Source organism: Perca flavescens, chromosome 5 (genome assembly GCF_004354835.1).
Source record: "Perca flavescens isolate YP-PL-M2 chromosome 5, PFLA_1.0, whole genome shotgun sequence".
Classification (NCBI taxonomy): Eukaryota; Metazoa; Chordata; class Actinopteri; order Perciformes; family Percidae; genus Perca; species Perca flavescens.
The window spans coordinates 19,325,851-19,470,029 of NC_041335.1; the positions used below are offsets into that span (position 1 = coordinate 19,325,851).

A 144,179-nucleotide genomic window follows, 5' to 3' on the forward strand; every position below is an offset into this window, starting at 1 on the left:
CGAGGCATTTTGACCCTATATGGCTGTGTTTGGCTTGCTTTAGGACACAAACACGGTTGCATACCTCTGGTTTTCTCAGCCTTAGAGTCTTGAAAATAGAAAGCAGTGCTAGGGATCAGCGTTGTTGTTTAGTGGAGGGGGTTGGGGGCGGGGGCATATTTTGGAGGACGACAAATATTCACAGTTGTGAGGAAATACGAAGTAACTAACAAGTATCCCACTCATTCACTTTCCATCAAAGTAGTACAGAAAACACACATGTCTTGCAACTCTGCATAGAACACTATTAGAAGTTAAAGTGAGTATTTGAGATAGTTTAAAATATTAGTAGAGACATTTCATTAACACCTTGACAATGGTAGGTATCCTTTCGTCATAACCAAATCTATGCCTATGAGTCTTCACACTGGGGCTGGAGGCTGCTGGTCTGTGTGCCCTGTAAAAAATACATCGTTGATAATGTTATTTGGATTTGATGTACCTGGGCGGGAATCAATCTACCTGGGCGGGGTGTCCAAGTAGAACCTATGAATGGGAAACACTGTTATAGTTTTCCTTCCAAAATCTACCTCTCTCCTTTCTTTCCCTCTGTCATTTATCCATTAAGCGCTCTATCCATATGATAGATCAGCTCACATTGTCACTGACACTTGAACATGATTGGCCACCTATGATGACATCATTCTTAGCAGATTTGTGTGCAGTCCTACAGGCGCGAGCAAGGGAAAAAATGGGTGTTTTGCCCCCGGTGCATATTTACTACATGGCGTAAATCGAACCTGGACATTGTTCTGCTACAGCCATCCATTACTGATGACAACATTCAGGCAAGACGTTTATGAGGTGGGCTGTTAGGATCAGTAATTCACTCTGTCAGGAGATCAGAAGAGAGCAGGGTGGGTAAAGAAATGAAGGAGCAAGAGGAAGGGAGAAGGTTTAGGAAGAAGAAGATGAAGGAGTGAACATGGGGGGGAAGAGAGAGAACCAGAGAGGCAAGGGTAGCGCAAAAGAGAAAGAAAATAGTTTGTTGTAATAGTTGGCATTTCTGAGACAAAGCTTTTCTCAATTCCACCCACCCTTTTCTCTGGCTATCATGTTTCTGGTGCCAATCAATATTTTATAGCTGTCGCTCACACAGCGCCACATACCCCACCCCCCAGCTCTCTGAATGACTGATGAGGGTGAAAATGGGTGTTGGGGGCAAAGTGAAAAGTGAGAGAGAGGTGTAGGAGGGGTGGACAAACATAAAGTAACAAAAAATGGCAATAGAGAAAGAGGTGACACTGGATAAATAACCAAGAGTGGGAGAAAATTTCCTACAGATAATGAAATTATGCCGTGAGGGTGACTACTGATTTTATATTATATGATATAATATAAATATTTACTCTGTTTTCTTTATGATATTATAATATATCAGTTATAGAGATCCATTGTAAGTACTCAGACTGCTTGCACTCTGTTAAACTGTCTCCTTCTACTTGCAAGAGAATAAAGAAAATAACATAGATAAGTCCAGTGTGTCAGACAATCTTAATTTCCAGCTTCATCACCGAACACCAAAGAGATTTTCCACAACAACATCAAAGTGGGGATGTCGCCTGCTCATTTTTTTTCCTATTTGATTCTTGTTTTACCTAAGCTGCTTTTAGCTCATAGCCTACAGCACTCTGCTATTTACCAAGATAAGGACATTTAAAGAAATGTGTGTGTTTGTGTGCAAAGGCGTATAAATGGACAATTATCTGTTGCATTTTCTGTATATTGTGTTTTTGTAAGTGTTTCTGTGTGACTGTAGCCGTGACTCATTAAAAACCTTAAAGCTGTGTCAAAAATGTTCCCATGAGTCAAAGCTCTCCAGGTGAGGCAATCAAACAAAGAAAAAGGTCTACGCGGTCTTAATGAAACTGGATGGAGTGGAGGGGATATACAAGTTAGAATTTGTATGTGTGTGTGTGTGTGTGTGTGTGTGTGTGTGTGTGTGTGTGTGTGTGTGTGCGCGTGCATGTGTGTGTGTGCAAAGTGAAAGAAAGAAAGGTGCCTTCCTTTCCTTCCCACCTGCTCTTGTAATCCTCTTGTGTATTGGTGACCTTGGCAACCTAGTGACAAAACATTCTTTGTGTCACTTTGATTGAGCTCACAGGTGGGCGTGAAGTTTGGACACACTGAAAGTGAAGGAGAGAGAGAGAGAGAGAGAGAGAGAGAGAGAGAGAGAGGATGGAGGAGGATACAGTTCTTGGTGCCCTTAGGGTTGGCCAAATGAGCACTCTGTCTGTTTCCGATTTTTATCGGCAAGACAAACAAATTTCAGTGGAATTGCACTGATAGTGGATTCACTGGCAAAGTAAATTAGTGGAAATTTCTGCATCACGTAAAGTAGCACTGTTGAACAATAGCTACCCATCTTGGCAGAGCTGACCTTAAAGATACCAGAGAGTCGAAGAGTCTTATATTGCACTCTCCACTTTTAATTTATCCCTCCTCTTTTAAAATATTAATTTCTCCACAACAGAGGAGTGGTTTGCAGACAGTTATAAGGCACGGGTCGAGGGTACAAACATATCTTTTGAATATACTGTGCAAACTTATTCGGAATTTTAGTTTGTTGGTGATTAATGTATCTGAATTCCATGAGGGAAGGTATATGACGTGTGGAGATTTGGGATGTGTGTGCTTTGGCTCCTGAGCCTCTGCAACCTGTGGTTACCCATAACTCCCTTCTCTGCGTAGGTTCACAGAGACATTTGTGTATTTTTGCAGAGACAAAAATCAGAATCTTTTGTGTGGAAATAACTCCAGCCATAAGGTATCTACAAATGGACACAGCATAAGCTGCTATTTAAATTTGCATTTTATGGCTCAGTGGAAGAAAATTGTAACCTGTCCAGGTCACCGGCTTGAGACACAGCAATTATTAGTGATCAGATGAGACTGACATTGTCTCATACACACTCAGTTCATGGGACAATGCTGCTCACTGGTGTGAATCGCAGAACAATAATTAACGAATAAAAGAATGCAGCATTTCCTTACTGAAACCACTTTTGTCCCTGTTTGTCCTGGACAATCTGGAAATCTGTGATAATACTGAATAGCAGTGACTCTCGAAATTAACCTTTTCTTTTCCTCCTTTCACAGTGAGAGATGATGATGATTTCCTGAGTCTGAGTGAACTCCCGGAAACCTTCCCCTCCGACCCTCCGGAGCCCTTACCTCACTTCCTGTTTGAACCCGAGGAAGGCTACATTGTCAAGAATAAACCTGTCAATCTCTACTGCAAAGCAACGCCTGCCACGCAGATTTACTTCAAGTGCAATAGCGAGTGGGTTCATCAGAAAGACCACACTGTGGAGGAGAGGGTGGACGAAAACTCAGGTGCGTGTATTCCAGCACACGCACATCACATCATGTACACACAATCATGCACTCAGATCTAATCAAAGAGTGCAGTAGTGCAAAGAAAGTGGACGGGTCAGATCATACTTTGAAAAAATGAAACACTGTTTAACTCAGAGTAAAATAATAAGCATGAATGCACTGCTGATGTTGGCACTTTACTGGTAAACATCCAACAGGTCGGCTCACAATATACATGCATTACAGTTTTTTTCGATTGCTAAACGACACTGGTCATAACTGAAGCCACATGTGCAAAACTCTAACCACGGTCTGCATTACCAACAGTCACCTGAGCTAAACAGTTCACATCACCTGCAAAACTCATTCCTAACAACACAACTCTTCACACACGTCTCAGAAGAGACTCAGAGCAGCCAAACTCTATGAACAATCCTCATCTAGATAACACACACTGTCACTCAGAACACACTGAGAGTAAAAACACTAGCATCAAACACCAATACAGAACTACAAACTTTTCATCTTTACAGTTTGTATAGTTTAAGTGACTTTACAGTAATCAATATTTGCTATAAGAAATATAGATATATAATATATAATAAATTATTTTCTTTCCTTTTTTATTTTATTTATTATATAAGTTTTGAGGTAAACAAGAATGAATGAAAATCCTCAGTTTGCTTACCTATATTACTAGGTACATAATAGAGAGTTTTTACGTAATCAACAAAATGGATGTCTTCTCTTGTTATGAACCTACATTATCTCTAAATACAAATGACTGTGGTGTTCCCATTGCTTACGCCTCCATTACTTCGTGAAAAATGGTTAAGTGCGCAGTTTTACTACAGCAAAGGAATTGTTTTTCACATTTTCACAACTGTGTATATAACCTCAGAGATCTTACCTGGACATATTGGTATCTTTGCTCTTTTACCTGTTCACTGTTTTTCTCAAACAGTACAATGCATAATTGTTTCATTCTTATTTGGTGTTTCTTTATTTCCCTATATACTGTATATACAGTATGTGTTCACTAACAAGTCTAAAACAAGAAACCATTGCTATCAGCAGTGTTTGATAGACCAGACTGAAATTTATTCTGTTTTGAATGTGTGGTTAACAGTTTTGACAGCAGTGTGTTAGCATTTGAACAAACTGCTGTAGATCCACATAGTTGTGCAGGTTGTGGTTAAAGGTCCCATGGCATGAAAATTTCACTTTATGAGGTTTTTTTAACATTAATATGCGTTCCCCCAGCCTGCCTATGGTCCCCCAGTGGCTCGAAATGGCGATAGGTGTAAACCGAGCCCTGGGTATCCTGCTCTGCCTTTGAGAAAATGAAAGCTCAGATGGGCCGATCTGGAATCTTCTCTTTATGAGGTCATAAGGAGCAAGGTTATCTCCCCTTTCTCTGCTTTGCCCGCCCAGAGAATTTTGCCAACCCATGAGAGAGAGAGACATCATGGCTTTCAAACGAGCAAAGTGGCAGTCGGTCAAGGCCACACCCCCACCCTCCACCTTGCCCCCCCTCTCTACTCCTCAATAGCTACAGACACAGAAATGGCACATCCTAAGGAAAGCTCATTGTGGGACTGGCTCTAGTGGCTGTTTTGGGAAAGAGACTTCAGATACAGTATTAGGGGACCACTAAGGTCTATATAAAAGCATCCAAAGGGCACCATGTCATAGGACCTTTAAAGCCATGGGATAAGTGTGTAGAGTTTTGAAAACTTTGTTCAAGCAATGAAAAACAAACTAGTCCTAGAGTTTGGTCCACATGAACTGCTGTTGTGAGTTTAGCAAATGTTACTCCAGTTTTGCCCACTGTCATCTAGCAATTGAAAAAAACTGTAAGGGACTGTTGTTATTTATTTCAGGGGCCACCGGAGGGTTTTTTGGATCTTTAATCAAAATAGACCTGACCCTCCCTTCATCAACAAAAAAATTTGGATGACCATCCAAATTGAAGTGAAAAAAAGGGATGACCCTCCCCAACAATTTATTGATGCATTCTGTACTGGTTTGCGCTTGGCAAAGATACCCAAATAGCCATTGTTTTTTTTTACAGCCATGGCTTATGTGACTAAACCTCTGCATTCTCATTTTACACATCACACTCCTCTGTTATGGTGTGGTGGCCATTTCAGTAGATTTACTCACTTTACATAGTTGTGGAAACACAATAAGCATGGAAACTAAATGCACACCTCCTGCATTACTGCATTACTTCAATAAGTTACTCATCTAATAAACTAGTATTCACATGAAATAAAACAATAAAACATTGAGACCATTCAACAAAGGACACTGGGAAATTACAAATTCAACACTGGTTGCTATGGACTCGTCACTAGGCTTCCTCACTAGGCTTCCTCAGTCATTTTAGCATAATAGGTAAAGCTGCCAAAGGTGAACATTATCCAAAACTCCATTTCTCAGACAAGCCTCCCCTATTTCCCTCCGGTGGTCCATTCCATAAATACATATTTTATTTCTATAAAGGATGTTACTTACTAGACTATTTGTACTACATGTGTCCTGATGAGCAGACCATTTAAAGGTATTTGAACACATCTAAGGTGCACCGGTAAATTAAAATCAAGTAATTTTTTTCCTCTTTAAAGTTGAAGTAATAATCTCATTTAAATAAAAGTTCTTTTTTAAGTCACTATCTATCGCCGAGTGATGTGAAACACAATGTTGAACACAACGGTGATTGAGCCTATGGCCAACTGATGAATGCCCTTTCATTTGCAGTATTATGAACTGGTTGTCTGTGGCGACATTCCCAAGAAAAATCAAAAGCGGTGTACAGTTAGTGACGTGTTTTCCATCACCCAGCAGTGGTTGGTCTGCCAGAGTGGGTGGGTAATTCTACCGATTCGGTGCCATTTGTGATTGAGGGGGATGAAACAATGACCATTAAAATCTTAAGCTTTTTTTTATTTGATGTGACAAAATAATGTGTGTACTTGACAGAAAATACCTTTTCCCATCTTAACGTAGAGTATTAACTTATTATTCTGCATTATTTTCTCAAACAAGTCCCAATTTAATTCAACCCCGTCACAGTCATTTTGTTATTCAACTATTAATTTTTCCTATAAGCTTGAGATCAGCTTCTGGCATAATCTCACAGTTTAGATGTCCCTTGTAAATAATGGCATATTGTAATTAAAGAGAAAATCAAGGAAAACTAACCAGCACCATCCTTTCCAGTTTACGATGAAGAAATTTCTAATCCAACTCCACATTTTCGCTAGAAATGTGCAAGAATGCTGTGTAATTCCTGACAAAATTTAAATAGACTTATTTACCCTGATTTAATACACACAATAAAAACACTATTGATGTTATATTTTGTGTATTTAATACAAAAATGTCAAAAAATAATCTCGTAACCGGGCTGAATGCATCGCAACAGGGTTGAAAATCCTGTAACAGGGTTGAGTGAAAAGCATCACATGTGATATGTTTTATCCTTCTTTTGTGAGATCACTCACATGTTGCCATTTTCTAAACATTTTTAAACTTACTGTCAACATATCTAAACAATCTAGATGAAATCTAGACAGATTAAAACACATTAATAAACTAACAACAGTTACAACATTTAATTGATTTCAGAGAAATATCCAGAGTAATGGCAGGAATGTCTGAACATTGAGCAAACATCTTAACATTATAGCTAAGCCTACAGTTTGTTCACCATTTTCTAGGGCTGTGCTCGATTGAAGAAATTCTTAGTCGACTAACACTCATTCAGTTGTATTGACTAATCCATTAGTTGATTTAATCGACAGATCTGTAAATCTTAGTTTCTCCACAAAGAGTCATGCAAAAGCACCACTTTAATTCTTGTGTTTACCAGAGATGTGCTCGTACGTTTCTTGTAAATAAGTCATTCAGCATGAAAAAAGCATTAAAAACATGACTAATCGACTAAAGAAATCTAAGTTGACCAAGACCAAAATGACCGATTAGTTGACTAATCGACTAAGAGGGAGCAGCACTACCATTTTCACTTACCATTTTTAACTTATTTTCAATAATTCCTTGTACTTTTAGTTAATACTGTAAAACCGTAAACAACAAACATTCACATCAACAAGAAAATATGATTGGTATTAAGCAATATACATTAAATATTGCTAAGATTTAACAGCTTTTCAACCCTGTAACAGCCATTCAACCCCGTAACATTAAAAAATGTGATGGGGTTAAATGTGATAGGGTTGAAGATTTTGTGCTAATCTGTTGCTAATTCGGGATGCTAGCAGCTACCAGTGTGCCACATGGCCTTATTCAATTCAGACATTGTTATACTTCATAGCTATAAAAACAATTTTTGGTAAAATCTTCTTAACTATGAATTTCCCGCCCAACAGAGTTGAATACCTGAGATTGACAACGCCCATATGTGCTTAAAAAACATGAAATATTTATAAAAAGTGAGAGAGCAGATTACCACTTGTCACACCAGGCTTCTCTGAAGACTTTTATGATGTGACTTCCTCATAAATTTTGTCCAAAGGATCAAACCATTATTTCATTGTGAGTGGGGGAATTGTTGCAAGAAATACAAGGACAGGGGCAAAAGCCTAAATTTCTCTGACAATAAAATGTCTTTTGCTGAGAAAAGGGAGCATATACAATTAATTTAACAAAAAAAAAACATTATTATTTAACACTGTGTACTCAAAATGAGTCACGCCATTTGCATGATGGTCAATGGGGACAGGCAAAATTCTTAATACTCTTAAGAAAAGCAAACATATTAGAATATATAAGTATTGAAATTCATCTCTGTTTAAAATCATATTCTCTACTCCATATTAACAACATGTAACACTTTGAAATGTTGTAATTTAAGTGTAGTTTGATAACTGTTCTGAAAAGTTATAACAGTAGTACATCTTGGGACACCGACACTACTGAAATGTCACCAAATCTGTAGAATGACCCGGGTAGGTGGAGCTAACGCAACAGACTCGCTCTTAAACTCTCCTGTGTGTAAAGCGGTGTACTGTTTTTTTCGGTCTCTGCTAGTGTTGGGAGTAAACGGTTACTGTGGCCGAACAAATAAAGAAAAGAGCCAATACTACAGTCGATTAAACTTAAAAAAACATATAAGCCATAGGTGCTGCCAAAGAGAACGAAACAGAAATCTTCGAGATTGTATCTTTAAGTTGACCTCTTCGCCTGCATATTGTTTATGTGCCTGACAATAATGAGATTCCACTCTTTGTGATATAAAGTTGTCACACATCCAGAAAATGTGGTCAACATTTTTCCCAGGTTGTCTCACTGGTGCACTGTGAGCAAACAGGTTAAACCGATTAATCAGATGTTTAGTTATTTGTGCTGAAACCTAGGTCCCATGTCAGACGTGTGTACACAGCTGCCTGCATCACCAATGTTGTACTGCAATGTTCACAGGACAGGTTAATAGGATCCACAGTGATGTACTGGACTGCAGCCAAAGTTCCACTAGTGTCACTTGACAGCACATGGTATTATTCTACTGGCTAGGTAATGATGAATCAGGCTGTTGCTTTGGCAGGAAGACAAAGACATACACAACCTGTTTTTTTAGAATTAAGGTTGACATGAGCTCAGTTTATTGGTCTCCACCTGCTTGTTAATGAGCCTGAGTCCCCAGAGCGGGTGATTAAACACAGGCTGAAAACAGTTTGAAAACTCCTAATATATAGTGCCTGCTCAATAAAATACACAGCGGGGTCAACAGTAGCACAAGTCAGCACAGTTGTGGCTTAAACACTATGCTTTTTTTCTTGAGGCAGGTGAGCAAAATACATAGTACATATTTTATGCGCTCACTCTTTGATATCTGTCAGTGTGTATATTGTGCAATTGTGAGGAAGCAGAACTTTTGACTCGGACTCAACCCAAGTTGACACATTGACTTGCCCACTGAAGATTTCCCCTTGTATTACAAAGCAGACCCTGGAGGCAAACATTGTGCTGTGTGTATAGCTGTGTGTATAGCTGGGTGTATAGCTGGTATGTATAGCTGTGTGTGTGTGCGTGCGTGCGCGTGTGTGTGCGCGTGAGCAGTACAGTTTGATCTTCCCCCTGATTTAGCTGTCACACATGAATAGTCAAGGAAGAGGAGAATAAATGCAACAAAACCTGCAAGAAGTAAACATGAGCAAGGTGAAACAACAGGTATAGAAAAACACACACAGAGGCGCACACAGTGGTAAAGAATAGAATACTGTTATAGTCTCTGTTGGAGGGAAGGTTTCATGTCACACTACAGTATACATCCTTCTCACCCTAGTTCATTGTCTTTCACCCTGTATACCTTGTTTGATTCCCTAAACATGTTTCATTTTTCTTTTCTCCCTTTTTTTTTTATCTCTCTCACTGGTTTCTCCCAGTCCCACATTTTTCTGAATATTAAATCTTCTTTAGCATATTTCATTTATCTTTCCTTTGTCTTGCTCTCTTGTGTCACTTTTAAATTTAATTCTTTCTTCTTTTTTTCTTTTGAGTTATCTCCAATCCTTGTTCTTGATCTCCTAAAAACTGTATGTGTCCTGAGGAAGTGTTGCATCAAATCACTGACTGCGAGAAAGATTGGAAGGTGAAATTAATCTCTTTTATTCATTAATGTGTTGGTCGGTATTGCTCCGTCCGATAGTTGGTACATGTCTTTCTTTCACAGCCTTTTGTGGACTTCCATAAGTGAAATGTGAGAGATGACTTATGTGTATTTACAAGAGGCATCCAGTATCCTCCTTCCAATCTGTCTCTTTACTTTTCTGTCTTTTTTCCCTCCCATCTCTCACTGTTAATTACTGACATCACATCACGCGCAGCTGCAAGTCATTTATTAGTCTCCCATTAGCCGTTCATTTGCTAGCTGCTGGATTTCCAGACAGCGTGTTATTGAGAGGAAATTCTGTTTAATTAACGACCCATGGATTTAGGCTCTCATACTGTATGTGATGACACCATGAGGTCGTTCAAGGATCAGGATCACCCAGTCAGCTGACAAACCATCTGTGTATTATGAACAACATCAAGTCCAATTTATTCTTGACTTAAATTTCGATGGATGTCTTGCAACCACATTAACAACAGTTATACCATGGTCTGGGTCAATACTCGATTCTGATTGGCTGCAGGGTGTCCATAACAAAGTGATGTAGGACACCTACTAAAGGAGTTTCGGTGAAACAAATGCGCTACATTAAAACAAAAAGGAAATGTGAATCTGTTATTTCCAACTCGTCCTCTGAACACCATAGGATGTTGGTTGGGGTGGTGGATGGGTCAAACAATTCAGGACTTTCACCCCGGAGGCCGGGGATCACGTCCCGCGTGTGGTGTTTTGTTTCCCCGTTAACCGTCCCGTTATTGTCGCGCGTTCCCTGCGTCCGTCTCCCGGGATTTGAGGCGTTCTTTCCCCGTTGTTTTTTTCCTAAACCCAACCTCCGCCATCCCGTTATTGGCCGTCTCCCGGCGTGTGAGGTGTCCTCCCTCACAGCCGTCTGCCGGCATGTGAGGCGTCCTCTACCCATTGTTTTTTTCCTAAACCCGACCTTCGTATAGATGGTTGCCATTTCGTGCTGGCCACCACGAAAAAAACGAGATAAACGTGTTGTTGTACACAAATCAATAGATTAAAAATAACGTGACAATTTCACGAACTGCCGTGATACCGTGTTGCATCTCACATTCTGTTCACTGTTCAGGTCGCTACTTCAGGCTGCGGCCGACAGTAACGTTTCACATCGCGGATAAAATTGTTGGTAAAAGTCGTTTTGTTGTTTTGGGGATAATGACATGGCTGGATAGCTAGCTTGTCTTCTTCAACATACTGTCAAATTATTTTTACTGTACACAATGTTATTGACTTTGGATCTTGCTAGCATAGCGTTAGCTTTCTGGCTTGTAGCTGAGCGGATTATAAATATCTCCCGTTGCTAAGGGAGGCAAGTTGTATCTATTACTATTACTATTATTACATGTCATTTAGCTGACGCTTTTATCCAAAGCGACTCACAATTCAGTGCTTTCAACTCTGAAGGTTCAAACTCCAGACAACAAGTAGTAAGTGCAACACTAGCTTTAAATAAGCAAAGCTACAAAGAGCCATATGAAAGTGCAGGTTCAAGATTTTTAATTTTTTTTAATTTTTTTTACGTTTATCCGAGGTGTAGTAGGAAGAGATGTGTTTTTAACCTTTGGTGACGATGTGTAGGCTTTCGCCCATCCTGATGTCGATAGGGAGCTCGTTCCACCATTTGGGAGCCAGGACAGCGAACAGTAGGGATTTCGTTGAGTGATTAGTTCTCCCTCGCTGTGAGGGGGCAGCAAGCAGGTTGGCTGGACCTGGCCTGGATATAAGCTGGGGTTGATCGTGGCCCTGTATGCAAGTACTAGTGTCTTGAAGCGGATACAGGCAGCAACTGGTAACCAGTGAAGAGAGCGGAGGAGCGGTGTATTGTGAGAGAACTTGGGGAGGTTGAAGACAAGTCGAGCTGCTGCGTTCTGAATGAGCTGCAGGCAGGCCAATCAGGAGGGAGTTGCAGTAGTCTAGACGTGAGATGACTGAACCAGAACCTGAGCCGCCTTCTGCGTTAGAAGGGGACGTATCCTTCTGATGTTATGTAGCAACTAGTATCGGGTTAGTTAGTTAGTATCTAAGGTCCTTCCTATTCCTATTATCCTACTTATAGGATGAGAATGATTGTTCCAGGTATTAGTCAAACCATCAGGTGTAACCAGGCAAACAGCATTATTGTTTGTAAAAACTTTAGATTTCGATTGTGAAACTAATTAAAATATAAACTAATATTTAAAAAATATGTTATTTGGCAAGTGACTGTGGTATAAGCGGGTTAATGTCCTTCGAGGTGTCCATTGTCAGGTATTAATGGACTTTGCGTCGGACTGCCTCACCGTCGTCCATTAATACCTGACAATGGACACCTCATCGGGCATTAACCCTTAGCTACATATCTCATTTTGTGCAAAACTTAAATTTGATAATTCCATTTTAGAGTAATCATACTTTCTGCCTGTTGAAATAACCCTCAGGCATAGTTAAAATATGGATTTGTTTTTTAATGTTTGATCTGCTTTAGATATGGTTTAATTTACGCTTAGTTTATATTTTACAAAGCCATCATAATGTCACTTGAATAAAGAATTGATTGGCTGCATGCTACTTTGTACTACTCCGGACACTTAATATCTTAAGCACACCATAATCCATACAGATATACTCATGCAAATATAATGAATACATAGATAAACTGGGAACATTATGCAATATCAAGAGCTTTTGAGGTTTGGAGATGTCTAGAACTGGAGCATTTTCCAGGAAAATGGCTCTTTGCGTTTAAATTTTTAAAATCTATTCATGGTGGGTTTTTTTTGCATGAATTTACAATCAACAAAGTTTTCTGCAACTGTACTATTTTATTAAATGCGTTATTCTCTGAGCTAAACTGACAGTCATGCAGTGCAAAAAACTCCTAATATAATGGGAACAAAAGACAATGTGATTATCAAGAGATTATAATACTAGATATATATTACGCAACACAGTTCTAATGAATCAGAAAACTGCTGTAGGTCTGTGCTTGGTGAATGCACACTGTGTGTGTGCACTGTTTATGTTCATCAGTGTGAAAACCTGAACTCAGTAAGCTGTTTTCTCCTCTTTGTTTCCTGCTGTTTCACAGACACAGCTGGAAGCTATGGCCCCCATACTGCTTTTATTATCTTTGTCTTCTCACTCCCTCTATTCCTCTCTGTCTCTTCCTCTCCTTTTCTTCTTTTCCTTTCTCTTTGCTCCATGCTGTTTTGTGCTTTACTCTAATTTCCACTGACTGAAATTGGAGAGAGCAGAGGTGGATGAAACCTGAGCTTGACGAAAGCAGTGGAGAGAAGTAGGGGATGATGGAGGGATGCTGATGGAGGGTGCCTTTGAGAGGGCTGGAAAGGCCAACAGATATCAGGGATTCCCACTGAGGAGAAAGATGATATGAATCCCACTGTGCACTTTTCTTTCTCTTCCTCACTCACTCCCACTCTCTCTTTCTCCCCGTGTTTCTCATCCTTTCATACAGGACAAGGACATTCAGCTAGAAACAGTGTTCATTTAAACCTGGGGATGAAGATAAAAGAAAACACAAAAATAAAAATGTACATACAAAACATACATGAAGTTTTAAAGTCACAAAAATACAGTTATAAAGTTTTTCTTGTCAAACAGAACGATGGAAATACAGTTGTTGTTTTATCGCCACATGGTGAAAAAGGAAAGAAAAACAAAATAAACTAGAGTTATTAAAATAACAGGGATGAATTAAAGAAGGTTGAATGATAGGAACAATGTGGAGGAAGGGCAAAAACGACAGGACAAACATTACAATGTGTTTTGTATCATGAGACACAAAACTAACACTATCACTTTGTATGAAGCTTTGATGCATCACATACGACTTCATAATGCATTACGATATATTCTAATAACAGTCATAAGGAACCATGAGTATGACTGTAATAGTTCATAAGAAGTAAATGGACCTTTTTCACAGCAGACATGTTAACATGCTTTTACCAGCAGGAAATCCACAGGTGTAATTAATAACATTAGCAATGGCTCCATTTCATTTAGTGCCACCCTGCCTCCTGTTATTGTATTGTACATGCTGGCATGCTAGAAATTAATAATGAGACAATTACAAAAACTAGCGACCATTAATGTTATTTGTTGCTTTTCCTGCAATGACATTAAAAACGTCTTTTGCTTGTAATTTTGAGTATAAGATTATCCCTGTCATTTTAAAATAAAATAAATCAAGTTAAAAGGGCACTTGGAGAGCACAGACCTCCGCCAAGGCCAAACCCAATCTCACAATGTTAACGAAAATGAGACAAATTTCTGTGTCTGTCCAGTGATTCTGATTTTGGTCCCTTAACGTCCGTCCCAGTCAGATAGTAAGTGCCGTAAACACATTCTTTGTAAATCTTTACAATCATTCCCCTAAAGAATCAAGCAGGCCTGCCTAGCACAACTAAAATGTTTGTCAAAACAGGTAACGTAAGCCTGGCAATGTATCTCTGTTGATCCAAACTACAATATCCTTGACAGAGGTAGCTAACTTGACCTGCCACTGTGGTCTCCATGCCAACCGGCCTCTTCCGGCACCTCAGCCAAAGTAGGAAAGGAACATTTAATAAAGTACTTTAGAGTACATTGTATGCACTTTGTGCAAAACAAAGTCTGATTCATTCATAATGCTGAAATAGTCATTAGATAGTTGCATGCTTGTTCTCATTTCTGAAGGTTTGAAGTATGGACGCCACTGTAAAGCTACTCAAGATGGGCTTCTCTCATAGTCAGTCTGTGGTTGATCACATGATGAATAAGTGTGGCCCTGATCTCATCAGTGATGGCTCTCCTTCTTTCTCTTCTTCCCTTCTCCTCCTCCTCTTGCTCTTCCTCCTCCTCCTCATTGTCGTCCACTGTCTCTCCCTCCTCCTCCCCTTGCTCTCTGTCTGTTGTTGGCATCCATTGTTCAAAACAGGTAATCTGACCTTTGAATAGACCTATACTAAAGCAGTGATTGGTTAGTGCTCAGTTAAGCATAATGTGTTTGCACATGTGAGGAGTGTGTGTGTGCCCGGGTAAATAAGTGTAGCATTTTGATTGGTTGTGTTTGGAAAAAGAAAGCAAGTCACTTCCTGTTAGATTTTTGTCTTGCACTTTGAGTGAGAGGTTTCAAAAAGATTTTGTATAGAAGCAGTTGGAAAAAACTGAAAAGCAACCTGCTCTCCTCCAGAGAGGCCCTTTAATACAGTAGAATTATTAGCAGTAAAATTTGCTAAACGTGCTTACCATATCTTTATCTGAATTAATTTGACTTAAGGTGAGAACCAGCATAATTTGTCCAGATAGCATATCTTATTGCAAAGGGCATTTCCGCTGTTTGCTTAAGCAACTTGCGTACGACCTCAGTGTATCTCTATTAGCCTTGAAGAGGGCTAATGGCATATTGTGTACTAGGTTACTTACTTTGTCTCTATTAGCCAAAGTGTGAATGGTTATTAGTCTGCTAGCACTGACCTGTGACTTCACACACACACACACACACACACACACACACACACACACACACACACACACACACACACACACACACACACACTATTGGCACACACAGTATTGGCTTGGGTGATTTGTGACCTCTTTCCCTCCTTTGCTGCCATCTCACTCGTATTGATTTCCTCTCGTCTTTTCCTTCGTCTCTCCTCCTTTCTCTTCCTCCTAATGTTTCTCTTCTCTCTCTCCCTCTTTCTGGCATCATTCTCACTCTCCTCTACCTTCATTCCTTTAGCTTTCTCACCTTTATCCTTTATTCTCCTCCTCCCAGCTCTTTTGCTCATTTTCTCCCTCTCTTATACTGAGATTGTTCGATTTAAATTATTAACAACCATCAAGATTTATGAAGGAGGTCAATTAGCTTCTGTGTCAGTGACTCCTGATATGCAAGACAGATCTGTGTTTGTCTGTATCCATTTAATACAACTATGTTTATTGGCTGATTGCGTACTTGTGCTGTGTTTGTAAAGGATAATGTGTGTGTCTGTGTGTGTGTGTGTGTGTGTGTGTGTGTGTGTGTGTGTGTGTGTGTGTGTGTGTGTGTGTGTGTGTGAAAATGCAATTCTGTTTGTTTGTGTGACTGTTTGGGTGTCTATTAGAAGTAAACTGAATTTTGTGTCCTGGAATGTCCTGGGTCACTACCTCTTTAGAGCTACTGGAGGACATGATTGTGTTCACTCACTGACATTCACATGTATACGTACACATCACACACACACACACACACACACACACACACACACACACACACACACACACACACACACACACACACACACACACACACACACACACAAACACACTGGAGAGGAACTCAAACATGGACCAGGAGGGACTGTGATGATCAATCAATGTCAGAGTGGGAGCCATTAAGAGTACACATAGACACACATGCATACAGTCTACTTTATGTGTTGAGTGTCTTCAGTTGGTCACAGACCAGTGACTCTGTTCTGTCAGTGTCCTGGATGATTTCCCCCTGTAGGCGAAGAACTCAGTCAACCCTTGCTCTCTTCCTTTCTCACAGTGTCTCTGTCATCCTGTTGTCATTTTTCTCTTACAATCTTGTTTCTGCCTTTCTGTCTCCATCTATACTCTCTTTTCTTATAATGTGTATGTAATCATTTATAGAGGCAGCTCTCAGGTAATATACCATGTCATTTTGACTCAGCTGTCAAACTTATTTTGGTTTTGCATATTTGTGTTACATTTGATCAATATTGTGTATGGATACAGTGTATCTTGGGCCGGTTTCACGCTGATAAACTGTGACTAAGCTTAGATCTACTTCAGATAGATGTCTAAATTTGTTGTTCAAAGCTGTCTAGTTCTGAACTATCTTAGGTAGGACAAATTTGCCATGAATTCTGGGTAAATTAAAGTGCTCATATTATGCTTTTTGCCTTTTTCCCTTTCCTTTATTGTGTTATATATCTTTTTTTGTGCACGTTATAGGTTTACAAAGTGAAAAAGCCCAAAGTCCACCCAAAGGGACTTACCATCTTCCAGAGAAAACACTGTTCACAAACTGCTCCAAACAGCTCTGTTGTAGTCCAGCCTTTACTTCTGTGACGAAGGTGCGTCACTTTGTAACACACGTTATAATGCTCGCCTAGTTGCTAGCGTGGCACGCCCTCATACTCTGCAACTGACAAGCTAGCAGTACTTACTGCGCATGTGTGACTCCCAACAAAGATGGTACAGAAGTGAGATGCCTCACTCTGTAGCTAAAACAGAGAGCTCAACACACACTGAAAAGAGGAGCTGCAGCAATGTGCAGTACAACAAATATATGGTGTTTTCTGAAAATTAAACAACATAAACCTATTCTGGTACAACCTCTAAATACAATTATGAACCTGAAAATGAGCATAATATATACTTTAAGACTTTTTTGCAAAATATAAAACATGGCTGACCGAGCAACAGCATCAAACTGCCCAGCTCCGTTCAGCTCTGTTCATTCTTGCAGAACATGTTGTACAACTTTTAGCTCCATCCAGCTCTGTTCATTCCAGCAGAACATGTTGTACAACTTTTACAAAGATATTCATTTGGAAAGTTTGAGTGTAATCTCGGCCCAGTTCAGAGCTGCATCAGAGCTGAGATGCTGTGGCAGGGCTCAGGTCTTCTGCTAACTCATCCTCACTACAGTCTCTATAAACTGTTCCCCTTCTCATTACTTGCTTCACAATATTATGAGCTAACAGTGTTGGGCAAGTTACTTCCAAAATGTAATACATTATAGATTACTAGTTCCTGTCATTTGAGAGTAATTAGTTATATTACAATATTACTGTCTCTGAATTGTAATGCGTTACACTACTTTTGCATTACTTTTGAGTTACTTTCACCAAAATAACAGCGGAAGTTTAACTTGGCAGCTAGCTTGTGAATTTAGCCACTGGATCAATAAAGTCTCATCTTTATCCACTTTAATACATCACAGATTATTCATAATATTTTGTATAATTAATATGAATATGCAAAGTAACTAAAGCAATAAAAAATAGATAAGTAAAACTTACAATAGGCAAGTAGGAGAAAATGAAAATACTCAATTAAAAGTACCTTACAGTTGTGTTGAAGTACGGCATACTTGTAAAATGTTTGTTTAAAGCACTTGAATAAGAAATTCATGTTGTTTAGTTTAAAACAGTCTAAAGGGAATTGTCAATTATAGTGTGATTAAAACTCACTATTTACATTATTTACAGTACTTGATTACAGCTGATATGTGAAAAGGTACACAACCTTATTTGTTTAACAGTAATTTAGTTTTACTGCGAACCGTTGCAGGAAGTGCTTTTATTTTGAAGTAGCCTACACGGAAGTTGTCGGTTGTGTACCTTGTGTACTCTTGCTAGCTTACTGAGATGCAACTGTTATGCATGTCTATGGATGCAACCTATGGATACAACATGTTCGTCAAGCTAAGTTGCTCACTTTATTATTTGTAAAACTGCAACTGTAATAATTATTACCGTTCATGACCGAAACATATTGAACAGTAAATGGTCACAGTAAAAGACAAGCCTTTTTGGTCGTCAAGCCATTCCACTACAGGCAGAGTTACTCTCCACCGCTGATAAACTGCAATGATTTACGTGTAAGTAAGACTAAACATTAATTCCCGACATGTTTAAATCTGTCAGCAGCTCGGACACACTGCTGTCCGAGCTGACGTACCGTCACCTGTTGGGACACAGATGTTATGAAATAATACTCACGGCTTTTTTTTTTCCGTGAACAATTGATTCGCGGTGTTGGGAAATTCTTAAAAAATGTTGCGTTAAAATGCGTTGTAACTCGCGTTACTGAGATTGTAACGGGTAATAATATTACCGAAATTTAATTAGTAATGCGTTATATTACTGCGTTACAGCAAAAAGGAATACATTACTGTAATTGCGTTACTTTTGTAACGCGTTACTCCCAACACTGTGAGCTAATTATGAGCCATGTTGTTGTTTGGTGCCACTGGCCAGCAGGTGTCACTGATTGTTACCATGGAAACATGGCTCTCTGTCCTGAGTTAGCCTGGAAGGGAGGTTTAAAATAAGCCAGTTTGGATTTTTGGGTATCTCTTTATCTTGCATTAGGCTAATCTAAGTGGAAAATTAAGACTGGCCTAATGCAATAGACCATTGTAAAATATCTTTGTGAAACCAGCCCATGGTGACTATGAAGGCCATAGCTTATGATTCACATCATTGATGTCTCATCCCTGTATGGAAGCATCTACATTTATTATGTTTAATTTTTTCCCTTTAATCTGTCGCCCATCTCTAGGTATTTACAATTAAATCTGTTAGTCTTTTAGCAGCATGTAATTATTAAGACAACAAATTATTTAGGCTTACTTAATTTACTTTCTATTAAAACAGCTTCATCATACTTTTAATTGTTTACACAAATGTAAAACTAAATTGCATACACCCATGTAATTTCTGGGTGAAATATATTTGGCATTCAACACATTTTTAGGAGTTAGTTTTTAGTAGTGACTGTGGTAGAAGGTTTGTGGTAAAGCTACAAAGCCTGAATTAATCCCTGTAGGGAAATTGTGTTTTCACTTGCAGCTCCTCCACAGGTGGTAGGTCACAAACACTTCAGTAGAAACTTGTGTCTCTACATGTATATAATGTTAATTCAGTGGCTCAATTTCAACTTAAATGGAACATCATGCACTTCACAGTTGAGGTGTTTGTTGCAGGGCTGTTATTGTGTTATGTAATTCATCCCGAGGATGAATCTATTCTGACCTCATGCCTTTGTCTTTTGTCAGACTCTCTCTCTGTGGCATTGATGAAATAATAATAGTGTTGACTTTTTCTGTATCCTCTGTTACTTTTCCCTAAAGGCCTATCTGCTTGACCTGTCACTGATCACATTTAAACACCACAACGCTTTGGAGTGCTTCTCCGTCTGTTTCCTTATCTCTTTGGTTTTCTAAACCATTTAGCCTCAAAACCCTGTCTCTGTTCTCAAGTCTGTCCCTGACTAGCTGGCTTTCTTTCATTATGTATCTCTCTCTAGATTTTTCTTTCCATTGGATTCAAATAAATGTCTTTTGTTTAGAATTGTCTATGCCATCACTGAATTTGTGTTGGTTTGTTCATCTATGTATTTCTGTCAAAGCACAGTGGGCAATATACTGAGACAGAGGGGAACAGAAAACATATTTATAAAAAGAGACAGAAAATAGACCTACAAACTGTTTAACAGCTAGGGAAATATGAAAATGGCAGGAAACGCATATTTTGGCTGCTAATCTGTGACATGGACAGCATATTATTTCGTTCCCATTGCATTGTCACAGTCAAATTATGAAAACGTTGAATCAGATGGTTGAGATTGAAATGAATTGCCATATGCACAACACAAATATATGTTTGTAAATATTTCTAATTAAGAACAAATCCAGTTACAACAAGTCAATTTTGTTGACATTGTGACGATTAAGTAATTGACTCAGCCTACGTTTGCTTTTTGTTATACTGGTTTGAATCCATTTTAAGAAAAAATGCTTTTGCGCTTTCCTTATCACTTCTGTGGAAAAGCTGCTTATCATTATCTGTTTTTATCCAACATTTCTCCAGATTTGATAACATAAAAAAAAAAAAACTCCTGTCTGTAAGCTTCGCTGACACATCACCTTAATTTGAGCTGTGACAAATAAAGTTATAGCCTTTGCAAACAAAATTGTCTAAACTTGTTCTGAATGGTGCATTTAAAGGGCAATTCAGTGTTTTCTTTTATAATCTGGGTCTTATTTAGGCAGTTTTAGGCAGCCATCCATTCATATTGGGTATGATAACAGATTTTTAAGATGGTTAATTGTAAATATTTGGTGGATGTGGCAACTCAACTGAAAAGGGAGTTATGGCAAGTAACATTAAATCACCAATTATATTAGATATTATAATACTTGAATGTGAACATATACTTTCTGGTATAATAAGGTATTTGCTGCAAAAAAGAAACCTACCGGTTGTGTGAACCATGCCTAAACCATTGCATCACACTTAGGAAGAGGTACATTTTTGTGGGCATGTATAGTAAGACAAACTGCTATATATATACCCACAAAGGAAATAATTTGTATACCTCTACTCTGCAACCTGTTTCTTCTGTGTATGTTTACTCCAAGTTCCCATTTTTCAGAGAAAGTCCAGACCTGACAAAGCACATTCGCCAACATTTGTACATTTACTCCCTAGCTGGCAAGTAAACTTAGTTATAAGAATTGACACTTTAAACTAAGAGGAATATTTTTGGGGCTGTGCGCAGTTTCGTGATTGATAGAAATGTTTTTGACAGTATCCTCTCGTCTTGATACTCATCTTCCATTTTTCATCTACTTCTTTCCCCTCACCTCCCTCAGCTGACAGCAGTGGTTTTGTTGATGTAAAGCACTGTCATGCTACAGAGACCCAAAATTCCACGCTTGTCTTCTCATAAGAGAATGATGTGAATGCTCTAAGCACTGTATCTAAACAAAATAAGACACAGAGTGATCTGGGACTTTTTAAGCCTCAGGTAATTCAGTCGCTCTCTGCCCAACAATACCAGCTTCCTCAGCTTCACATTAGCGAACAATGGAAGCAACAGTGGCTTTATCGGTTTCAACAGTACAACTCCAGATCCACTGACATCTATCTTCTTTATTTATAGTCCCACTTTTTTGTTTGTTTGATATATTTGTATATTGACATGACACTGAAAGAAAAAAAGGGAATCTGTTCTCATGTAGGATGTAGATAGGTGTACATGTTTTGCAGATCTGTGGTGTCAAAAGTTTGACATTATGACTGAATTCTTACAGGATGAAATATTATATTTAACTGTATGACGCACCTTCTTGCATCGCATTACATTTTGTTTTCATGTAAACACAGTGGAACTCAAAAGGGATGTAGTTCTTCACAAAGGCACATATGTTTATGCTGCATCAATAACTTTCAACATTAATGTGTAATATGTAATATTTTATCCCAAAATGTGGTGTCATGCATTGGTTTTGGTTTTCTTCCTTTGGTCGGAGAATTGGGATTGACGACGCTGTGAGAGAACAGGTTCTGTATTTTTTTTTATATTTATACCTGTATATTTCAGTTTCAGCTTTAGTTACTCTTTGGATTCAACTATTTTGGATACAGGTATGTGCCGCCAAGAGGAATGATGTTCCAGTTCATCTCCCTATGCTGCTTTCGCAGCGGTACTTCTTTCCTCCTGTTAAAAGTCTTTGCACATGCACACAACCCATTACAAACCCAGTTATGTGTGTATACACGGCCCTGAAATCAGGTTTGTCTCGCAGAAAAAAACTAGCTTCTTTAACCAGTTTTCTCTAATTCCTGATTAACAAAGCAGGATGTTTAGACAATGTTTAAGAAAGTCAGGTTACTGATTGCTGATCAGGTTTCTGAAGCTGACATTAAAAGATCACTTTAGTGCTTGTTAACTCATTTCACAGCTCTTTTGGCCTTCCATCCACAATAAGCCGGCAGTGTCAGATTGGTGTATCTTTTTGGCTTCATCCGCACTGAGAAATTGAACACATTTCATCATTACACCCATTGATTTCCCCCGCTGTGAAACCAACTTGGTTCTCCCTGATGCTCTCTGTTTCACTATATAAGTCCTGTTCTTGTTTTGTTTTCCTTCTTTGTCTGTTTTCTCATATCCATGTAACCCTCTCTGCTCTATTGTGTCCTCTAACTAATATCTCCCCATTTCAAAAAACGCAATACCTTGCAACACATGGTTTACCTCTCATTCACCCACTGACATCCCCAACTCTGGCATGTTGCAATCATCCAACTAAAGTATAATTCAATACTGGCTTCATTCACCTGGATAAAAAGTGAATCACCTATCAATGAAAAACTGTTTGAAAGAAACTATGCCATTTTGTGGTCATCTTCTAGGAACAAACTGTAAATAGTATTAATTGCTTGCTTAATTGTAGTTTATGAATGAGAGAATGTAGTTGAAATTGTGGCACAAATGACTACACATGAAGTACACATGATCAGTGACATCCCTCAACACTGTGTTGGGTGCAGAGTTAGCATCCAGAGGTCAGCTCAGTATTGTTAAGTCATAATTTTACATTTGTAAATACATTTATAAATGTATACACTACTTTTGAAGATGAGCCAATCCACATTTATTTTACATACTCTGTTAGTACTGGAAACTTGAGATGCTTTCTCCGTGTTGGAGCTTTTTGGTCCGCTGTACTTTAAAAAAAAAATATATATATATATATATATATATATATAATAAAAATAAACAATTTGTCATCATTTATTTAATTATCTGAATCAAATGTATACTTTTTTCATCATTTATGATTAATTTCTACAAATTCTTAGCTTGGCTTTTTACTGCTAATAGTTTTTTATCTTAGCAGAGTGATGTAAAAACTTTACAGTTTTTTGGGCACAACTGGAGTCACATGTGCAAAACTCTAACTACAGTCTCCACAGCAGCAGTTCATGTGGACCAAACTCTAGTTCATTTTTCATTGCTTGAACACAGTTTTCAAAACTCTACACACTTATCCCATGACTTTAACCACAATGTGCACAACACTGTAGATTTACAGCACTTTGTTCAAATGCTAACACACTGCTGTCAAAACTGTAAACCACACATTCAAAACAGAATAGATTTCAGTCTGGTGCCTATCAAACACTGCTGATTGCAATTTTAGCTGAAAGCCTAAGCAAGTGTCTTACTTTAGACTAGTTAGTGAACATATATGGTATTTATACAGAGAAAGCTCAGAAAGTCTTTTTTTGTATACAAACACCAAATAAGAATTAAACAATTCTACACTGTACTGTTTGAGAGAAACAGGTAAAAGAGCAAAGATACCAACATGTCCAGGTAAGATGTCTGAGATTATGTACACAGCTATAAAAAAAAAGTGAAAAACACTATATCTTTACAATAGTAAAACTGCGTTCTTACTGTTTTTCAGAAAGTAATGGAGATGAAAGCAATAGAAACACCACATTCATTAGTATTTAGAGATGATGCAGACATCCAATGTGATGAAGAAAACCTGCCACATGATGCTGGAGAGAGGCAGGATTAGTCACACTATTCGTTGTTACTGTTATGTACCTTTTAGTTTTTTTTTTTTCCAGTAATTCCATAAATTACTAGAGACAAAATACTTTATTGAAGAAAACTGCTGATTTTCATTCCTTCTTGTTTACCTTATGTAAAAATTGGTATGCTATACAATCTATATTTTTTCCTTGAATAAACTGTTGAGTAGTGTCAAGTAATTCAAATTGTTCAAACTGTAAAGATGAGAAAGTTTGTAATTTCTGTATTGGTGTTTGATGCTAGTGTTTTTACCCTCAGTGTGTTCTGAGTGACGGTGTGTGTTATCTCAGTGAGGCCTCTGCATACTGTTTGAGACGTGTGTTAAGAGTTGTGTTGCTTTGAATGAGTTTTGCAGGTGATGTGAACTGTTTAGCTCAGGTGACTGTAGGTAGTGCAGACTGTAGTTTGAGTTTTGCACATGCGACTCCAGTTGTGCCCACTGTCGTTTAGCAATCGAAAAAAACTGTAAATGTACATATGGTGTCTATTTATTTGTCTTCAGCACAAGCCTGCTCTTTATCTCTTACTGTGTCCCCAAATCCCATGGCCCCGTTCATGTACCATCCCACATGCTTTCTATGCATTTGTTTGAGTCCATTTACCATTACTAGCTCTTTGGCTCATTTTAAGTGTTCACTTTAATTGCTTTACTTCCCGCATTACTTGTTGTCCTTTTTGTCTGCACATTGAGTTTTTTGCCCATTCCTCTGCCTACCTACTAGTTGTTTCAGCTTTAGTCCTGGGTTTCTTGCTGGTCATAATTGCCACTATAGCTGCCATTTTCTTAGCCTCTACTCTCTTGCTGTGTCCCTTGCCCATTTTGTTTTAAACTGCGAAGCCATAACAATCTCTCCTGTTTGCTAGTTTGCTCAGGCGCTGATATTCACAGTAGATTTTTATACCGTCTTTGCTCTTTGCTCTTTGCTCTTTGCCCTTTGGCCTTATACCTTTCTCCCCCCTCACTGGCTTTTATTCCTTGTTGTACCAGCAGTAGCTTCCACAAGCCTTTTACTCTCTGCCTTACTTTTCTCTTTGCCCTTTGTTTCATCAATGCTATTTGAATTGCCATTTATTTAGAGTTCCCTCTTTTACTTTTCAATCTCTTCCATCTTTGTTTCCCTTCTTATATATCTAGATTTTTGTTGTAACTCAAAAGCCATGTCTCCCCATCTCCCAGCTAGCTTCACAAAAACATTTGTTGCCTTTCTTACTCTTTGCCCTCATGGGTTTCTCTTTAATTCTCTTGCCAGCCATTAATGGCCTTTGGTCCATCACATTCCTGCTCACTGGGTTTCACTTTTTGCCTTCCTCTTGGTCCCCTTTGCCTTTGCACTGACATGCTTACTTAAACTGTCTCTCAATTTCTCTGGCAGAAGGAACTTACTGAGAGTCTTCATAAGTAATAAGCCCAAGTCAGATTTGTGGAGCCCCATAGAGATTGTTGCTTGGGTCTTTGTAACACTTGCTGAACCTGAAATAAACTGCCAAGATCTCATAGCATTCTGCCTGTCTGCTCCCCAGTCCCCACATACTTTTACCTAAAACCCATTTTGATCTCCTTTCCTTTTCCTTTCTGTTTCACAGTTCATTGCCCTCTCCCACCTCTTATTCTGTCATCCTCTCTCTTTCTCTCACTATGCCTCTGTCATATTGCTCTCCATTACTTCTTCAAGTCTACTATTTCTCTAATTTCCCTCTCCCCTTTCTTTCTAGTTTGTGAGCTTAACCTTCTTTTCTTTCATCAGTCCCTCCTTGCACCCTCCTCCCACTTCATTTTTATTCATTATTCCTTTCTTTTGTCATGCATTTCCACAATTTTCTCAGTGCCTATTTTTTCCCTGCTTGTGCACCTGTGTTCTACCTGACCCTTTCCAATGTCCCCCATATTTTCATCCTGAGTTTATCCCTCGGTCCTCATTTCCTATTTTCCTCTGCAGTCTTCTCTCTCTGCTCCCTTGCAGTCCTATCAGTTGGGTGCAGCTATTTAAACCTCACACTTATTCTTCACATGGAGCTGCTTTCAAAACACCAGCGAAAACAGGGAATGGGAGACCAGAGTGAGATAAGTGCTAGAAGTGCAAAGGAACAATCTCACAAAGTTTACATTAAATCCGGAGAGACTTTACTAGTAGAATGACCTGGGTTTGTAAACAAGCAGCATATATTGTGTGATTATCTCCTGCTTTTATTTACTTGCTAAGAGTTTTACTGTTCACCGCTTTTGCTTCTTAAGCTAACATAAAGTCATATCACAAGGGTATAAGCTTAAATAGAATTTAACTTTTTCTGGTGGTTCTGTGAGAACTGGAACTTGACCATTTGAGGCAGTCTTCTTAAGCTTTAATCCAAATCTCAATTTATACTGCAAGTGATTCAACAATGCTTTTCCTTTCTTCTGCAGGTCTGGTCGTAAGAGAAGCCAGTATAGAAATCACACGGCAGCAGGTGGAGGAGCTGTTTGGTCCTGAAGATTACTGGTGTCAGTGCGTGGCCTGGAGCTCTGCTGGAACCACCAAAAGCCGCAAGGCGCATGTTCGCATTGCATGTGAGTACACTATTGTATGCACGCCTGTGAGGTTTAAAGACCAGTGGGTACTGTTCACACATGAGTATGGAGAGTATGGGTCAGTTCATTGCTCGTATACTCACAAAGTACATATTATCCTTCCAAAAAATTAAAAGATAGTTTGCAAATAAAGATGCACACAGACAATCCTACAGTACATGCACAGGCAAAGTTATCACCTTCACTCTGCTGGGTCTTGTTATGTAGATGTTTTTAAAATGAATGATTGCTGTCAGAGCTTGCCTCTAACAAATATGTGTTTCCTGTGACAGCTTCACAATAAAAGCCACCCTGTGTTTCGCCAGTTGAATGCTTTTAATGTGAACCAGCAGCAGTACGAAGTGTTCAGTTTGCATTAACAGTAATTTGATAGAACAGACGTTAGGAGAGTGAACAATGAGGCTGATATAAATGCGATAGAATTAAAAACGGTGAATTACATGTGTGCAACGTTTCCTGTGAATCCCTATTGTGTAGGCAACTTGTATCCTGTGCGGAAATGGCGGACTCCGCCACTAACAACAAAATATAGAGAGGTAATAAGAGATCATACTGAATAGGTAATAATGAAAAAAAAAAAAAAAATATATATATATATATATATATATATATATATATATATATATATAAATAGACTCAAAACTAGGTTTTATTTCATGAAAATTCAAGGATTATAACTTTGACGTCTATTAAGCTTTCCTTTGAGGTGTAGAGGCACATTGCTGTCATAAGGGTATATATTTTAACTAGAAACAACAAAGGCTCAGGAAAAAAACGTGTAGTTGGGTAGAACCTTCAAACTTGGTTTTACACTGAATGATATATGGTGGGGAACTTTCTAAACTGAGAATTAGCTCTATGTCTTCAGTAGCTTCCTGTTATGGTCTGGTGAACAATTTAATTTGACAACTGGGAGTCTGACTATAAGGTCACCAAAAGAACACAGGCCAGACTAAATCCAGGCAGACTCAATATCACTCTAGCAGAGAGTGTTACCATGTCACACAGTGATCACATGGGGAAATCATTTTAGGATTGTTAGACCCAAACAACAGTCCAGGGGGGGAAAGAAAAGGTTGAATCCTGTTGTGAGTGATGGTCACTTGATGGCTCTGCAGCAACTGTGTGGCAAGGGAGTTGAGATGTTTGATAGAAATCACCTAAAAAAGGCCTTGTTCGTTCTTTCAATGTAAGCCTCATATAACAAAATGGATTGTTCCTTCAAAGCTCCTTTCACTGGCCTGAAAATTGAACCCGCAACAAGTTTTCCAAGCATCATTGCTCCGTTCAATTCTGCCATATAAGACAACTGGGACTCATCTGAGTGCTCAGGTTATAAAAAGGTCAAGCAGAAAAGAAATGCCAATAATAAAATAGACCCCACCTCTCCGGTTTACCTGTCTTACTCTGACAGTGTGGCTCTGCTTGACTGAACTCTCAAAAGGACATCTGGGGGCTTTGATAGAGTCCATTCAGCAGACACTCAGAACAAACTGCACACATCCCAATATATAGTACTTTAACAGACAGTATCACTCTAACAGACGTGCACCCTGGAAATCGTGTTTTCCCAGGTTGGTCTTATTCGTGCTGCAGAAGGAAATCCATCATGCTGACCCTTGTTTTTCATTCAGGCTATTTAATTTGGCTGTAAATATGTCTCACATTTGCACTTTTGTAGAGCTTGGTTGTTTCATTTATTTATGTATTATATATTTTATAGACCACTACACCATATTGTAAATTGGCCCTGTAGCAGATTATTTAAATATAATACATATACACTTGTTCATTCATAGAAAAATGACCTGACTCACGCTTAGACAATATAACACAATATACAATACAGTATACCAGTTGTGTGGAAGTACTGCAGCAACATATTTCTCAATTATTTTGGCTTGTAACACCATTTGAATTTAGAACACAGCCTCACTACTTTCTGCATTGCTTTGGTATGTGAGGATGTTTTTCTGTCTGTCAGCAGAGAGTTAGTGACACAGTCAGAAATATCCTTCTAAGCTCCACTAATAACATTCTCGAATGAAATGGGCCCTCCTCGGGGTGCAGTGAAAGCTGGGCAATGTGCTGTTTTTGGCTAACGTCCGGGCTGATACATGCTGAGAGACGGATGCAGGCAAGCGTACATATACGTACAGGCTTCTGAGATTCTCAGAGGTAAACACGTGAACGTAGACACCAGCAACACAGACATGCACACATACTGAGAACTGAAGGCCACATTGTTCAGTTGCAACAAGGTAGCTGATCAGCCTGCATCACTCTATGACTTACAACATGCATGCCATCAATATCATCAGGTAGCACCAGCTGTCAGCAAGTATAATGCCACATCAACACAGTTAGTCCAAGCACCTCAGTTTTCCCTTTTCCTTAGTCTATATCCTCAAAGTTCCACTTCCGGGATTGCTCCGGTGCCGCAGGAAATTCTCCTGGATGCATGTCTTTTCGCCGATGTCCGTTTCCTTTCACTTTTTTTATGTTGGAATGATAATAAACCAGAGCACGTTTTTCTCCCATCCCGGAATGCTATGTGGACTAGCCAGACCCTCCTCCGCAGCGTTGTGGAGGAAGGTCTGGCAAAGCGAGACTACTTTTTCCTTAATTGTCCTGTTTTATGTATTATCTGTTTGTTTTTTTTTACTTCTGTTTTTTTTTTTGTTTTTTGTCTGCCTCAAACAGATTATATATATATATATATATATATATATATATATATATATATATATATATACTGTATATACAGTGGGGGAAATAAGTATTTGACCCATTGCTGATTTTGCAGGTTTGCCCACTTACAAAGAATGCAAAAATCTACAATTTTAATCATATGTACATTCTAACAGTGAAAGACAGAATCCCAAAGAAAATTCCAGAAAATCACATCATATGAATTTATTAAAATTGATAACCATCTGATGAGGAAAAACAAGTATTTGACCCCCTGGACAAACAGCAAGTATTCTGGCTCATACAAGCCAGTTAGTCTTTCTTTAAGACACAGCCCCAATCCGAACCAATTATCTACATCAAATACACCTGCCTCACCTTGTTACCTGTATAAAAGACACCTGTCAACACCCAAACAACCAGCATCCAACATCACCACCATGGGCAAGACCAAAGAGCTTTCTCACGGACATCAGGGACAAGATTGTTGATCTGCACAAGGCTGGGATGGGCTACAAGAGAATCGGAAAGCAACTTGGAGAGAAAAGATCAACTGTCGGTGCAGTTATCAGGAAATGGAAGAAGCACCACACCACCGCCAACCTCCCTCGGTCTGGGCCTCCACACAAGATCTTGCCTCGTGGGGTGTCCCTGATCATGCGAACGGTGAGGAATCATCCCAAAACCACAAGGGGGAACTGATGAATCAACTGAAGGCAGCTGGGACCACAGTTACAAAAGAAACGGTTGGTAACACACTCACGCCGTCATGGATTGAAATCCTGCAGCTCACGCAAGGTCCCCTGCTCAAGAAGAAACATGTACAGGCCCGCATGAAGTTCGCCATTCACCACCTGGACGACTCAGAAGAGGCCTGGAAGAAGGTGATGTGGTCAGATGAGACCAAAGTAGAACTTTTTGGCCTCAACTCAACTCGTCGTGTTTGGAGGGCAAAGAACACCGAGTACAACCCAAAGAACAACATCATGTTTTGGGGGTGCTTTTCAGCCAAGGGGACGGGACAACTCCATCGTATTGAGAGGAGGATGGACGGGGCCATGTATCGTGGAATTCTGGACCGACATCTCCTTCCCTCAGTGAGAGAGCTGAAGATGCGTCGAGGATGGGTGTTTCAGCACGACAACGACCCTAAGCACACCGCCAAAGCAACAAAAGAGTGGCTGAAGAAGAAGCACATCAAGGTTCTGGAGTGGCCTAGCCAGTCTCCAGACCTGGATCCGATTGAAAATCTTTGGAGGGAGCTTAAAATTGAGTTGCCAGGCGACAACCTCGAACCTGAATGATTTGGAGGCTGTCTGCAGGGAGGAGGGCCAACATCCCTGCCGAAATGTGCACAAACCTTGTCACCAACTATAAAAACCGTTTGACATCTGTGCTGGCCAATAATGGTTTTTCTACAAAATATTAACATGCTGTTTGTCCAGGGGGTCAAATACTTGTTTTTCCTCATCAGATGGTTATCAATTTTAATAAATTCATATGATGTGATTTTCTGGAATTTTCTTTGGGATTCTGTCTTTCACTGTTAGAATGTACATATGATTAAAATTGTAGATTTTTGCATTCTTTGTAAGTGGGCAAACCTGTAAAATCAGCAAGGGGTCAAATACTTATTTCCCCCACTGTATATACCTTATATAAGGCACCAACAATACTCTACTACTTCTGCTACCAATATACTTATAATAACATAAAAAATTACTTTGCATTACAGCAAAGCTAAAATAATTCTATATCTGGTCTTATTTACATAATTTGGACTGATCAAGGGCTGCCCATGTTTGTAAATGGAAACCAGTGTTCTACTCTAAATCATAAATCTTTTACACTTAATGACATTTTTTTTTTACATTGTATCAAAAGCAAACTAGCATGCTACCTATCTTGCATCATTTCCCCCCATTTTCAGTCACCTTTATTCACATAGGGTGGGTATACGTATAATATTTCACACACATAAGACCTCTTCCGGAGGTTTGGTGGGGGGGTGGTGATGGAGGAGGCCTCTGAGAAGGCTTGAATGGCCAATAGATATCAGGACGGAGAAAGATGATAGAACTCTCTCTCCTCTCTTTAACTTAACTCACTCTTTCTCTTCAGATCCCTCTCATTTCTTTTTATATTTCTGTGTAGTGTGTATTTTTCTTCTGACTTTGTCTGTCCCTCCATCCTCACTTTCTCTCTTTGCGTTATAACAGTGATTTTTTTCCCTTAACCAGATCTGATTACACTCAGCCCAGTCTTGCGATAACCTTTTACTTTAAATCGACCCAACCTCCTGACCTACCCCGCTTTCCGCTCCTATTTGGATCTACTGTTGTGATTAAAATGCTTCCTGGCAGCTAGAGCTTGCTGAGCAAAGTGTCTTTTCTACCGCACCATGCAATAGCAATTCAGCATTTCTCTCCTGCATTTCCATCTCTTCTTCCCACTCGTTTTCTTATTTCTCCTTTTTCATTGTCTCCTCTTTTAGTTTTTTTCTTGCTTTGCTCATCTTGTGCTTATTGTTTCGTTTGGTCACTCGTGCTTTCTTTTTTTTACCTCTATCTTTCTCCTTCTCCACCATCTTCAGGCTGTTTTAATAACTGTAGAATTAACACTTCAAGTCATTATCTGAATATGCAGTGTGTAGCTAGATAATGAAGATCAGTGTTGCGGCTGTTAAAGTGTCAAACACACAATCAGAGATATTAAATGTCAGTGATTTGTTGGTCTTTTGGAGCAGGGTACTTTAGCTAGTTTATGATTGTGCGCAGGCAGCTTAATTCAAGTTCATTAAACAGGTGAGACAAACACATTCTCACACTCGCACAGCAGTGCAGGCACGTACACAGGGGTAAGCGAAACACAGACACTTACGGTACATACACACAAATGTGCATGCAGTGTCAGTCATGCTCTTTGGCCCTGCAGCTATCAGGTCAAGTCTTTCTCCTTCAACGGATTAGCAATGTGTCAAGGACGCGCGCATGCGTGCACACACACACACACACACACACACACACACACACACACACACACACACACACGCATATACACACACAAACACAAACACCCAGAGACACACACATTCCAGATGATGGCAGTTTGTTCTGCCACCTTCCACTGAGACATGTGTGTGCATAGTAATCAGAGTCCAGACATTCGGGGACACAGCAACCCAGGCAGGCAGCTACTTGTGTCAACTGGAAAATGTCTGTTAGGGAATTTCTCTTCTGTTTTGTTTATGATGTAAATGTCTCAGCTGCATGAATTTAGATTTTCCTTCAATCATGGATGAATTAGACCAAGGAAAACAAGGCCCAACAGGGATTCCTTGTGTTAGATTTTAAGCATTGATTAAAACCAAATTGTTCTACACTCATTTAGACTTAAACCTGCATGCAGATTACAACAATATAGGCAGGCATTTATAACCCAGCACCTGGAAACAACTGTAGTGTGTTAGCCAACCTTTCTGGTATGAAACTTGCTTTGCAGCGCAGAAACCAAATTCCCCCAACAACCTCATGGCATTTAACCTTTTTTGCATGAAATGGTCTGCTTAGCGGTTTCATTAATGCACAGACAAATCAGAACTGATACGCCAAAAGATCCATGCTGTTTCTCCCTCCACACTCACCCTGACACTTTTGCAAACACTGTCAGTGGAAAACCTTCAGTGTTTTTCTCTGGATGACATCATCAAGAGAGTCTTGGTTTCTGGCTCTGAGAGAGACTTCACGATGATCACAAACACTGAATAAACATTTTTATAGTGAGAACCCATAGTGTGTGTGTCTGTGTGGATGTGTGGTTATGATGTCTCACCATCGCTGAGGTTTTTCCCAGATGTCAGGGACTGCTTCAGCGTACTTTAAACTGTTATGGTGGTGAGCCACAGTGATGATTTAACACACACGACTGAAGTCACTTAAAAGCCCAACTGTGAGAAAAATAACATACATAACAATCTGCATTATATACTTTTTTTGTACATTAACATTATTTTTCAAGAGAAATAAAGGAACCACTCTTAGGCAGGCAGAAGGGATCGTCAGCTCTCGTTAACCCATAGAGTCGCTGAGGTGTCTCCCAGAACGATATGTATGGCATAAGTTAAAGGTTAAAACAAAAACAGAATGATATTTCCATAAATTAACTCAATAAAATTTTGTTGTTAAGCATTAAGTAAAAAAGCAGATTTAGCTGGCAGATGACTCTGAATGGCTGAATTTTATTTCCCAAAGTGGTCAATACATCACTAGAGCTGAGATACTATATGAAGATTAAAAGTCAAAAATATCTTTTCAGATGAAACAACATTTTTTGGACAATTTCCTTTTTATATCAATGTAACATTGACATTGTATGGACTAACATACAAAAGTAAGACTCTTACAACTAATAGCCTAAAGGAAAGTCTGTGATGACATGCAAAGCTAAACAGATTATTTTTTTTCTTTTAAATTGAAATACATCCATGTTAGATTTAAACTTTTTTGAAATCATGATTTGCCTTCACTGGGGATCTTTCATTCGTTGTGCTTCAGAGTGCCAGTGCCATGTCAGCGAATAGAGTTGTTTACTTGTTCAAAACTTGACACTGGATGGAAAGACCTTGTCTGATGTCCCGGGCTGATCACAGGTTGGGAAGTGTTGAAATGACAGGGTGCAAAGTTGGAGACTCTCTAAAGTCACTTAGAGAAAATGACTCCCTATATAACCACACTGAAAATGACTGACACTCAAAGTCACAGTCTACCTTCAGTTCTTCCTTTTTTATCTTTTGGAGCTTTATTGGTTATTTGAAGACGTAATTATGAGTACCCAAATGTTGAAGAGGTACTCATAAACAGCTACAGCCTTAAACACCCTGTGGCCTTAGGATATATTTATGTTGTCATAAAAAAAATAAAAAAAATACTTTCATGATATTGCACAAACAAACTATTACATGAAAGCCATATCAAAACCTGTTAGAAAAATACAAATACTGTATATGGTTATCAAGCAAAATATTATAACTTTAATATAACTTAATCCTTTTGAAATCACAGCATTTAATGAGTTCCCTGAGCAGAAAGCAATACAAATTCACCTCATGATCTTAATATAGCTGCTACAGCAGGAACTCTTTGATTGTTCGCAAGTTAGATATTTATCATTTAATACAATTGCATTTTAATTATAAACCCATTTACATTAAATTTTTTCCTAATGTTTATTAAATACCACCTTACCTTCTTTTGTGCTTAATCACTTACATCATTTGGTTGTTGTTTTTTTTTAATCCAGAGGTCTGATTGTTTCCATGCCACTGTGCAGGAAATTGGATGTCTAAATTATCCTCTCTGAGACTTGTGGAGAGTACTTTGCTTGCTACTTTCTTTCCAAGTAGCTCACATTGCTCTTTATTGCTTGAGCTCCACCAGGGGAAACCGTTATGATTTGGCATGGGTAGCATGCAGGCAGAGACACCCATTTTGGATAATTGCTTTGAAATGTGCTTATGTAGAGGAGCCTGAGGCAACAAACTCACCACAAACATAATAACAGTTTTAGTTGAGCAGTGGAAGAAGTTTTAGAGGGAGAGCGAAGGAGGCGAAGAAAGACAAGGGGGTGGGAGGGAAAAAGAAGAGGTTATGCAAGAAAGGTCATTTTCAGAATATATGCTTACACTGCTTTATTGTGTATGTATAAGGGAGTTCACACTGAATAAGGTTGCCCTCTGCACATTTCAACCCTGTTGTGGTTGGAAGTTGTTCAGTGAATTTCTCATTGCTTTTGTTATATTTATGAAGCTTGATAGCATTATCTGCAGTTTAGGAGTGAAGTGGGGTCAGTGAATTGATAGGACACAGCTGTCCTTCCTCTCCTGTGCACATATTTCCCTTGGGCACATATTTGCACACATGTACAAAAACACACCTTCAGTTGAAGTACATTCATGGTCCCCTGGTGTCATGAACACAATGTCACATTCCCTCTTTCTCTAAAACACACACATTCTCTTAAAGACAAACTATTGCTACAAAGTGGCAAACATTTTGTCTGTCATAGCCCGCTAGCTTAGCACTAGGTGTGAACGTGTGTGTGTGTGTGTGTGTGTGTGTGTGTGTGTGTATTGTCTGTTCATCCCCTGAGTGGTTTGCTTTAATCTCCTTTAATTTCATTCTCAATCTTTATGGAGATCAACTCTCCCCACCACCACCTCCTCATTTCACCATCTCCCTTACTAATTAAGACCAGGAAATTGTTCCTGGAATTGGCTGGCATGAGCAAAGTATGTCTCACCCCTCAATCACTTCCTCATTCTCTTCTTGTGTCTGCAGTTTTTTTTTTTCTTCTTTTTTTTGTGTGTGTGTTTGCTTGTGTTAGTCTGTTTTTCTGTTCCACAGTGGACATGTTTGTGTTTGTTCTGTCTCCATGTATGCGTTGTGGCCGCTTGTTAGTCTCCATCTCCTGTGTGTATTTTTCTCAATGTGACAGCATCGCACCGTCTCTATCGTTCTCTCTTTATCTTTCGGTATCTGTCAGTGTACGTGTGTCTCTGTGTGTTGTGTTGGTAGCCATGTGGTGGATTTAGGGCTGAAGCTTTGGGTGATTACTCCCATAATGAACCATCATGCTCTGTTCAGGCTGTCGTCCCCCACAGGGATTGACTGTATTATGAAGTTATCATTTAGCCTCAGCAATACTCTCTGTCCTCACATAACTCTTTTAGCTCTCCACACGCAATCTGATAATGATTTGATTGGTAGTGTATGAAATTAAACCTTGTCAACTAGGTGGGAAGGTGTTCTGAAGCGTTTTGGAAATTTTAAAAGCTTTGTCAGTGGTTTATCCTCTAGAAGGCAGACACCGTGATCACCTCTAATGCCTTGTTCACACATACAGTTTCAAATATGGCAGGTTCTTATATCCCATGAGTCTGTACCTCATCTCCTGCTGCTTTTTGACTTGCTTACATAGTATACAATATTTACCTTGCAATATACTGTATGGTATTGAAACTGTTTAGTACAACAATGCACACACAGCAGGCTGATAGGAAACACATTAGGTGTGTGACACAGTTACACACACAGTGAGTTTTCTTATGTTAAAACAGACTTTTCTTCCAGAAGTTTACGTGCAAAACTCTTAACCACTTTATTACCAGCCACGGCAGCGTCACTGGTATTGTTTTCAGTGTGTGTGTGTGTGTGTGTGTGTGTGTGTGTGTGTGTGTGTGTGTGTGTGTGTGTGTGTGTGTGTGTGTGATGGCAGAATGTGGTCCTGGAGACACCTACTGTAGCGAACTACCAAAGAAGCGGTTTTGAGTAATTTGCCAGGTGTTTTATAGGTCTGTGGCCAGATTTTGTAACCGTGATAGTGTCACAACCGTGCAAGACACAGTCACGGAAATTTAAAGGTGTGTAACATGACATCAAAATGAAGGTGAAGAGGGTCCGAGCAAGGGCGTCGGAAGTAGCGGGATAGGAAGTAGGGAAGCCTTCCAATTTGGTGTCGCAGCCGGTCTGATCCTAACGCAAGATAGTCTCTAGGCAAATTCCCAAATTACATGCAAATAGCTCATTTTTGCACTTATAGCTTAAGTGTAGGTTTTCTCTCTTAGAATATTAAACATTTTCCACTCATTGCTCAGACATTCATCTAATCACAACCGTTCCTTTCACTTCTCCAGTATTTGAGTCTGCCTTTGTGAATGAGGGAGAGAGTGATTCATTATTACAAATTCAAAATATTTAAAATGATAAAACTAGCTTGTGTGAATTGTTTTTTTGAAGGCTCGATTCAGAGTTCTTATACTTTTGTAAGCTGATGCACATATTATCTCTTCCTTTTTCTTTCTAAGATTGGGATCATGATATTGTGAAGTGATGTAAGTATTTGATTGGTAAAAAACAAGCAGGTGGTTTTAGTATTAAGAAAGAGTAAAGTGGTCCTGCTGTGTGCTGCCAACTTCTCCCTCCTTCCTGAACTCTCTTTCTGCCTCTCATCTTTCAACCCCCCCACCCGCTACCCAGACTTCTACCTTCCTTATACCCCCATCCTATTTCACCTCTCCTTCTCTTTCACTCCTTCTATGTCTGTTAGCCACTGTAAGGTGACTGTCCTGATGAAATACCCAGAGAGTGACTCTGAGTCGACCGGTTCAGTATTAAAAAATGTTCTATCCGGTGTGTGTTAGTGTATGTGTGTTCACTAATGGTGTACCACAGCTGACAGAGAAGGTGATTAAGAGCACACCTGGGAACCAGGAGAGTAAAAGGACGCAAGGATAACACACACACACACACACACACACACACACACACACCCGCTGTGTCGAAAGTTTTCGGTATGGTTTTAAAAACTAAAGGACAGAGGAGAGAGGATTTGTGTTCCACAGCTGCAGCCATCCTTTACAAACTAACAAAGTCACTTTTCAAACTCTTCAAAGTGAACAAGTTTTTTAGTATTACTATCTGAAACATTGTATCAGTTAAATGTTGCTGTTGACGGCGCGTATATCAACAGACCTCTGCATATCACTTTGAAATACTCACATCCTGCATCTGCAGATATGTAGCCAATTAATCTTCCTTACATGCTGACATGCGTTTAATTCAAAGTTAAAAATACACTCCAAAGTACAGAATTAGAATGTACAAAATAGCTTTGCTAATCATTTTATCCAGATCATACTTGTCTCATACTAGTCTTTATACTCTCGATTCTAGGAGAAATCAGATCGTAAACCTTTGAGTTACACCCAAAAGCTTGAATGAAAAAAAATCTCCACCCCCTCCATATGTTCTTATTTAGAAATCCATCACACCATCGGATCAGCATAAAGTCACCTGCTAAATCCTGTAACACTGCCACCCCTCTCAGGTTACAATTTGTTTTATGGCCTTTTCTATGGCAAGCTAATTATTTGAACATGTGTTAAGCTCAGCTGCCTATGTAGGCATACACGCATACATTACTGTATGCAACATTGCAGCAGACTAGGGAGGTGATCAGAAAAGTGAATAAATAAAGAGTAAATATGGAGCATTGCAGTGTAAGAGGTAGCCCTAGGCAGGATGTTTATAAAGTAGTGAAATAAAGAGTTGCAGAGGCAAGAATACTCAACATTATCTGCAAAATGGTTTCCCGTTTTAAACTCTCTCAATGAATGTATGATTAAAACAAAGATGCAGAGAAAAATGTATTTGGCATAACGATCAGTTAAACAAAACAGTCCTTCCATCCATCCACCCACAAGGGTTTTTGTGTTTCCTCTCACATCCTTATTCGCCTTCCCTCCATTCTCCTTTCTTTTGTCTTTCCATTTTCTGTTGTTCTTATTTAAATATCTAGCTAATTGTCTTAAAGTCTGCTACTGTGAGGATTTTTTTCACCCCAAAATGAAAACAGCTGAACCCTCTCTGAAACATTCTGTGGAACAAATGGCAGTGCATTCCACGCCGCTTTGTAATACTGTCATTCATCACAGCATGTGGACCATTAGTGTGAATCATTTATTGTCTTTGGCCTGCTTGAGATCCTGAAACTCTGGCAGTATATATGAAATGAAGTTTAAAGATTGTGCGTAGTGATTGGGGGGTGAGCATGCAACAAAGCAGCCTGTGTATAGTGTGTGGAAGCAGCTAAAGCACTTGATGACGCATGATCGTGTGTGTGTGTGTGTGTGTGTGTGCGCGCGCACCCTGTGTGAGCATTACTTCACTTCAAGAATATACAGCTAAGTGTTTTTCCTTGTTGTGTACATTTCTAAAGTGCCCTGAGAGTGGAAGAAGTCAACATATGCATGGCTGACTTCAATCACCAACTCCATAATTACTGTGTCATTGTTGCTGGAGAAATGAGGTAAAGAGCCATGTTTACAATGACATGGCAGTATCTCCTAAATGTGTTCCCTGACTGATGATTCACAGGATGCTTTTGCAAAATAGCCTCCCACAAAAGTCCGGTTTTCATTAAGACTTTCTGCTCTTTATAGAATTCTTGGAGTTGCTGTTGTATGTTATTATTCCAGGGTTGTCCTGGTTAGAGATGAAATCATTACGAATGACCAGTAGTTTGATCATTTAAATTCAAGGTCTCGGCCTTTGTTGATAATGTTTTCATTGGCTACCTAAGCAAAGTTTTCACCACCATATCATAACATAACAGTATCACTTCTAAAAAGTCAATATGTTATCTAGTATCATTATGATCTAATCCCCACAACGATTTTGTCATATTCTCTCTGGCTCACCTTATAACCTGCCTTAAGTTTCCTGTCTTTCTGTGTCTCTTTCCTCAGACCTGAAGAAGTCATTTGAACAGGAACCCTTGGGAAAGGAAGTATCTCTGGAGCAGGAAGTGCTGTTACAGTGTCGCCCTCCAGAGGGCATACCAGCTGCTGAGGTACGTTCAGCGTTATTGTTAACCTCCTCCCAGGGTGAATGTAAAGCAAGACAACAGATTAAGAGATCCGAATGTGTGCAACAATAAACTTTTAAAATAACACATTATAGCATTACTAATAATAAGTAAACATTATTAGTTATGATTTAATTGTTTGTTAACAGTAACGCAACTATTATTTTAAGTTTAATTAACTATCAATTTATCATTAATAAGTGATAGTTATTATAAGGTGTTACCGAATCATCAAGTGGAATTAACTTGGAAATGCCACAGCAAAGTCAGTTATTACAGATGTGACACTTTTTGAAATTGCCTGGGACTGTGAATGACAGACAGAGCATTGGTGGGGGCGGGCGCTCTTTCACAATCTGCACTCAGTGGATGAAGTGTGTGCTGAATAAAAATGCATTCTTACCCTTTTGACAAATTTTGTTAAATAGCCTTTTTTACTAGTGTTATGTCCAAGCAAAAACTGAAAAGACTTAATAATGTCAAAACCTAAATAACTGTAAGCACTCATTCCAACAAGGATAGTGCTAAATTATCATTTATTACCATTTAACTGATACAAATAATTAATTCAATCGACTTAATCGCAGTAGCAAAATGTTAATGTTTTAACATTAACACAAACAAGGACAATGTTTAGGTTTAGCATAACATGATTTCACATTTGTCTTATAAAGCACTGTTTCTTTGCGCAGAAACATTTGTGTTTAACTGTCACAGGGGGAAATCAGGGGATCTCGTTTTGAGTGACAGTTGCTTGAGAGTTCTGCTGCAACAAGGTATTGCTGATCCAAAGTTTAAAACTTAGACTTAACTGTCCCCTGAGAACCAATTTGAGTTGCAGCACAAGTTAAATCAAGGAAATCTCAGTGAGGGAGGGAATATAGGCTAAACGTCTGCGTTCTCTCTTACTGTGCCTGAGCTTTGCAGAAAATAATGAGGATAATTAATGAAAGTGGATTGCCTGATTTTGTTCAGAAAGACTGAAAAATACTGGCATGTTCCTTTTCATTAGCACAGATGTACATATTGCTGAAAACTGAACAGAAGTGAATACACGTGCAGTGAAGACGAAACAAAAAGCACAACTGGCTAACTTCTCTTAGGGGGGAGTTACTTTTGCCCCCTAGTGAAATGAGCACATCATTATTTTGGCCATTTAACTTTACTGCCTTGCTCAAGGACACTTTGATAAGCAAGGCCGACTTTATGAGGTCAGCGGTTCCCAGCAATGCTAGTAATTCGAACAGGTGTGGATTTCAAGTGCATGAACAGTGTGGTAAATCCATACATATTCACACTGTCCCAACACTATCCTCCTCAATGAAAGATTATATTGTGTATATGCTGCAACTACATTGTCAGCACATCGATATTTTACCCTCTCATCAAACGTGTTGCACAGTAAACATCCACTTTGTGAGAGCCACACGTGTCACTTCCACTCCCTGAGGGCCTTAACAACAGTGAATGTCATTCACAATTCAGATTTCTCTTTACTTTCCTGGTTTAATCTGGCTGCATTCCCACCTGAATGGATAAAAAGACATAATTTCATTTAGTTGGTCGCTGGGGAAGAGCAGCACAGCACTTGGAGAAGGCTGCGTTACCGCATAAGGAGTCTGTGAATCACGTTTTCACTCCTCAGGGTTTGATAGTCGTTTTCAATTGCACCTAAGTACACAGCTCCCCTGAGAGAAGGGGTGAGTGAGGCACTCAGGCAGACCGGCGTACAAAGTGAGGAAGAGTGTGTAGGGGGAAAGGCAGAGGTAAAGATGGGGGGAGGAGTGGTGGGGAAAAACGGAGCGGTCCTTTCCCATCCTTTCACCTCGAGAAATCTCTAATTCCTCTGGGGGAAATACATTGGTCGCAAATACCTTGGTCGAATTGTGACATCAACAGTTGGAGCCACAAAGACATGGAGTTTATTTTTCACTCATTGGGTCTCTCGCTTTCTGCCACATTAACACTCACACTCCTTCGTCTTGAAGACATATCTCAACACTATTGACTAATTACTACTGCTGCCTCATCTGCTTTCTTTAGTTTTGACATCTGGATCAATACAATACATCCATGCACACACGGATATGCACACACTAACACTCGATTTGCCATCTTTTCCATCCCTTTCTCCTGTCATAATGGGATCTCAGGGCAAATGGATTGGTCTGTCTCCCCTGTCTGCTGAAGCTGATTAGAGGGATTTAGGTTTAAAACCTGCTGATGACCTCAGGTTATAGCCCTGACTTCCTTTTTTTATCTCCTCTGACTTTCTATTTCGCTTTGTTCTTATCATGTCCATTCTTTTGCCATTTTCATTCTCTATTCCTTGTCATACACACACACACACACACACACACACACACACACACACACACACACACACACACAGTCACACATACAAACAAACACACAAACACACACACACACACACCCCACACACACACACACACAGCCATCTTTTTTTTGATTGACAGTTGTGATGTCCAGTGACCTCTCTAAAAATGTTCTAAACTTAGCGGTTGCGGTTGCCGTGTCGACCAGTTGACGACTGTTGTAAAGTTGTCAATGTGATGGGGTTGGTGCCCTGATACATGATACACACATCGTAATGACCAGCTGGCATCACGTGGCCGTCAGCATGCCACACCAAAGCCTTGACTACCACACACACACACTATTTACATTTATATTCACACAGCATCTGTATACATTCACATGCCAACATTCCAACAACTACCTGCGCAAATGCAACCTTAATGAAATACGCATGCACACGCACACGCGCACACACACACACACACGCACACACACACACACACACTCACCACACAACCTGCTATGTGCAGTCTACTGGCTTTGCCTGGCCTGTGGGGTCACTCCTCTTTGGATTTCAAGATTAAAAAATGTATTCAAGCTGTCAGACTGCTTCCTCTATTTCCTAATGAACCTCACATCAGTTGACTGTGGCTCAGATCTAAATTTCACATTGCTGCTTGGTTTCAGTGTAGATTTTTAAGAAACTTTGATGGACGATTCCGTTATCTTGATTGGTTTGGATGACCTCGGACCAGGAAAGAAATTCATAAATATAAAAACCAGAAATAAAAAGTCAACATTGTGCTGGACTTGATTCAAGTTCTCTGAATTCACCATCTGTGTCCATAAAGCCTTTTCTGTTGAACGGCTGAACCCTCCCTACAGAATCCAATAGCTTTCCATCAGCTTTTAAAGGCTTTCTATCACAGTCTAAAGAGATTTAGATGTTCTCAAGGATTTCACAATGCCTCAAATTGTGTCTCTCAGGAGCTTTAAATTGAAAGAGAGAGAGAAAAACACATATAGGAGACCGTCTGATGATGACATGAGCAGTACTGTCAGTGAAAAAGAAATAATGCCGTTGGTTTGTGTGTAGACATTTTCTTTGCAATTTTGGATAGGTTTGACCCTGAACTCTCAAGGCTAACAGTTGCTCAGCAGTTAAAATAATCCCTGGCTAATCTGTCCCTTAGTGTACCTCTTGTCGTGTGTGTGTGTGTGTGTGTGTGTGTGTGTGTGTGTGTGTGTGTGTGTGTGTGTGTGTGTGTGTGTGTGTGTGTGTGTGTGTGTGTGTGTGTGTGTGTGTGTGTGTGAGAATATTTATGTGTGTGCCTGTCTGCGTCTGTCTCTACATGTGAGTGATTACCCCAGCTGCTCTGAAATAAACACATCAGTGTGTGGTGACAGGCACTCCACATGTCTATCCCAAACACACTCACTCACTCACTCACTCACTCACTCACTCACTCACTCACTCACACACAGACACACACACACACACATAGTCAGACAGTAACTGGATATGTGTCTGGAGCCTGGTCAAGTTCCTGTTACATTCTTTACCACTCAATCCAACCACAACCTAAATTAGTGGAAGTAATTTGCTAGGATAATGGTTTATGATGAACTTAGACATTATCTGTCTAAGTGTAATCTTCCACTTCAGAAGATACATTCTAGAGGTCGACCGATTAATCGGCCGATTTTTTGGCATTTTTTACATAATCGGCATCGGCCAATATCAAGCCGATTAATAGGCAGGCGCATCTGCGGGCAGCCTGGTGTTGTTGTTATTGTGGAACACCTGTTCGACGCACGCTGCCCCAAGAGTCAATTACCAGCAGAGTGAGCAGACCTCACCCAGTGCCTAAGGAAGGAGCTGTTCCTCGGAGAAAACGGTAAGGATTACATTCTTAAAGTCCTATATATTTAATGAAAAACGTATGACATGTTACTGCCAACTTCGAGAAAAAAACATGAATGACATGACGTTCGGCTACTTTGGATATTAATAGCTGTCATGTCATGCTGTCATGTCACAATAATTAATCTAAAATTTTGCAATCACAGACAGTGGATCTGAGACTTTTATTATTTGTTCTGTTTGTGTGTCTATATTTGAGAGGGTTGTCAACTCAATGCAGAGAAAGAAGTTGTAGTTAAAAGAGACCACCGCACCATAGGCTAGTGAAGGACTGGCTTTGCTTTGCTAGCGTCGTTGCTAGGGTTGGTACAGAGTAGACCCGCTGCTAATACGGCACTTGTGCCTTAACGACCCGTATCTACCGGACCGAATAGCAGCGCGGATTTCTGTGAGTCACTGATATGCCTGCGTTGCTCTCTGATGCTCGAAAACGAATGTTAGAATAACAGAAACATCGCAGCATGTGACGCTAGTTAACATTACACTCGTCAGCAGCTAATGTTAGCCTACCGTTAGCTAGCAGATGGATTAAACACAATTAAAATGCTGACAGCTAAACGGTGTAAAGTGTGATATATTTCAGTGTATATGATCCAACAGCAGTTAATGTTAGCCTACCGTTAGCTAGCAGATGGAGTAAACACAATTAAAATGCTGACAGCTAAACGGTGTAAAGTGTGATTTATTTCAGTGTATATGATCCAACAGCAGCATGTTAAGCAGTGTGCAGCTGCCGTTGTTTACTTGTCTGAAGAACAACACAGACGGTGCGTCGCGGTGCATTCAAAGTTGTTGTAAAATACGCTTTTACCATGGTGGTTGTTTTTGTCGTTCAACAGCAATTTACTAGTGAAATGCATTATTGTTATAAGTTATAGTTATTACATTATTATTAAATCATTTAATTTTGACCATATGGCCTAAAGTTGTTTTCAGCCCTTTTGCGATAATTAGGTTTTGTCCATTTGGCTTTGTCTGTCAACAAACAAAACAAAACAAAAATACATGTTTCAGGAAAGTTTTTGGGAAGATGATAGAAACGTTTTTAGCCTTGTATCACTTACAATGCACTGAATTATTAGCTGATTTATAAAACAAATGTTAGAATTTATATCTATACCTATCTATAAAATGACTTGAAGAAGATACTATACAAAAATACTAACTTAACCTTGTATTTTCCCCCTTTTTTAGTCATTAAGTCTGAGCCCCTTATGGCAGCGCTTCACCCAGCCAACACCAAAACAAAGAAATGCTGCTGGTTGCTACTGTGTGTCAGCACTACTATTGTTAAAATGGTTAATTTATTTTATTGTTCTCAGATGTTTGATAAATGCTGCTAAGTGCACTAAACTTTATCTTTTCATTGAAAAGTTTATTTGACAAAGTTAAGTTTATTTTCTTTCTTTCTTCTTACCAGTTTTGTTTATTTATACAATATATGTGTTTACATTATACATGTTTAATGTAAGTATAAAAGTGCAGACTGGTGTTCAAGTGTTCAATAAATGTTTTGTTGAGAAATTTTGTGTATCTTAAGTACTTATTAGTGTTAAATTTTATCTTTCAAATAGAGGTTAAAAACAAGCAAATATCGGCCAAAAATAATTGGCAGCATATATCGGCCATCGGCCGACCCTGATTTCAAAAGATCGGCATCGGCCTGAGAAAACCCATATCGGTCGACCTCTAATACATTCTAAGTAAAGTCAGAGGGTTGAGTGATTTTATATATTTTATTAGTATTACATCACAATAAACTTAAAGTAACAGTAATTTGTTATGTGCCCTAGGGTGGCATAGAGAGATGTCCTTCAAAGATGGGATTTAGATTCAAGCTCCAAGCTCCGTAATGGCTACCATTTGTCCTGCTAAAGTTTCACACACACACACACACACACACACACACACATAGTGACCATCGATGTCATTTTTTGTCAGTGACTCTCTGTGTTAACCGGTGTGGAATGAGTCCAGAAACGTGCATTTTGTGTGTATGGGTGTGTGTCGGTGTGCGTGAATGACTCTTTGTGATGCAAATCATAACAGACTTTTCTGTCAGAAGGCTTCAGTGGTGCGGTGTGGCCAAAACGCTAACGGCTACATGACTCTCACACTCATACAGTGTACTGTACACAGACACAGCACATTTCAGTCCCTGAAGTCACCATTGTTAATGTGTCATATGATGACGTTTATTAGCAGAGTCTATCTGGAGGTTATAACATCTGTGGTGGTGGAGTGCTTGAAATGGACAGTGAAGGTGACAGTGTCAATTAAACTGTCTCACAAATGAGACATGCTCTCTTACTGTGTCCAGAGAAAGTTCTGTCAATAGATGTAAAGGTGAAACACGTCTTTTATCCAGGAAAGAAAAGCTAGTAGAATGGCATTTTTTTGGATTTGTTTATTTCTGAATAAATACAATTAAATGAACCCAGAGGGAAAGGAATGGGCTAGAATGAAAGTAATGTTTATCTTGGCCGTCTTCTGGAGAAACACACGTGTGTGTAAGTGGGTTTGTGTGTGCGTTTCTGTGCACAAAAACAATTTATGTAATGCTGCTCCCCCAATAGATCTTTACCTTAATCCTCTTTGAGCTAGCATAGTAAGCCCCACGGCTCATCTCCCATCAAATTTTACCTTGATCCTCAAACTCTGTCAGAAATCATCACCGTAATCCACAGATTAGTCAGCAATCTCTTTTTTTATTCCAACTGCCTAGGTGAATTATTGAAATGAGGTTAATATTATCAAAAGACTGTTGTAATGGTCTATCACTGCAGAGTAATTTACAAATGGGGCAGATGTAGAAGAGCAGCTTCTGTGTTGTGTCAGTAATAAATGTATTGTGGTTGGTTGTTGGTAATGTCGAGAGGGATTGTGATCATTATCTAATGATGTGTGTATACACCCACACATGAATGGACACGCACATAAACACACATACAGTATGCTTTATCTCTTTGACTCCTTGTACTGTATAACAGTGCAGCCTTTTATAACCACTTTGTATTTTCAAAAATATAGTGTCATTCTTGCATTCACACACACAGGAAGAGGAAGATGACATATATACTTATATACATATATACATATCTCTCTCTCTCTCTCTCTCTCTCTCTCTCTCTCTCTCTCTCTCTCTCTCTCTGTATCTTTATACAGTCATAAAATGTAAAGTGTTTCTGCTGCTCGTTTTCTCAGTAAATTTCCATTTGATTCCAATCACTGGTTCTAACTAGACTGAGACTTAAATATATATTGTCTGCAAAATATTCTTGCAATAAAATATGTATTTTCTTTTTTTCCACCTTTCCTGCATGAATTGTTTGCAGACTATAATTGGAACTTTTTTTTGTTTAAAACACTAAACACAGTTGTTTATCTTGGCTTTCTCACAAGTGGAAGAGTTCTGCTATTTTAGCCCTCACAGTGGCTGTAACTGCCAGCACTTACAGTACATTCGCCATTTAAGGAAACCATCAATCAAAATTCAAAAAGGGAAGCTTCTCATTACATTTAGTCGCGCTATGTTTTGTCTCTTAGCTGACCACTCAACCTGCAGGATTTTCTTCCATCTTCATCGAATACAGGATGTATGTAGGCCGGTGATCACATGTAGTTTTTAGTTTTCTGTGGTCTGAGGGGTTGAGACTTTTTAAGACTGGGACCTTGTTCTTTGTGTGTGCAGTATGTAGAGGGTTGAGTGGATGCTTGACTCAGAACTATGAGAGTAGGAGATAATGAAGGCGTTTGTGTGGATCTCATCCACACCCCAACTACTCTCTCCCCTTTCATTACCCATTCAAAGGCTTTGGCAACACTATAGGATGGTCTTCCTTTGTAATTATATGAACCCTTTTTAATGTATTTCTGGCAGTGAGATGGAAAGAGCATTAAATGTTCTGGCGTTGAAATGTTGACCCTTCATTCAGTTGTTTTAAAATTAATGCTTGTTTGTTGGCTGTTTTCAGAGAGTCTTCAATGAAACCTTGCACAGTTTCCTATCTCAGCTATTTTCTCTGTCTCCATTTCCGTTTATGTCTTATCTTAGGACTCTTGGCTCTTTTTTCACGTTGTCTCTTTCTGTGTCTTTCTGTCACAATCCCTGTCTGTCTTGACACAGTTCTGAGACAAAGCTGTGGATAGATGGTGACATGACAGTATAGAGTGTACTGCATTGTCAGGCAGCTACCCGTGATGCCCTCGGCAGACCTGACAGTGTTGTTATGGATGAAAGAACACACTGTTTTGACACAAGGTGCGACAGTGTCAAATAACAAAACTCTGTTCTGTTCTGTCAAGTTGTATGAGTTCAGACCTTGTTAAGTATTTTAGGAGCACAGAAAACTTTAAAATTTGTGAAGTTGGGCACACAAGCCTGTGACATCTATAAAAGGTGTGTGCCTACTGTATGTTATTATAATACAATGAACACATTGAAATGTATTTATGAAATAATTTAACACCTAAAAATAGTCCTCAGTCCTAATGCTGGCAAGAGTTGAGGCATAATTTTATATGCTTATCTACTAGAGCAATTTGAACAGTAAATTCCTCATTTGGGACCAAGACTGAAAAAGTTTAATAAGCCAGGGCTTTGAATAATTGCTACAAATTAATTGCTTTTCACTTACATAACTATTCAGTTAAGTAGTCTTCAATGAGTTACTAAAGGGGGTCATTGTCGGTGCAATTAATATTTTTATAAATGTGACTGTGTTGATACACAACATAACCAGATGTCTGGAGTAGAGATGTTTGTAATGATACAGAGCGTGATCTTAAAATTCTTTATTGCCATGACGCAGTCCTCCATTTAACACTATGTAAAATGTTTTTGGTTATGTGAAATCAAATATGAGCACATTTCTGCTGAGCGATATTACTGTAACCATGATACTGCTTACTCACTGAAATTGTATTGAATCATCAGTTTATCAAACACTGCCAAGAAGCTCTTGGCGCAATAGATGCTTTGCTGATTTCTAAAGCATAATTCATTCAAAGGTAGATGGCTTTGGGCTACTTAAGTGTGACCTTGCAAAGGCCGATGTACACCACTTAGAGATATGATGCTCCTTTAGCTCTTTTGGGAACCATAAAGAGGGAATATGCTGCTCATTATGGCATCTGCTGTCTTTTTGTCTGTCAAAACTGTAAAATCAATGCCGCAGTTTGCTGCACAACTACACAACATTGTATCAAAGTGGTGGCATTGACCAAAGCAGGTTAATTATTCAGCTGAAAAATGTGTTTTTGTAATGGCTGAACACATTCAACTTCATATAGGAAAATATCACGATCATTAACTCTCTCACCAAAAAGAAAAACTGCAGAAACCCAGTCTGAATGTAACTGAAATGGTCCGTTTTCTACATGTCCATGTTGCTGTTGGTTTACCATGCTCATACTTTACACTGTACATCCTTCAACAAAATGCAACACTAACAAACAGGGAGGTCTCTGATAGTTCAGCTGACCCGGCTATTAAAGCAAAGCTGATTTTGTATTTTGTTATTGGGCGGTTTTAATAACACTGGAGAGCTGGAGAGTCAATTAAAAAGGATTAGCATGCCCCCAATCAGCTCAGAGCCTCTTCATGCTTTAATGATTATGGAGTGTCATCAGCACTCCTACACGGTACAGTGAATCAGCTTTGACACACACGCGCACACACACACACACACACACACACACACACACACACACACACACACACACACACACACCATGCCTTCACACGTGTGTTAGAAAGGCACTCAAAGGGTTTTTTCCTTTTTAATTTAGCAGGTTTTATTATATGCATTTTGCACTAAACATATTGGAAACACATTTTTTTAAAGTCAGAATGCACTTTCATACGTTTTTATTTTATTCTTAAGGACAAATAATTAAGGCAGAATGTATAGTCAGTTCTTTTTCATTCAGATTGAATGCACTACCTGCTTGTAGTGACTGACACCACTGGTGGCTGAGCGAGAGTGAAGATAATAAACCAGGTTTAATAAGTATCTCCTGAATCCTACCTTGAACATGCTTTCTTTATTAAATTGCACAACTAAGACTGAAGTTGATGGAGAGAGGGACACAGTACATCTTCGCTGATAACCCTGTGTATTTTGTGACTACTGGGAACAGAGTGAGAAATGACACGGGAGAACATAAGTATAAATTAGCTTGGAAATAACAGACACTCCTTGTTAGAAACCCTGAACATCCACCTCTGATTGAATTCATGTAATTGCTTTAGACATCACTTTCCGATTCCGAAATCAAAATGGTTGTTGTTGAACTGCAATTACTGTACAGACCAAATACATGTCTGCATGCATGTCTAAAAAGGAAGCAAAATTAGGTCAGGGTTCTTAGGTAGATGGCACAAAGTACCAGAAAAGCTTTCAATCAAAAATAAGCCGAGACATTACAGGTGTTCTTATTTTTTATAATGTTGAAACACTTAAATGCTCTTTAGCAGCCTGTCCTGTGGTTTCTTTTGCATGCTCTTCCATTGCTCTCATTTCATCCCCACTCTTACTTTCTTCTTTATTTCTCTCTTCTCTCTCTCTCTCTTTTTCTCTCCTCCCTTCTCTGTCTTCTGTTGTTGCCATTAGTGATGTTAAAGTACTTAGTGAACTGGAGGGTTCGGCAGGAAACGTGGAATACATCACTGTCCAGAGAAATAAAGAAATCAACAGAGACACAGAGACAAAGCGCTTCAACACTTTTACCGCATTGACCCGTGACCATGCACGGGGCTGTTCTATAATTTAACAAGCTGTCAATCATTTCAACACTGGTTCCCAACAACCAGGGAAGTCAGTTAGGCAACACACTGTCTTTAAAGTCTAAAAGAAACTCCATATTCTCTCCCTAAGGGCACTTGCTGTGTCTGCTTAAGTTTGGGCATTAAAGTCATTATTTTTTGTTATAGTTGGTGTGGATTACAAACTAGACATTTCTTCTGCATCTAGCTCTCATGAAATATGTGTGCTGCAAAATACCTGCAGAACAAATATTGCTTTGTGACATTCAGGGCTTGCACATTAGACAAGAACTCAAAGTACAGGATGATATATTAAAAGCAGAGGAGAGAACAGGTTTAATCCTTTAATTTCCTAACTTTCAGTTCTTCCATCACAAGAAGAAAGTGTTTCCCTTTTGAACTTTTTCCTGGTGATATTTGAGGTGTTGATTCTGATTCTAGCACTTACTAGGTCAGCGTCTGTTTGGGGAAACGTTTCCCCAACGTGTCTGAGCTGGTGAGTGGATTTGGATGTTTTTCGTCTTGCCTGTTCCTCTAATGATTTGAGCCTAGGGTCTCATTTCAACTTTCCATCCCCTAACACTCTCACCCCAAACTGTCATCTGGATTTCTTTTCTCCTCCCTTCAGCTACCACTGCTTCTATCACAGTCCCGATGCATTTTCATCCTGAGAGCTGCAAGTCTGAGTGGTTTTCTATTAACTTGTTTGTTCATTTAAATATTTATTTATTTTCTGTTCATTTCAATTTCCTGTGTTCCTTCTGTCTTGAAATCAGTTCTTGGTTCTCAGAATTATAGTAAGCAATGACTTGTAGCTTTTCATTTTTACAATGAAGAAAGAAATATTTAAAATATTTCATTTTGAATAACAATAATAGTGATTAGCAATTTTCATTGCCTGGAAAAAAAAATAGTATTGCTATGCAGCATAATCAAAACTGTGCTTTCTGTCTGAATTGTACTTTCACCTGGCAATTTTGTTTTATAGAAATAGTCTGTCAGGAAATAGTTTGAAGTATTGGGACTTCAGTAACTACTTTGTATTGCCAAGCCTCACGCTTTGCTGTCTGTCTAAAGGACCTGACACATCAAGCCGTTCACTGGAACACACCACACAGACTACAGCCGACTGCCCACGTACGTTGTGCACATGCGTGCAATTAAATAACTCCCTATACCAGTTGGCGGCGGTAATCTATTCATGATTCAACAAAACAAGCGAAACCGGATACCTTTGCTGTGATAGCCACATCAAACAGTGTTTGCTCTAGCCAGCAGCGGCAGAACCGAACAGAGCCTACGGTCACTCTGCTTCATTCCCCGCCGGGAAGACAGCGGTACCGGGAGAGGGCTAGCTAACTGGACTGTGCCGCTCCCGGGCTGTCATCCGTTCTCTCGGCAAATAATTCTCCCTAAAGTGGGAGCGGAGCGACCAAATGACCCGCTACTGGCTCGTTAGCTAACATTAGCTTGCTAATTTCCTCCACCCAACATGCCTTCATCATACACTGGTTACCATAAAATAAGCCAAACAAACATGTCACTCATGTGGCGATAATGTGCTTTCCTTAGATTTGACAATAGCGTGTGAATTAGCAACAAAGTTTTTAAATTTTACTAATTTAGAGGCTGACCGGCTGGCTGGTAAGTTAGCTAGCTTGCTTGCTATGGGGCTAATTGTTTAGCGGTGCAGAGGGCGCAGAGGGCACAGAGAGAGGTCTATTACGGTCTTTTTTATTAAATATCACGGTGTAGGATATTAGTTCATTAACATTAGTTTATTTTGTAATGTGTAGGTATTACTGGTATGTAGAGATCTTTTAAAAGACATTATGTTGGAATAAAAATGCTTAAACAAGTAGCCTAGTTATCTATATCTCTTTGTAGCCGACGTTTGCCATCGTATGGACATGTGCAAAAATAGTTATTCCAATAGTTCGAACCTGTGTGTTTTTAGAAGGAATATTCAAACGTAATTTTTGGCCCGTTTTGACAGCTCTATGTGTATTGGATTGATCAGATGAGATGAAAAATGTAAGAAGCCTTGGGTGTGCCTGTCACAGTCGTTTGTTTGTTTTCCTCACTCTTGTTTCCAAGCTGAACAGCCGACGCCGACAACCGCCGACGGCCCCAAAAACAGACCGATGAAGGCCGACGATGCGGGACACACCGCACAGACTAGGCCGACTGTTGGTTTGGTGTGTCAGGGCCTTTATGTGCTCTCTTTCATGGTTTCCGAACTTCCAGGTCACTGTCCTTCTTCTCTGCCTCCTTCACTTTCTGCACATCTCTTTTTCTAATTTACTCAACAACTACCTGCGCCATATCTCAAAAGTGAAGTCCATCTTTCAATCCTCCACAGTGGTAGTCCATCTCTGTAATACCTGCGTGTTTGATGCTTGAGCGATAGGTTGGGAAAGCTAGCAGTAGCTAGAGTTAGTGGATGATTTTTTTTTTTTTACACAATGACAAGGTTAAATAGTACCCATGCCAACTTTTTCCTGTCTTTTCCTAATTTTCCCTCTCTTTTCCTTCTCTCTTTCCCCCACATTCCTCACATGACTTTACTTTCCTTCTCTTGTTTTTCTAAGTGTTTGGCCTAATGGATTACCCCATATATCCTCCCCATATATTATCTCTCCATTCTGCACCTTGGTCTCGTTGTGCTCTCCCTCCATCTTTCTTTCCCTAATTGTTGACAAAGCATGGAAATTCCAAATAGCTCCGTCTCCCCCTTAGTCTCTCTCACCTCCTGCTTACCTTTTCATTTGTTATATTGCACTCTCTCTTTCTCTCCCTCCACGGGCTAGCTCTTTCGCTTCCTCTTCCCATTTGTTGACATTGTTGGGTTAGCTTTAATGGATCACCCATAGATATCTGCTCCTAGCCTGCGCTCCCTGTTCCCTCATCCTCCTCCACCATAATCACTGCCTCCCTAACTCTCTATCTTTCTCTCGCTCCTTCACCATTGCTGTGGAAATACCTTTCCTCTATCCGACCCTCTCTTGAGATTTTTCCCCATCCATCTTTCCCTCTCTCTGTCTCTCTCCACTCTTGAATGTTGACGTGAGCGGGTGAGTCTAATAGATCACTGTGAAGCATCTGCACCTATGTTAAATCTCAGAGGTAACGGGGTGTGTGTGTGTGTGTGTGTGTGTGTGTGTGTGTGTGTGTGTGTGTGTGTGTGTGTGTGTGTGTGTGTGTGTGTGTGTGTGTGCGCACCCTAGAGAAGCGAATGCAGGCTTTCTGTTCAGCACATCTGCGACCTCCTTTAGTGCTGAGCAACTTCCTTGTTTTACCTCTCTTTTCCTCTCCTTCATTTCACCTGCTTCTGCTTGTTCTCCCTTTTCTTCTTTCTACCTCTCCCTTCCTTATTGTATAAGCTTACATTGCAAAAAGGAAACCATTAACTTTGTGGCTTTGTTTTAGTTCTCAGGGACATAATAACAAAACTGTAGTTACATGTTATTTAATATGCTAAATGTTGCAAAACACAGGCTGCATTAAGATATAATGCAAAGGCATGCTATTGTGAGTCACTTTCACAAGCTGTCACAGCTGAGTAAAAATAATATGTGTGTATCATATGTGCATGCCATGCATCATTCAGTGTATGTGTACCAAGGTGCAGTAGAGTAGTAGGTTATAAATAGGCCTCTGTAGGCTTGTCCCCGTCCAACTGGGTGTCCTCCTGTGTCCCAGTTCTGTCTGTGTGGGACACCTTGGAGAGCGCTCTGCTCTTCCTCACACTGCTGCACATTGGGGATTTTTTTTTATATGCATGCTTCATCCTCAATTTCCCTCTACATTTTAATTCCTACTGGTATAACTCATTTAAGAACATACACTAATTCCTTGTTCCTCTTATGTACAAGACCTCTGAGAATTCCCTGCTCTTGCCCACACATTGGTTTCAGTAGATTATATAGTTTAGTATATACATATTTTCCCTCCTTTTTAATTGTGCAGTATGAGTATGCCTCGTAATGTTGAGGAATGCTCACCAAGTCACAATGCAGCCTACATTTTCTACACAGTTTTTTTTGCAGAACCAACATTTATTGTTGCGAACAAATCACATTAGCCAAAAATACTTCATCACGTAATGTAATATGGAAGTATGTTGTGGTATAATCTTTAGGGTGAGCCTGTTAGTCTTTTTTTGTAGATTTGTTCCCTGAATGTCTTGTGTAACAGCATAGGAGCAAAATAATATAAATATAATTAATAGAATAAAAAAGTCTTCTCAATGGATTTATGGAAAGATAAATGCAATGAAAACTCTGATAAAACTATGAAGCTAATTTAAGTCCAAACTGCTTTTTTAAATCAAAGTTGTCTTTTTGAACATCAGTGTGGGATGATTGTCGATGGCGACCCAGTTAAGTCAGTATGGTTAATTAGGTCTCTATGTCACTCGCCTGGATCTAGTTAATTAAGCTGTCAAAGCCTCTGAAATCCCATGTTGGCATGCACACATATAGGCACAGACACACTGACACCTACCCACACACACACACACACACACACTTCACCCTCTTACATCCCATATATATGCGTGCACGTGTACAGTGACCTTTCGTTAACCTGCACAATCTGCCCGGTGTGCCTAGTCCTGGCATGTATTGTATTGTAGTGGGGTTGGTGGCTGTAGTAAATTCCCCTCAGTAGTAGTGGGCAGCAGGATTGTCCTAATCACCTCCCAAGTGTAGTGAGGATGCAGACTGAAATACCAGGACATATGGCCAATTAAGATGTGAAATGGCACAGCGATACTGTAGGTGACTGGAAATCACACTTCACACAACCAATGTAGTTGAGTGGCAAGGTTATTATTTACAACTGTTCCTGACTACTGCACTGACATTGACACTGTTCTTAGCCGTAAAACTAATCAATTTATTGGGGTTGAATTAGTTTTTTTATATTTTTATATCTCTTCTGTCAGTCAGTTTATCCTATTTTCTTATGTCCATCTGTCTCTTTGCATAATATATCCCTGTTGTTTGTTTGCCTGCTTATGTCTGACTGCCCGTCTCAGACGACCTCTTGTCAATATTGTGTGCTCCCTTATTATATTCCTAAATCATGTTTTTCAGCAAGTCACAGTTCTTTGATTTGTAACCCAAATGGAGACTTTGCCCTGCCTTTTCATGTCGTGTGTCTACTCCACTCTTAAATATCTGAGGTGAAATTCCCTCAGAAATGACCCTAAGTTGTACACACAGTTAGTAAAAAAACTAAAAGTCTGTGTTTGTATCCGATTCGATTCCAACAAGTGCAAGGGACTAAAACTCATTGGCTAGGATAACAAATAAAAAGGAAGGTAGATTTTTGTTTGATTCAAAGTAAGGGATGACTAACAGGAAAGTGCAGATAGAGGAAGAGGGTGCTGTAGTAGAGGTGGGAGTAGGGTGTAGCCCTTGAAGTTGAGAGGACAATTAGTCCAGAAGTTTTGTTGGCACCAAAATGTAGCCAGTTGCTTGTGTTACAGTGCTACAAATTGGCAGGTATAGAGATGCTAAGAGAAACGTCACAGCAGTGTGGAGGAAGTCAGAGTGAACACAACCATGCACACAACACTGTTTGCACTTGTTTTCCCAAATGAATGGTTGCTGTTTTTGCACTTGCAAATGACAGAACTTGAGTGATGATGTTAAAAAAAATGTGCATTTATTGTTTACTTCATTATAGGCGATATTGTGAACACAGATGTGAAAGAAGAATAGATCTGTGTGTATCTGTCAAATCAAGTAGAAATGTATCATAATTGTATTAAACAACCATGTGGTTAAGTAGCTTCCACCATAGTCACTATGGTCTGCCCTTGTATTCATAGTGACCACCATGAATGAGGAATAAAAGAAACACTTCCTGTTGTGTCATGGTAGGTTAATTCATTACATTTAGTCTGATTTCAGTTTAAGTGCTACATTTATTTGATGCTGAGGGAAGCAATTTAAGACAAATTGTTTTCGGTTTTTTACACCATGATGGTTACTCTCCTGTAATTGTTTGAAACAACAGTCATTTTGTTCATCTCATCACAATGAGTTAATTGTTTGTCTAATATCAACGCACACACATACACACACACTCGCACACCAAGTCTTCACCATATTCATGTGCGCTGTTGGATTAAATTTCTATTAGCTTTCCTCGATTGAGTTTGAAGATTGTTGATTAGCCAGTAATGGCCTTTGTTACTGCACTAATGAATAGCTTGATTACTATTCTACTTAGCTACACATCAGGAGGCGGGTGGTGGTGGTGTGTGTGTGTGTGTGTGTGTGTGTGTGTGTGTGTGTGTGTGTGTGTGCTCGACATTTGTTGGTTTTATCCTCTGACAAACACACACAGACAGCTATAGCCAATTGTCTGGGTTTGTGTCAAGAAAGCTGATGGCAGCAGAAGAGAAAGATGGATGGTATGCTCTGCCAACACTCATCTCTCATTCTCCCTCTCTTCTCTCCCTCTCTCTGTCTCTGGCTCTCAATATGTTCTCTCCCACCTGCTCTGTTTCTCCAGCCTACTGTCACGCCACTATTGTCTTTTTCTTAATTCTTCTATCCCCTCCACCTCTTTGTCTTCTCTTGACCCTCTCTCATCTGTGTTCTCTTGCTTTTTGTTTCTTGCCTTCCTGCGTTACTGTCCTCCTTCCCTTCTTTCTTGTTTATCTGTGTCCCGTTTTTTTCTTTCTGCTGACTAGAATGCCCGGGCTCATGAGGTTGGGTTGGCATATTGCTTTTTTTGTGTGTGTGGCTTTGTTAATATGTCTGTGTGAGCATACATGCATGTGCGAGTGTTTGATAATGGAAACAAGCATGCCAGTTACAGTGATAGCTCTCTAGATTCCAATCAGAGCCAATAATAATGTGAGTGTGGCACATCTGGCAGTGTGTGTGTATCTGAGTGTGTGTGCTGGTAGGGAGGGAATTGGGTGTGTATAGGAGGGTGTTGTGATTAGGAGATTATTATATATAATTACGCTTCTCCAAAGTTACACATAAACATCTCTGCAATCCTACACGTTAACTAAAGTTCTCACAGAAAACCTGACATACACACCTTCCAAATATTAACAATGCATCATGCGGACATGCGCACTAGGGCTGCACAATTTGGAGGAAAAGTCATATTGCGATTGCGATTTACAATACTGCGATTGTAATATAATGGTTTTATGAGTCTACTTGCTTGATTATCAAGGGAAATGCACCAAATACTAAAATTTAGAAATGTGTATTTCTCAACTTTTCTCAATAATTTAAACGAGCATAAGAAGAAATACATAAACAAAAAATGTGCAATACTTTTTTTTTTAATAACTTAACAAAATTAAATAAGAAAAATACGAATTCTCATTAAAATAATACATTTTGTATGCTCTTTTAAACAATGACATTTAAGATGGGTGTAATATAATAACTAGTGATTGAGTTACAAACTATACGTTTACAGCCTGTTCTTAAAGTCTGCATGCTCTGAAACGCTGCTCTTCACTTCTCATACTCACGAGACCATACTGGTCACACTTGAGTGGTTATATCTTTGGTGGACGTTGTTATGATGGTAGCGCTTAATACATCATTGGCGTAGCATAATTCAGAGGGCATATTCAATGTTGATTCAACACTGAGCCAAAAATCAGGCGTTAGTGAGAGCGAGAATGGCAGGTGCTGAGTGAGTGACGTCAGTGTGTGAGTGGTGAAGCAAGCGGGGAGAGTTATTAAAACATTGACGCACACACGTCACACACTCAGACTGAGTCCACGCCCACACATAGGCAGAGTAATCACTTCAGTAGCTCTTTAACCCACTCATCTGTGGTCTTATAGGGATCCAGATAATATAGCTAATCAAGGGTATAATCATATTAACACTTCGGTGATTCACAGGCACGCATGTACGTGCGCGCGCACACACACACACACAAACACACACACACACAATTGATTGTAGCTGGTCTGTTTTGTGTTTCGTCATACCCCTAATTGTGTATCTGTGTGTTTGCGCCTGCTGCTACTTTGAAAAATTAATGTTGTGATTCAGTGGCACATTCTATCCATAGACCCTGTATCTCTGCGCTGTTATCAACTCCCATATGATACTTTTTGTAGTGGCTCTACAAAGCATGTCATATTTTAGCATTTGTCATAGATATTCTTTGCTTTGTTATCTCACTTCTTGCTCTGTGGTCTGCCATTTGTTTTGCTTTTGCAAGATTTACACTGTTTCTCTTTGTGACTATGATGTTCCTGCTCTCAGTAGCAGATATGCGGCAAAGCTTTGCGTTTCAAAACCTTTTGTGCTGCTCTCCAGTGAAACAAAAGAGAGTATATATCTCTATATCTTGGCCTACTTTTATCTTGCACAGCATGCGACCAAGCCTTTGTTCCACTGCCAAAGTAAGATGCATATCTTAATAGATTTTGCAATACATCACACTTTTCTGCTGCCTTGATATTGCACAGCATAAGATGGGACATTTGTCCTAAAGTTGCGAGTTAGACAACATATGGAAGTATCTACATTTTCAAATTCATTCCTCCTTTTTACACACAGTTTATATTGCAATATCCAAACACTACAAGCACGTACATTATTAAGGACTAAGGAAAGACAAATCTGCTTTTATCTAAAATTCATGGGCCAAGGTTTGATACCTGTAGGCAAATTATTGTCTCAGTTATTGGGTCAAGCAGAAAGAAAACATGAACAAAGTGAGTGTGTAATTGATCAGACAAAGCCTTCATCCCTTTGAAAAGAAAGCCATTTGATTTTTTTTGTCTAAAGAAAAAAGAATGGACTCTTCTTGAACCTTTTTTAAATCCTGTAACAGTTGAAACAGAGGACAAGAGTATTGCTTATGTGCACTTATGCACTGCAAGCGTTTGAAGTGTCTTCACACAGACATGTTTAATACCATTATTTCATATCCATGGCTATAAACAAAAAGGTTTATGAGTGTTGTTTTAGTGTGTGTGTGTGTGTGTGTGTGTGTGTGTGTGTGTGTGTGTGTGTGTGTGTGTGTGTGTGTGTGTGTGTGTGTGTGTGTGTGTGTGTGTGTGTGTGTGTGTGTGTGTGTGTGTGTGTGGTGTGGTGTAGTGTTTGGGTAAAGCAAGACAGTCAGGTGATGTAGGGGCGAGAGTTAAAATAACAAATACACATTCTCCCCTGGGGTTGGCTTGATCCAATCAGCCACCCTCTGCCATTCACACATACACACTCTCTCTTACGCCAGCTGTGGCTAATGATGCGGTGGCGGTGGTAGTATAGCCACCACATGTGGTCTCTTTGTCTGAGCCCAGCAGAGCACACATCAGTCTCACATGCTTCAATCTTTAGGCATCATCAAAGGCTGCGTCTATTTTCAGTGCCTTGTCACACCAGAGCTCACAACTAATATTAATATAAGGTGGCAGTAATGGCCTGTATTAGCATTATTATATTTAACTGGAGCAAACATTATGTTGGAATGACATGTAGTGCAACAATCACTAAGCTCGCTACACAAGCTAGAATGATTTATGAATTGATTACTTAAAAAAACAATTACATAAATACGTAATCCCTACGATGTAAGTCACTTTTGATCAAATGCTGTTTTGTATGTCTTCTTCCTTTTTTGGAGTACTCTTACATTGATTGTTTAGATGACATACCACTCATCTCAGCTGTTCGTGATAAAGTTAAAATCCATGATAGGATGTGTCATTAAATAAAATGACTTTTGGTTTGATTCCAATAGCGTGTACACGTTTAATTGCTACTTTCAACACAGGCACACACCCTGCTATGTATTGTATGCTTGTTTTAGCACTGCATTAAAATAGCCAGAGAAAGCAATTTATAAAGAAGAAAGTCCCCTAGGTTAAATGGAAGTGGACTTCAAATTACTTTAAAAAAAACTCTGACAGTGGTTTATGACAGTCTTGGAGGAATGAAGACACTAAGAAGCAAAGTAAATTGTTCAATACATGAACAGCGGAGTTTCAACATGTACTAAGTGTAGAAAAGATTAGAATATATATTGTGATAAGACAATTGTAGTAGTTTAAATAGTATTATGAATGTTTAAAGAGTCCCCATTACTTAGTATTACAATGAAAAAGACACATTTACTTCAAGTCACTTTAGGTGTTCGTTGTGTGTCCTTTTCTATGACGTCCAAGTGTGTTCTAAGTGTCCATGCTGTGTTATGGAACCTTTTGAATCACGGCCACAGTCTTTTTCAAATTTTTCAGCAGCAATTTTCCAGGGAATCCAGGTGCATGACACAGACTTAACTGTGTGCTACAATAATGGCACTGCAGTCAACCCATCAGAGAACTTTAGGAAATGTGAGATGTAGAAAAAGTTGTGGCTATTCCCAACTGGTACTGGCTATGTGAAGCTAATAAAGAGGAAGCAGAGTATATGATATAATCCATGTACACTAACCAACTTAACCAGCTTGCATTAGAATAGTTGAATACAGTAAAGATACATTTCCAGTCCCTGTGGGCTCATAAAGTAACTTAAAGTGAGATTTCTTATCCAGATTAACTTGTTTTATCTTTCAACCTTCAATATTCCATGTCCCCTGGGTTGTTGGTTTACTGCCAGCGTACAGATATTTCATAACAGGGCTTTGATCATCGAGAGGAAAATTCAGGTCAGGGGTGAGACAGTACGTTTTGAAAATTCAGTTATGGCATTAGGAAAACATTTTCTGCCAGTAATAGTTGTTTCTATTTTAATGAAACAATGTCAAACCCATTCAATTATACAAATGTTAGGTTGTTGTGAAGAGGCTGGGCTCGAATTAATCTTTCACACTTTAGACGCAATATTCCCACAATTCAAAATCATCTCTTTAGATCTTTGTCTCTCTGTTCTGTCATAGTTGTGTTTAAACTATTAGATAAGAATATATTATTACAAGATAAGTATTACTTGAGTAGTGTTGCTAAGCTGTATTCATCTTCACTACGACTGTCTGTATAAGGTTTATACGGTTATGTAGTCGGACTAGTGATGTTGGCTCTTTGAGAACATAATATCCATATTACACACATTGTATTTGCTTTTGTTTGCGAGAGAGCACCTACACTCTTTACCACTTGTATAGTTCAAGGATAAGCTCCTTGACTAAACGTTTGCGCTGTATATATATATAAATAAATAAATATATATATATATATATATATATATATATATATGTGTGTGTGTGTGTGTTGTTTTTGTTTGTTTGTCTTTGCTTTCCTCCATTATAACCTTTACATTGTAATAGAAACTGAAAGGTCACACAGCATCTCACCTAAGATTGAGAATTCAAGGCTACAGTGAGCCCCATGGCCAAAGAGCACTATTGAATCTCTAAAGATCTGAAAGAGAGGCAGGTAGAATAACTGAGAGAGAGAAGAATGACAGCCGGGCCTGACCGGGCAGTAAACTGAACAATGACACTGAATTTCCTCTTTTCTGCATCTGAGATTTCCATTTCCTAATGCGAAGGGAGGAGGAAATTAAACAACATGAATTAAACAACATGAATTAAACAACGCGGCTCGGACATTTATGTGCTAGCCGTAAAACTTGGACAGGCTGAATTTATGAGGCTTTGGACCAGTAAATACAGCACTCAGGAAATGTGATTAGGCTCGTAAATAGGATAGTTTCCCGCTGTCCTACCCTTCACCCAAAGTACCTTGTGAAAGCATATGTTCGGGACATTTTCCTCCTTTTCTACACTGCCACTCATAGTGTGGAGGGGCCCACTGTAGATGAGGGTCTTTCGCTATATACATAGACATCATCATTTTATTTATTGTTTCTGTTATTAGTATTTTTATATCCTACCCCACAAAGTATGTTTATTTGGTTGTGAATTCTATTTTTGAAAAATATTCTACATCAGAATACATTTGGCAATAGGTTTTTGTATCTTCTCTCTTACTTACAGGATGAACCATGACAGATAACAAGATACTCTTGGTAGTCACCACAGAGCCTCCTCCCCTTCACATATGTATTTATTTACTTGGATTTGGAATGGTAGCATCTCCTCAAAGCTTATCTGTGTGGGACAATTGAAAAACAAGATTACACCAGCATCCTATTATAAGTTCTTGCATACCTTCTTTATTTGTCATCTGGAAAGGTTGAAAAACAGATTATACTGGAACACCCAGACTTGATTCTTTTAGTGTTTTTTCTTTTTTTTTTTTGCTCTAACAGATGGACAGTTTTAGACGAACATCACTTTCAAAACCCTTTTTTATTTATTTTTCTCAGGGTGGATCAGTTGTGAAAACAAGATTATAAGGTGATCTCATAATTTCCCTCAGCTGGCAAGATCTAACGTAGTTGCAAAAAGCAAAGAACTTCAGTTGAATGAAAATTGTTTATCTGCTTTAACTTGTATTTGACTTCATGGCAGGAACACACCTTCCCACTATAAAAACAGATAAGACATAGTGTCATTACACAATAGCACAATTTACTTCTATTGTCTCTCGTAAGCTACGTTTTTCCAAACTTTTCTCTTTGTGTATCAGAGGTGTAAGGAAACCTTTATACTCACCCCGTTTTCTCCTCTCTCTGTGTCTCCCAGGTGGAGTGGTTGAAGAACGAAGAGATAATTGACCCAGCAGAGGACAGAAACTTCTACATCACCATCGACCACAACCTGATCATCAAACAGGCGCGTCTGTCTGACACAGCCAACTACACATGTGTGGCTAAGAACATAGTAGCCAAAAGACGAAGCACTACAGCCACTGTTATTGTTTACGGTAAGTCTGCATGCCTGTGTCTGTGTGGGTCTTTGTATGTGTGAACGAGAAAAAAATATTGTCACTAAAAACTGTGATATTCTGTTTTCGTGAGTGTAGGTGACATTTTTTGTGTCTAATTTTAAGTGTTTTACTGATATGACACCTTTTTAAATGCTAGCTGCAGCTACCCGACAATGTGTCTGACCGGCCAAGCCAGCCCCCATCTGCCACATGAAATTAGCTCTACTGCAATGCCAACACGCTCTATTTGTGATTGGCCTGATATTCCCACATCACCCTTGACCTCACCTAATTTAAATCCACCAATCACGCCTTCAGTTTTAAATTAGAAGACTTGGGCTTTCCAAATGTCTGCACTTTCCGCCAAGAGTCCCACCTCCAAATGAATTGTGCAGCATATGGCATAATAACAGCTGTGAAAAACGACAACAAAAACTTTTAATAGCTCAGTTCTGAATGGTGTTAGTTTGGACGGCAGGTGATGCTCTTCTCTTGCTGTTTTTGGTTTTGTTTTTTACAAAAATCAAACAAAGAAAAAGCTTGTTGAGAAGAAGAAAATGCATTATATGCCTTCTCTCTTTTTTTCCATTTTACCAAATGCCAGCCAGACATGAGAGGATAGGAAACATTTTGAGGGAAAACAATGTATAGCAGAACACGCACATACCACACAAGTTCCATTCACTAGGAGGAGTGTTTCAATCAAAAATAGCTGTGCATGTGTGCGTGTTCGACACAGACGGCGAGAGATCGAGTGGTTTGACACTGATGTATCCTTACAGAAATAGTTTGTTCAATCTGTGGTTCAATCTTCTTGGCACCACGAGAGCCCAACTGACACTGTTGACAAGGTGAAATAATAGCGGATAAAACAGAGGAACATGAAGGGGGAAAATGGAGTAGCTAGAGATGGATGGGAGGCAGGTGAGAAGAAAGGACAGGCAGATGAGAGCAGAGTGGGACAAGGCAGGTGAGTGAAGAAGAAAAAAATAAATAGAAGAACCTAAGAATGTAGATGACAAAAGTGACTGTTCCTGATTTTACCGGTTACATGTTCTCTGATGATTCATTTCTAATTGGAGGTTGGAAAAGGAGTGGGCACTGTCCACTGGCTACAACTGGGCTGAGACAGAGCTGTCGAGATGCAGCGGAGGAATTTCAACCCACCTCTCTCTCTGGATGTCAACTCTTTCTGGGTGTCCTTGTGACTCATTCTAACTTCATACCTGATTTCTTTCTTTCTGCTCGTTTCTTGTCTACCCTTATCTTTGTCTGCACTGCCACGAAAACAACAATAATTCAGAATAATGAAGTGTAAATGTGACAGGATGCAGGGACATCTTGTAGAGGTACAAAGAGGGAGAAAGTGGAAAAAAAAGACGCACAGAGAGCAACCGAAAGAGAAAAGATGAATCCAGACTATGGAAGCATGCATGGCTAATGAAGATTCAGAAAACTCAATGATTCCTCATTTTATCCTCCCTGTGCTTTTTCCAACAAGGGTTTAAGGTTAAGCAATTTTTAAGAATATGACAGTTTATGTGTGTTTTGCCATGTGTAGGTTATACAGCTGCATGTGTAGACATGTGTGTCAGTGTGCCCTTCTCTGTGTGTATTAGAGTGAACAGCGGGATCTTCACATAGACATGTATAGTGTGTGTGTGTGTGTGTGTGTGTGTGTGTGTGTGTGTGTGTGTGTGTGTGTGTAAAAAGCTTCCTGTCATCTGTAAAACACATACTCAATGAGTCAATCGAGACAAATAGTTCAATTAAATCAAACAACACATTAGATCACAGATTTCTCCATTGAGGATGATGTGCTGTGATACAATAGGATTTGAATGCACTCTGTGCCCATTTTATTGTTTTATTACAGAACTAGTTTGTTTAAACATCACAAAACTTGAGGCTTTTGTGTATGCTACAGTTTGTTGTTTAATTCCATTCAAAATACTTTATTTGTTTCTCAAGGGGCAATTCATGCAACAAATATGTATAAACGATGCATTCAAACCATAAAAAAACAACGTGAAAATAAAGATATGACAAGAAAAAGTTGAAATGAACAGTGAATGGCAGCCACAGCTGACCAACAATATGCAACAACACGAAGGCACATTGTGTCAGAAAGTGTCAAAGTGCTATTGCGTTTATCAACAGTTTACCATACACAGTTTTTGTGCTGTGGCTGTAAGATTAATGCCCTCTGGAATAAAACCAAACGTCCTATTTGTTGACCTGCAGGAAATCTAAAACACATTCATGATAGCATTAGATTAAAGTAGTCATAGAGGACGTGTGTGGTCATTCATGAGTGTGCTGTGCAAGAAATCTTTTTGTTTAGCAACGCCTTGCAAATGTTGTTTTTGTTGTTTTGTTAAAATGGCTGATTAGTGCATGTATGGATTACTGTATAAATGAAGTTACTGACTAAGTGGCTCTCTTGCCACAGTGAACGGTGGTTGGTCGACTTGGACGGAGTGGTCGGTGTGTAACAGTCGCTGTGGACGGGGCTTCCAGAAACGAACCCGCAGCTGCACTAACCCCGCCCCTCTGAATGGAGGACTGCCTTGTGATGGACAGGCCATACAGAAACTACCATGTACCACACTGTGCACCGGTAAGTCTATTCTAGTCCAATTTTATTTATTGATTTAGTTTGTGCCATTTTGTTTTGGTAGACTCTACTGTTTCCACGTCACTCTATCCATACTGTACTGTATCCTTTGCTTTGTTGTTCTTTTTTACTCTGTGGTCCCAAGTTTCTACCTGTTCTGTACTAAACTCAGCTTCTGCTGAATTCCACTTCTATTCTTTTTCTTTTCTGCCCTATATATGCTACACTTTGGGGGTCTGGGACATAATTGAGGACATTGTACTCTTTTCGTTCTCTTTTTTTCCCTTGTTTTTTTTGTATTTCTCATTCTCTTGGCTCCTTTTCTTATCCTTTCCCTCTAGTGGACGGTGTGTGGACAGAGTGGAGTAAGTGGTCGGCCTGTGGGACGGAGTGTACCCAGTGGAGGAGGAGGGAGTGCAACGACCCAGCACCTAAAAATGGAGGAAAGGACTGTGAGGGGCTGGTACTCCAGTCTCAGAACTGTACCGACGGACTCTGTATGCAAAGTGAGTTGACGATAATGAATCTTCCAGGGCAGAAGCATTGATGTATCTCTTCTAAAAGTTATTGAAGCTGTGTCATATATCATACCTAACCATGAAAGATGAGTTTGCCAATTCGAACAAATACCTTGCAGCGTCTGCTTCAGATGTGAATTGACTTGAAGGGGAATTGACCCCCGGATAAGGCAGGCCATTGGGGTGGTAATGCATGGTGAGAACAGGAGCGAGTGAAGCGTAACATGACAATTGAATGGGTTAATTTATAACCATATTGAGAAACCCATAACTAAATATAGTATGAATGAAATGAAACCTTAGAAGTGCTGTTGTAATGTTAGCAATGGATTTAGGTTAGCTGATAGCTGAAGTAGCTGTAATTTCTATACTGAAGATGTTAGAAAATCAGTCTTGAATAAAACATCCATCCAGTTATTGACAACCCAATTACATTTGAATTACAATTAGTGTCCAGCTAAACCAATTGAGTCAGTAGGCTTTGGCAGGCTTGTCAACATGGTTGTGCTGAGACGTTGTACCTTGGAGACATGTCATTCATAATCATACTTCATCTTTCTTCTAGCTTGCGTTGCAGTAAAGTTTGGCAGTTTTCCTCTCATTGTTCCCGTCCTCATTTCTCGCCTCTTTCTTCATCGGTCCTTTTATCTCACTTTCCAGTCCTCCAGCAACCACTGCTTCTCGTGGCATTAAGACTCCTATCTTCAATGCCATCTTTCTTGCCTCTTCCTCTCAGACCCTCTGGTTTTATGCATTTCTCCAGGAGCCTACCACTTTTGTGTATAGTGATTTGCTCTTGTTCTGCTTCACACATGCACTTTATTCTTCTGTGCACATTGTGAATGATGTATAGAGTTTTTGACTCCCCTTAGTTTTCCCATTTTATTTGTCCATTACTCAAGTCACAAACACCTGTTTTATAAGGAAAGTAATGATAGATAATGATGTGGAACAATCATCCAAAAAAAAACAATCATCCAAAAAAAACAAAAAAAAACTGTAATGATTTCTGACAAGTAAAAAAGTTTCTGCATGGAAAACTCAACTGTGGGTTGAGTCATAACGGCACAAATATAGCAGCAGCAGTTTTTCCAAGATGGAGGCAATTATATTTGTTGACTTGTAGTTAATAGTGCTTGTTACTTCCTGTGCTCAGAGTAATTGGTAGACAAGCATTTGACATGAGATAGAGACCTGTCAGAGAAGTGCAGCGAAGAGAGAAAATAACAGGAAAATAGTCCTTTTTGAAACAAGGCTTGACATTATGCCATCAATTCTCATTGGTCTTTCTTTTCACATAACATGGCAGCCGTAGAGAGATTTTTTCCTCCATAGCGAGAATTATGTAGGAAACATTTTTCGCTGAAGTTAAAATTGACCTAGTCTATATCCTTTGCGTTCCACTTCCAGGATTGCTCCGGTGCTGCAGGAAATTCCGCCGGATGCATGTATTTTCCGTTTCCTTCCTTCCTACTTTTATTTTACCTGATGGTGTCTTGTTTTTCAAGGAGTCTTGGCCAAAATGGCAAATACATTCAGCCAAACAGTGTGAATAGTTAGGTCTCTTTGATCCCACAACTCTTACCGAATTTGATAAAAGAGCTATGACCCCGACCTATGAAAAAATACTTAAAATTACATACATAGGTCTCTTTTAAGAGAATATGTATTATTGCTGCATAAACTCTACATAGTCTCTTATGTATTTTATGATCCCAGTTTTTTATGTGATAGTTATTGGTAATTTTATATGTACTTTAATGGTTCTATGATATATATTCTCGATCTTATAATACGCAGTTTTTGTTGTCTATCTTTAACTCAGTTACATTTCTGCCTATTGCGTTTTTGCCACTCTTCAAAAATTTTAAGAATTTTAATCTCAATTAGGCATTTCTGGTCAAATAAAGGTTAAATAAGTCACAAGCACACATTCAGAAAATCTACTTTATCAGTGAGCACAAAGCCTTCAGCCAAGTGAGCCGTTGCGTTGTCAGGGACTTCTTTCTGCAGCCCAAGGAGAGTGGATAGCAGTGATGATTTAATTTATGGTCTATGTCATGAGCAATGGAATAATATTATATAATCCCTCAAAAAGATTTTGCCCCTAGCCACTTTTTTGACAGAAGTTACTGTATGTGCAGAGCCCTGCCCACTCCTTACGTAGTGTATTATATACTGTCTATGCTCTATCAAAAGGATTCCCTGAGGCATGTGGGGCCACCGAATCTGGGATATAACCTAGAGAGGTATAGATTTAGGCTCATTTCCCCTGATTGATTTTCTGTCTTTAAAATGACTCCACAGACGTGGTTTTATGTCAGCACTTATGTTTCAGCTGTTTCCTGTACCATTTACAGGAATCCATGAACTGTGTGTGTGTGTGTGTGTGTGTGTGTGTGTGGTTATTTAGAGGGGATAGCTGAATGCACAGCATTTTATAGGTAGAGTATATTTGAAAGGCTTGAAGTGATTCATGGACCATTCTTCCATTTGGTTTATGAATGATGGATCTTTTAAAATGTGATCTTTACACAGACAGAAAATGGTTCGTTGTTGGTATCCAATTGGCCAGTTACACTGTTTAAGTTGGTTCACATTAGTAAAGCATACAAATGTTTATGCTGTTAACTCCAGATATAAACTGCAATTTTAGTTTCTGCATTGTTTATGTTGGATATGTGTCTCACATTTTGAACACCAGGTCTTTGGAAATCAATTTAATGGGAAAAAAAGTACAGCAGTGGTTAGTTGCTGGTTTTAAAATGATTCACTTTTAGGGTGTCAGGGTTGTGAATTAACTGATAATGTCAATGGGGATGTTTTAGATAGTGCTCTGTAATTGACTTTGTGCTCAAAAAGCACTTCACTGTACTCTCCCTCTTTTTCTCTTTCTCGTTCTCTCTCCACCAACACGTCCCGCCTCTCTATTCATCTCTTCCTACGTCTCTCGCTGCCCTTTTTCTAAAGTTGTCCTGTTAAATCCTAAGAGGTAGAAATCCATTTGACCTCACTTCTGCCCTGCGTGGAGTGCCTCCTCTCTTTTTGTGTTTATGTGTTTATCAGTGTGAGTCTGTATAAATGTGTGTGCGTCTTCTTGTGATAGAAGTTTGATGCCTTTCTCATTTTTTTCTTTTCTTTTTGATTTGCTTGTGTTTTTTTCTCTCCTGGCCTGTTGACATTTTTCTGACACATCGATCGGGATTCTTGGAACAGATTCAGTCAGAGCTCCACTGTGTCATCCTTGAGAGCATGACATTTCACTCACTTCCTACCCTCTGTGTGTGTGTGTGTGTGTGTGTGTGTGTGTGTGTGTGTGTGTGTGTGTGTGTGTGTGTGTGTGTGTGTGTGTGTGAAGCAAATACAATCTGCTGTGTAGTCTCTAAAACCACAAGTAATCACTAGAGATAGCTGTTATGTAACTTTAGTGCTGTGAAAGAACATTTAATCGTGTTTGTGTTGTATTATACAAAGCGATCAGTAGTGTCAGCAGGTCCTGCAGAGCATCAAAGGAGCCATCTCCTCATTGAAAGCTCTATTCATCCCACTTTTGTTTCTTCTTGTTAGCCATTTTCTTAAATGTTTTGTCCTCATCTGTGCCATCTTTTCTTTTCATAATGCTTGTGTTAGCTTTTGCTAAATCGATTACGCTTCATTTTCCTGTCATCATGTTTTCCTATTTGTTTGAACAATTGTGTTATAATTGGAACATGATAAGTTTCTGTCATGGCATGTTGCTCCTACTGTCATCACTAATTCAGACATTAATAATGAAGGCATTTGTTAGATACAGTCATGTAAATGCAGTCATTTGCAAAGTCATTTCATACAAGAATAAGAAATTTGATAAAACCATGCTGAAACATGGGAATTCATGCCAATAACCATCTTGAATTATATGGCTAACCAAATTGCAGTAACCTTAAAACTCCTGAGCAATGTAGCCGAGCCCCCTGCATAGCTTAAAAGAAATGCCACATCATGCTTGTCAACTACACGCATGTATGTGTACATGTATGTTTATCGTTTTCACATCACCCCGCTTAACCTCGTCAGTTTTACTTGCCCTTTGATGATGATCAGTGTATCTTGTACGTCCAGCTGGTCTGGCAAGAAGCTTTTAAGGGCACCATGTTGCTGTGTTTGCCTTTATCAATTATACACTAGCGCTTCAATTATACATCAGTGCATCAGCAGTTCATCTGTGTCATAGGCCTTCTGTCTGACTAAGTGGACCACTCAGTATGACACAGCAATAACCGTCTTACAGACACTAGGGTTTCTCAATTTATCCTTTTTAATAATAAGCTTTTTGTTTTGTTGTCAGACCTTTTGTCAGACAACTAAAGTTAATGTAGGAGAGCAGCAAAGTGAGAAAGACACAAAGAAAGAAACAAACTTTGACATTTGTTTTTTTTGTCCCATTTTATTTGACGTATTTGTTTGATTTTGATTGTTGTGTTCCTCTCCCTTCCTCCATCCATTCCACCATCCCCTTCTTTTCTCGTCCCAAGGTTCATTGTTTCAGATGTCCACTGAGCCCAAAGAAAAGAGTGATTTGGGAATCCCATGTAAGTTGATGTTTTATGTTTTATCATCATCCACTTTGTCTTACTCATCTTAGTGTTTCTTTCTTTGATTGAGCTTTGACCTTTGGCTCATACATTGGGTTTTATTGCTACATGTCATTTTGATACATGTGCAATCTTTGCTGTGACCATCAAACAAAAGTCTTCAAACAGTTGCTTCACTAGTGTTAAAACTCCGCTCTGCTCTCAGACAAAGGAAGTCATAGTAGATTAATCATTCACAACACTGCTTGTACGATGGAAACATAAGTTTTTAAAGCCTATGTACTCTTACTAAATGATTGAAGGTTATTATTATTAATATTAAGGTTACAATTATTTTACCATCCTCTAGGTATTAACAGCAGAAACCACAATTTTGTGTTTTCCTCCTTCAAAATACAGCTTCAAACTCTAAAAATGTTATATATAGTTTATATATAGTTAAACTGCAGAAAACCGAAAGACAAGAATGCCAGTCGCAAAGACATGATATACACATATCATAAACTTTAACAACGTTTTATAACCTTTACAGGTTATGCCTTAAAGCATAATTAACTTTCTGTGATATATTAAGTCAAATTTTATTCTTATTTTTCATGTACCTTTATATTTTACTTTACTAAAACACAATCAGTCTGTAGTGCCGGATCCCTGAGTTGTGTCTGGAAAGTGAATGCACCATAGCGGTGACAGATTCCCTTAATTAACTTAATTCTTTCTTTCTTCCTGTCTGATAGCCGTGAATCGATTCAGCACCAGTTCACTTGATTCACAATTTGTGTAGTTTGTTGCAGCTGTGGTCATTTTGGAGAGTAGCCAGCCAGCTTTGGATCATTGCCAAAGTAGGCAATTTGCCTTAGTTCTGAACACTTGCTTTGTGTTTACAAGCGTATTGTCTCACTGAGAACTTAATGGAGCACGGTTCAACCACAGACACTGATCTGAGTGAATCTTTGATTCGGTTTCACTGATTTGACCCATTGTCTTTGAAGTATCATCCAAATGAATGATTGATTTGTTGAATTAGCCCATCAATATCATTTGTAGAAGAGAAAAAAATAATAATGGATCATCTGGCAAGTGGAATACTTCTTTGGGAAGTATAAAAGCTACTGAATGAGTTTTAAAACGCATGAGAGATGATAATAGGGTGTAAAACATTCATATTCAACTGTACTTGCTATCCTCCTTTCTTCCTATCTTGCTCTTTTCCTCTCTTTCTTTCCATCTCTGTCACTATTACTGGTGTTTCCTTAAAGTGACAACGGAAAGAAGAAAGACAAATAATAATTGAGAGATGCAAGAAGGAAAGGACCTTTGCCATTTATTATTATCGTGATTTTTTCTTCTCTCATTGTGGGAGCTCTCGTTTTATCTTCAAAGCAATCTATAAGCATCTCTGATGTGTTCTAATGACTTGTTTAGCTGAAGCAGTTTCATCATCCCAGTGTGTTCTGTGAGATGACTAGACCCAGACAGATACAGACAGAACTGGAGATGAGATATAGAGGCACTCATTGCTCATTTACCAGATTCTCACTCTGGTTTTAATATTCGAAAATACAGTCAGTAACATGAGCATTGGGGATGTTGAGTGAGTGTTTTTGAGAATCACTAATCACCAAGCTGGAGTTTGACTACACATATAAATGTAATGTGTAATGTAGAACTCAAATGATACTTTCAGCCTACGCATGTCCACGTGGGGCAGCCCAAACGTGTGAACACGTCCACCAGCAGACACTCAATGTAGTATAAACAGAACAGTGGACAGCAGACACCCCTGCTGTCCATGTCCTGTCCATATCAGGGCCTTATGTCAGATTACAAATGCAGTACTGACCCTTTAAATATCTGGTTCGACATCCAATAGCTGTGTTGGCAAAATCTGATTCTGCATCCACACTTCTCAGTTAAACGGGCAATATGGAAGATTTCAACTGCTCCAAAACATAAACCATGGATGTACTGTATCTGCAGGGAGGTGATGTGGTATTTGGTCAATACCAGTGACTTGGTATATACATATAGGTGCTGAGATTTCTATTTCCAGAACATAGCTCCCTGCCCGTATTCTCTTTTTGGAAATAGAACCTCCATAGCAACAGGGATTATTAGACAATGTCCATTATCTCCTGAGAGTTGGTTCTTGATTTCAAAACAAGTCAGACCTGATTGTGGTAATCACACTTAAACTCAACTTGACCACAACATGGTCTTTGTGGGTCATTCACTTATAGTAAATGTCACATTTAAAGTCATTATGGTCACATTGCAGTCACATGTAGATTGTGTCTTATGTATGAAGTCTGAAAACCTTAACCCACAAGCCAAAAAAGCGACAAAACAGCATTATAATTATCACTGCTGTTTTTTGCATTTGCACCCTAATTTGCTAGCTTACTTGTCTCTTTTTTGAGGATGTAACATGTCTGTTTGTGTCATTCACAGACCAGCTTAGTTTAAGGCGATGAGAAGGGCAGGAGGTGGCTGAACTGTAGATCTGTGTGGAGGGAAACAGCTTCTGCCACTGAAAGAGGTCATAATGTCCCTTTCAGTTGGATAAAACAAGTTTCATTTAAAGGCTTGTAACTAGCCCAATTATTAAATAGTTGCAATTGCACTGTATTACAGGGTTGTTATACAGTGCATGCAATCTAATGACTTTATATACATGTGCAGAGTTTGTTGTCATATAAATCCACCCTCTGGCTTTAGTGACTCTAAAGTTACTCCATATTTTAATTCTTGGCACCAAGGTTTTTTTGCCATCCCCATTACAGAAGATAAGGATAGACACATTCACAAATGACTGCTCGCTTTCTCTCTCTGACCATCTCGCTTCCTTTCATCTCTGCCAGTTACTGTACTTAGAGCGGATGACATGTGTGAGTGCAGTATGGGTGGCGTTTGCATGTTTGTGCTCAAAAGATCAAAAAGGCAGTTGAATGAGTTTCAAGTGGTGATTGTCCACAGCTCTGCTTTGGAGGCAGATCACAGAGAAGATAGAGACGAGCTAAGCGGAGTTATCCTTGTTTTTCTCCTCTTTAAATCCTCTCCGTGGCAGATTGGACAGACTCCGAGAATGACAAAAAGCTCAACCAATCGATAGACAGCTGGGGCTTCTGTTCCGATAGCCCATGTCTGTTATCAACTGTATGTGTGTGTGTGTGAGAGAGAGAGAGAGAGAGAGAGAGAGAGTGTGTGTGTGTGTGTGTGTGTGTGTGTGTGTGTTTGTGTGTATAATTCTTGCAATTTCCGGAGCCCCAAACCTTTATTAGTCACACACTTAGGCACATAACTGTATGTGACCGAATTACCAGAATTTTTTTTTAGATGAAGTTTTGCCTATGACAATGGCCATTATTTTGGGGCACAGTGAGTCACAGCATCAGTTAGTCCACAGACACACACACTAACACACACACACACACACACACACACACACACACACACACACACACACACTAGCTCACTCACTCAACTAGACAGTACACTCCAAACAAACGGTATGGTATGTGCACAGTGAACAAAACATTTTGGGTTCTGCAACTGAGGATTATTTGGCTTTGATCACACAAATAGGCGCAAGACAAACACACTATTCAGTCTTGCTCTAGTAAGGTAACACTGTAAAACTATGACAAATTCAATAACAAAATTCAGAAACACATTTACTACCCTCATTGAACACTCCACCTCACCATCACATTCCCTAATGTAAAATACCAAGATTTCATAAACCATCATGAATTAAAAATCTATTAACAAAATGGAAAATTTAGAATAAAGATTTTTTTAATTTTAATTTTTTACCTGGGGACTGACTGTACTGTAATACAAGAGTTTCTCAGGTAGTAGTACATGCACACACAAGCATGCAAAGTCATGACACATACAGTACAGGCCAAAAGTTTGGACACACCTTCTCATTCAATGCGTTTTCTTTATTTTCATGACTATTTACATTGTAGATTCTCACTGAAGGCATCAAAACTATGAATGAATACATATGGAATTAACAAAAAATTGTGAAATAACTGAACAAATGTCTTATATTTTAGATTCCTTAAAGTAGAAATGGTTTTCACTTCACAGGTGTGCCTTGTCAGGGTTAATTAGTGGAATAATTTTTTCCCTTATTAATGGGGTTGGGACCATCAGTTGTGTTGTGCAGAAGTAGGGGCCAACAAGTGCTAAGCATCTCTGGGAACTCCTTCAAGACTGTTGGAAAACCATTTCAGGTGACTAACTCTTGAAGCTCATCAAGAGAATGCCAAGAGTGTACAAAGCAGTAATCAAAGCAAAGGGTGGCTACTTTGAAGAAACTAGAATATAAGACATGTTTTCAGTTATTTCACACTTTTTTGTTAAGTACATAATTCCACATGTGTTCATTCATAGTTTTGATGCCTTCAGTGAGAATCTACATGAAAATAAAGGAAATGCATTGAATGAGAAGGTGTGTCCAAACCTTTGGCCTGTACTGTACATATATGGAAGAAGTACAGTAAATGTATGACAAATGACACTGAATGCAGATAGCAAGTGAAAAAACTGTCAGCAATGTATCTCGCCTGAGCTGTTAGAAACTACAAACTATGACAGTTGTCTATGGGAGCATGGATGTTTTATAAGGGGCTCATACTGTACATACTCATACAAACTGTCTCCATGTCAGCTGTCTGCAAAATTGTCAGCAACCTCTCCAAGTTTCTTTTTTCTGCATTTGCTAACACCTGTGTACATGTGTGTGTGTGTGTGTGTGTGTGTGTGTGTGTGTGTGTTGGGGGGAGATTTCTGCATGCACAGCATTTTATAGGTAGAGTATATTTGAAAGCTTGAAGTGACTTGTGTGTGTGTGTTCTGACCTTTGAAACAGGACATTCTCACTCATATAAAGAGCTGTCACATATGTCTTGCTGGAACATCACAGATTTGCTTATTCAATTCCTCTCCTAATTTTTGAAAAGCACAGGAGACAGTTGACTTGTGGAGAAAAGTTAATATGGATCTGTGCATGTCAGTGCTCACATCAGTGCCCATGAAAATGAACATAGGTGTGTACCTATTAGTACTTAGTCAGACATGTGCTCTTTCCTCATTCTATCACTGCTGATTTTGTCACTCTGGCTTCGCAGAGCAGAGCCTCAGGCCATGCTTAGATACACACAGCGGTCCAAACACATTATTCATTCATCTGGGTTTGGTTGAAAGTGCACATCCACTTTCAGTCCCTTTTTCCGCCCCCATAGTGTCAGAAAAATACAGCTTGTTATTCAAGGCTGTCAGACAATAAAAGAACACCAGAATTAAAGAATTAACTGTTTTCAACCAAAGTAGCACTTTTGGTTTTCATGTAGAGGCTAAATGAATAGACACATACAGAGCACAGAGAGGACTTGAGTGATGGAGAAAGGCTGCTATACATTAGTGCCAATCTTCTGTTCACACCCCCTCCCCCCCATGTCATTGAGCATTCAGAAAGAGAGAATGAAGGCATTTTTAAGATTTTGCTCAAATGCAAAGTCAATCCATCAAGGAAATTGAATTGCATGTTCATGCGGCAAATAACTTTTAATGGTCTATTTAAAAAAAGAGTTAGTGAATTTTGCATGGTCAACTGCAGATTCTGTGAATTCAGTGACTCAGAAGATATTTCTCTGTTTTTTATATATATATATATATATATATATATATATATATATATATATATATATATATATATATATATATATATATATATATATATACTGTATATTTTGTTATTCCGTCCATTTCCTTGAAACCAGTCGTTTTAGTATGGTTCTCAGTTGCATAAGCAATGATTTACCAATGCATGATTGGTTCAATAATGTGTACAACATTGTGGCTGTTCTTAACTCTTTGCAGTACATTCATTGTATGTTAGGATTTTAATAAAGGATAAATGACCATGGCTCAAGCACCATTTGTCAATGAATTTGCTTAGTTGGCCACAGTCTAGATGATTTGTGTGATGATTGTGTGAAAGCGATAATAAAATGTAGGACAGAAAAACATTAGGAAAAAAATTGAAAATCTAAAGAAAAAGGAAGACATTTGGTATCCTGCAGTTATATGTAGGTTACTCAAGCAAGTAGACGCTCTAATGGGGCGTGTTGTTTCATTCATCTATAAATCAAATAATTGTAAATAGAGAGACAGGGAGTCAGGAGAGAGGTGTGAGTTATGGAGAGAGATGAAGGTCTGAGAGAAGTGGAATACAAACTGATAGACAGTGAAGTAAGGATTTTTAAGCCCACTGGTATAAAACACGTTACACTTAATACACACACACACACACACACACACACACACACACACACACACACACACACACACACACACACACATATCAAAAACACAGCAGGATAACATATAGTGTACCAATAAAATTTAGGAGTAATATTTTTTATGGCTGTCTGGCACGCCACATATTCTGAAGTTACAGACCTTCAAGTTAAAGTAGAAACAAGTTAAAGATTCCCTAAATAGATGAAATGATGGTGATCATAATTAAGATCAGGGAGTTGGTACTTAAGAGGATTATCCAATTCTATTCCCCCTTGGCAAGTGCACGGACCTTAATAACAGGGCAACTTTGTGCAGCAGTGTCGTGGCATTTTTAAAGCAATCTGTTTAACATCAAAAAGTTGGTCACTGCATATGACAAAATCTATAGGGGTTCAACTTTGGAGATTTAAAGGTGGTGCTCTAAGTCGGAATTACATGTGATGAACAAATATTTGGCAGCGATTTCACAAACCCCCACTGTGTCATAAATATTTGTGAAAAAGTGCAAACTCTTAAACACAGATCAGGGCTTGTAAATATGAATTATATAAATGTTTTATTTCCAGCACACTCTGGTTTATGTGACACACTGTTCACAACATTTGTGCTTTACACTATACACCATGTTAATACACATTACCACAATGTTATTAGCTGATTATGCATATATTTGCATTTTTAGACATGGGTTAAAATAGTGGTTATTTTACAAAATATTGTAAAACACTGGTATTTGGAAAACTTTGGTATCATGTTTCTATGTCTTGGGAAAAGTGCTCAAAGACATTTGGTTCATCACAGTCACAGACTTAATTAGGAGGGACATGCTTTGCCCTCATGCACTCAGCTCCCCAGAGACACTAGAAGTGGTTCATAGCTCCCTCAAGTGGTAAATGAGTAACTAACACCATCAGGAGTGACCTCTCTTCTGCAAATGTGTGCATCATGCTTTGGCATATGTGAGCAAATGTGTGTGTGCCTCATCAAAGGATTCTTTCATGCTTAATCAAGCTCATGTTTTCTGAACTTGTTCTGATGTACACCAGCAAATCCTTCAGCAAATGACTCAGTTTGTAGCTAAAAGACTGTTATCTGCCTCTCAACTTTAAGGGCAGATTAAAAGGAGAATTCCTATAATTTTCTGTCTTCTTCTTAATAGCTGCAGACCCTTCTACAGTACTAGCTACAGAGGACATGATTATACAAGGAGTGCTTTATGTGTGAGGCTACTCAAAAGTTTCACGGACACATTTTACATATGTAGAATTGTTTGTTTTGCTGCTTTGAAGTTCAAGTGCATTTCCACCCTCTCCTCTCCTCTCCTCTCCTCTCCTCTCCTCTCCTCTCCTCTCCTCTCCTCTCCTCTCCTCTCCTCTCCTCTCCTCTCAGGTATTGTGCCCTACTTGTTTTCTCTTCCCTGCTTCCTTATTCTCTTTTTATATACTTCTTTTATTCTCTTTATTCAACTCCCATTCTCTTCCTATTCACTCATTTCTATATTCTTCTCCACTTATTGGCTTTCCCACATATTGCTTCCTCATCATTTCGTCCCCATGCTCTTAATTTGTCTCCTCTTTATCCTTTCCTCATTTCCTCTCGCCTTCATTCTAAAGCTTGGCTCCTACCTTTTACCATTCATGTCACCCATCACTTAAAATGTTCTTAGTCTGCTTTAAAACATGGATCATGAATAGCAATTCCACTGCTGTTCTCACTGAAACACCATTAAAGTCTCAGCTGGATTGAAAAAGGATGTTAGCACCCTTGTAAAATAATTAACAGCCGTATTAAGTTTTAAGAGTTGCTACCATTCTTTTTTTTATGAAAGGGGTTTCTGTCTCTCTCTACCTCTGTCTAGACAAATGATCATATTACACAAGCTGGGGGGGCTATTTGAAAATTTCATTTGAAATGGAACCTGTAGCGATTGTCCTTTTGAGTCTGATAGGTGGTCTGAGGTAAAAGTGAAATTGTCGAGAGTCATATCTAGTTAATTTGAAGCCTGCAACTCATTTCATCTTGTCTTATGAATATTACTTTATTCTCTGCCACTGCCCTGCTGTTCCACAAGAGTTATCATTGTTGTATCTGTTTATTTCTTTCTGATATACATTTCCTCTTAAGCTGATTTTTTTTTTTTGTTGCTTCGTGCTTAACATCTGTCTATAATTGTGTCTCTCTTCCTATTTGTGTTCCCTCTAGCTGCTCCAAGTACAGATGATGTGGCACTATACGTGGGCATTGTCATCGCAGTGATTATGTGCCTGGTCATCTCTGTCATCGTGGCGCTTTTTGTCTACCGCAAGACACACCGTGACTTTGACTCGGACATCATTGACACCTCGGCACTTAACGGAGGCTTCCAGTCTGTTAATATCAAAACAGCCAGATCAGGTAAGAAATTACACTTGACCCAGGATGGAAATAATACTAGAATATCCTGTAGAAGTACTGGTACTTGGTTTAAATAACATCAGGCTAAAAGGCAGTGTGTCACTGCCCTCTCTGGTCAAACTTTCAAGCCTGTTGCACCTAATCACACCAAACAGTGATGTCACGGTTTCCTGCGGGGGTGGGGTGGTGTTAAGTTACTTTTTAAATATTACATGTTAGTTGAATTGTGTTGAAAACAGGTAAAACAAAAAGTTACAAACTGTGTGGCCGTTGAATGAAAGAAAATATGCTATTTTTGTTTGCTTCCAAGGCCCAATGGAATCTCTCGAAACATAACCAAACCCACTACTTAATTTTGATTTTAGAATTAACTCAAAAAAGTACAAGTATTTTAAAAAAGCCACCCAATCACAATAAATGAAGTACAGTACATGTAGTGAATTTTTTCACCTCTTTTTAAAATTGTGTTTTATCTTGGAATATGGCAGTGAGATAGGGAGTTTTGTCATTCAGGATGTCATATGCTTCAGTCTGAATAGTCACCTAGATGCTCCATGGAGGACATGCAGGAAGGCCAGAGCCCGGTCCGCTACCAAACAGAATCCCCAAGAATGATAGGGACCTAGACTCTTTCTGAAGAACACTGGCTGATCGGATACTTGCTGTTAAGGGGGAACTTGACAGCAAGTGTCTGCCTCTTTCTTAAACTATGTCAAAGTGAGGACTACAGATTTAAAAGTATTACATATTGCGCACAATGATAGATAGATAGACAGACAGAGAGACACACAGACAGACAGATACAGACAGACAGACAGACAGACAGACAGACAGACATGTAGATACACAGATTGATAGGTGAATACCTATGGCCTCTATGGAAATAGCTGTACTTGCTCTGTCTTCTTTGAGGCTTTCATACTAGTGTCATTTTGTTTCTCTCCTCGGCCTCCGGTTGTCAATCTTTGCTGCTTTGGATTAATCTCTGTCTCTACCAGACACCACTCTCTTCCATCAAGGAGTCTTCTTCTGTCAATTGTCTTCTCTGTCTCACTGTTTCTTTCTCTCCCTTCCCATCTGCACATTCAGGTCAATCACATTTCCTGTTTATCAGTATCCTCCTCTCTTCGTCTCTGTGTCTCTGTCTTTCCCTCACTGTGTCTCCGTCTCTGTCCCGTCACAGTGACTCCTACCGCAACAGACATCCTCCCTGTTTTTCTTCTTGTTAAAGTGGAGCCATCTTTCACTCTTCTCTGTCTGTGTTGTCATTTCTTGCTCTCCTTTAGGAAATGGATAAGACAACAAGAAGCATTCAGCAACACATACTTGTACACCCGTGTGCATGCATTCGGTAGCTTACTGGAAATGGCAAGATTGGACAGGGAGTGGGGATGAATCAGTTATCAGTCCACTGGTGCCATGAACTTCTGACTTTTCCTACAAGAAGCTGTATTTGTCAATAGATGACAAAACTCACTTGGCTTAAAATATCTAAAAAAGTCAACATCTTTCGCAGAAATGCATCCATGTAGGCAGTAGGTACATACGCAAACAGGCATGCCCATACCTTTGAATTGTGTAAATTCAGATGGCTTAAAATAGTTAATGACAAAACAAGTGATCATACTGGCACTCATCACACTTAATAGAGTCTTTATTTGGTCAACAGGAAATGGCATTTTAGAAAGGGATTATGTCTACAACAACAGATTTTATGTTAATCAAGTTGAGTGACATCTAACAAATCTGTGCATCTCTAAACACCTTAAACATGATACTTAAATAGTTTGCTATATGTTGTTATGTGGTCAGTTGTGGGTGGATGATTAAAATTCAGATCATGGTATATAGTAAAAACAGGAAAGTGAGGTTAGAAAGGATACATCGCAAATTGGTAAACACAGAGTATGTGCATGTCCGTGTGTGTACAAGGGCGAATCTTCGCATTGACGATGATTGGGTGACTGAATGATGTCCCTGCAGCTCTCTCCATTTATCTATCTGTCTATCTATCTATCTAGCTATCTAGCTATCTATCTCTCTCTCTCTCTCTATCTATCTATCTATCTATCTATCTATCTATCTATCTATATCTCTCTCTCTCTATCTATCTATCTATCTATCTCTGGCTTTCCGTTAGTTAATTACATTTCAGCAAGGATGATTTGGCAGGAATACCCGCTGGCTTTAAGGGTAAACGCCTGGTGATAGAGAGAGGAAAAGAGTGATAGGTGACAGATGCGTACGTGTGTGTGTGTGTGTGTGTGTGTGTGTGTGTGTGTGTGTGTGTGTGTGTGTGTGCGTGTGCGTGTGTGTGTGCACACATGCTGGTGGTGGTGGGGGGTGATAATCAGGGATTTTTAAAATAAAATAGATGGGCTTGTGGAGGTAGCGAGGATTTCAGGCTCTACGCCAAGAAAGACAATAGAGCGTGGTGCGAACAAATCTGGAATTGTAGTTAACAGGCCTTCCTGTCCTGTCCAAGTCCAATTAAATCTTCAATATTTGTTGGATTTCCTGATGGGAGAAAGATCTTTATGTAGAAATGCACTTTGGTGTTTTCTGTCTTAGCTGAACAAAACTAGCTACAAGAGTGACTGCACTTGTTATCTTATGGGGTTGCTTTGACCACATTCACTTGATTCAAACGTAAAGCAAATCTTCAAGTAGGATTTACTGATGTTTGCTGCAGCATCTTTCCAATTACCTAGAAGGAAGTGAGGCTTACATTCTGGCAGACGGAACAAACTGAAGTCAAGTCATTGTTATTAAAGCGTTACTAATAATTTCACTGCAAAAGGCATTTAGCTATTTAATAAAAAAATGTATGTGTTATTGAGAATTTCCTGCGAAAGAAAAATAACTCAATAAACCCTCTACTGTATTTAAGTTAGCAAGGTTGGGAGTCAAAAGAATGGAGTGATTGCTCAAGGTAGAAGGCAGTAGTTGCATTTTTAAACTTAAATCAACACACTTTAAACAGTACTTGAATATTGCATGCACATAAATTAGCATACTGTACTGATTAGCAATCACCATGCTCCTGCAGTTGCCCCCTCGCTTACGATCACCTTTCCATATTAAGCACAGAGGGGAGTCTTAAAAAGTCATATCCACCTATCCATCCCCACAGGCATAATGTTATTCCCATATACTGTATGTAGTGTGTGTGTGTGTGTACAATATAGTGTATGCGTTATTGGTATGCAGGACACATGTTTCCATGTGAGTGCTGTAGTGTCTGTGTTTTACATTAAAGATGTGTTATTTATGACGTGTGTGCGTGTGTGTGTGTGTGTGTGTGTGTGTGTGAGAGAGAGAGAGAGAGTGAGTGGGGCGCTCAAGTGTTTGCTTGCAGTACATGTAAAGTGACATGAAAATTTTAGATAAAGCAATGTACAGTAAAACATCAGGAACCCAGACTGTAGTCCACTCAGTAGCCTCAAATTGGGCAGTGGTGGCCTAGGGTTTAAGGAAGCAAGCTTGGGACCGGGAGGTCGCTAGTTCAATCCCCAGACCAGCAGGATAAAATCTGGGTGGGGAAAGTGAAAGAGCAGCGCTTGTCCCTCCCTCATTACCACCATTGAGGTGCCCTTGAGCAAAGGCCCTTAACCCCAACCGCTCCAGTGGAGCTGCTCAGTGGCCAGCAGATCAGACTGTGGTTGTACTGGGCAGCTTCCAGATATGAATGTGTAACTGTGTGAATGTGACAGGTCGTCGTTGCAAATGAGAAATTGTTCTCAATCGACTTACCTGGATAAATAAAGGTTAAAAAAAAAATCATCACTGATTTTGATTTAGCTTGAATACTGCACATTTTGTATGTTGTCTTGCTTGTTCTATTCTAAATAAACTACATATATTTACATCATGATATATTCCGTGATATATGGATGTGGGTAGAAAAACTGCTCTTTAGAACATGGTACATACTGTACAGCATAACAGAATGATTAATTAACTGAGCCCAGATCAGTCCTAACAATTCTCATTGTCAATTAACACTGTCATATTTTGTTGCAAATGTGCACAGCAGGTTTTGTGAATCAGATTTGAATCGTGACATAGTGAGCAAAATAGACAGTGATGTGATTAAAGTGTGACAGCTTCTTTGATTGTGTGGGTAAAGTCAGAGTCGGCAGCTCAAAGAGCTTTACGGATGGCATAAGGCAATGCTGTTCCTTTCATTATACCTTGTAAAAAGTCAATTTTGTCAGTGAGTTTGTTTTGATAATGTACAGATTTAAATATGATCGATTAACTCGTTATTTATTTTCTAAAATAAAGTCTGAGCATCTTTCTCAAAATCCACTCTCCATACTCTCTCTCTCTCTCTCTCTCTCTCTCTCTCTCTCTCTCTCTCAATTAATCATTCAATCAATCAACCAATGGGGCAAATATAAAAAACAAACATTATTGAGCAAATATGAAAACCATTATTATTATTAAGCAATATGAAACACATTAAATTAAATTATAATAGAAATGTAAAGACATAGTAGAATTTAACATTAGCTATTATAAATATACAGATATTTCAAGCGCTATTACAAATGTATAACTATAAACTAAACAAAGCATTTTTTTAGGGATGTCCCTTTCTCTCTCCCTCTCCCTCTCCCTCTCTCTCTCTCTCTCCCTCTCCCTCTCCCTCTCTCTCTCTCTCTCTCTCTCTCTCTCTCTCTCTCTCTCTCTCTCTCTCTCTCTCTGTGTGCAGCCACCATGACTAGTCCTTGATCCAGGTTTTGCCCCTGTGTACTGCAATGTATCATAGCAGACACTGATACCTTATCAGCAGCCTTGCCTGCTCTCGTCTTACTCCCCTTATTCCTGCTCACTGATCTACAAGTTGCCCACATCTGTCCAACACTATAGCCATGTGTTGCAGTCTACTGTTGAGGATATAAAGTATCTAGCATTACCATTTATTTTCCTCTCTGTCTCAGACACTATTTTCTCTGACCCCCGTCAGCTGTTAGCTGACTATTCATTTTGTATTTTCTCTTATTAATCTTTTCTTCCTTCTCCTTCTCTTTCTCTCTCTTCCACTGAATCCCTCTAGCTGATCTGCTGACAGTTCCTCCTGATTTGACTAATGCAGCTGCCATGTATCGTGGTCCAGTGTATGCCCTCCACGATGTTTCAGATAAAATCCCGATGACCAACTCCCCTCTGCTGGACCCTCTTCCCAACTTGAAAATCAAAGTCTACAACTCTTCTGGTCTGGTCACGCCGCAGGACGACCTCGGAGGAGACTTCACATCCAAACTGTCTCCTAAGGTAATATAACAAATGTATCCCTCAATATAACGTCAGTACCTTTCATCCACGTTTATGATTTTGACTGTAAAATATTCTATATGAGCGCAGTAGGATTTTGAAATATTTCCTCCTGAAGTAATGTTACACTGCAGAAGCATATTGAGAAGTACTGAAACACGGCAGCTATTTATTCCTAGTCACATAAATACAAAAACAAACACCATTAGTATACATGCAGCTCAGTGGCCCAGTTTCCTCCCTCTGCTCTGTCAACTACATGGCATGCATACCAGAGTCAGTTGTCACAAATACAGATGAAATGGCTCCCTTTCATCATTGAAACTGTCTTGAGGCAGTATGAGAGCTGAACTCTTTAAGCTCTATATGCCAGTGGCACTTTTTTGATGATCTCTGTGTTTTTAAATGTGGACTTTTGGACCTCCTGACTGAACTTCCGTTTTTTTTTTTGTTGCTTTCATCTGATGTCTGTCTTTAACACATTGAAGCAAGATCTTGTCAGCTTTGTGTGATGTAGTGGAGTAAACTACTGAATGTTAAGTCCTTATTTTACATTTCACAGTGGACATTTTGAAAGGGAAATGCAAAGCAGGTCATATTTTACAACTCACCCTCAGGTGGTTTCATAGGTCTATTGTAAATCTGCCCTCTTCTCACAGCCTGCCGTCTCAGCCCAGTGGCAGCACTTTCAGGCAAATGCAGATCGCCCCTGTAGCATTTAACTTAATGGTTACCAAGAAAACATGAGGAAGAAAATGAAACCATCGTGATGAATGCAGTAAAAGTTTAGTGAAAAAGGGAGCGTTAACAGATTCCTCTTTCAATGCTTGCCCTACTGTAATCAGCCCAGCGAAAATAAAACTACAATGACCTATACAACCAAAGATAGTTGAAGTTGAAGTTGAAATGTCTTTAATGTCCCCGAGGGGGAATTTGGTTCACAACATGTAGCCAACACATAAACATTAACACAAAAAGCACATAAAACCTAAAATAGTAAATAGATAAAAACAAAAATACACATGTACACTACACTTAAAAGATGACAAGTATATGCTGTAAAATGGCAGGGATGGCAGATGACCTATAGTTTATTGAGAAACCCAACAGCTGATGGTACAAATGATCTCAGGAATCTATTAGACCGAGCACGTTTTCGGAAGGTATATCTCCTTCCAGATGGTAGGAGGCAAAACTCAGAGTGTAATGGGTGAGTAGTGTTAGCCAAAATGGCCATTGCCCTCTGTGTGGCTCTGGTCTCATACACAGACCTAATGCTGTTGAGGTCAGGTCATTTTCCGAGATATATTTACAATTTTTCCCAGTCTGTTCTTGTTGGTTACACTCAAATTGCCAAACCAGCAGATCATGGCGAAGGTTAAGATTGACTCAACAAAAGATGAGTAAAAAGTTGTCAGAAGTGATCTGTTAACATTAAACCCCTTCAGCTTTCTTAAAAAAACAATCTCTGATTCGCTTTTTTACGTATATAGTCTGTATTAGTCTCAAAATTCAATTTATCATCTAAAATGGTGCCCAAGTACTTGTAGTATTGGTTTACCACATCTACCGCTGTGCCATTAATCAAAGTTGAAGCAGTGGTGGAAGGATTTCGACGAAAGTCAATACACATCTCTTTGGTTTTAGAGACGTTGACTTGTAGATATGAGTCCTTACACCATAAGATAAAATCGTCCAAAACTGGACCATGTCCCGTCTCGTGATCCTGAAAGATTGGCCTTGCACAGCGAAACTTCACTGGGCCTCCATGGACTTTTGGTTTTTATTAGAGTACATCTTCTTTCTTAATGAATAAGGGTACACACTGTAATATACACTGTATACCTATAATCAATGCCTGCCCACATTATAGGTCTAACTCAGCTCAATAAATGTACTGTAACAAAACATTGATGACATTCTCAAAACTAAAACTTTACATTACAGTCTCAAGGATTTCATCCATTCAAATTCTTTTCATTTCATAGAGGTTCAATAGCATTAGTGTACAGAAAGTGTGATTTCTAAGGTGAATGCCTCTCTGCTGCTTGATAACTGTATTGCAGAGCCAAGTTGCCATTTAATACCTTCAGACTTCCAGTTGATCTTGTCTCTGCTGAACAGCTTTATACCTAATACTGTCTGGTACAGCATGTGCTATGTTATGCCCTGTCATTCTTGGTATTATCACTCTGTTGTCTTTTGATTTCTAGGTAACTCAGTCTCTGTTGGATAACAGCGACACCATGAACCTTCGCAACCAGAGCTTGGCTCGAACACGAGACCCTTCATGTACCGCTCACGGATCCTTTAACAACCAGGGAGGACACCTCATCGTACCCAACTCTGGTAAACTATCTATACACACGCACACACACTAATCATAAAATCTGGTTACTGTCTAATGACAATGCAGTGTAGCCTGACAAGCCAGACCCACATCAAGAAGTTTGGGTCTGGGAACTCACCATTGGCAGGGCTCAATCCGAGGGGCGGGATAAACGGTTGCCTTTCAAATTCCCTCTGCACACAATAAGATAGCGCTACAACCAGGCAGAGCAATGAAGAAGGTATCCGGTCAGCAAAACTCCGAACACATCTTCCTTTTTTAAGAATGACTTCAGTGCCATTCTTTGTTCTTTTCTCAAAGAAAAGCTTAACTCCAAGTCTCCAGAGTTGCGGCCAAAGCCAATTCGAAAGACTGCTGTTCGCCAGCAGCAGCCATCGTCTTTGTTTTCAAGTAACAGAGGAATTCACGTGGAACCGTCGTAACTGCTGTCATTATGTTAAGCCAGCCCACCGACTCTATACATGATGTGATTGGCCCTGCTGGAGTTTGGCTTTTCCAGCTCACAAGCCAACGGAGAGTTGCTAGACCCCCTGGCTGCAAATTACATTTGCTGCCGATAGGGTGGGTCTAGATTTCTAGGCTAGATGCAGTGACTATCAGGGATTTTTTTACTGTGTGTACAGCAAGGGGAATTTTAGATTGTATACAAGGTCAATGGAAAGATGCAAGAGGGCACACATTTGATTTTTGTATGATAACATGAAGAAATAATAATACGTTACATTGCATTAACTGTGTGTCAAAGATTTGAACAAGACCAAATATATTTCCTTTACCAAAAGCCGACCACATAAAGTACAGTAAGTGTACAGATAATACTGCACAGTCAACATAATACAAAAAACTGCCATGGAAGATTCTCCAGCTACCTAGTTTTATTAAAAGAAAACTTTGAGTAGACTTATTTTAGGATTTAAAAGCAATGGGCAGATAGAAATAATGAATAATGTAACCTGCTGATAGGAAGCAGCTCTCAGAAGCTATAAAACATTGCAGCACAATTCACTTGATGATATATTAAGAGAAAGTTTTACACTGGTTGCCTTTTAAAAATGATTATTCAATAATTAATCATAATGATAAAGTGAGAATGGGTTGCACATTCAATAATTCAGTGCATGTTTAAATTAATAAATCCAGTGATGAAACTCATTATTTTTGATTCCATCCATCCTGCTTCCCCTGTCCTCCCTCCTGCAGGTGTGAGTCTGTTGGTTCCAGCGGGTGCTGTTCCTCAGGGTAGGGTGTACGAGATGTATGTGACTGTGCACAGGAAGGACAGCTTGAGGTAGGTTTTGTCTCTCTCTTTCCCTTTGCTTTTCCTCTCCGTGTTTCTCTGTGTTGTTCCCTGTTGTCCCCATTTTTCTCTTCATCACTGCATGTCCCTCTATGTTCTTTTTGTTTCTTTCCTTTTCTTTGCCTACACTTTTATGTTTCTCTCCTGGGCGCCAGCTTCTCAGACCTGTTTGTATGGTTGCGTGGGGAGACTTTCACAGTGTGACATGGGTTTAGGATGCACAGCAGGGGATGGAATCATTTTTATTTTTTGTGTATAGTGCACCTATACTGTGGTGATTCATTCAGTAGAGGTCAGTTAATACCACATATTTCCTATATTAGTGCCCGAATTAAAATTAAGAAGATTATACATTTTTTGTTTTACACATTAATTATTCCCTACTTAACATTATAATCTGTATAGTAATCCATAGAATTGACATAGTTAATCAATGTTTTCTCAATTTTAAAATCAGTGCTATTACCCAAATGTAGAGCTCACACTCATTATTTTAAAATGTGTGAAACTAATGTTTACTGCAGTGTGACAGTTTCTCACTTCATGCCATGTTATAGATCCAAAAAACAAACACCAAGCTTTTGACATCATCATGCAAAGAGTAACTAACAGATTAGTGGTTATTTTTGGGATTACTGTAATCCTGTTACATGTATTATAATCCTTTACTCACAAACCCTGTCCATGAGTGAGGTAATCTCTCTGTGGGACATGAGAGATGAGGGAGAACATGTTTATATTTTAGCTGTTGTGTAAAAATTTCATTGATGCAAATTGGGGAAATTATTAGCACCCGGCCCTATAAAATGCCTACAGTATAGCAAAACTCTAAAAACCTGCCTTCATGCATGTCACTACATGTGCGTGTAAATGGAAAGGTATATTAATAAATATATACATTTTCAGACTGTTAACATTTAATAGCGAAAAAGATTATTTCATTAGACTAAGTATGGTGATGTGCTCTGATTGTCTTCTTCTGTTTCACACAAACACAGATTAACTATTTATATCAATAGCAAGTGGTAAATTTGTTGTTTTTTTTATTTGGTTTTTAAATATCCGTGTCTGAGATTTCCCCGTCCACCCCAATATAATGGAGGTGAATGAATTTTATTTGTACCTTTTAAAATAAAAAAATAAAAAGCAACATCTCTCTTTTAAAAAGTAGTGTCCCGTTTAGACTGGATGATAGTTCCAATCATAACGATTTTCTGAAGAACCATGTATTGTAACAAGGACACTGTTTCTGGAAAGACATTGCTTTTCATTCTTTTTAATATAGTTATTTAATGCTGTTAGCACTAAACTAAAATCCATCCACCTTCACTGTATTGGGGGCGGCGCTGAAAAATTTTCAGAAACCGCAATCTCAAAAACTGGGCAAATAAAACCAGTAGTATTATCTGCTTGGCTTAATACCACAAGGAGTAAGTCAGGAAATATGCTCTTTAATAATTTAGGTGAACCAACTCTTTAAAGCCTCAACAAGACCTGATTTAAGGACACTTGTTAAAGTTTGGTTCATGTATTCTATCCCATGCCTCCATTTTAGCTTCTCCCCGATCAATAGCAGCCAATAAGAAGTAGGCCCCCTGCAGTGTGCTACAGTATTTCTAAGAGTCAAACCTGTTCTCTGTCCTCTGTTTTCCTCTCAGTCAATAGTTGGCTAGCAGAAATCACATTGCTACATTGACTTGCCTCAGCAACACAAGACATAATCATGTGGTTTAGGTTAGGTACTGTTTTCCCACACAACACCCTATTTTCACTATTTTCTATTTGTATGATAAAAGATACATAACTTTATAAATCGATAATAATCTGTAATTAATTAAGGGGTGACCCCCAAACCCTGCAATAGGTAAGTCAAAGTTTGCTGTTACAGTTTGAGTCATGCTGTTTTTATCTGTGAGCTTCTTCTACTGATGTGAACCCATCATGAGTCAATAATGAGCTCCAACCGCCGAATCAATAATACTGCTAAGGATTAGTTCCCCCCTGACACAAGCTTGGCTGAAAAAAAAATCACTGTTAAAATTAAGATCCATCTCCTCTGTCCGCATGGGCTTCTTTCCCAGTCAATAAATATCTCCAGCAACATGAGGGAATAAAATGACTGGATGATGGATTACACAGCAGAACTGTTGTTTAAATGGACATATTATGCTTTTCTGTATTTTCTCTCATATCTACAATGTTATAATGTATGTTCAGATGCCTTTATCTGCGATTTTTGACAGTAGAAAGTCCTGCTCTATACTCTGTTGTGGTAGTTCCAGCTTCAACCAGTGAAACAACAGCGAAGGCTGCGGAGCAAAGCGCAGATTCCAGGAAACACTCTGGCCAATCAGCGCAGACTGGGCTTTTTGGGAGGGGGGCTTAAAGAGACAGGCGCTAGTACAGAGCATCTCATACAGAGGGTGAATACCAAATACAGGTGCAGCAGCCATGGGCAATATGAGAAAACAACATTAAAGCATGTAAACATATTCTAGTACAAACACAAAATACAAGTATTATCCTGAAAATGCTATATAACAGTTTCCCATTAAGAATGTGGGTTCCTCTTTCAATTTACTAATGGAAGAATACATACCATAATAGATAATAATGGAGTTCTGTAATCTGTTGCTGTGCAGAAAAGAGTTTTCTGTTGCTGTTCTGTACTGTAACATACATTAGTTAGCAAGTGTTTGAATTTACTGTCAAAAGCAGCCCGTAAGCTGTGAACTACTGACTCCAGCTGAGGCCCAACTGAAGCCCTGCTGACTACACTAATCATCCTCTCATTGAATGTTTGTGCTACTCTGCTCTGATCTGATTTATTCTCTGATATTCTCATCTACTCAAAGCAAGTCTGTCTTAGTCTAACCTAACCATCCCCCTTCCTCCTTTGGTATGCCATCTGGGCTTTTTCATATATAAACATTATAAAAAATATAACAGACCAGGAGTAAAATCAATACAGCTTTCTGCAGTTGATCTTCAAACTAACTGGTAGCCAACAATGCAGCCCTTCTGTCACTCTTTACTAAAGAATCATCTCACCTGGGTGTCATCTGTCCTTTCTAGACCCCCGGTTGAGGACATCCAGACAGTGCTGAGTCCGGTGGTGAGCTGTGGACCTCCAGGAGCCCTGCTGACCAGACCAGTGATCCTCACCATCCACCACTGTGCTGACAACGTCCAGGAAGACTGGCTCATGCAGCTAAAGAACCAGCTGGCTATGGGAGAGTGGGAGGTGAGTGTTCAACACTGTGTCTTTTGTGTTTGTTGCTCTGTTTAGTGAGCTATAATGTGGCAACTTTTGAATTCCACAGTTTTACCTCCAGAGAGAACAGCTGTCACTTTGTTGCCAACAAATTGTGCATCTAGATGTATCTCTTTTAATTACTAACATGTACATGTACAGCAGCTAAATATTCCAAACATAAAGACGTCTGTATATACAATGCATATATGCATCCATATAATGCATGTATAATGCATTTACACAAAATAAACACATACCTGCACAGAGTCACAGACAAATTATTTATACATCGTCATGTACACAGTATGACTCACACAGCATATATACACACATTATCTTCTTCTTCCAGAAGAATAGCCTGCGTTACACATACACACACAGTGAGGGAGGGAGGGACGGAGAGGAAAAGAAAAGAAAGAAGAGAAGAGAAAATTCAGTAAACACAAAGTGCCTACAGGCTAGCAGACAAGCAGGGGGTTGAAGACTCCTATCAGAAGCAATTTGTTATGCTCCTGCCATACTCCTCTTCTGTCATCTTTCTTCTTATGTTTCTATCCCTCCTTTTTTCTACCCTTCTCTCTCTCCCTCCTCCCGTGTTTCTCAGCATGAAGTCTCTACCTCAGCAATCTGTTTCTGTGTGTGCGTATGTATGCGTTTGTGTGTATCCTTGTGTGTGGGTGTGGGTGATAAGGCTGTCTTGCAGCATCACTGTGTCTACAAGGCCCCCGTATGCTGTCTTCTGTTGCTTATCACAGCTCAACACAATGTCTCTGCACAATTAGCCATGCATAAGATCCTGTGTGTGTGTGTGTGTGTGTGTGTGTGTGTGTGTGTGTGTCTGTGTCTGTGTCTGTGTCTGTGTGTGTGTGTGTGTGTGTGTGTGTGTGTGTGTGTGCGTGTGTGAGAGAGAGAGAGACCCACGGGGGGGTGGGGATGGGTTGCAGAGTGTGTAAAGACGAGAAAAGTGGAATTTCATCAGGAAGTCGATTTCTTTTTCTCTTATAGCAGTAGAACATCCATTTCCCATCAGAAGGTTTTCCCCAAAATAGGGAGAGGAAGATAATTGAATTCCCCTTACATCAGGGGGGAGCAGCCACGGTTGTGATTACCAGTAATAACAGATTCATACCATATTGCTTTCTTACCTCTTTGTATTGATTCAGCTTGCTCATCTGTAGGAACACAACTCCCCACGAACTGTGGTTCAAAACTCAATATTTTAAATCACACGTGCGTGTGGAACAGATCCATACTGTAGCACGTTTGCATCCACAGATATGCACACACAATTACTCACAGTCATACACAAGTGCACAACTAGTTGACGATTTGGTACTTATATGAAAATAGCCTGTGCATCCTCACACAACCCAAAGAGCCATATGGATATACCACAACTCCAGCTGTAAGAGCTGTAGAAATGATATGATCAGCAGCCAGCAGATAATCACAGTGGGATTGGACACACTTCACAGACAGCATCTCCAAACAAGTGTTATCATTCTCTTAATGGACACCTTGATTTACTTTTAGAAGTCATATTCTACAAATAGACATGCATCTACATTTCAATTCAGTGTCTCAACTCGAGTAACTGGTTTTCTAAGATAAATTACCAGAGGAGTCACACACTGTTTAATGCCTGTTTTATTAAAAAGATCCACAAGCCAAAAATGATTTAAACTCAATATTTGCAGTTGGGCTTTCTTCTGCTTAACAATTATTTCTATTTGGGAGCAGAGCTCTACACACATAAGTACTGGCATTGCATTGAAAACTACCTTTACAGCAATAGAGGAATGCATCAGTTAAGCCCCTTTCCCACTGGCCAAAAATCCACTAACATCTGGTTTTTGTCTTTAATGGGAAAGGTTATAATTGGCATTCATTCCCAGGACAAATGACCCTGCAGTAGTCACAGATATTTATCGGCTCCAGCTACAATCGTCAGTGATGGAAACATGACACCCGGGTGGACATGCATAGTCTACATCGGTAGCTTCTGTCATCTCAGTTAGAATTCCATCCGTCTCCACCCAAACAGCTCTCGGACATCGTTTCAAATTAGTCAGCACCGAGTATGAAAAAGAGACTGAATAGGACTGCCCCCCTTGGTGCCATGTTTAAAAAAAAGGCCACAAAAGTGCCCTCTTGCATGCCTCTATGGTAGAGAAAACATAATAAAGTTCCCTCCAGGGTGCCTTTAAATGGAGAAAACATGATAAATTGCTCACTAGTGTTCCCTTTCAGTGGAGAAAATATAGGCTGCCCTACATGCTAAAAAACCTCCTGCATGCTGGTGCCCCACGGCATGCAGCTGGTGCCCATTTTCTTTTTTTTCACCCCTGCCCCTAAGACAGCCTAAGTCCACCACTGGCCTGCTTATTCAGTGTTTGTTCGCATTAGTGGAAACGGCTCCAAATGCAGGTCCATTTGTGTTATGTTAATAGACCGAACGTGACTTAATCCCTGTACATTCTCACACAATGCCCAGTTCTCACTAAAAGCAGTCTGCACAGACAAATAAAGGCTGTTCCCAAATAAAGGGGGAAAAAACAAAACAACCTGTAGTGTGGCTCGCTTTGTAAATTTAGAATATTCTACATTTACATAGTTTCTCTCAGCATAAAAACAAAGTCATGTCATGCGCATCACTATGTTGATGATAGTATGTTGTTTAACCAAAAATGCTGTTACAAAGTTAGGGAATTATGCCCCTGATTTAATGTGAAACAGATCAAGGAAATGTTGAGTTTGCTTTGACAGCAGCAAATCATCACTGCACAAGCAATTAGATTAAAAGGCAAGCAGGCTACTTAGTAATATATACTTGCAATACAGCAGTAATTGGAAATAGTCTTTTTTTTAAGGGTAGCCTGTGTTAAATAAAGCCCTAAATCTCCCTTTAGTGGAGAAGAGTAAAGGCTCACATGGTCAATTTACAATATTACAGTGTTAGCCACCCATCATAGATCCAGCATGACACTCCGAAAGTCTAAAAATGTGTGTGACTTTGTGTGTGTGTATGATTTCTACAGGATGTGGTTGTAGTTGGAGAGGAAAACTTCACCACCCCCTGCTACGTGCAGATGGACTCGGAGGCATGTCACATCCTAACAGAGACACTGGGGACTTACTGCCTGGTGGGCCAGTCAATCTGCAAGGCAGCCGCCAAGAGGCTTAAACTGGCTGTTTTTGGACCCGTCTCCTGCACAACTTTGGACTATCACATCAGGGTCTATTGTCTGGATGACACACAGGATGCACTCAAGGTAAAGTATTGAAACTAAATGAATCACACCCAATAATTGTTTTGTTCAGTGGCTTTTTAAGAGACTTAACTTAATATGTGCACACACATATACATACTATGGACATATAATATACAGTATGTATCTACAGTGAGCACAATAGCCAAGTTTTGGTTACACTTTACTTGAAGGTATCTACATAAGAGTTAGGATTAAGGTTAGAGTTAGGGTTAGGGTTCATGTGTCATGACAGTATTATGTGTTCATGACAGTGTCATGTCACTCTTATGTAGATACCTTCAAGTAAAGTATTACCCAAGTTTTTCCAATGTCTTGAATAAAAACGATGGAAAGAAAGATTTGTATGATATTTTAGACCAAGTGCTTTGTTGTGTTCTTTAGTCCTGTGAGGGATTTTGTTCTTTCTTGGACCACCCATGCTTAAACTGGAACCTTGTTATTTGCATTCGAAATACGATATATTACAGCTTGAATAGAAGTGATTATCTAGAGTCATAAACAGAAGTTTTCTCACCTCTAGTCTTCTGGAAGTGAGCTGAGAAGTGGTAAACAAAACGGGGTCAGGCAATGTCAGAGTAGCAATGCTTTAGAATTTAAACAAATTCAAAGCACTAGGGGGACCATCTGATACAGGAGATTAACATTGGTAATTTATGCATGCAATGATAAGTCAAGTGTCAGTGTGGCACACAGCCATGCACATGCATACAGAAACACAAACATCACAATGCACCCTCATTTTTACCATTTCAAGCAAGCAAGAAAACAAAGTTCAGAGGTGGACTCTTTAATGAAGGAGACTTTGTGAAGTATAATTGATCAGTTTTCTTTTTAAAAGTGGATGTCTCTGCTGTAAATCTACAGTAGAGCTCCTGCGTAGGAAGATGATGGGAAGGAGGAATTGATTATTTTGAAAAGGTTGTAGGCAGCATCAGAAGTCATACTGATAACGTATTTTTCTATTTTGTTTTTGTGTGTTCATTTATGCATTTAGGTGTATGTGTGCAGTTCATGAACCTGTAAATATGTTGATTTTATCAGTATGTGTGTGTTTACCATCTTTTTTTACAATGCATCTGTAGGGCACAGATACTTTCTAAGCACTTTCTTGGAGTGGGCTTACTTGATTTAAAGAAGTCAATTTGAAAAGGATGAGCTAAAATCCCCACAGGACTGTTTGGAATGTATTATTAAAACAGCTGCACCACAGCAAAGTATAACGTGCTGCTTCCTTTAGTCCACAAATTGGACAAAGAGATCAAATTGGCAGTATCACCATCCATCCATCCATCCATCCATCTTCGTCCGCTTATCCGGTGTCGGGTCGCGGGGGGAGCAGCTCCAGCAGGGGACCCCAAACTTCCCTTTCCCGAGCAACATTAACCAGCTCCGACTGGGGGATCCCGAGGCGTTCCCAGGCCAGGTTGGAGATATAATCCCTCCACCTAGTCCTGGGTCTTCCCCGAGGCCTCCTCCCAGCTGGACGTGCCTGGAACACCTCCCTAGGGAGGCGCCCAGGGGGCATCCTTACCAGATGCCCGAACCACCTCAACTGGCTCCTTTCGACGCAAAGGAGCAGCGGCTCTACTCCGAGCTCCTCACGGATGAGTGAGCTTCTCACCCTATCTCTAAGGGAGACGCCAGCCACCCTCCTGAGGAAACCCATTTCAGCCGCTTGTACCCTGGATCTCGTTCTTTCGGTCATGACCCAGCCTTCATGACCATAGGTGAGGGTAGGAACGAAAACTGACCGGTAGATCGAGAGCTTTGCCTTCTGGCTAAGCTCTCTTTTCACAACGGTGCGATAGATTGAATGCAATACCGCACCCGCTGCGCCGATTCTCCGACCAATCTCCCGCTCCATTGTCCCTCACTCGCGAACACAACCCCAAGATACTTGAACTCCTTCACTTGGGGTAAGGACTCATTCCCTACCTGGAGAAGGCATTCCATCGGTTTCCTGCTGAGAACCATGGCCTCAGATTTAGAGGTGCTGATCCTCATCCCAACCGCTTCACACTCGGTTGCGAACCGATCCAGTGAGTGCTGAAGGTCGCAGGCCGATGATGCCATCAGGACCACATCATCTGCAAAGAGCAGCGATGAGATCCCCAGCCCACCAAACTGCAACCCCTCCCCACCCCGACTACGCCTCGATATCCTGTCCATAAATACTACAAACAGGATTGGTGACAAAGCGCAGCCCTGGCGGAGGCCAACCCTCACCTGAAAAGAGTCCGACTTACTACGAGAACCCGGACACAGCTCTCGCTTTGGTTGTACAGAGATTGGATGGCCCTGAGAAGAAGACCCCCTCACCCCATACTCCCGCAGCACCTCCCACAGTATCTCCCGGGGACCCGGTCATACGCCTTCTCCAAATCCACAAAACACATGTAGACCGGTTGGGCATACTCCCAGGCTCCCTCCAGGATCCTTGCGAGTGAAGAGCTGGTCCGTTGTTCCACGACCAGGACGGAATCCGCATTGTTCCTCCTCAACCCGAGGTTCGACTATTGGCGAACCCTCCTTTCCAGCACCTTGGAGTAGACTTTACCAGGGAGGCTGAGAAGTGTGATACCCCTATAATTGGCACACACCCTCTGGTCCCCCTTTTTTAAAGGGGAACCACCACCCCAGTCTGCCACTCCTTTGGCACCGTCCCCAGACTTCCACGCAATGTTGAAAAGGCGTGTCAACCAGGACAGCCCCTCCACACCCAGAGCCTTGAGCATTTCTGGACGGATCTCATCAATCCCGGGGCTTTGCCACTGTGTAGTTGTTTGACTACATCAGTGACTTCCGCCTGGGAAATCGACGACAATCCCCCATTATCCTCCAGCTCTGCCTCTAACATAGAGGGCGTATTAGTCGGATTCAGGAGTTCTGCAAAGTGCTCCTTCCACCGCCCTATTACCTCCTCAGTTGAGGTCAACAGTGTCCCATCCTTACTGTACACAGCTTGGATGGTTCCCCCCCCTCCTGAGGTGGCGAACAGTTTTCCAGAAGCACTTTGGTGCCGACCGAAAGTCCTTCTCCATGTCTTCTCAAACTTCTCCCACACCCGCTGCTTTGCCTCTTTCACGGCAGAGGCTGCAGCCCTTCGGGCCCTTCGGTACCCTGCAACTGCCTCCGAGTCCTCCGGGATAACATATCCCGGAAAGACTCCTTCTTCAGTCGGACGGCTTCCCTGACCACCGTTGTCCACCACGGTGTTCGTGGGTTACCGCCCCTTGAGGCACCTAAGACCCTAAGACCACAGCTCCTCGCTGCAGCTTCAGCAATGGAAACTTTGAACATTGTCCACTCGGGTTCAATGCCCCCAGCCTCCACAGGGATGCACGAAAAAGCTCCGCCCGGAGGTGTGAGTTGAAAGTCTGTTGGACAGGGGCCTCCTCCAGACGTTCCCAATTTACCCGCACTACACGTTTGGGCTTACCAGGTCTGTCCAGAGTCTTCCCCACCCTCTGACCCAACTCACCACCAGATGGTGATCGGTTGACAGCTCTGCCCCTCTCTTCACACCCAGTGTCCAAAACATACGGCCTCAGATCAGATGAAACGATTATGAAATCGATCATTGACCTTCGGCCTAGGGTGCTCTGGTACCAGGTACACTTATGAGCATCCCTATGTTCGAACATGGTGTTCGTTATAGACAATCCATGACTAGCACAGAAGTCCAACAACAAACAACCACTCTGGTTTAGATCAGGAGGCCGTTCCTCCCAATCACGCCTCTCAGGTGTCTCCATCATTGCCCACGTGTGCGTTGAAGTCCCCAGCAGAACAATGGAGTCCCCACTGGAGCCCCATGCAGGACTCCAGTCAAGGTCTCCAAGAAGGCCGAATACTCCGAACTCCTGTTTGGTGCATATGCACAAACAACAGTCAGAGTTTTCCCCCCACAACCCGCAGGCGTGGGGAGGCGACCCTCTCGTCCACTGGGGTAAACTCCAACACAGCGGCGCCAGCCGGGGACTTGTGAGTATCCCCACACCCGCCCGGCGCCTCACACCCTGGGCAACTCCCGGAGAAGAAAAGAGTCCAACCCCTATCCAGGAGTATGGTTCCAGAACCAAGACTGTGCGTAGAGGTAAGCCCCACCAGATCTAACCGGTAGCGCTCCACCTCCCGCACCAGTTCCGGCTCCTTCCCCACAGAGAGGTGACGTTCCACGTCCCCAGAGCCAGCGTCTGCTGCCCGGGTCTGGTCCGTCGAGGCCCCCTGACCTTCACTGCCACCCATGTGGCATCGCACCCGACCCCAACGGTTCCTCCCACAGGTGGTGGGCCCATGGGATGGAGAGGAGTTGCCACGTAGCTTGTTCGGGCTGTGCCCGGCGGGCTCCGTGGCAAACCCGCCACCAGGCGCTGGCCGACGAGCCCACCGCCTGGGCCTGGCTCCAGACGGGGCCCCGGGCTTCCTCCGGGCAGGGTCACTCCATCTCTGCTTAGCTTTTTCATTGGGGTTTTTGAACCATTCTTTGTCTGGCCCCTCACCTGAGACCACTTTGCCTTGGGAGACCCTACCAGGAGCACAAAGCTCCAGACAACACAGCCCTCAGGTTCACAGAGACACACAAACCTCTCCACCACGATAAGGTGATGGTTCACGGAGAGGCAGTATCACATTTACATTAACTGATTTTTTCCCCCTATTTTATAAAATCTAAGATACTAAATTAAAACAAAAAGCCACATTAACTGCGGAGAGTACACAAGGAGAAGTTGTGATTGTTCTCCTGTCATGCTAGCAGTAAGAGAAGGGTGATGGAAAAGACAAAAATCTTGAAAAATCAGTACATCATTACTTCTCTAGCTATTTTCATGAGTAATATGATGCATTGAGATTGTCTTCTAAAGTCAATAGAAGTAATTGAGTTTTACTGTCTCACATTAAAGATATGCTTCATTTCCCATATCTCAAAACAGCAGTACTTTGACTGGTGGTGCATTATTAATCAAGGTTATTATTGAGCATCTTAATGTGTCTTTTCAGTTGAGTGCTGTTAGCAGAGCTAAGCTTTGCTTAAATCCAGGGAATTCAACTACTTAGCTGTTATGATATCTTAATGAAAACTTACATGTGTTTCAAGTGTTTCCTGGTGCTGTGTCTGCAGTTATTATGCAATATACATTTAAAGGCTTTCTGAAATGTCTAATGCTGTATGAAAACATAAATGGATCAGTGTAGGGCTGAGCAATATATTGATATTATATCGACATTGTGATATGAGACTAGAAATTGTCTTAGATTTTGGATATCGTAATATGACACAAGTGTTTTCCTGGTTTTGAAGGCTACATTAGAGTAAAATTATGTCATTTTCTGAACTTCTCAGACTGTTCTAGCTGTTCCATTATTGGCCTTTACCCACTTTATTACTGTATATCCACATGATTATTTATCAAAAATCTCATTGTGTAAATATTTTGCTAAAGCACCAATTGTCAACCCTACAATATCGATATCAAGGTATTTGGTCAAAAATATTGTTCAGTGAGCAAGATAGCAGCAAAGTTAAGGAGGACATTTGAAGATATAATTGTCGTTTTTTGGTTGTTGTTGTGGGGTTTTGTGTAGGAGGTTCTTCAGATGGAGACCCAGATGGGAGGGAAGCTTCTGGATGAGCCAAAGACCCTGAACTTTAAAGACAGCACACACAATCTGAGACTGTCAATCCATGATGTTCCACACACACACTGGAAGAGCAAACTCATCGCAAAGTATCAGGTGAGAGGGATATACACATACATACACTCAAATACAAGTTTCCCAATACAATATACACTATGTAGCAAATAATCTCCATACACACACACACACACACACACACACACACACACACACACACACACACACAGCACATATCAGATTAAAGTACTACTTATATTTAGCCAAACAAGGATAAACTATGGTAAGCCTTTGTGTAATGTACATTTTTGCCACACTAGCTGCATGGCTCAGTGTCGGTCCTCATTTTGTTTGTTAAGCTTTGCCCAGAGTAAAATATCTTCGCAGTTATTCACTTTGATAAATCCTCATTAAAATAAAAAGATACTTAGAATTGTACCTGCTTGAAAATTTGCTTTACAAAAACCTGAATATTATTGTGTTTGTTGTGTTTTCTAGGAGATCCCATTCTACCAGGTGTGGAGTGGCAGTCCGAGAACTCTTCACTGTACCTTTACCCTGGAGAGACTGAGCCCAGCCATCACAGATATCAGCTGCAAACTGTGTGTACGGCAGGTGGAAGGAGAAGGGCAGATCTTTCAGCTCAGCAACACATTGGAGGAGGTTTGTTTTTAGAAATCCAAATGCAGACAGCAAAACAGACCCGCTGTGTATTGGGTATTGGCTGTATGTATGAGAAAACTGCAGAAGACAACTTGACTCACACTGACGGAGGACACACTGAGGAATAAAGCAATACATACTAAAAAAAAATGAACGCAGTCACACAGAGAAAGAGACACGTCTACATTCCCGCACTTAAGGTCCTAAAGTCACCAAGTTTTTGTCTGTCTGTCAGACAGTCAAGGCTCCTGCTATGGTTCTGTGACTCTGTTCAATCATTCATACTGGGGCTAGAGGTCACATAACATGGGTGGAATAACTCATCTTTGATTTTGCTAGTCCATGTAACCACAAAGTCACTGTGTGTGTGTGTGTGTGTGTGTGTGTGTGTGTGTGTGTGTGTGTGTGTGTGTGTGTGTGTGTGTGTGTGTGTGCGTGCGCGTGCGTGTGCGTGTGTGTGTGTGTGTGTGTTAGTCGAAGGTCAGACAGTTCTTTTGAAATGTCACTGCATTGAATTTTCCCACGGTGTTGATAGCGTTGCACTTTAGACTTTCTTAACCCTTGTTTAACCAGCTAAGTTGATTTTGACTGAATATAAAGGAACAGTTGCAGCAGCAGGGAGGGTTGCACGTACTTTGTACTTCTGCAGTCTTGGTCACTGAGCAAAATGAGAATGACAGGCAAAGTGAAAATGTATCTAGTGGAGATCTAGTTGTTTAATAGTTTCAAGGTATCTAACAAAGCTGATACATCTTGCTGTCTCAGCCATCCTGGCGCCACTTTTATGTCATCCTGTCCAGGGTTATGCACCATAGTGTTTGTGTGTGTGTTTCTTTGTTCATTAAAGTGTATGTGTACAGTTCAAGAGCCCCAATTGATTTTTAAAAGGTAAAAAAAAAAAAAAAAACTTGTTAGTGCTCTCAGGTGGGAAGATTATGTAATAGGGACACCGTTTCTAAACTTTCTGAAACATACTTTTTTGGCATTTCTGTTCTGCAGTTTTATGTTATTTGTCAGTCAACATATACACAGAAATGTCTTTGATAAATGTGGCTGTGTAACAAGTACACAGTAAAAATTAGGGCGTCTTTGGGCAATGACAGTTGTGTCACAACATCAAATATTTTGTTACGTGATCAGTTGTAATCCATTTTAAATAGGCCATACATGGTCTTGCACAGTAATTACTATGATCACATGGGATGTTTGGCAAGTATGGTAATTAGGACTGAATAGCTAAACCAATAACCAACAAAAGGTAAAGCAGGTTTAAAGCATTTATAAATTCACACAGAAAGAGATGTCCCTTTGCATCAATCATTTAATCTCCAGCAGCAGTGAGCTTTCTGCTGTAAATTAGGGCTAAGGAGACGCAATAAATAGTAATCATTTACAGCAACAGTGGCAGTTGTTGTTTCCCTCTGCCAAGCCACGTTCATTAGGCTGCTGGCTCCTTTCAGCCCAGGAGTGGCAGATTAATGGGATGAAGGTTTTGAAAGAGACAGAGATCAACAGCGAGAGGAGAGAGTGCTTGGTAGCAAATCTTTATGTTTGGTTCACTCTTGTATTAATTATTGCCCTGTTCTACTGTGTCTCTACTGCAGAAGTTATACTTTACACAACAGTATGCAGAAATGTAATTTAAAATTTAAAAAAAAGAGTTTGAAATAAGGGAAAGGGAAGTTTGGGGTCCCCTGCTGGAGCTGCTCCCCCCGCGACCCGACACCGGATAAGCGGACGAAGATGGATGGATGGAGATGGATGGATGAGTTTGAAATAGTTTTTTTTTCTGTAACCAACAATTGACCAGTTTCTTTATGTCTTTCCAGGAGGTTCAGTGCATAGACACGTCCCTGATGGACCCTGCCAGTAATATCACAACCTTAGTGGGACCCAATGCCTTCCGCATTCCTTTATCCATCAGACAGAAGCTGTGTGGCAGTCTAGATGCACCACAGACCAGAGGCAATGACTGGAGGATGCTGGCCCACAAACTCAACCTTGACAGGTGACTCACACACAGTTTATTCTTATTCTATTACTTATTTTATCTCCTTAGGACTTCAAGGTACATAGCACATAATAATACCGAAGAGCACACATCGACAAAAAATAACATCAATTGTATGTGACTGATTATCTTTTCTCATAAAAAACAAACAAACAGTTAAAACATCTGTACTCTAAACCAAAGTGCACAGTAAATCTACTCACTCAATTTCAACACATTTCATTATTTAGAATCTGCATTACTGTAGAGTTTGAGTAAACTCCCATGCACCTAGAAATTAAAGATGCAATCGGCCATTTGCATCCTTAGTATCTCTATCCCCAGATGTGTGTCTCAATGAGTCAGTCTGGAGGTTCATTTACCAGCAGCTAGTCAGAGGATAATTGGGCACAAGTGCCCCTCATTGCCCCAACAGGCAGCCAGCTCATGATGTAGTCTGTTAATGGCCACCAAATATTCCCGATTAGCGGGTGAAAAATGGAAAGCAAGCCAAATTGTTGTTTACTTCCACATTTCCGCTAAAAGCTACTCTTCAAAGGGAGCATGACAACACAGAATTACCATCTTTTATCCTATTTGCTTTTGTAACTTTTGTGTCATGTCTGTTTAAGTTCAAAGTGTGACTCAGGCTTTGCCGTCACAGTTATCTCTCCTGACATAACTTTGTGTATATAAACTGTGAAACTTAAGCTGTACTCACTTTCACACAGACAAACACACCATTGTGAATATTTTGGTCTATTGTACTGAGACAACTGGTAAAGGAAATGAGAGAAACTCTCACACACACATTCACTCACTCACTCACACACACACACACACACACACACACACACACACACACACACACACACACACACACATAAAAAGGAGCATCTCAGCCGTTGAGTTCACTTAACAGCAGGATACCCCTTATCACATACTGCAGACAGATGGAGCCTGGGACAGAAAGTGAGAAGAAAGAGACAAAGTAATAAAGAAATTGATTAAAATAGCTTATTGGATGTTTTGAGAGAGAGAGAGAGAAAAAATGAGGACAAACTGCAGGAGTAGAGACAGAGCAGAGGAGTGACAAATCTCTGGTTGTGTTTAAACAGAACCAGAGTGTGCCAACAGTACAATGGCAGGACTTACAGAGGAACAGAAAGTATCATCTCTATCCCCATTGGACTGAAATCTGATGGCTTTTTCGCTTTAAAGCAGCATTGAGATCTTTGTCACAGATGGCTCAGTTCTCTGCAACCACTGTGTACTTGACTGTCGACAGCTTTAATATTTACTGCTCCTATGAAAATTCTTCTCCCTGTGGACTCGTTGGCACTTTTTTTGTGCTCTATCACAACTTAAAAATGCATGTATTGTTCTTATTTATTTAAAATGGTTTGAATTGAACATACATAATGGCAAATATACCTGCCACATTTAATTGAATTAAAAGTCCTCAGGTGCTTTCAATATGTTTAAACAATTTTTGAGTGTATAACCCAGCAGAGTCCTCAAGAGAGCAGTCACATCAGATAAAAGTGTATTGCATTTAACTAAAGCAGTAATAATACAGAAAGGGGGTAATTTGTCACCTTTGCACTGTGATATGGGACATATTTTTGGTATTTTTTTGTTATGGGAAGATGTTAGCTTTTTGCAAACACACCTGTTACATATTAGGATGTGCATTATTATTATTATTATTATTATTATTATTATTATCAATTATTGATGTGACTATTCATTCAGGAGTTAGAGATTTGGCTCCCATTGTGATTGGTTGTTGCACCCTGTTGTTCAATTTTGTGAATTTTATGCCTGATGAGCTCCAGGACTAAAACATTAGGTGACACTTTATTTGAAGGTATCTACATAAGAGTGACATGACAGTGTCATGAACCCTAACTCTAACCATAACTTGTCCTGACAAAAACCAAATGACACTTACTAAAAGAAGTGTTATGTCATACGTTTATGACTTGTTTATAATGTTTATGACACGTTCGTGACAGTGTCATGTCACTCTTATGTAGATACCTTCAAGTAAAGTGTAACCAAACATTATATATCTAAGAAACCATGCGCTGACAACGTGAGAGAATTATACCTTTTCTGTCATATCATTATTACCATATATTTTGTCCCTCTGCTCTCCTTGATCTCTTCAGGTATCTGAACTACTTTGCCACCAAGTCTAGTCCGACAGGTGTGATCCTGGATCTCTGGGAGGCCCAGCACTTCCCCGATGGAGACCTAAATGAACTGGCCGCTGTGCTGGAAGAGATGGGTCGCCATGACGGTAACTTTGCCTCCATGACAACGGAACACTGACGAAGCAGCATGGTTACCATGACAGAACTCTGGAGACGATTACACTCAAATTTATTCTCTAAGGTGGATGCTGCGGCAAGGGCAATGAACAAATCAGATGTGAGCAAAAGAAAAGTTGTCGCCATGGTGATTGAGCACCGGTTAAATACCATGGCACTCATTCCGACATTGGTAATAGACAAGAAATGCTCAAGCTAGTGCTGGAAACTATGTGTATCTTTGTGTGTTTATTTGAGCAGTGTTGCAGTGTTGTGTGTGACCGAAGGAGACATAACCCAACTTACAACACAAACACATTCCGTCAGGAACAAATAAAACATACACACGCATAAAAAGAAAAGACCTTGTCTGGTGCAACACTAGGTGTTCTCTTGCTGTTACTTTATACTGAACAAAGAGAGGCAGAGAAAAGAGGCAACAGAGGTACTGACCTTGAAAACCTCTATAAGAATGGAACAGAATCATAAAGGGAGAAAAGCTAAACTAATTACAAACGAGTGGGTGAAGGTAGAGTGAGGAAAAAGAGGGAGTGAGTCAGACACTGACTCTTTAGTAAGACAAGAGTAAACACAGAGAGAGGCTGAGATGATTACAAAAGGGAGGGAGGACGTAAACATAAAATGATGGAAGAAGCCGCAGGTGATCATCTGTACGAACATGATGGGAAACAGATAATGAGAGAGCGGAGATAAAGAAGTGATCCCTCACTTCTCTTGCAAGCCTTGGCTGTACGTGATTTGCCAGTACAGTTTGTTGTCTTTATATATCGTTTCCTAGGGAACGCTCTATGTATTCTGCTGTCCATATGTGTGGATAATTTCCCGCTAGCAGAATTTGCTACACAGTGTGACTGTCAATCAAAGGGTCCTGACCAGAAACAAGCCCAACACTACAGGTTTCCCCTTTTTGGCTGACATCATAAATAATGTTTTAATTTTTGTTATATTGGAGTTTGTGACTTTCCTCCAAAATGCATGAAGATATTAAATCATGCAGGTCACAGGAAGTTTAGAAGTATCAAGTCAAAGGCAACTGTACTTCCTGTCCAATTGCATTTCATTTATGCCTCTGATTTTCTTGAAAAAGGCAATCCAAAGATGATTACACTCCTGATGGATGAAAGTAAAAACTTATTTTTATTATTTTAGCAGTGTGTGGTTGTGACAAACCTTTCTGTTTTGAGGTAAGATGGCACTTATTATAAACGGATAAACAGGGCAAAGATGCAAACTGTCAGCTATTCATTCTCATACACAGAATATTTTATAATATAAAATGTTTGTTTTGGTAGGGTCATCATTTACTCATTTTAAAACTGCACATATATTTATTCAGGAAATAAATAAAAACATCAAAAACATTTCTGTAACTGTTGGTTTCACCATGAGCATCAAAGCAAGGATGATCTTCAAGCTACAAATCCCTTAACTAAAATCAGGTGTTAACGTATTTTCTGCAGTGCTGCTACTTCATTCCACCCCAAACAGCAGTTGTTTGTAAGCTGTAGCGCAGATAGATACTAGACGCAGGGTGGGGAATTCCAGCCTTGGCTACCCCATTTGGTTAACCACACCTCAATTCCAGGAGTCTCTCTGATGGACTGTTGGGGCTTGTTTCTGGACAGGGTCCAACTCAGAGAAAACCGAGAAGAAGCAAAAAAGGATGAACTGAAAGTGAAAACACAAGTGTTTTTAAATACAGTAATATACAAACTACCACAGTATTATGTGTTACATCATGTGTATACAGCTAATATCATTCATCACCGCTAAATGTACACAATATACTGATTTTATCAATCATATTTTAATTTACTAAAATATATATACTGTAGCCTATATATATAAATATATGTATTTCTGTCATATTTTCAGTGTCTAATCATCACGGAATGAGAGTTCTGTTGTCTGCTGTCAGGCCACATTTCATTTGTTATCCCCACCATGACTTGGTCATGGTCACTAGCACCATCCAGTGGCTTTTGAGGAATAACAGCATTTACATTTTTTGTTTGTCTGAAACGTGTAAATACATTATTATGTTCATTCTAATGACCTTTTTATTATCATAATGTTTTTGTTCTGTGGTCATTATTGTGTTATTTACATTAACATTGTTTACCATTTTAAAGTTTTTACAAGTGTGAACTGTATGGGGGATAAAATCTGTAACATATCAGTTAGTTGCCCTTTATCTAAAACAATGCTCTCCGTGAACCATCACCTTATCGTGGTGGAGAGGTTTGTGTGTCTCTGTGAACCTGAGGGCTGTGTTGTCTGGAGCTTTGTGCTCCTGGTAGGGTCTCCCAAGGCAAAGTGGTCTCAGGTGAGGGGCCAGACAAAGAATGGTTCAAAAACCCCAATGAAAAAGCTAAGCAGAGATGGAGTGACCCTGCCCGGAGGAAGCCGGGGCCCCGCCTGGAGCCAGGCCCAGACGGTGGGCTCGTCGGCGAGCGCCTGGTGGCCGGGTTTGCCACGGAGTCCGCCGGGCACAGCCCGAACAAGCTACGTGGCAACTTCCTCTCCATTCCATGGGCCCACCACCTGTGGGAGGAACCGTTGGGGTCGGGTGCGATGCCACATGGGTGGCAGTGAAGGTCAGGGGCCTCGACGGACCAGACCCGGGCAGCAGACGCTTGGCTCTGGGGACGTGGAACGTCACCTCTCTGTGGGGGAAGGGAGCGGAACTGGTGCGGGAGGTGGAGCGCTACCGGTTAGATCTGGTGGGGCTTACCTCTCACGCACAGTCTCGGTTCTGGAACCATACTCCTGGATAGGGGTTGGACTCTTTTTCTTCTCCGGAGTTGCCCAGGGTGTGAGGCGCCGGGCGGGTGTGGGGATACTCACAAGCCCCGGCTGAGCGCCGCTGTGTTGGATTTACCCCGTGGGACGAGAGGGTCGCCTCCCTACGCCTGCGGGTTGTGGGGGAAAACTCTGACTGTTGTTTGTGCATATGCACCAAACAGGAGTTCGGAGTATTCGGCCTTCTTGGAGACCTTGACTGGAGTCCTGCATGGGGCTCCAGTGGGGGACTCCATTGTTCTGCTGGGGGACTTCAACGCACACGTGGGCAATGATGGAGACACCTGGAGAGGCGTGATTGGGAGGAACGGCCTCCTGATCTAAACCAGAGTGGTTGTTTGTTGTTGGACTTCTGTGCTAGTCATGGATTGTCTATAACTTGAACACCATGTTCGAACATAGGGATGCTCATAAGTGTACCTGGTACCAGAGCACCCTGGGCCGAAGGTCAATGATCGATTTTATAATCGTTTCATCTGATCTGAGGCCGTATGTTTTTTACACTCGGGTGAAGAGAGGGGCAGAGCTGTCAACCGATCACCATCTGGTGGTGAGTTGGGTCAGAGGGTGGGGAAGACTCTGGACAGACCTGGTAAGCCCAAACGTGTAGTGCGGGTAAATTGGGAACGTCTGGAGGAGGCCCCTGTCCAACAGACTTTCAACTCACACCTCCGGCGGAGCTTTTCGTGCATCCCTGTGGAGGCTGGGGGCATTGAACCCGAGTGGACAATGTTCAAAGTTTCCATTGCTGAAGCTGCAGCGAGGAGCTGTGGTCTTAGGGTCTTAGGTGCCTCAAGGGGCGGTAACCCACGAACACCGTGGTGGACAACGGTGGTCAGGGAAGCCGTCCGACTGAAGAAGGAGTTATGTTATCCCGGAGGACTCGAGGCAGTTGCAGGGTACCGATGGCCGAAAATGCAGCCTCTGCCGTGAAAGAGGCAAAGCAGCGGGTGTGGGAGAAGTTTGGAGAAGACATGGAGAAGGACTTTCGGTCGGCACCAAAGTGCTTCTGGAAAACTGTTCGCCACCTCAGGAGGGGGAAGCGGGGAACCATCAAAGCTGTGTACAGTAAGGATGGGACACTGTTGACCTCAACTGAGGAGGTAATAGGGGCGGTGGAAGGAGCACTTTGAGGAACTCCTGAATCCGACTAATCGCCCTCTATGTTAGAGGCAGAGCTGGAGGATAATGGGGGATTGTCGTCGATTTCCCAGGCGGAAGTCACTGATGTAGTCAAACAACTACACAGTGGCAAAGCCCCGGGATTGATGAGATCCGTCCAGAAATGCTCAAGGCTCTGGGTGTGGAGGGGCTGTCCTGGTTGACACGCCTTTTCAACATTGCGTGGAAGTCTGGGGACGGTGCCAAAGGAGTGGCAGACTGGGGTGGTGGTTCCCCTTTTTAAAAGGGGACCAGAGGGTGTGCCAATTATAGGGGTATCACACTTCTCAGCCTCCCTGGTAAAGTCTACTCCAAGGTGCTGGAAAGGAGGGTTCGGCCAATAGTCGAACCTCGGGTTGAGGAGGAACAATGCGGATTCCGTCCCTGGTCGTGGAACAACGGACCAGCTCTTCACTCGCAAGGATCCTGGAGGGAGCCTGGGAGTATGCCCAACCGGTCTACATGTGTTTTGTGGATTTGGAGAAGGTGTGACCGGGTCCCCGGAGATACTGTGGGAGGTGCTGCGGGGTATGGGGTGAGGGGTCTCTTCTCAGGGCCATCCAATCTCTGTACAACCAAAGCGAGAGCTGTGTCCGGGTTCTCGGTAGTAAGTCGGACTCTTTTCAGGTGAGGGTTGGCCTCCGCCAGGGCTGCGCTTTGTCACCAATCCTGTTTGTAGTATTTATGGACAGGATATCGAGGCGTGGTCGGGGTGGGGAAGTTTGGTGGGCTGGGGATCTCATCGCTGCTCTTTGCAGATGATGTGGTCCTGATGGCATCATCGGCCTGCAACCTTCAGCACTCACTGGATCGGTTCGCAACCGAGTGTGAAAGCGGTTGGGATGAGGATCAGCACCTCTAAATCTGAGGCCATGGTTCTCAGCAGGAAACCGATGGAATGCCTTCTCCAGGTAGGGAATGAGTCCTTACCCCAAGTGAAGGAGTTCAAGTACCTTGGGGTTGTGTTCGCGAGTGAGGGGACAATGGAGCGGGAGATTGGTCGGAGAATCGGGCGCAATGCGGTATTGCATTCAATCTATCGCACCGTTGGACGAAAAGAGAGCTTAGCCAGAAGGCAAAGCTCTCGATCTACCGGTCAGTTTTCGTTCCTACCCTCACCTATGGTCATGAAGGCTGGGTCATGACCGAAAGAACGAGATCCAGGGTACAAGCGGCTGAAATGGGTTTCCTCAGGAGGGTGGCTGGCGTCTCCCTTAGAGATAGGGTGAGAAGCTCAGTCATCCGTGAGGAGCTCGGAGTAGAGCCGCTGCTCCCTTTGCGTCCGAAAGGAGCCAGTTGAGGTGGTTCGGGCATCTGGTAAGGATGCCCCTGGGCGCCTCCCTAGGGAGGTGTTCCAGGCACGTCCAGCTGGGAGGAGGCCTCGGGAAGACCCAGGACTAGGTGGAGGGATTATATCTCCAACCTGGCCTGGGAACGCCTCGATCCCCCAGTCGGAGCTGGTTAATGTTGCTCGGGAAAGGGAAGTTTGGGGTCCCCTGCTGGAGCTGCTCCCCCCGCGACCCGACACCGGATAAGCGGACGAAGATGGATGGATGGATGCTCTGTCAGCAACTAACATTCCAACTCATGGTGTATTTGTTGAATTAGTTGCAATTTAGAGCTAAAAATCTAAATACCAACTTAATAGGCCTACTGTATGTAAAATGAAGTGTAATATATTTGTTTTTTAGAACAACATTGTTAAGCAGGGCTGATTTTTTTTTTTTTAAATGAATGCATAGACTCGGGTGAACAGTGTCTGGCGAAAAGGTGAAACTCCAGCAAGCCAGCTTTGAGGGAAGAAAAACAGCCTTATTTTTAGTGGCTTTTAAATAGCTGTCAGATGCCACTGGGGACATAAACTCTATTCACCATGTAAAGACAACACAGTTCAAGAGGAATACATGTAAAATGCTCAAAAACTGGAGTCAAGCTATTTCCACTCTGAACTATGGAGAGACGCCATATGAAACCGAACATCAGGTATGTAGAGGAGATACTGAGGAGGGTATTGTAAAGAAAACCAAGTAGGCAGGCTTAGTTAACACAAATACAAAAGGTTAGATCTTTACCTCCTCATGACAGATTTCATCTTGCATCAGTCCACACAGGAGGAAACCTTGAGACATTGATTTTACATATTGATTTTTCAGAAATATGCAAGCTAAAAGTCTGGCCTTTTGTATTGGTGTAAAACTAGACGTAGAAGACAAAGGCCTCAAAATTATGATCTTTTAATTTTGGACAGCCTTATTAACCAAATTAGTAAAGGTGTATGGTTAAATGATGGAGAGGATGTTTTGTATGTTTTCAAATGTAACTGCTGATGTCAGATGTGAGGAAATCAAAGGGAAGAGGTTTTGAGGATAAAAACCTAAAACATCAATTAAGTATGTTTCAGAACAAAACATGAACCCAAATGTCATGAAAATGTCTCTTTCATACAATGTAATGTGCTCATCAACATCTCTTATTAACTCAAATGCAGAATACAAGCTCAAATTTTAACTTATGAAACGTGCCAGGAGACGATCTGTTAAGAAATGTTAGTTACCAGTTGGGTAACTTTACCCAAAATGTTATCCTTGCCATGTTCTGAGTCTACAGTTTACCAGCAGGATAGACTCTCATATGAGGAGAACAAACATAGGCCACCAGAAGGTGATCCTTTGTGATGTAAAAATTAAGAAAGTAGTGTTAAGATATCAAAGTATGTAAAAAAATATTTTGTATCAACGTGTACAGTTGTGTACTGTCAGCTATATTTGGCAAATTTGAGAATGGAAAAAAGAGCAGTACAGTTAGATACTAGTTTGTATGTTTCAAGTTTTTATTTAAGTTGTTTTGTGAAAGCAGTGTCTACTATGCAAACTTGGCATTGGTTATCATGATATAAGTCTATAACTAGAGCTGTGCTTGTAAGTGCATTTTAATTTTAATATCAGGAGTGATTTGATTTGATTAGTGCAGGGTAGTGTTGGTCCATATTTGCTAATTCTGGCACGCTTTATGAATCTTGCTCAATCTTGCTGAATGCTCGCCTCTCTATCTCCTCTAATTGTTTTCTGTACAAAGTGTAAGAAAGAATTTTTAAGACAATTAATAAATTATATTTATAAGCAATGCTGAACATGTGTAGTGTGTATGGTGACTTATTTCTGCAGAACTTTTTCAGGAAATGGTTGAAGAATTACATTTTTCTCATACTGTTAGTGTGTACTGTGAGGTCCAAAATACAAATTGTAGACCATGAATATAGGCTATTCATTTTATCTTTATATTTGATAAAAGTAGCTTACTCTCCAATATTAAAAAAGTATCAAATTGACCTCTCCCAATAATGTATTGATTCTGACAAATCAAAACATGATTTGTTGTCATAAAAAGGCATACAAAAGTCATAATGATTATGTCATAAAAAAGTCAGTATGTCATAAAAAGTAATAAAAAAGTAATAATATAGAATGTAATAAAAAGTCATAAAAAAGTCATAGTGTGTCATGAACAATGTCATAAAAGGTCATGGTATAGAACAGGGGTCACCAATACGGTGCCCACGGGCACCAGGTAGCCCCCCAGGACCACATGAGTAGCCCTCAGGCCTGTTCTAAAAATGAAAATTGAATATTGATATTACCTGTTTCCCACCTTGTTAAGTCATTGTTGATAATTATTGTGAGAAATCGTTAACATGATCAGTGTCTTCACATAGATGAGCATCATTAATCATTAATAATACTATATAACTAAAGGCAAACTGAGCAAATTTGGTATTTCAGAAGAGTGTATCAAACTGGTAGCCCTTAGTATGACTCAATACCCATGAAGTAGCTCTCGGTTTAGAAAAGGTTGGTGATCCCTGGTATAGACTGACACACAAAATGATTAAGTCATTAGTATGTCATACACAATGTCATGAGTCATAGTATAGTATGTCATAAAAGTAATTAAAAAGTCATAGTATAGTATGTCATAAAAATAAAAAAAAATAATAGTATGTCATGAAAAGTCATAGTATAGTATGTCAAAAAGTCATAGTATATAATAAAAAGTCATGGTATAGTACGTCATACAAAATGATAAAAAGTAATAGTATAGTATGTCATAAAAAGTCATAGTATAGTATATCATAAAAGTCATAAACAAGTCATAGTATATAGTATGTCATGAAAGTCATGAACAAGTCATAGTAGCCTTTAGTATGTTTTAAAAGTCATGAACAAGTCAGAGTATAGTATGTCATAAAACATGACAAAAACTCATAGTATAGTATGTCATACATAATGATAAAAAGTAATAGTATAGTATGTCATAAAAAGTCAAAGTATAGTATATCATAAAAGTCATAAACAAGTCATAGTACAGTATGTCAAAAAAGTCATTAAGGAGTCATACTATAGTGTGTCATAAAAGTAATCGTATAGTATGTCATGAAAATGTCAAAGTCATAGTATACTATGTCATAAAACATGACAAAAAAGTCATAGTATAGTATTTCATAAAAAACAACATAAAAACTCATAGTATAGTATGTCATAAAAAAGTAAATAAAAAAAAAGTCATAGTATGTCATAAAATGTCATAGTATAGTATGCCACAAAAAGTCATATAAAAATCATAGTATGTCATAAACAAATCATAGTATAGTAAGTCATACGAAATGATAAAAAGTAATAGTATAGTATGTCACAAAAAGTCATAAAAAAGTCATAGTATATCATAAAAAGTCATGGTATAGTACGTCATACAAAATGATAAAAAGTAATAGTATAATATGTCACAAAAAGTCATAAATAAGTCACAGTATATCATAAAAAGTCATGGTATAGTACGTCATACAAAATGATAAAAAGTAATAGTATAGTATGTCATAAAAAAACATAGTATAGTATATCATAAAAGTCATAAACAAGTCATAGTATAGTATGTCATAAAGGTCATGAACAAGTCAGAGTATAGTATGTCATAAAAGTCATAAACAAGTTAGAGCATAGTATGTCAAAACATGACAAACAAGTCATAGTATAGTATGTCATATAAAACGTCATAAAAAGTCATAGTATAGTATGTCATAAAAAATGTCAGGAATAAAAACACATAGTATAGCATGTTATAAAAAGACATAAAAAGGTCATAGTATTGTATGTCATAAAAAGTCACAGTATTAGCCTGGGTAAACCCCATTGACATATATATAATTGACCAATAGACCCCGTTGCTCTGGACGGAGACCAGTGAAGGCTATTAGAAGCACTTTTCCGGTGATCTCTTGCTTTACTGCGCAGCCTCCAACTGACAGAGACAACGTAAATGTGACGTGAGCAACGTGTCTGAAAGTTGTAAGTGTTCTGGTAGCTGTGACAAGAGAAATCTCAATCATTTCCAATCTTACAGAGACGGAGAGCGTAGGTATATGTAAGGAGATAACATAAGCACAGGCTAATTATTGCTAACATGCTAGTTAACATTAGTAATTAAACCTAAACAGCTAATGTAAGTCGAAACTGCCTGCAAGCTTCTCCTGTACTATACGGTAATTCCTCTACTGTACGACAGTAAGTCACTTGGTTATGACACAATCGTTAGCCTATTTTTACAAAAACGTCTGCTACGGAGCTATAACGTGAGGTACAAGGTAATGGAGCCTTTTATACATTGTCGTGTTTCTTAAGAAATAAACAACGGACAAATAGAGTTTTTAAACGCTTCAGATGTAAAGTTATTCGCAGTCAAGTGACGTAAAAAAAAAATGGCAGTCAGTGTAATGCTAATAAGAGGTGATCGCTTTGTAGCAACAAAATGGCGCCATCGGAGGTTCGCGTTCTGAAGCAAAGCTTACCCCCTTGGTAAACCCCATTGACATATATATAAGGTAAACCCTGACGAACTTCCGGCAAATTTGAGATTTGCTCTGCAAGTCAGTCTGGCGAAGAGCCCATTCAAGCCCATTTCCAATGTCCTCAAAATTGAGGCACCAATCACAACCGCTGTGGCGGGCTTTATACCAATCACAACCGCTGTGGCGGGCTTTACACCAATCACAACCGCTGTGGCGGGCTTTACACCAATCACAACTGCTGTGGCGGGCTTTACACCAATCACAACCGCTGTGGCGGGCTTTACGCGACGAGGATAGCGCAGCGACAAAGAGCAGCTTTTTGTTTACATTCAACATGACGGCTACCGAAGCCGTGCTTCACGTGCTCGGCGACAGGTCAGTCTGACATATGCCGATTCCATGCAGGTCAATACTACAATTAAATGACAACAGAAGTTATACGAGTTACAGTTCTCTTCTCAAGGACGCACGCACACACGGACTCTGTCTTTTTTTCCTTTCTCTCAACTTCTCCGCCGTGTGTGTGTGCGTACCCGCTTGCGGTGTGAAGCGCGTGTCCGCGCTATTCTTGCACAGGGAACCTCGTGAATTAACCTGCAACATGTCAGCTGTTTGGAAATTCTTCAGCGTGTGTGCAGAAGATTGGAATATGTAACACCTGCAAGGAAAAAGTAGGGCGTGGAGGGACGACACCAAAAACCAGAATCACATTTTTTTTTGTTGGATATTGGATGTGAAAAGCGTCACCCGGACCGTTGGTCTGATTGGTTGAAGGACTATCCAATTGCGTCCAGAGGCATTTGAGTGGCGTCCGTTGGTGACGCCCCTTTGGAAATGAACTGTCAATGAAGCTTTCCCAGACCCACTCTCAGTTCCAACTGAGAAGGGTCTGGTGTCAGCCAGGCTATCACAGTATAGTATGTCATAAAAAATGATAAACAAGTCAGAGTATAGTATGTTATAAAAGTCATGAACAAGTCAGAGTATAGTATGTCATAAAACATGACAAAAAGTCATAGTATAGTATGGCATAAAAAGTAATAGTATAGCATGTCATAACAAGGTCAAAAGAGCCATAGTTATAACAATTAATGGTATAGTATGTCATCAAAAATGGTAAACAGTAAAAGCATAGTATGTCATAAAGTCGTAGTATAGTATATCATAAAAGTCATGAACAAGTCATTGTATGTCATAAAAAGTCATAGTATGTCATAAAAGTCATAGTATATGTCACGAGTCATAGTATAATATGTCATAAAAGTAATTAAAAAGTCATAGTATAGTATATCATAAAAAGTCATGGTATAGTACGTCATACAAAATGATAAAAAGTAATAGTATAGTATGTCATAAAAAGTCATAGTATAGTATATCATAAAAGTCATAAACAAGTCATAGTATAGTATGTTATAAAAGTCATTAACAAGTCATAGTACAGTATGTCAAAAAAGTCATTAAGGAGTCATACTATAATGTGTCATAAAAGTCATCATATAGTATGTCATGAAAATGTCAAAGTCATAGTATACTATGTCATAAAACATGACAAAAAAGTCATAGTATAGTATGTCATAAAACATGACAAAAAAGTCATAGTATAGTATGTCATAAAACATGACAAAAAAGTCATAGTATAGTATGTCATAAAAAACGTCATAAAAAGTCATAGTATAGTATGTCATAAAAAACGTCATAAAAAGTCATAATATAGTATGTCATAAAAAAGTCATAAAAAGTCATAGTACAGTATGTCATAGAATTCATGAACAAGTCAGAGTATAGTGTGTCATGAAAGTCATAAAAAGCCATAGTATAGTAATTCATAAAAGTCATATTTAGGGTTGGGTACCGAAACTCGGTGCAATAGGGAACCGGTGCCGACGTAAACGGTAGTAACGAGACCGAATAAGAACGAAAGTTTCGGTGCCTCATTTCGGTGCTCGACTTTACACTACACCTGACAGCATGTAACGTTAGCCTACCTTTAGCTAGCAGCTGGATTAATCACGGTTAAAATGCTGACAGCTAACGTTAAACAGTGTAAAGTGTGACTGTATTTCACTGTGGAGGACTTCAACAGCGGGTTGTAACAGTCTGCGCAGCAGCTGCCGTTGTCGCAATTCATAGATATACAGTATGTTTATATCGTCGGAATTAAACAACACAGACGGTGCGTTCACTCGCAGCTGTCGTTGTCGGAATTAAACAACACAGACGGTGCGTTCACTTGCAGCTGCCATTGTCGGAATTAAACAACACAGATTCACTTAAAACAGGTAGCCTTGTGGTGCATTCACAGTAATTGTAAAATACCCTTTTCCCATCTGGGGTACAACAGCAATTTACTAGTGAAATAAGTTATTGTTATTGTTATAGTTATTACATTATTATTAAATCTTTAATTTTGACCATGGCCTTAGCAATAAACAAGTAACTGACTGTTGTTTACTACACTTATTTTTTTTCTTCTTTTTTTTTAACTTTATTGAAAAGTACCGATTCAGGCACCGTTTAGGCACCGGCACCGTTTTAAAAGTATCGATTTAGCACCGGAATCAAAAAAAAAACAAATGATACCCAACCCTAGTCATATTATAGTATGTCATAAAACATGACAAAAAGTAATAGTATAGTATGTCATAAAAGTCATAAACAAATCATAGTACAGTTTGTCAAAAAAGTCATTAAAGAGTGATACTATAGTGTGTCATGAAAATGTCAAAAAAAAGTCATAGTATGTCATAAAATGTCATAGTATAGTATGTCACAAAAAGTCATATAAAAATCATAGTATGTCATAAAAAAAATCATAGTATAGTAAGTCATACGAAATGATAAAAAGTAATAGTATGTCATAAAAAGTCATAGTTTAGTATGTCACAAAAAGTCATAAAAAAAGTCATAGTATATCATAAAAAGTCATGGTATAATACGTCATATAAAATGGTAAAAAGTAATAGTATAGTATGTCATAAAAAGTCATAGTATAGTATGTCATAAAAAATGTCAGGAATAAAAAGACATAGTACAGCATGTTATAAAAAGTCATAAAAAGGTCATAGTATTGTATGTCATAAAAAGTCACAGTATAGTATGTCATAAACAATGATAAACAAGTCAAAGTATAGTATGTTATAAAAGTCATGAACAAGTCAGAGTATAGTATGTTATAAAACATGACAAAAAGTCATAGTATAGTATGGCATAAAAAGTAATAGTATAGCATGTCATACATAATGATAAAAAGTCATAGTATAGTATGTCATAAAAAGTCATTAACAAATCATAGTATAGTATGTCAAAAGAGCCATAGTTTGTAATAAAAATTCATGGCATAGTATGTCATAAAAAATGGTAAACAGTAAAAGCACAGTATGTCATAAAGTCATAGTATGTCATAAAAGTAATAGTATATGTCATAAGTCATAGTATAATATGTCATAAAAGTAATTAAAAAGTCATAGTATAGTATATCATAAAAGGTCATGGTATAGTACGTCATACAAAATGATAAAAGTAATAGTATGTCATAAAAAGTCACAGTATAGTATATCATAAAAGTCATAAACAAGTCATAGTATAGTATGTCATAAAAGTCATGAACAAGTCATAGTAGCCTTTAGTATGTTATAAAAGTCATGAACAAGTCAGAGTATAGTATGTCATAAAACATGACAAAAACTCATAGTATAGTATGTCATAAAAAGTCATGGTATAGTATGTCATACATAATGATAAAAAGTAATAGTATAGTATGTCATAAAAAGTCATTAACAAGTCATAGTACAGTATGTCAAAAAAGTCATTAAGGAGTCATACTATAGTGTGTCATAAAAGTCATCGTATACTATGTCATAAAACATGACAAAAAAGTCATAGTATAGTATGTCATAAAACATGACAAAAAACTCATATTATAGTATGTCATAAAACATGACAAAAAGTAATAGTATAGTATGTCATAAAAGTCATAAACAAGTCATAGTACAGTTTGTCAAAAAAGTCATTAAAGTGTGATACTATAGTGTGTCATGAAAATGTCAAAAAAAGTCACAGTATGTCGTAAAATGTCATAGTATAGTATGTCACAAAAAGTCCTAAAAATCATAGTATGTCATAAAAAGTCATAGTATAGTATGTCACAAAAAGTCAAAAAAAGTCATAGTATATCATAAAAAGTTATTGTCAAAAGTCATAGAAAATGGTAAAAAGTAATTAGTATGTCATAAAAAGTCATAGTATGTCATAAAAGTCATAGTATATGTCATGAGTCATAGTATAATATGTCATAAAAGTAATTAAAAAGTCATAGTATAGTACGTCACACACAATGTCATAAAAAGTCATAGTATAGTATATCATAAAAGTCATAAACAAGTCAGAGTATAGTATGTCATAAAACATGACAAAAACTCATAGTATAGTATGTCATAAAAAGTCATGGTATAGTATGTCATACATAATGATAAAAAGTAATAGTTTAGTATGTCCTAAAAAGTCATTAACAAGTCATAGTACAGTATGTCAAAAAAGTCATTAAGGAGTCATACTATAGTGTGTCATAAAAGTCATCATATACAGTAGTATGTCATGAAAATGTCAAAGTCATAGTATACTATGTCATAAAACATGACAAAAAACTCATAGTATAGTATGTCATAAAAAATGTCATAAAAAATCATAGTATAGTATGTCATAAAAAACGTCATAAAAAGTCATAGTAGGCTATAGTATGTTATAAAAAGTCATAAAAAACTCATAGTACAGTATGTCATAAAATTCATGAACAAGTCAGAGTATAGTGTGTCATGAAAGTCATAAAAAGCCATAGTATAGTAATTCATAAAAGTCATATTATAGTATGTCATAAAACATGACAAAAAGTAATAGTATAGTATGTCATAAAAGTCATAAACAAGTCATAGTACAGTTTGTCAAAAAAGTCATTAAAGAGTGATACTATAGTGTGTCATGAAAATGTCAAAAAAAGTCATAGTATGTCATAAAATGTCATAGTATAGTATGTCACAAAAAGTCATATAAAAATCATAGTATGTCATAAACAAATCATAGTATAGTAAGTCATACGAAATGATAAAAAGTAATAGTATGTCATAAAAAGTCATAGTTTAGTATGTCACAAAAAGTCATAAAAAAAGTCATAGTATATCATAAAAAGTCATGGTATAGTACGTCATACAAAATGGTAAAAAGTAATAGTATAGTATGTCATTAAAAGTCATAGTATAGTATATCATAAAAGTCATAAACAAGTCATAGTATAGTATGTCATATAAAACGTCATAAAAAGTCATAGTATAGTATGTCATGAATTTAATAAACAAGTCATAGTATAGTGTGTCATAAAAGTCATAACCAAGTCATAGTATTTCATAAAAAATCATAGTATATGTCATAAAAAGTCAGAGTATAGTATGTCATAAACACTGTCTTAAAAAGTCATAGTATAGTATGTCATAAAAAGGCATAAATAAAAAGACATAGTGTAGTATGTGAAAAAAAAGTAATATTATGGTGTGTCAAAAAAAGTCATAAAAAGTCATAGTATGTAATAAAAAGTCATAGTATAGTATGTCATACAAAATGATAAATAGTTATGGTGTAGAATGTCATAAAAGTAAAAAAAAAGTCTGTATGTATAGTATGTCATAAACAATTTCATGAAAAGTCATTAAAACAAATTACAAAAATGTATGTCACAGAGATGTCATAGTATTATTTCATAAAAATAGCAAAGTGTGTGCACTTTTCCTATAAGTGATTCCAGCCATGAATTCTTTGATTTTATACCTTTTCTGTGAAAATCACATTTACATGTTCCAGACTCAATAAGTAGTTGGATATAGTAGTCTGAAACTGAAACAGAAAATCCTTACGGTGTCACTGTTTAACGTGCTGTGTGCTCAGCATGTCTAGTGGGTTGTAATGAGGCATGCTGCTTTTTTTAACCCCCCCAAAAAATGGACAGCATGCCTTAACAGTTAGAGGCACATCCAAGTGATCAGTTAGTATGCACCTCATTCAGCCATCACAAACTGTGCATCAGCCATGTGGATGAGTGAAACACTTTATTGGGGGAATGTTCAACTTTTTTACTGATTTAAAAACACCACTTTCTCTCACAGACAACTACAGTAGGTACAGATTAAATAAGGCACAACACCCAAGAGGAAAGAAAGGGCATGTATAACACAACAAATCTGCCACACCTTCGACAGTGACAGAGCATCCCATTATTTTAGTTGGCAGAGATAAAAAAATTAAAATAAAAAATAAACTAATTGATGCAAAGTTCATCAAGGATTTTAAAAATTGACTAAATTAGCTAACAATGAATGGATGTGATGGCAAGCCACTGTGGAAGCTCTAACCTAACTGCTAACTGTGATGATGAAAGGTGTCCAAATTTACCTTGAGAACCATTTCATACTCAGGCAATAAGGCTGTTTGAGCTTCCTAATACTTATCTGCTACCATCTGAGAATTTGAATCAGCGGAGAAAATTGCCTGATAGAATCTGGATTTTTAAATGACTCAACTGCCATTGGATTTCCATATGAGAGCTGCAAATGGCTTATTATGGTGAATCAGTTCAACATGTACTTTAATTTACATGTACGAGGCAGCCTGGTGGTCAGGAAAAAGTGACTTTGTGATGTCCACAGGATAATTATGGTGATAGTTTGGGGATGTTTTCTGAATGTTATATCTTAAGTAAAGGCTTCTGTTGCAGCTGCATTACACACACATATCCATCATCAGCCTAGTTATGGGAGTCACTCTGTGAGTGTCTGAATGATAGCAGTCCCCCGTGAGAAACGACTTGTGGTACCCCTAAACTAACACAGGCACAATTCCACACATTTATAATAGACCACTACATCATCAAGCAAGAAGTCACCACTACAGTTAGCGTACAACAGTTTTTGATTGCCTTGGCAGACTTCTCTTTATGTAATTGCTGCGGAGCACCTACGGGTGGCACCGTTCTGCTGCAATTGCTCAATTATTCTGTAAAGTCCCCTCTCCTCACACAGGGCAAGGAAACACAGAGGCATGTAGTGCCTCAATCCAGAATTTATTTGGACATATAAACTTTATTTTTCACAAAGAGTCTTGTAGAGATTGAATTTTACATGGAAAATATGCTTTTGCAACTTTCATATCCCATCACAACTCAAAAAATACAGGTGTACTTTTTTTCAGTGTCTACAAACGTTACCAGCGTAAACAAAACTTGTAAAGCCTCAAAATACTTTTTTTCTGTCACTTAGTGTCATTATAACCAAAAGCCCTCAATTCAAGAGTGACAACAGTGTGTTCAATCCAATTACAACATAAAGGCAGTAGTGGGTTGACAGTGTTTTGAAAGGAGGTGTCATGCTGCAATAACAGATGGCCTTAAAGCACGTCCTTTTTGTCTTTCAATCAGACCTTCATCTACAGAAAGGGTAGCTTTCACAGAAAGCAGTGGTATAGTATTCCACTCACTGGTCAGTAACTATAGTAGTAGCATATTTCTGCAGCTACAGTGCCAAGTTAAACTAAATCTCTTTCTCCAGGGCTTTTAGAGCATGTGAACAGGAACCTGGTTATAGAGTCCTAACACTAGTCAGAAATGAAAATGTCTCATCTTCTCTGATGGACAGAATAGGACCACACAGGGCCAGATTGTATTTGATTAATTTGAGTTTTAGTTAACCACCGTAGTCCTGTAATGCATGTTTTCAAGGGGGACTTGGATTGTAGAGTTCTGGGCATCTGGACTCAAAGTTTGCGATCCTGCAATCTCCAAGTGATGATCTTGCTTCCTGTCCCACCACCTTCCTTTTCTAGGAAGAAAGGATTGTGCGACCTGGACCAGAGCCAGTGTGATTGTTAGTGTCCTTTCTGTGTGTAAACACACACCTGGCAGCGCCTGCTCACAGCTTGATGTCCTGCGATTCTGACATCTTGGCAAGTGTCTTTTTAACCCGTAGGGCCGTGAGGCGGGAGGCCGGGTTGTGGGCCCAGCATTCTGTCATCAGTTTCCCCATCTGTCTCAAACACTGAGGAGATACAGATTTATGTTAGAAAGGTCATTAGCTTGTGTGTGTTTGTGCATGTATATGTAGTATATGTTAATGTATTTTACCTCATCGCTGGTCCATCTATTAGGAAAGGATGGCCGTAGTCTCTTGATGCAGACCACCTCCCTCATGTCCTCATATGAAGGGTCTGTAGGAACTAACTCATGATACGGCAACTGGTACTCTTCAAGGATCCCTGCAACAAATGAGATACAGAGGAATCACTCTATTCATGTGTAAAGTTTTCAAAAAGGATAGTGCATAGCCATTAAAAGAGAATTTTTTCTTGGCAGTCAAAAAGAAGAAGAAATATTTACCTCCGGAGACACAGCGCCGCGCGATCTCCCAGAGAATCAGCCCAAAGCTGTACATGTCGGCCATGATGTACGACTGAAAATGACTTCGGTTCAGAGTCTCGTCCAGAACCTCTGGAGGCATGTAACGCTTTGTACCGACCCTAGTGTTAGGAGGGATGTCCACCTCATTGGTGTCACTGCAGAGATCAAAGTAACACATTTTAATTAGATGAATGAGCTACGCATATGCCTGAATCCTCTGAAATAATTTAGGTTAGAAATACTTTGATTTATGAACATTTCCGACCCTCTACTGGAGCTTAAATTCAGCAAGACATGGATTCAATTAAGAATTAAAGAGTAATATCTCATCAAATAATGCTTAAAAGCATCAAATGTGACTGACTTGCTCACCTGATAAACTTGACTGCCAGTCCTAGGTCAGCTATACAGCAGGTCCCATTTCTCTTCACCAGTATATTCTTACTCTTCAGATCCCTGTGGGCAATGGCGGGTTTGCCCTGGGTGCCGAAGATCTCGGTGTGGAGGTGACAAAGGCCTGACACAGAGGAGTAGGCTAGTCGCAGCATGGCTTTATTGTCCAGGGTGGTTGATTTGAGGTAGTCATACAAAGAGCCATTTTCATGGTAGTCGGTGATTAGGTAAAGTTGGGTCCAGGAGCCAGTTCCTTTAATATCAGCAGCTATAAAACCTGTGAACAAGGGAGAGTGAAGAGAGGAGTTAAACAGGCAAGGAGTCTGTCTTCACTGTGAAGATGAATCAGTTGCATTTTCCAGGAGATTGTTTTTTATTATATTACTGTAATATAATATATAATAATAATATAGTTTATTTGCCAAGGACATTACGCATACAAGGAATGTATCCTCTGCATTTAACCCATCCTAAATGATCAGGAGCAGTTGGCAGCCATAGTTTGGCGCCCAGAGAACAAGTCCAGTTGTAATGCCAGTACCTACGTCTAGGGCAATGCAGGAGTTACCTAGCATGCATTGTCTTTGCATTGTCTTTCTGTATTTATTTGTAGTGAGTTTATTTCTGAGGGAAAAACTTGTGAAACTAATCATGCAAAGCCAGTATATATATATCGGTAATATTAAGCTTGATTTTTAAGCCGGCAATGTGTCTGATTTGGTGGATGATGTCAAAATCACAGATGCTAGTGCTCAATTTAAAACAAAACATGTAGTTTCGACTGTGGAAGGAAACATTATGCACTGCAGTATATAGTCTGTCTTCTAGTTTACCGGCAAGTGATCTTTTGCCCCACTACTTAATTACTATGCATCTTGTAGTGTTTAATTATGCAAGCTTTGGTTTGCAGTCTGTTGTTGTCTTCTGTATAAATGTGTACGGCCTCTTGGCTATAATTGATCTGTTTTGCCAATGAGTGCAGTGTGGTGCAGCATAGTTAACAATGGACACAGTCCCAAGATTGTTTGTAAAGATTGTTTTTCTAGAAGATCTTTCTACTATATTAAGAAGACTTATTTATCAACTGTTTATTCAAATCCCTGTTGGGCACTTTGTTAATTGTGATGAAGCACAAAGAGTATATATGATTGATTTGAAAGGCAGGAAAATTAGAGAGAGAGAGACAAATAGAATGAAAGAGAGGTGCACAGACAGAGACTAGAAATCTAGAAATCCATAACAAGAGGGGGGGGCAGGATTAGAAGAAGTAACACATGAGACATGACCAAAGACAGAAACCAGTCTTACCCAGAATGTTCTCATGTCTCATTAGGACGGTCTGGTAAATCTCAGTCTCTCTGAACCAACTGGCCTCCTCAGTGGTGAAGAAAACTTTAACAGCCACTTTTTCTCCCCTCCATCTGCCCATCCACACCTCTCCATACCTCCCCTTGCCTATCTGCTTCACCATCTGGATCTGCTTGGCTATCGTTCGCTGAACCTGAGGAGGAGCAAAAGATGGAAACGGTTTTCTTTTAAGGTTAGCTATTAGACGTGTTTTGCATTGTGATTCAGCACATTTAGTTAATAATATTTTAGAATGGAAACCTCAATCTAAGGTTTAGTGAGACTCAGATGGATATAGGATCTCTCAATCTAAATCAGGAATAGTGCTGTCATTGTTCCACAGCATGCTGGAACTGAGAATATGAAAACAAACCCTCCAATATTATTTTAATTAACAAATTAACCACCATTATCTCCCCACATACTTTCTTTATGGAAACACATGAGACACAATATAATAAAGTATGCCATGGACCCTAATGTGTGCATATACAGGATCCATGGAGCATCTTTTTAATCCAACAGGTGTTTAGCTGCAATATGGGTATCTCACCAATAGAGGGAGCCCTGAGCCTGAGCCAGAGCTTTGTGACTGCTCTATCAGGTCCCTCAGAGATTCCCCAGGGGGAATGTAGGTCTCGTCCTGCTCCAGACCAATACTGTACCGAGGACGAGACTCTTGACGCTTATACCTGTAAAAAGCACAGAATTATCCAGCATACCCTCTTAAAAAAAAAGACAAAACTACCATAGGTAATAAAAACGTCTTGATGCAATGTATCATACACTGCTTGTATGATATTCTTAGGGTCTTTATAGTGTTGCTGGAAACTGTACGAAGAAGAAATAAATCAGAATTTTTGATGTTCAATATAGTCACATGTAATTACCTGAAGTAGCAGAAGACAATAATGACAGCCAGTATAATGCTGCAAACAGTGACTGAGATCAACAAGGCCATGTGGTGGATCTTTCCATCTACATAGACTGGAGAGGGAAAATGAAGAGGTGAAAAAAGATGGTTGGGGTGGTGAGAGAAGAAAAGCAAGATGGAATAGAAGAAAGGGGCAGGATAAAGGTATACAGAGACATGAAACAATGTTGGGGGGGAAAAATCAATTACATTAGTCTTTTCCACAAGATCCACAAGTATGTGCAAGAACAGGACATTCTTGAGAAAAATGGTTGGGGTTATTTTCTGCTCAAGAAATTTAAGCTGAAACAAAAAAAAAAATCTAATTAAAACTTCTAAAATCCCTAAAACATGAGGGGGAAATAGAGAAAGGTATACCAAGAAATCAGTCACCCTCACAAGTCACTTGAAAGAACCGCTGTACAGTAAATCAAGTACAAATCATATTTCACTCATCAATTTTTCATTTTCTTCTGGCACACACACTTTTCCCTCAAGGCTCAAGTCAACAGCGAGAGGAAGCCCTCAGCCTAGTCGATGAATTCTCTTCCTGATCCCCTATGATAGGGTTTCAGATTGATGACTGCCCTCGCTGTCTGCTGGGGATTGTGATTTCCCTGGGAATCTAGGCTTACTGTCTCTCAAATACACACTCACACATGGAGTATAGTGTTGTACACAGTAGAGAGCTCAGTATTCTCTTGACACCCAGCAGCTTTGGCGAGCTCCAGGACGGTTTGACAGTAACTCCCGCTGTCTTCCCCACTTAAGCTGTCTTTGACTCTCCGATAATGTCATGATATCTCTATCTCTGAACCCTGTGTGCTGTAACACCATCAGTCACATTTCTCGGTCCTGTCTATATCACTGTCACTGTCACCTGCCAACTGGAGAACAAGTGGGTCTTAAAAATCTTTTCTGTGTTTCATGGGCAAGAAAGAGCTGTGGAGGGATGAGAGGAGAGAGATAGATAAACTTACGAGGTGGTTTGAGCGGTGGCAGTGTAGGATGCAGGTTTTTGTTACAGTAATCTTGGTCTGTACAACACTCCAGCGATCTCCTTTGACGTGAGTTCCCCGTGTCCTGAAAGACAGAAAAGTGATTTTTTTTTTTCTCTCCTTTTCCTTTTTTTTTTATAATTTCTGTGTTCAGTTGTTGATTAAGTTAGTGCTTAAACAATAAACTGATTAATCAATCGGCAGAGATATTAAACAATTTTAACAGTTTATTAATCCTTAAATTTTATTTTCTCTGTTTTGTGTCATACAGTAGCTTATCAAAAAAAAATTGTAAAATGTACATTTTTAACTATTATTCTCATATTTATAAGTTAATCAAGAGAATAATCAACAAAATAATTGTTTTATTGTACATTGTATTTTGTCACAAGTCATAAAGTGGCTGACAAATAATATATATTGAATATACAGTACTCATGTCAAAATCTTTTGCTTTCTTCACTTACCCTGTTGTGGTTATTTCCATCTAAATTAAGTTGTTAACAGCAAGATCATGAGATAGAGCGTGCTACGGAAATGGTTGAAAAAGGGATGTGGATTGTAATGCTACAGTCACCTACTCACCCTACACTGAAATTCTGATCCGACCAGCCCAAGGCAACCTGCAGTCTGGACCGGTACCCCTCCCTCCTCCTCCACCATGGTGAAACAGTAGCCATCCGTCCTGGCAAACAAGGACGGTCGGTAAGCAAAGCAACCACTGACACAAGTGAATGTTTCATTACACGTATGCACATGTATTTGTTGCTCCTCCACTCCTGCATGCAGGTACCTGCATGTATTATTGGCTGAATCTTCAGGGCAGTGGTGATAACAGTGACACCACAGTAGTCTTTGGGAGGATGAAGCAGGAGCTGTGCTGCCACTAGTCTCCTTCCCACTCTCCACTGCCTCCTTACTAGAAGCTCTTAGCAGCATACTGTCCAATATATTGCCTATGAAACAAGCAAAATTAAAACAAAAATAGGAGAAAAATTTGTTGGAAGAGAGACAGGAAAAACATGAATTATAGATATAATAATACATTTTTACAGAGGAAAAAGCACCAATGCTGCCAGGGTCAGGGATTGCATTATTACTGCCATCAAATGTTGGGCTCATGCTACTAGAGGGTGTTTACACTAGAGAATATCTGCTAAATAGAAAAATATCTGCATATTTTTATATCTATCTAAATATCTAACTATCACTGCTATGCGGACGACACCCAATTATACTTGTCAATCAAACCAGACGAAACAAGTCAGTTAGCTACACTTCAAGCATGTATTAAAGATATAAAATCCTGGATGACCTATAATTTTCTGATGTTAAACTGTAACAAAACTGAAGTTATTGTGCTGGGCCCTAAACACCTCCGAACTTCATTATCTAAAGATATAGCTACTCTGGATGGTGTTGTCCTGGCCTCCAGCACTACTGTCAGAAATCTAGGAGTTATTTTTGATCAGGATATATCCTTTAACGCCCATCTAAAACAATCATCGAGAACAGCCTTTTTTCATCTTCGTAACATTGCCAAAATTAGGAATATCCTGTCTCAAAACGATGCGGAAAAACTGGTCCATGCATTCGTTACTTCCAGGCTGGACTATTGTAACTCTCTACTGTCAGGTTGCTCAAATAAGTCCCTTAAGACTCTCCAGCTGATCCAGAATGCTGCAGCACGTGTTCTGACGAGAACTAAGAAAAGAGATCATATTTCTCCTGTTTTAGCTTCTCTGCATTGGCTTCCTGTAAAATACAGGATTGACTTTAAAGTCCTTCTCCTGACCTACAAAGCCCTAAATGGTCAAGCACCATCTTATCTAGAACAGCTCTTAGTACCTTATTGTCCCACTAGAGCACTCCGCTCCCAGAATGCAGAGTTACTTGTGGTTCCTAGAGTCTCCAAAAGTAGAATGGGAGCCAGAGCCTTCAGCTACCAGGCTCCTTTCCTGTGGAACCAGCTTCCAGTCTGGGTTCGGGGGGCAGACACCATCACCTCATTTAAGAGTAAACTGAAAACTCTCCTCTTTGATAAAGCTTATAGTTAGGTTAGATATGGGTCTATGGTGGAGTGAGGAGTTGCAGCGTCTGCCTAACTGGGCCCACCTGCTTCTCTTCATAGTCATCAGATTTATTGATCATATAATCAATAATATAGTGTGAGTAGAGGGGGGCAGGCCAGTACAGCCTCTCATCAATGTTTTCATTTGTTTCCTTTTGTATGCATCCTGTCCCAGAACTGCTTGTTACTAACCTAGCTCTGGGGAGTTTACTCCCCGGAGTCCTTATGTTTCTTCTTCGCAGAGCTATGCTCTGCGATTCCCTTCAACGCCCGGCCACGTCCTGCTGCGTCTGCTGCACCCACCCGTGCTCTGCAGCGCCACGTTTCATCCCGCAACGTCCTGCTGTGACATGAACTACAACGACTACCTTCAAAGTCACTGTTCCACTATTTTCAATGCGACTATTATCGCCTTCACACCCCCAACCGGCCCCGTCAGACACCGCCTACCAAGAGTCTGGGTCTGCCGAGGTTTCTTCCCAAGAGGGAGTTTTTCCTCGCCACTGTCGCAATAGCCATTTATAATGCTTGCTCTTGAGGGAATTAGACCTACTCTATCTGTAAAGTATCTCGAGATAACTCTGTTATGATTTGATACTATAAATAAAATTGAATTGAATTGAATTGAAGTATGTGTAGTAACACATCCAGACTTAGGGGTTTCATTATCTGTGTAGCTTACTGAGTGGAAGAAAGCTATGTTTAATAAAAAAACGTTTTATGTCATAAAGGTCAAAGAGATATATCATGTATTTAAAATTTCCGGGAAACATCCATCCATCCATCCATCCATCCATCCATCTTCATCCGCTTATCCGGTGTCGGGTCGTGGGGGGAGCAGCTCCAGCAGGGGACCCCAAACTTCCCTTTCCCGAGCAACATTAACCAGCTCCGACTGGGGGATCCCGAGGCGTTCCCAGGCCAGGTTGGAGATATAATCCCTCCACCTAGTCCTGGGTCTTCCCCGAGGCCTCCTCCCAGCTGGACGTGCCTGGAACACCTCCCTAGGGAGGCTCCCAGGGGGCATCTGCCCGAACCACCTCAACTGGCTCCTTTCGACGTGAAGGAGCAGCAGCTCTACTCCGAGCTCCTCACGGATGACTGAGCTTCTCATCCTATCTCTAAGGGAGACGCCAGCCACCCTCCTGAGGAAACCCATTTCGGCCGCTTGTACCCTGGATCTCGTTCTTTCGGTTATGACCCAACCTTCATGGCCATAGGTGAGGGTAGGAACGAAAACTGACCGGTAGATTGAGAGCTTTGCCTTCTGGCTCAGCTCTCTTTTCGTCACAACGGTGCGATAAATTGAATGTAATACCGCACCCGCTGAGCCGATTCTCCGACCAATCTCCCGCTCTATTGTCCCCAATCTCCGGGAAACATGCTCCAACATATTCAAAAAAGAAAAACCTGTGAGCAAGTTCTTTGCTTTGATAAACTCTACTAGATAATACTTATTATAATAGATATTATACATATCTAACACACCCTTTTCAATAAGGAGCTCTGACCCCGCTCTGTTGCCTCACTTTGCTCTGATGCACTGCATATCTGCAATGCCTGCTGTAACACTGCAAACACTTTCTATTGATGTTCGTGTAGTATTTTTAATGAGCAAGTGTGTACTACTTTAAAGTGTGTATTGTGTCGGTTTTTAGCATTTTTATTGTAAAATAATGCTGCAGTTCATGCAATTTTACTACTGTGATTCTACTGCTGCTGTTCATAGTTTATTTCATGAGCACAGCCTCCGCCTCAGCATCCTACTGAAGGGACGGAAGTTCCCCTGGGGGAGAAGTTTAATATCTTTACTCCCCCAGTCTCTGCTGTGCTGGTGTACGCTTGCAGGGAGTGAAGAGGTCACCTCTGTGCATACTCTGTTTTCACATGATAAATCCATTCCACATGAGCTGGCTGACTAAACTCAAAACGTAATCTATCTTACTATAGTGAGTCCACAAAAAAATGTAAATACAAAAAAATACAATGGACAAGAGAAACTTTGAGAAACTACGAGCTCGAACACCTGATCCTGTGTCACAGCAGATTTCTTTTACTCTTACAACTGATAAAGCTCCTAAGAACTAGAACGAAGTTGTTCTATTTCCTACTTATCCTATTTCAAAAGAGCACCTGTTTGTCACTTGAGGGAAAAAAGGATCATGGAAGTGTCTTTCCTTCATGGCTTTTAAGATTTTCATTCATTCCAGCATGAACACTGAGACCAGATGCTTAACAGCTGCAAGCGGAGATGGTCCAAAATAAGCATGAGTCCTTCCTCTCTGAAATAAACTACTAGCAGATACTGAATTAGCTTTCCTACTCCTCTTTCAACCTCTTGTTCTTGAGTTCAGGTTTTCTTTTTTAAGCAGATGCTTTTCACAAACAATGGGAATCAATAAACACAGCTTGTGTTAAAGGGCACAGTCAGAATGTAAGAGCCAATCATGAACTTTGATTTCTCTCTGCAAAACGTAGAAAGTGAAAGTGACTGAGTCTGAGACCTTAGAAATTGAAAGCACAAAAACTGCATCTAGTTTCCTATAGGTTGGAAACTACGGTACATTTTTCAAGCCAAGAAAAAAAGACCTTTCATGTTTCACTCTTGCAGAAATGGATGTTTGATGCATAGTCAAAATGACGTGGCTGTGCACTGGAAAACTCCATCAACTGGCCACTTATATGTGTCAGGGGATTGTATTCTGCTTTTTTAGCATATAGTCTTCATGAAAAATGTGTGAATGATAAAAGACACACAACAAGTGGGCAAGCCAAAAACCCTTTTTTACTAATGGGACCCAGTACTAATCTGGTAGGATGGCCACATTCAAATAAGTCTCCATTCTTAGCTCATGTAGTCAATCACGGCAACAGCTTTCGGTGCAACAGCTTTAATATCTGCACACTCGTCTAATGTATAATACTTCATTATGAAACATAGCTCAGAGGCATGGAATTTATATTAAGGATTTTTAATAGCTGCGGGTGTGGCTCAGGAGGTGGAACGGGTCGTTCCTTAACCACAAGGTTGACGGTAAGAGCCCCAGCTCCTCCTGTCCGCATGTCAAAGTGTTCTTGAGAAAGACATTAAAACCCAAGTTACTCCCTACAGGCAGGCCAGTGCCTTGCACGGCAGCTCCGCCACCATCGGTGTATGAATGTGTGCGTGAAAGGGTGAAGGAGAGGCAAATTGTAAGCACTTTGTCTGGTAAGGTATATAGGCGCTAAATAAATGCAGTCCATTTACTATGTATTGCCTGAAATACACAAGTTCCAGTTTCAGCATCTTTTTGAGTTAGTGTTAATCGCGAGCAACTCCTCCTCAAAGTATACGCACTGAAGTCCAACTACTTCAAGATCTATAATTTTGTAAATTAAGGCAAGGTCATATGCTGGTCTGATATCCCCATTTTCAATATATTTAATCAAAGACCAAGTGCTGCCTCGTGAAGCTGTGTTGTTCATCACTACTGTCTTCAAAAGAATATTCCATCATGAAATGTATGCTAAAAACTAACTAGCTAGCATAAGACTTATTTAGGTGGTATCTCTAGGGGGTTGTGGCTAATGAAACTAACTCAACATATAGCGATGAGGGCTAATAGTGTACTCATTGGATAGTAAGACAATCTACAGAGAGCCTCACCTTTGAAAGACAAATTGGATTAGATGGAAACTGGAAAATGTGCTGTATTTTTTCAGGGTGGTTATGCGCAGTCACTCAAACGTCAGATAATGGGTGGTATCTTCTCTTTCATCTGAGCTCAGCTGTCTTTCACAAAACATCAAAGAACTTCCTCTAGGGATGAACATTTAAAGCTCCCTAATGGACTGAAAGACACAGACGCAAATACATACACACATTACTATAGACATAAGCCACAAAAAGTACGCACGTACACATGTGCTTCACAAATGTCTCTTTCTCTCTTGATTTATTTCACTGTTGTGCTTTGTTGTCAATGTGCTGCACTGGTATTTTTTTAACATTCATGAATCTGTATTCACAAAAAGTACCACAACTTTAAGTTACGTTGACTTCAGTCAGCAAGGCTCAAAGAAAGGAAAGTCACAACTAAGGCTATTAGAAAGATAGAATACTGTAGCTTGCCAATTATATTCTGATCTAATGCTGTGATTTTTCTCCTTTGTCTTACGATCAAGGAGCAAATGCTCTTTAATGCATGAGGTGATTGTGCTCATTCATGTTGACTGTGATAAATGTGAGCATGCACCTTGCAATTTGTTTTCTAGCTAACAGCTAGCTTTGTTTTGTTTTGTTTTGTAGCATTCTTTCATCAGTGAGGATGTGCATGCAGTATTAAAAATGATATGGTATGTGTCATGTAAAGCAGTCCTTCCTCATCTTAATAGAAACATAAAACAAAACAATTCACAACTGTAGCTTCATAATATGCGGTTTACGAGATTTTTTATTTGCACAAGAGAAACTATCAATACAAAAATAACATCAGCAGATTCTTTCAAACGAGCATAGTTGTTTATCGTCAAGCACTGCCCTTTCTAAATGTCTCTCTTGTACACACTGATTGTGTTGACAATACTGCAAGAGAGGGACGGTGGGGTTTAAAGGGGTCACATTAACAATTGACCGATTTGAGAGAAAGGGAGCGAGGAAGAGTAGGAGGGGGAGAAGAAAGGGGGATTAACAAACAAGAAGTGACAGAGCTGCAGGGAACTGGTGGGCAGTTTAGCAGCACACAGAGGGGACAGAGCAGAGGCCACTGGCCTTTTCCACCCTTTCTCTCACTCTGTCCCTCTCCGTCCCATCACTTAGTCCATCCTGCTACTGAATACTCACTCACTTTGTGTCTCACTCGGTGCCAACCTCTCTCTCCCCTTTTATTCTTTGTCCTATATCACTTTCTTTAATGATCTTTCCTTCTCTGCGTCTCACCTGCGTACACCACTTTTCTTCCACCAGTTACAGTAAACAGTCTCACAATGTCTTTTTTTTCCTCCACTTTATTCTCAAATCTCCCACACAGCCTCCCTATCTTCTTATACCCCACCTCTTTCTCTTCTCATCTTCCACTTTCTTTGCCCTGTCCTCCCTATGTGAGTCCACTGGAGAGTCATGTGAGGTGCTGCTGTGCTGTTGACAAAATACAAAGCCTTTCACATCCACCCTGCACCTGGGCTCCCTGGCTAATGCTCTGTGTGTGTGTGTGTGTGTGTGTGTGTGTGTGTGTGTGTGTGTGTGTGTGTGTGTGTGTGTGTGTGTGTGTGTGTGTGTGTGTGTGTGCATAAGTGCGTGTGTGTGTGTGTGTGTGTGCATGCGTGAGTGCGAGAAAGACAGTGGGAGAGAGATAAAAAAGGAGAGAGACAAAAAGAAAAGCCACAGCCGAGCAGAATGTTCAATTCATTAATGCTCCTTGCAAAAAACCCAATAGGTGAGGTGACCAGCCCAATACTTATTAGATCTAAAACCAGCAAAGATTACAGAAAATCTATATCTTAGGAGTGTTCTTTGCTGTGAGATAGTCTTTATTACATTGCCTGTGAGCCTATGATTTTTTTTAAATGCTATCACATTATTAATAACTTAATGCTCTACAATCCTTATTTCTAGTATGATTAAATACTTTATTATTAGCTATCTCCTTTGGAAATGTCAGGCATGTGACAGAGTCATCATCCTCTTTGTATCTCCATCTCTATATCATACTCTTAATCCAGTATCATACTACTTAATAGGTTTTTGTTCTTGATTCTCTCCTTTTGTTTTCTTTGTCATCTACCTCTGAATACTACTTTGGACACAGAGACATCTGGTCCTGATGTAATGGGCAGTTTTCCTACAAGCTTGTCCTATCTGTCTTTGGAAGGGAGAGGTACCAAGGTCAATTATTCTACTGTTATAGAAAGCAAGAAGGCTCTGACCCTGCATGCTCCTCCAATCTTATCTTCAAGAAAAAAAACGATTGACTCCATGGAGGCAAAGTTTCTTTTTCTTAGGGGTGTAAAATGGCTCATTCTGGCTGATGAGAAAGGTGTATGTATATATATACTCTGTATATACACTTCGCTCTATGAGAGTTATAGAGAGACAATGCAGCTGTTCATAATATAATGTATTCCTGGATAGTTTGAGGGGGCATTGGCAATGTAGTTAAAGGAATATGAGAGTAAACATTGGGTATAAGAAAATATTTCCCCTGTGGTCTGGTCCTGGCTGTTAGGGGCAACATCTGTAAAAACTTGCACTGACCAATGGCGCTCTAGTCCAAACCTCACTAAGTACCACCAACGTCAAAACATGCTGCAAGTCAAATGATGTGTGCTCTGAAACTGGCCCGAACATCCAGGCACTTCACTGACACTATAATTGTTTCAAGCTCTTTCACTAAAATGGCCTTTCAGATGTCAGTGTGAGCTTTCAGGTCTCCCCTATAGGCTTTTTTCAGGCTTGATGGCAGGATATAGGGGCCACTGTAAACACACAATTAACAACCGTGGCCCCACAAACCCCCAAAAGCTAAAAAGGCCTCTTTTCAACAGATGCTGCTTTGTAAAAACCAAAAACAACCACAAAAAAAAGAAGACATATATTTAGATAGACGGAGGGGATAGAAGTGAGGGAGAGGGATATTGTACATGAGATGGCAAGATGAAGATAGATGATTTTCGAGGAAGATAGACAGACAAAGAGAAAGAGAGAGAACACATTCATTATCCTGGCCATGTCAAACAAGGCCTAACAGAAAAGCCCTTTCACCGAGCCCATGTATACACTACCCGCCTCCCCCTTCCACTTAAGACACACTCATTCAACACTGCTCCCTTCCTGCCCCCTTCTTCCCTCTAAGTAGTAGTTCATCTTGCTGGTGTTTGACAGTGCCGTCGGTACAGCGAAAGAAACATGGAAGGTGAAAGGTTTTTGATCCCCCCCCCCCCCCCCCACCTCTCTCTGTACTTCTATGTACTTCTAGTGCCTGGTCTTATCTCCTGAGATGAGTCGAGCCATCCCACATGTGCAGGAATGTCTTAATGAACCCCATTTTGTGATCTGGATGCTGGGAAGCTGAGGTTGTCTCGCTGGCTGTTTTGGCTAAACTTACTTTGAAATTCAAATACGTTTTGCTTAGGAGTCCTGTGACAAAGCTCTTTTTTTTACGACTTTATTTATTATACTCTACTAATATTAGAGGAGAAAGGATCAGACAGAATCACTTAGACTTACCAAAGTGAGATTACGAGTTTGCGCTCATTGACACTGTTATTTAAGCATTTATTGAGGGCAGGAAGAAGTTATGCATCATTACTCCTCCCCACCGTTTTCTTTCAAAAGAAGCCCATTCTGGCGTTTAGAAACTACCTTTTGTCTTTCTTCTCCCAACACCTCTTTATTCATCCACTTTCCTAAAACTCACAGATACATTCTGAATAACAGGTGCTCCTTCCAGCACATGTAGGCATATATGAACTTGGAAAAACTACTCTTATTGTAGGGAGCAATTTGACTGCTGTCATACTGGCATTTGCAACCCGGTCTCACGCCAGGTCGTGAAATAGTCACGTTATTTTGATTTATTGAGACGTTTACAGGTCACGATTTTGACGTTTATTTCATGTACACGTCACGAATTTTGAACGTGTACAGGTCACGATTTTTTAACCTACTCTGGGGAATGCAACAATGGGAAAATGAGGCGCCAAACGCCGGCCACAACTGTGGACCGCCACATGTGGGACGTGATCCCCGGGCGCAGGGGCACACAACAACGGGGAAACGAAACGCCACAACAAGAGGACGGTTGTGGTTAGGAGAGAATAACGAGGAAAGGAACTGCAACACGCAATCCCCCGGTCTCCGGGGTGCAAGTCCTGTGTTGTTTGACCCATCCGCCACCCTGACCAACCTCCCTGCGCGGACTTTCACCTTATCAATACTAGGCTACTCGCTACCGGCATCGTTCTGTGATCATGAAATATGCTTCCCATTGAAATACATTGCTTTAAAATTCGTAATCACCACACGAAAAAAACGACATTATCGTGTCCTGTCCACGACTCAATAGATTCAATAACGTGACCATATCGCAAACTGCCATGAGACCAGGCTGAATTGAATTTAATGAAATGATGAAATCAAAAAAATCAATCAATTTGAAAAACACAAATGAGATTATTTACATGTCTGAACAAAGTCTTGTACCTATCCAACAAGCTCTGTGACCAGGATTGAGACCCACCACCAAGACGCCAGAAGTGATGTCATGTGGCTCAGACAGAATATAGCTTTTTAAATGTTTTCTTTAGGAAAAACAGCACAATTAAGCTAGTGAGAGGAGGGACGAGGGAAGCTGTTGGAGCTGCATTCAGCTGTTCTATCCTCCAACACAACATCATCAACAGCTCTTCAAACATTCCTTCATTATGTCACACTGATGAATGATGCAGTAATGAGCCAGTGCCAGTCTCTTGTGATACAGCTGTCGTGGTGTGTGTGTGTGTGTGTGTGTGTGTGTGTGTGTGTGTGTGTGTGTGTGTGTGTGTGTGTGTGTGTGTGTGTGTGTGTGTGTGTGTGTGTGTGTGTGTGTGTGTGTGTGTTTGTGTTTGTATGTGCCCTTTCATGGGGATGAGTGACAGGTACACAAGGATTCCGGAACACTGAGTTCATTCCAGAAGGCCCTCAGCTTTCCCTTTGGAATACAAGGAAATGATGAAACGGTTCTTTAAGGAGGTATGAGAGAGCAAAGCAAAGAAAAGGAGAGAAAGGATACCAGCTGCTCTCTTTATCACAAGCTCCTTCTCATGGCCATCTGTGGGATCCTACTCATCACAAAACGGCTTGTATCAATTCAAAGACACGGAGCATTCGGCTGGATCAGAGGGTTACGGCTGTGTAATTCTGATACCACTGGTTCAAATATGGCTTTGTTCTGATTTGACTACATGCTACCACTTTAATCTGAAAAATTTTGTTCTGATTTGACTACATGCTACCACTTTAATCTGAAAAATGAAAGCCACAGACACTACAATTGGGCAAAGTAATGCATGGAGAATGGATATCTTACTATGACTATTGTTATAACTCAATTAACAGGACTACACTGTGGCAACAATGGATTTATAAGATACAGAAATCTCCATCTGTTCATTTATAAATTATATTATTTTATATTATTTTTCCTGAATATAAATTCTATCAAGATTTCTATAACTATAAAATATAAAATAACATAGGCTGTGATAGAAGACTGAGCCATATCATCCACCCCGAATAAACCTTATTTAAATTGAAATCAAAATCTGTACATTACAAAGTTTATTACAAGGCTAAGCTAACCTGGGCTCGTATAACAAAGACACACAGCCTACTAAAGGCTACCCTATTTTGTATTTACAAAAGTTGTGTTGTGGGAAAACAAGAATAGCCTTTCAGGGTCTTTGTCTTTAATAGTTTTCTCTGTGTGGCAGCGGGTGGTGTGCAGCCGTCCGCTTGAGGCTCTCCGCCACTGCTTCCTGAATCCATTCCTCAATCCATGTCCACACCTGCTGTTTGGCCTGGGCTAAATCTGCATCAAGCAAACGCGCCCCTTCATGTGACATTTCAGTCTAACCCTGTCAATCACCTAACCACGCCCATTTCTGTAAAGACACTAGACTGAAATGACAAAGTTAAACAGAGTTGATGCATCTAAAAAAATATGCAAAGAACATGGAAAATGTCCTCCTAGATCTCTTTTCAAACAATTCCTATGGAAGACAAATGGTGCTACAAGAAGCACTGGTTACCTCCTACAGATCCCTTAAAGCGGCAGCTCTTTTCTACCATCAGACAGATGTGTATGTCACAAAGGAATGCTTTACCGTAAGCAACAGCATACAGATGCAGTACGTACTGTGCCTGACACAATATCAGTGTATCAGTCTTTAAAAACTCACTCTATATTGCAATGCAAAATCATCTATTTATGGACAACACGCACAATCCACTTTAACTAAGTTTACTTACTGTATAATCTATAAAAAATAATTACAGACATATACATTAAATAGAAAAGATGAAGAAAAATGTCCCTCAGAAACAGGCTGATGTGATAAAAAGCATTTATTGTTTACTCTGTCATCAAAGCCAATGCCAAGCAGGTTTTAATAACCAGTGGGATTTTCCTTTCTTCTTGCCCTTCTGGGTTCATTACATTTGCTCTAGTATGGCAGAAAAATAACCAAAAAACTGGTGTCATGAAAAGCTCTTTAATTTCTACACACAGAAACGCTCAACATCTCCATAAACCGCAGGGACTGCAGCACTTATTGATATCAAATGAACTGTGAATGAACTTTTACCAATTAGTTCCATTAGTGGTTTCTTTGAGAGTCATTCTCCCACAGTCAGAAAGCCTGTCTTTTTTTCTCCTTGTAAATGGGCACAAACATGTTCCACAACAATTTCCTAACAGTTTTATCCTATACACAAATCAGACATAGATCCACAGCCTTCAACGTGTGGTTTCTAATGCAGACTAGAATTAAATGTCTTACAAACAAAACCACAAAAGTCCACACTGTGGATATAACAGAGCACTTAAAAGCACACATACACACTCTCATAAGCTAAATGTGGTTTTGGGAACAGAAAAATGACAGGATAGTAGAGGTACCTTGCATTTTTGGGAGATGAAATCCCGTTTAGTCATGATGTCACCTTTTTTTGTGAGCATATGTGTCTATTATCTCTGTCACACCACTGACCAGAGTCGGGCCAGGGTTGTCTGATCAGTGTTCGACCATTCTTTTGAAAATTCAAACCAAGCCAGTCAACATGGGTATATCCCTGGTCATGACAATTCAGAAATGACCTGGGTCACAACACTGGAGCAATGCATAACAATTACCTTAAATTCTAGAAATGGGTGGGGCTTTACACGTCATATTCAGTGAACAGCTAACATCACATACTCCAGTCCAGCTGTATACCAGCAAAACTAATATGTTTCGGGCGAGTTAGCGCTTTCAGCCAAATGGCTTAGCAGGCGCTAATGGATCCAAAGGTGTATCTCGTAAATTACACCACTAATAATGCCTGGAATGGTACAAAACTTCTACAGTAGTACAAATAGGTTTTGTACTTTGGCATTGGAAAGTTTGTAAGCACACCAGGAGTTTATTTGAATAACACTTGGCTGATGGCTTTGGTCTCTACGAGCAGCCTGTGGTGAGACGGCAGTAAGACGAGTGCTTAGGGACTGTCTACAAACTACAACACCGAAAAGAAAAGAAGCAATCTTTTTTAAACGACCTGATCTAACGGATTCAGCTTCTTTTTTATGTTCTCACACATTTACAGATAGGTACAATATAAGTAACCACACTTAAGCTGCACTTCCTTTTTAAATTAAGGACTCTAATGTCATTTCTCAAATAAACACTGATGATATATGGTTGCCAACTCATGGTCAACACAATATGCAGGGACACAAATACACTTTTTTCTCTTCCTGGCTGGTTGAGAAATTGCCCCACTTGAAACAAACTTCAACTGCATGTTTTACTTAAATAAATACTCCAAGTGACACAAACATTAAGTACACAACACAGGACCATAAGGGCAAGGAAGTGATCCATTAATAGAGGGGGATGTGCAGAAGGGGCACTGTAGAAAAGGAGGACGAATATGTTTATGTCATCCTAACAACAAGTTACAAATCTTAATGTAAATTTGGTCCTGGAGGCAACATTAACTGAAATGAAATGCTTATTCAAAGGTCAAATGTGATCCTGGCATTTGTAAACACGTTAATGGCTCAATGGGCAAACTGCAGGTTCCAAATATTCTGTGCACTTTGTTCAATTTGTATGCCCACAAATTGCTTGATTACAATGAATGCTCTGATTACACTTACAGAGTGACCCAACATACATAAACCAAGGTCAAGCTGTTTTGGCACTCAAGGTTATTTCTAAAATGGTGTATGATAGCATACAGGCTAAGAAATAGGAAGATATAGTGAAAATGTAAGCACTTTGTGTTAGTCGTTTTTGACTTAAAGGTCCCATGGCATGAACATTTTACTTTTTAAGGTTTTTTAACATTAATATGCTTCCCCGAGCCTGCCTATGGTCCCGCAGTGGCTAGAAATGGCGATAGGTATAAACCGAGCCCTGGGTATCCTGCTCTACCTTTGAGAAAATGAAAGCTCAGATGGGCCAATCTGGAATCTGCTCCTTATGAGATCATAAGGAGCAAGGTTACCTCCCCTTTCTCTGATTTGCCCGCCCAGAGAATTTGGCCCACCCATGAGAGAGAGACATCATGGCTTTCAAACGAGCAAAGTGGCAGTTGGTCAAGGCCACACCCCCACCCCCCACCTTGTCCCCCCCTCTCTCCTCCTCAATAGCTACAGACATAGAAATGGCACATACTAAGGAAAGGTCATTGTGGGACTGGCTCTAGTGGCTGTAATTCTGCACCAAGGCTGAATTTCGAGAAAGAGACTTTACAGACACTAAGGCCTATATAAAAGCATCCAAAGAGCACCATGTCATGGGACCTTTAAATTATAAAGCACCTTGAAGCTGTTTATAGTTGAATTTTAGTTGTAATATTAAAGCATTTGCCTTTGACTTAGAACTTTTAGATAACCTGTGACCAATGGATGAAAATAGACCTATTACCATGCCACTTTATTACTTAACAATCAGCACCCTGTTCACTCCAGACCAGGCGTAGTTAAGCCTAGGCTTAAGTTTGGTTGGTGCAACAGACGTTAGGTCAACTCTAAAGACTGGTCTTAACTAAGACTTCCTTAGCAGTTAGGACCAGGCTTAGTAAAGCCCTGTTGGTGCAACCAGCTGCTGGACTGTGGTGGCAAATAAGCAATTAAAACACTGAAATACATACAGTCGATTGCTGACTTTTGGCTGGAGATGCTTAGCACCACTGATTCTCAGAAGATATTTTCGAGGACAAAGAAAACTGTAAAACTGTTACTATTAAAGTCATTTTAACACGTTCCCTTCAGATTTGGGTTATATCCAACTACAATCTCAATATAACAGGGATATTTTGTTAGTTGTCATTCTTTCCGAGTACCCTTCTGCTACATCTGTCTTTAACACCACTGCCTACTTCCTAATGATTCAAATCCTTCCATCCACAGCGTGTGATCAATCAATATGTGTTTATTTTTATTTACAATTTGTGAATCCCAGATTCTGTCAAGGGGTCATGAGTCCTATTGAGTCAAGTCTGTGTCAAGATTTGTGCCGGAGTATCATCGGAGCAGAGCCACACCGCCAAACACAAATGTGTGTTATTGTTGCTATCCACTGTTTAAACTTCCAGACTGGATGCATATCATGGAAATTATATAAATATTCAGTTCCGACACACAACATGCATGTCACACACACACACACACACACACACACACACACACACACACACACACACACACACACACACACACACACACACACACACACACACACACACAGTAGAGAGAGGTCTGATGGTGTTAACATTATAGCTGCCATGTGTTTATTTCCCAGAGTTCTGGTCTGTGGCGTCTCAGTCATCTCCACAGGCTTAAACAGTCACTTTCCATCCATTTAGCCTGTGTGTGTGTGTGTGTGTGTGTGTGTGTGTGTGTGCGCTGTGGGAGGATATTAATGCATTTCCTATTAATGTGTGGATAATGTGTGGAATGCGGAATGCAGAATTAGTGTGTATTCGCTTAACATCCTTGACGAGAACACATCTCTACATGTATCAGTGTGTGTGTGTGTGTGTGTGTGTGTGTGTGTGTGTGTGTGTGTATGTGAGTGCCTGCTTTGTGTGTTTGCAAAAGTGTGCATGTGTTTACAGTTGCATGCGTCCCACTGTCTCCTCCGTGTGATTAGCTTCCCATTAACTAAGTCACATATCACCCATCAGCGGTTCCAGGCCTCCTCTGTACTATCTCACTGGACAAACATGCTGTCGGCTAGGACCATTCACTCACACACACTCAACATCCACTCCCATCTGGACAGCCATTTAGTACCTATCATAGCGTATGATGATTGTCTGTATTGCAAAGCCATTTGGTTAAAAGTGGGCATCCTGACAGCCATAAATGACCATAAATTACAGCTTCTGAAT

At 39.8% G+C, this 144,179-nt stretch overlaps 2 protein-coding genes across 2 annotated transcripts in view; one reads left to right on the forward strand and one right to left on the reverse strand.

Moving 5' to 3' along the window:
- The first annotated feature begins 2,967 nt into the window (after positions 1-2,967).
- Positions 2,968-107,385, forward strand: unc5ca (unc-5 netrin receptor Ca). The gene is made up of 18 exons (XM_028579138.1): positions 2,968-2,980; positions 3,139-3,375; positions 26,541-26,684; positions 39,700-39,803; positions 63,426-63,606; positions 66,062-66,229; positions 66,568-66,732; positions 71,259-71,315; positions 79,836-80,027; positions 85,090-85,307; positions 87,521-87,656; positions 88,858-88,945; positions 92,030-92,198; positions 95,249-95,482; positions 101,069-101,218; positions 101,618-101,782; positions 103,612-103,790; positions 105,947-107,385. Exons 1-18 carry the CDS (start codon positions 2,968-2,970, stop codon positions 106,107-106,109), a joined length of 2,763 nt encoding a protein of 920 aa, XP_028434939.1. The 3' UTR covers positions 106,110-107,385.
- A 14,600-nt stretch (positions 107,386-121,985) lies between these two features.
- The window catches only part of bmpr1ba (bone morphogenetic protein receptor, type IBa), an 80,569-nt gene continuing 58,375 nt past the window's right edge, over positions 121,986-144,179 (reverse strand). The window contains exons 3-12 of the mRNA XM_028577610.1: positions 128,786-128,948; positions 128,578-128,677; positions 127,975-128,077; positions 126,972-127,068; positions 126,635-126,773; positions 126,043-126,235; positions 124,714-125,011; positions 124,321-124,496; positions 124,069-124,199; positions 121,986-123,982 (exon numbers count right to left, since the gene is read on the reverse strand). Of these exons, the coding sequence (XP_028433411.1) occupies positions 123,857-123,982; positions 124,069-124,199; positions 124,321-124,496; positions 124,714-125,011; positions 126,043-126,235; positions 126,635-126,773; positions 126,972-127,068; positions 127,975-128,077; positions 128,578-128,677; positions 128,786-128,948 (1,526 nt within the window). The 3' untranslated portion in view covers positions 121,986-123,856. The remainder of the gene's footprint in view (positions 123,983-124,068; positions 124,200-124,320; positions 124,497-124,713; positions 125,012-126,042; positions 126,236-126,634; positions 126,774-126,971; positions 127,069-127,974; positions 128,078-128,577; positions 128,678-128,785; positions 128,949-144,179) is intronic.

Coding starts and splice junctions, on each gene's coding strand:
- unc5ca (XM_028579138.1), top strand. Junction 66,230..66,567: donor ATGTACCACACTGTGCACCG/GTAAGTCTATTC, acceptor CTTTCCCTCTAG/TGGACGGTGTGTGGACAGAG. Junction 101,783..103,611: donor TCAGCAACACATTGGAGGAG/GTTTGTTTTTAG, acceptor ATGTCTTTCCAG/GAGGTTCAGTGCATAGACAC.